This window comes from Erithacus rubecula (assembly GCF_903797595.1).
Source record: "Erithacus rubecula genome assembly, chromosome: 2".
NCBI classification, from domain to species: domain Eukaryota; kingdom Metazoa; phylum Chordata; class Aves; order Passeriformes; family Muscicapidae; genus Erithacus; species Erithacus rubecula.
In genome coordinates this window covers 54,957,478-55,081,727 of record NC_136685.1, presented here as the reverse complement: position 1 = coordinate 55,081,727, position 124,250 = coordinate 54,957,478, and the positions used below count along the sequence as shown (strand labels likewise).

General features: G+C 42.8%; 1 protein-coding gene across 1 annotated transcript; it reads left to right on the top strand.

Moving 5' to 3' along the window:
• Nucleotides 1-8,729: 8,729 nt before the first annotated feature.
• On the top strand, nucleotides 8,730-68,039 carry FNDC1 (fibronectin type III domain containing 1). Its single transcript, XM_079297554.1, has 20 exons — nucleotides 8,730-8,874; nucleotides 29,183-29,392; nucleotides 29,778-29,876; nucleotides 31,239-31,353; nucleotides 32,433-32,620; nucleotides 33,266-33,373; nucleotides 35,542-35,730; nucleotides 36,507-38,849; nucleotides 40,514-40,635; nucleotides 42,395-42,506; nucleotides 43,436-43,819; nucleotides 48,492-48,557; nucleotides 50,315-50,488; nucleotides 52,475-52,705; nucleotides 53,093-53,201; nucleotides 60,499-60,578; nucleotides 62,207-62,236; nucleotides 63,929-64,090; nucleotides 64,763-64,885; nucleotides 66,312-68,039. Exons 1-20 carry the CDS (start codon nucleotides 8,799-8,801, stop codon nucleotides 66,425-66,427), a joined length of 5,037 nt encoding a protein of 1,678 aa, XP_079153680.1. The 5' UTR covers nucleotides 8,730-8,798; the 3' UTR covers nucleotides 66,428-68,039.
• The last annotated feature ends 56,211 nt before the right edge of the window (nucleotides 68,040-124,250 follow it).

The following is a 124,250-nucleotide window of genomic DNA, read 5'->3' as shown; positions in this document are numbered from 1 at the left end:
TTTAGAGAGGCTGAGGAAGTAAGAAAACTGAGACATAGAAACAGTCATTTCCAGGGAAAGGGTGGAGGGACTTAGAGGAATCTGGTATTGAGCAGTCAAACACAGGGCAGTGCTGAAGCAGGTACCAACATCACAGCCAAGCAGACCAGTGAGGGAGTAGGGCAAAGGTGAGATCCACTCCAGTGGATTAATTCCTGTATGAAATATAGACCATAACTGCAGGGCAAATCAATGAAAGAAAGATGTTTGGTAATCAGATGGGCACCAGTGTGGAGGTGAGAGTTAGTTAGGCTGTGGTTAAAAGGTAATGATGTGAGGGAAATGTGATGAGCTGCAAGTTGTGACCTCCAAGAGAGGTCATCCAAGAGTTATCATGGCACAAACAGTGTCAGGATGGGACATGTAGAGAAGTTGGATGAAGTGGTGATGATGGAAAGAGGGTAAGAAAGAGCAGACAGGTGATGGAATTATTGATAATAAGAAGAAAAGCCCAGCAACCTCTTTACACTTTTTATCCCTGGAATAATTAATTGCTATGAAAATGTGGGAAAGAAAAGGAAGGAGTACAGCAACCGTAAGAATGAAGAAATGGTGAGATGCTATTTGAGGATAAGGAGTGAAAAGTTAATAAGGGAGGAAATATAATTAGGCAAAGGAAAATGAGGAAAGACAAAACAATAGTGCTGGAGAGGACAGGGAGACAGGTGCAGTTGGAAAAGACCTTTTGGAAATGCTATTTGGACTCCAGGGCTTTTACAATTCTGAACACAAGGGGAAGAAAATGCAGGTCCCTGTGACTCAGAGGTGACTCTGGCAGTCGCAGTGTACTCAAACCACTACTAGTTCTTCCTGTGACAGGCTGTTCCTTTGTGGTACCTGAATCCCAGCAGTCCATAATCCACAGTCCCATGCCATGTGTCCCAAATAACAGTACCTTGTCCCTGAATTAGAGAGAGAAGTTCATCAATGCAAAGCTTTTCTCAATGATAGAACACTTTGAACAACACAAATATCCCAGAAGAGCTTTGCCCTGCACTTTGTTTCCAAACTGGTGCTTCAAGTATGCAGAGCCACCATGCACTGAAAAAACTTTCTTCTGAGGCAAGAGCAAGAGAGCTGTCCCCCTCACAGCAAGGCAGTGTCATGTTCAGCAGAGCATCCTCCGTGCCTGGGACACTGGCACAGCTGGCCTGTGTTGGTAGTGTGCCCCAGTGTGCCCAGGGGCAGTCTGCCCTCCGAGCTGCCCCTGTGAGATCAGCCAGGCAGCACTGGGCCATTCTGGGGACATCCATCTCAGGGAAGCCTTCAGATGACAAGTCCTAAGAGCCACGTATCAGCAGTGTCTGCTGCTGAGCTCAGGAGCAGGAGCAGCTGGCTCTTGCAGGGTGGCAGCCACACTGTGCATGGATCTGGCCTTCCTCATGGCCCTGGTGACAGGAGGATCATTCATGAAGAAATTAGCCACAACCCTCCAATGTTTTGAGGATCTGCTTGTGCAATGCAGCATTGTTTCCAGTCACCAGGCTGACATGAAGATTTAGGCAATGGAGCTGCTCAGCAGGAGGGCCCTTTCTGAAGAAGAAGAGGAAGCACAAATATCTCAGTGCTGTTGGAGACTTGGTTGGAGCATGTGAGGAACCTGTGTGCCTTTGGCTAATTCCTGTATCCAAAATGAGCAGGAGAGAGGATGCCTTGGCCAGGATTCCCCTTTTAAGATAGCCTTAAATAGCCTGAGTATGAGCCAGAGTATTTAATAGGTCTGAGTAATACTTTATGCTCATCAAGCAGCATTTTGTAAAGCTCTTTAAGAAACCCCTGACTTGAAAATATATATAACATTGGGGGGAGGAGGAGTGGTGAATAATATTTTGGGGGTGATTCCTTGACCTCAGAAAATTCATTTATTCTTCTTTTCTATTTAATTAATGAAAAGTCATGTCTGTCCCACGCTTTTTCAATTTTCTGTTTAAGATCTGCAACCACAAATAACTCCAAATATTTTAAGTCTATGTGAGTCACCCTAAAGGTTCCAAATCCTTTATCTTTATTCCAAATATCAGTAGATACACCCACAGTTAATTTCAGGTCTTAAATACCACAAATGGAAAGTCACCTAACTCTGCAGATTGCCATCTGCACTTTACCATGTTTTCAGAGTACTGTTACTGAGGGATAATGTGACCTCAGCTATGTGACTGACAGTAAATTCAAGGGTCATGCTGTGTAGCAACTGGAAAAATTAGTCTTGACTAGTGAGGTGCCTCTCTGCCTTTAGCTGTCAAAATCAAACACTAGTTTGAAATTCATTGCACTGGGTGCCTGCCAGAAAATGCAGTGCAATGCAGTTTATTTGAATTCCAAATACCCTGAGTAGGGCTGAAGTTTATTGGAGTAAACAATATCCCTAAAAAAACCACTGTAAGAGCAAAGCAATTGTAGTCATTAAGGAAACAGTAAGCCTAAGCCATTGATCAATCCTAGTTCTTTTCTTGCCAAAGAGAGGATAACAATAGCCTTCTCTTTTAACAGAAGGATCTCAGAGAACCAATTTCCTCTACTGCTGCAAAATTAGAGCTGTCTTCTCACTTTAAGTTTCCGGGAACATGAGTTTCATGGAGGTGCTATCAGGAATGGGCTGTCGCTTGCTCCTAGTGGTGGGGCAAGGGGAGTGTTAGGGCAAACAAGCTTGGACAATTTAGTAAATCAGTGGAGTTTATTTGGGCCCAGGAGACATTTATTAATTGGGAGGTGAATCCTCTGAGGCTCTCAAATGCACAAAGGTCATCCTCTCATAATACTGTGACTGCCAAGCTTAGTGAGATGTCTGTCCTCACAGGACCAGAGCTCCTCATCTTTGTCTCCATTCCCATCCCAGGCACCCTCCCTGGGCCAGCAGCACACGAGTGTCCCTGCAATCACTGCTCTGAGCTGCTGGCCATGGTCTCATCAGACAAAGAGGAGCAGTAAGGGTAGCTCCTCCAGGACTATGTCCTTAATGCTCCTAGTTTCTGTCAGAGTAGCTGACTGCTGTTGGAGTGAAGGGGATGGGGGAGAAAATGGGAGTCTAGAAGTCCTAAACTCTCCATCATGTAGACAGGCTGTGCTGCAGGGCCTGTCCATGCAACTCAGATGGCCTCTATCACCTGGAGTTGTCATGAAAATCTGTTTATTTTGGCAAAAAGGTAAAGGTCAGGGTTTTGTGCAGAGCCTCAAACTCACCAATTCTCTACTGGAAGCTTGTTTTTTCCTATGTCTCAAAGTTACCACCATCTGCAATGAGGGGGTACAAGCACCATGCAGGAATGGAAGCTTAGAATTGCTACTCGTGTCTTTCCAGTTCAGTGCTCTTCCTCTGTGGAGGGCTCAGTACAGAGAGATGAGGCATTTTTTCCTGTTTTAGAAGCATCCACAATCGTGTTTAATTTGGAAGAACCCATGGTAAGGGTGGCCAAGCTGACACACCTTTTATTAGACTGCTGCTTGCCATGATGAAGCTTTTGGGACTCGACACTTCATTGTGCTGACTGAGCTTTAGCAGCTGAAATGGCCTTGAACCTGGACAGATAGTGTTGCATCTCTGATGGCACCCATCATCAAAGCCTGTGTCAATCAGTCTCTCTCCTGACAGTTCCCAGGGTGTGAACATTACTGTCCAGGCATCACACTGGCAGAAATCCTGTACCACTAGGGATTGTGTGCTTCAGGCAGTCAACAGCACCTAGATTTGACATGTTTCAGGGATTTCTTCATTTACCCACCTTGCTTCTCATTAGGTTATAATTTCCAAAGTTGGACCTGGGTTTTGTGAGGAAAACATCATGCAGGAATACAGGGAACTTCTTCTTGAGGCTTTGAATACAAATTTTGCTAAGACTTTAATGAGCAGCACTTATATTCTGCTATTTTAATGCTGACTGGTCGCAGTGTTGAAAGGTGTTTGGCAAGGCAGCAATGGCTGAGTTTTATCAACTCAGCCTCACCAAGAGATGAGGAATGTGGGATCATGACATGGCATTATTACATTCACTGTTCTGACAAAACAGCATGGTAGAATAACACAGCTATCTCCATATGTATAAACACTCAAAGGAAACTATTAATTTGCTCCAGAAGCTGAAGCAGTTTAATGGAGAGAAGCAGCATTGCTACCATCTTCTATTGTGGTACATGACAAGGAGCAAGAGAATTACAGGCATGGCTTCTGTGAGAAGCTGCTAGAAGCTTCCCTATGTCTGATAAAGCCAATGCCTGCCAGCTTGAGAACAGATCTGCCAGTGGTCAAGGTTGAACCCATGAGTGACAGTAGCAGCACCTCTGACATGTTTAAGAAGGGGAAAAAATTGCACAAAAGCAACTTCAGCCAGAGAGAGACAGATCTGCAGATATGAGAGACAGATCTGCAGGCACCCAGGTCAGTGAAGGGGCAGAAGGAGAAGGTACCAAGCACCCAAGCAGAGATTCCCCTGAAGCCCCTGGAGAAGACCATGGTGAGACTGCTGTCCCACTGCAGTCCTTACAGACCCATGGTGGAGCAGAAATCCAGTTGCAGACCATGAAGAACCCCATGCCAGAGCAGAATGCTCTGAAGGAGGCTGTGATCCCCTTGGGAAGTGTGCACTGGAAGAAACTGTGGGCCCATTGGGAGAGCAAGAAGCTCGCACTGAATCAGGTTTGGTGGCAGGACTTGTGACCCAGTACCAGAACACTGGAGCAGTCTGTTCCTCAAGGAACAGTGCTCAAGGACTGTATCCTGTGGAGGGGGCCCAGGCTGGAGCAATTCATGCAGCCTGTGGGAAAAAGTCCCATTGGAGAAGTTAATGGAAGACTGTCTCGTGGGGGAGAGACCCCACACTGGAGCAGAGGAGGAGTGTGAGGTCCTCCTCTTAAAGAGGAAAGAACTGCAGAGATAATGTGCTGAACTGACCACAGCCTCATTCCCTGTGTCCCTGTGCTGCAGTGGGGAAGGAGGTAGAGAAAATCTGAGTAAAGTAAGCTGGTGAAGAACAGAAGGGTAGAGGCAAGGTGTTTTGGTTTTATTTCTCATTACCCTACTCTGATTTGATTTTTAATAAATTAATTTTCCCAAGTCAACCCTTTTTGCCTGTGACTGTAATTGCTGAGTAATCTCTCTCTCCTATCACCTCAACCCATAAGCCTTTTGCTATATTTTCTCTCCCCTGTCCATCTGAGAAGGGGAGTGATAGAGTGGCTCTTGTGGGTATCTGGTATTCAGGAGGAGGTACTAAAATGGAGTTCAACAGAAATAGAGCTGGGCACTTTGTCCATAAAATTCACAGAATCAGAGAATCATTTAGTTTAGACAACTCTTAGGATCATTGAGTGCAGCCAAAGCCAAAACGCTGATATTGCTATAGAAGAATGGCATGGAAAATACATGTTTTCAGACATAACATGAGAAACAAGGCGTGTCAGCTCTACAGCTGCCTAAAAACTTTAGTTACTTCTTGTTTGTTTGCCACATTCTTTAATGACATAATCTCCTCTTCTTGAATTTTTGTTTAAATTAATCTACCAGATGGGCATACAAGAATTCTGATTCCACTGACACTCATTTGGCAATTTCATTTAACTTAAGCAGCTTTTCATTTTCTTCTGGCAATTTTTTTTTTTTTTTGGAATCTCTATCTAAAAGCAGGATTGGATAAATACCCCTCATATCTTCAAGAACATATGCCTGAACCATTTTGTTGTTAAAAAAACAGAGATCTTTCTTTTGGTTTAAGTGTGAAGGTTACCAAAACATATAAATGTTAATAATTAACAAATACATTAAAGAAACTGTTTCCAGGCAAATAAACCAGAACAAAAGACAAAATTCAGCAATTAACTTCAACTCAAAAGAATTACATGATTAGCATGATTAAAATTGTTTCTGTTTGTTTTGGACTAAAATAGACACTTAGGCTTATGCATTTAAATATTTCTTGCATTTTGTACAGGTTTAGTGTTAAAGAGATGCAAAATATTTACAAGATGGGGTTTTAGATCATTTAAACAAAATTGTGTGGAGTGGTGGTTGCCATTAGAGTAAGTGGTCAGAAATTTTCTTGACAGTGTTTAACGTGGCATTCTTCCTTTCTTGTGCATATAATAAACATTTCATAATAAATACAGCAAATGTCACAGGAATTTAGTAAAAGGCTGCTATGGTTTTTTTCACTTGGATCTGAGCTGTGATTGCAGATTGTGTGGAAAACACTCCACAGCAGATGTGGCTTTAGTTGCTGGGTGCTGAACCATGCCTGTGTTGTAGCCCATGCAGCCCCACCTGGGCTGATGCTGGGGATGAATCATGCTTGCTTGTATCCATGTGAGCTGCAGCCAGTCCTGGAGAGATTTACAGAGGAGAGAAATTCTCTTTACAGAGCCCTTGAAATTGCTTATAAGTATCTGGACAATTTGTCTCGCTAAAATTCTTCCTTTATATGTCTCTGTCTGCCTGTGTCTTCCATTTGTAAACCTGTCCCTACGAACTGTTGGGAGCACCATTTCTTTCTCATGGGGAATCCCTCTGCTATCCATGACCAGCTGGGGGGTGAGAGGGGCTGTGTGGATGCTGGAGGGGCATGCTGAGGCTGTTCCTCCTGCTTTGCTAGGTACCATTTTCTCTTAGGGCAAGCTCAGACATCCTTGTCAGGGAATTTGTTGCTGCAGATAGCAGGCAGGATTTGGATTTCTGTGATGCTAAACCCCTGACTCTAATAGATAGTCTTTACCCAGGTTTACTTGCTAAAACTTTTGACCTAAATATCTAGATCTCTCTGTTTTTGGTTTTTTTTTTCCCTCTAGCTGTCATGTTTTGCTAGTGAAGTGTACTTTCTCTCAGAAACAGCTGGTGTCCCATGTGAGAATTGCATGTCTTTAACCAGTCAGTGTTCAAGTTGGTCCTTGATTCATAACCCAGAAAAATCCTTTCAAAGCTGCACTTTGGCATTCCATTCCTCACTATGTGACTGATGCTGTTGCACTGTGAACTGCATCCTCGAGGACACCACTTAGGAAGGAAAGAACCACAGCCAAAAGCATGGTAATGGATAATGAAGGAGTAATGCTCAAGCAGGAGGGGCACCATTCAGAGCAATGAGGGGTACAGTGACCAATGGTGCCTGGTGTGGTGCAAAGCCAGGAGGCTGCAACAGACATCAAGCTACTAAAAATGTGGTATTACAGATGTGCCTTAACTTGAAATTCCTGAAACCTTGTCATCTACAGACTCCTTCTGTTTGGTATGCTGCTTTGTTTTTAAAAGCCTCTCCCAGGCTGTAGCAGTCACATTCTAGGAGGAAATATTCCAGGAGTAGTGAAAGACAGTCTTCTGGAGATGCCTGCAACTCAGGACTCCCTTTGCTTGTCCCAGTGTGACTTCCTGCTTCAGTTCTGGACTACAGTCCCTGCCTTGTGCATGGCTGCTCCAGTCTCAGCTTGCTCCCAAGCTTCCTTACAGAGTGCAGTTGTCACCTTGCAATGAAACAAAACCCAGGTGTAGTTCTGCAGGAGGCTGCCCCATACCCAGTATGGATGAGCAGCTGCAAGGTTTGGCTCCCTATGTCCCACAGAGCTCTCCACCACCATCCCACTGTAACATCACAGGGTATGCAGCCTACAGAGTTCTGCTGCGAACACACATTCAGCTCATCAGCTGTTACTGTCTGCACCTCAGTTTGGATGCTGCAAACAATGAAAATGCACATATGTAACATGCACGAAGGATATTGTGTATTCAATGATACCAGTGAGGACGTGGCCAGTGTGCTTCTGTGGGCTGTGGGACCCTGAGCAGCTTGACCAGGAGAGGCGAAGTGGTGAGTAGGGCCAGAGTCCCAGAAGCAGGTATGTCCAGCAGCAGAGATGTAGCCTGACACTTTGGAGCCACTCTGTGCCAGTCCTCCATGTGCTCAGCCATGGAGCTGGGCAGCAGCATGCCAGAGCCGGTGCCTGAGCAGAAGCGGGTGTGGAGCCAGATTCCTGCGCAAAGCCTGCCCCTGTTACTTGCCTTCCTTTGATTTGCGCTTTTGTTTATTTGGTCTGTTTGTTTCTTTGTTTCACCAAAAAGATGTTGTCTATTTTTCCCAGTATCTTTCCTCTCCCTTCATAGCAGGCAAGAACTTTTATGCCCCATTTGGTTTTGGTTTTGCTTAGTTTCCACAGCAGAGAACCCATTATTAATTGTTACAGAAGTATCTTTCAGCAATGCGGCAAAAAGTAGATGGGGAATATGGGTTGGAGGGTTGTGGGAAGAGCCAGACAAGTCGGACTGCGAAGTGCCTTGTCGATATAACAGTGAAAGGCTACTGAAGCAAAAACCCTGGCCAGCTAGGGGGTGGCAGTTCAGAAAGAACAAAAGATGATGTGAAGAAGAAAAGACAAGCAGGTATCAAGAAAGTTTTGTATGGTGAGCCTTATGCCCACACATAGTGCTATAAGAGGAGACACAAGGCAGCACGAGGGTGCGTGTGCCAAAAATTCCCCTGGGTGCCAAGGATCAGGCTCGGAGCTCGTGGTCTGCCTGGAGAGATGTTTGCCGAAGGAGCCAGGTGCGCGCTCGCCAAGGCAGGGGATGCTGCGGGCACCGGCCGCCGGGGCGGGCCGGGGCCGGGGGGGCGGAGGGCCGGCTCTGGGCTCCGCGGGGCCGCCCCGCTGCAGTGTCCCGGCAGCCCGGGAGGAGGAGACGGCGGGGCGCGCAGCAGCAGCGGGGCAGCCCCGCCGAGACGATCGCCGGGCGGGCGGCAGCTCCGCGCCCCGCCGCTCCCGCCGCCCGCGCCCAGCGCCCCGGCCCCATGGCGGGGCCCGCCGCCCCCCGGGCCGCCCTGCTGTTGCTGCTGCTGGCCGCCCTGCTGCCCGCCGCCCTGCCAGGTACGGGGAGCGGCCGCCGTCCCAGCTGTCCTGCCCGGCGGCGCGGGGCGGGAGGTGCCGCGGGGCGGGGGGCTCAGGGCGGCACGGTGCCTGGGGATGGATGCGCAGCGGCGCCGCGCTCTGCCCCGCCCGGCACGGGACAGCGCCGTCCCGGCGCAGCACCTGCCGCTGCCCGCTGTGTGTGCGGGGCAGGAGCGACGCCCGAGCGGGGAGGGGGGCTGCAAAGCCGGGCAAGCCTCTGCACCGAGGGTCATCTGGCTCTCGGAGGGCGGCCGGGACCCTCCGGGGGTTAGCCCGCTGCGGCTCTCTGCGTTTCGGGCAGCTCCGGAGCGCAGGGCTGCAGCCCACAAGGACGCTCGTGGCCAGACGTGAGCAGGTGGCACCGGAGGGTGACAGCTTCCCGCTTGTCTTCAGCCCGTGGATGCCTTTCCCCGCCTGGAACCGCGTACTGGTCCCGTCGTCCTTGGCTGGGCTCTGCTGGGAGCCCCGCTGGCGTGGTTAGCGGCACTGACACGAGCAGCCCGGCGCTGCATCTTCCCGGGAAGCCAGATTTCTTCTCATCGTTGCCGCCAGAGTTCTGTGGATTCAACCCTGTATCAGCCTGGGCGAGGCTGGCGCTGCTGTCGGAGCTCCCCGGGCTCGCAGGCTCACGTTTAAGCTGTTCTGGAGGTAGCGTTGTGGGAGGCAGTGGCAGATTTGCCCTGTCCTTTCCCTTGTGGAAGTAGTGCATTATCACTGCAGCCCCCTCGGCACTTTTTGCACCGCAGGCAATGCTGAACCGAGTCTGCTCCGCTTGCGACCACAAGGTCTGTCCCGGAGCACGGCTAAAGACAGGGTGTAGACACACGTACGGAGGCATTTCAGTGCCAGATTGTATCTGTTGGGGTCACAGCAGCCGGAGCGGCACAGGGACACTTGCCCCAGGCTCCGGATGTAGTGGCTGTCCCAGCTCCAGCCCCGTGCTATAGCGCAGAGAAGCCAGCCAAGGACGATAGCATCCTCCCCAAGCCTCCCTGCAGCTCTGGGCTGTGCGGCAGAGCCCGGGTTATCATGTCACCCGTGGCTTCTGGTGAGTTTTAGTGTGCAGCTAAACAACCGGAATGATTTGCTTAACCTGGAACTGTAGTTTCTCTGCAGCTTGCTGAGCCCATCCAGGTTAAGCTTGGGATCGCACTCCTGGAAGTGGTTTTATAAGAGTGCTCCTTGTGGCAGGGCTAAATGGAGGGGGAACTGGATCTCTAGGGCTGCCTGCTGGCAAGTGAGAGGAGGAGGGAAGGGAGTAGGGGGATTTGTGTTCTGTTAGTGAGGGAAACGTGAAAAATGTCATAGCCTCTGAAGAAAAGTGTTAGCTGTTGAGTGTGTGCAGGCTCTTGCTTCCCTGACTGTGAAATGTCTAAAGTGATTCTTGGAGATTCTGATACTTCACTAAAAATTTTGCATGTAATATCCATATAGTCTTTCCTTGTTTTCAGTCCCACACCAATGTGCTGTAAAAATTAGGCCAATTTCTGAACAAACCCAAATGTGTTGGCATGGTGCTGCACAGAGCTCTGCGTGCTTCCCAGCTATGGAACTCTGGAGCACACCAAAACCTGCTGGAGTGGGAATACTGTGTTCTTAACCCCAGAGTGCCTGGACAGGATTGGGTGGGGGCTGCATGTGTGTTCCCTGTCCTTGTTGATGTACTGGCCACATTGAGGGGACACCACCTTCCTTCTCCAGTCTAGAGAGTAGTTCATAAGCTACTAAACACAGACTGTGTCCTGAGCAAGTGCAGTGTCAGGCAGGAGGGCTGGTGGATTCTGAAGTTCCTTCTGAGGGGGTAAAGGCCATTGCTGAGCATTTTTTCTGCCCTTGGTCCTGCTTTCTCACACTGTAGCTGTGTTTGATATGGTCCTGCTGACCAGCTTTACTGCATGTGCTCTGCCTAGAGGACCTGTCCCTAGCTCACTCTGCGCTTTGGATCCTGTGTCCAAGTACCAGGTCTGTGAGACAGTGAGGCTGCTCTGGCTCAGCAGACAGGCTCCAGTGAACTGAAAGAGTCCTTCAATTTTTGTCTGGGAAAGATTTTTCCCCAGTAGGGGTCTGGCATTGGACTGGTGCTGTCATTGACCCTGTTCTGTTTATCAAAATAGAAAGTCAGTGTGGGGCCTGTGCCCAGGATTGCTGTGGCAGTCCTCAGGCCAGGAAAGCGTAAGAGAAGGGTGTCATGCTGGAGCCAACTTAGGAGACAGATCCTATTTGTGTATTGCCAGGAGCAATTTGTTGCTTGCTGCCAGATCCCATGTGTGGAAGAATGGATACTGACTACAGAAAACAGTAGTCACCCACCTACCTTATTAGCTTAGACAAACAGTATTCAAGAACCACCTGCAGTCAGTGGAAGAAATTTAGGAGAAACATTCAGAGGCTATGCTCAGAGTGAGAGCCTTCCTGACAGCAGCACTAACTCTCATTTTCCTTTCTTGTCTAGACTGTCTGACATAAACAGAGAAAGCAGAAGGGTCTCCAAGGGAATTTTCCACTTCATTTAGCTCTAAGGAATGTATCTTCTCGGTTATTTAGGACAGTGCTGTAATGGTCTTAGCTGTATAGCTCTGTACCAGCCTCTGGGTGTGTCAGATGTATGAAAGCTCCTGTGCCGTCCAAGTCTGTGATTCCAGCTCTTCAGACAGCACATGGACTGATTTTGGCTGGACGTGTGGTTAAGAAGATGCTTTCAGAAGCTGATCTATACAGAGAGAAATTAGAGGGGGGACTGGGTAGACCAGGCAGCAAAACAAAGACACGCCAGGAGGGGGAATCTTGTGTCTATGATCCAATGTGTTGAGTGAGCATTCAATTGCCCAAAAATATAGCTCAGACACATTCAGTAATCATACTTCCCATGCAGGACACTAAAATGTGACTTCTAAGTTCTCAAGATAACTTAGGTTGGACATTATATCTGCTTCACATTGTATGCAGCTGTCTGCAGGAGGGCTGTTGTCTTTACATGAAGAAAGCATAGCAGTATTTCCACCAGGCTCAGTTTCTGTGCATGTATAGGACCCGTGGTTTCTCTAGCTGGGAGTTATGTAACACATCTGCCTGTCACTGAGGAAGTGCTCAGGAGTGTGGCTAAGTTGGCATTGGGATGTGCTGACACCAGGCATTAAGTCTCTTTAATTTATGCTGTTGCATCTCAAGTATAATCAGTTCTGGAACCTCTTCCTAACCAAAGACCTCTAGAGTGAACCTGTGTTTAGTAGCCTGGGTGGGATCCCAAAGATGCAAAAAACTGCAGCCAAATCAACACTTTTTTTCCTCCCTTAGTTTTGAAGTGTCAGGATCTGCTTATCTTGTTTAACCTGAGTTACCTGTCTTCATAAATTAGTATTCCTTTACTCCCCCTTTGCCAGCCCAAGTGAACCATAGCTAGGTGCATGCATGCCTCATGGGAACATTTACCTTTTGTTGTGCTTTCTGCTGAGAAAGAGGAGAGAGTATGGATGATAGGCATGTTCCTCACAAACTGCACTAAGCAGGAGAAGTGGTCACTTCTCCAGAGGAAATGGTGTGGACATTGAATGTACCTTCCTCTTGGGGAGCTCCATCATGCTATTTCTCCCCCAGGCTGCAGGTGTACCACACTTCTGTGCAGCCTTGAGAGGGTTCTTCTAGCCCTGCAGACTCTGTACTGATCCTTCAGGCAGGTACCAGCACTCCCTGTTGTCTTTTTCTACCCCTGAAATTGCCACGTGTCATTTCTCTTTTACAGCTCCCTAAAGCAGCAGAACTTTTGGTGTGCTGCACTGTGTGATTGTTTTTATTCCTTTAAATGCATATGAAATTTAATTCACTTGGAACTATGAGTGTTTTCATTATTCCCCAGGATGAGAAAGATGGCTTCATCTCTGCAGCCAGTGCCCTGCCCAGCATGAGAGGGAGGGGTGAGCTGCTGGCTTGTGAGGCAGTGAAAACCAGAGGAGTGCAGCTGATACTGAAGCTGGGGAGATCCTTTCCCTCTGTCTTGTGAGAAGCCCAAGTATTTTTCTTCCATGTGGGTTAAAAACTTGCATTTTGGCTATGTTTGCACTAACATCATAGCCCCTGAGGAGTGGTATGGCTTCCACTCAGGTCAATAGAGGAGTGATGGGTGTCTTGAAGAAATGTGAGGTTGTCTGAAAGATGTTTTGCTATGCATGATCCAATAGAAAGCCTTTGAAATCATGTTTGCATTTTCTTATATGTGTTTGCTATATAGCTGGTTATTCTGCTGCACTGTTGGCTGCAAAACCTACAGTCTGTATTGAATGTTCACAAACTGACATGCCAAAATAAGCACTGCCAAGATCAAGACAGTGGCTTAAATTGCACAAGATTTAAAGAAAACCAAGAACTGCTGAGATCTTCTGCTGTGCTGTCTGTTCTCTTGAGTCTCAGGACACACGTTCCTTAACTTTCCTCCACACCCTGGATGCTTAGGGATTAGAGGGGTGGTGTCCTGCATCTCCACTGCTTGCCTCTTACCTAAGAGGCATTTAGACCAGCACTGGGGATTTTGCACTGCCCTTATACCTGGCTAGATTGACTCTGGACACTCTGAGCCCAGCTTTCACATTTATTCTTACTTGAGGCACCAGCAGCCTGCAACACTTCTGTAGTTGAATTAATTTCCTTTGGGGGATGTACAAGCACCTGGAAAGTGTCTGCTTTCCCTGGTTTCTCTTTAAACTTTAGACAAGCTTGTAATAAAAAAAATAATGTTTTCCACAGTGTACCACATGGTTGAGTGCTTAACTGCAATGCTGGTAGCAGAGTTAACAAGAGCAACATCAAACAGCATTTACACAGAGTCCTCTTCTTTGTATGGTCTTGATTTGCCTGGGGAGATGAGAGCTTGTGCTCACAGCTCATGTGCTTCTGGTCCCCAGCAAGATCTGTGCAGGCTGCTGAGCTCCCTCTGCCTCCTCTCTGCTGGATGGGACCTGGTACCCCCCCTCTTTCCAGACCTCTTGTCCTGTGTTCTGCCCTCCTAAGGCACAGGGCTGCTGGGTCACATAGCTCTGGAAATTATCTTCCCCAGTTCCCTGGAACTACTGTCTGGGATGTCATATAAGGTCTTTTCTCCTACTCAGAGTTTCTTCAAATGTGTGTTTAAACTTCAGCATGTTTTGTACTGTTCACAGCACTTTGAGAATGGTTAAAATCTCTCTGGGTTAAATTGTACCTTTCTCAAGCAGCAGTCACTGTACTTCACTCTCATTGAACTTGTAACCTCTGGCCCACTGTTAGCTCTTCATAAATGACATCAGTGCAGTGGGACACAGCAGCTTTTCCCTCATGCCAGGTTGGGTTGTGTACCCTGGCTGTGACACATCTCTGTGCTGTGGTGAGAGCTAAGCACTCTCCAGTGCCTCTGAAATCAGCCTGCAGGTGTCTCCATTTTGGCATAGGTGCTTGCATTTGGCAGGTCTGTATTTAAAGCAAATAGTCTTAAGGAGTGGAGAAAAAAGGAAAAGTGGAAGAAAGACCCAAGACATGTAGAAATTGTGTGCTTTAAACAGAGGGCTTTTCCTAAACAAAGAGAAATTGTTAGTTGCATCAAATGTAATACTGAAATTCAGTGGTAAGGAAGGCAGTCCAAGCTTCTGCTTATCCTGGAAGAACACATAAAATATACATCCAAATTTAACTATGTACACATTAAAAAGTGGTCTGGAGAAGTGTGCATTTTAAATCACCCCCCTTCAGTGAGTAACTGAGTCATCAAATCAGCTCTTCATTAAACAGAGTAAATTGCTCTTTGAGGACTGTGCAGTGTGTTCATATTTCACAGTTCCAGTGCAGCTATTGCACTATTACATAGTTATTAAGTCCTCTTGGGCATCCTGCAATGGTCCTGGTTCCAGCAAATCTTTCCGACTGTTGTATTCTTCCTGTGCTAAACTGATTACTTTTCCATTGGAGGAGTTGGTTGTTCTTAACATACACATTTCTTGTAAAATAAGACACCACTCTTCAAATGGTTGTTTGACATGTTTACTGTAGAGTTGACTGCAATATTTTGGCTGAAACTTCTTTTGGGAAAAAGTGCAGGACTGCTAAAACTGGGAATGTTAATGTTTCCTTGTCTCTAAAAAAAAGACAAAAATAAGAGAAATTGAATAGTCAATGTAATTTGTTTTGGTATTCTATTATGAAGTGCTTAATCACATTTTTTAGAGTGGTGTACTTGGAAGGGTGTACAGAAGGGTTTAGCTGGTATTGGGGAAAAGCTACCGAGTGTGCCTTAAAATTCCCACAATGGAAAACAGCAAATGTAACTGGCAAAACATGCTGCCATGGCTGAAGCTTGTGATACCCAGAGACCAGCCCAGGCCCTGCCACCTGCCTGGCCAGCCCTCTCAGAGCCCCTGGATGCTCCTGCTGCTGAGGGAGGGGAGTGTGGGAGCAGCACTCAGTTCCCAACTCTAGCACCCATCCTGCAGCCTGAGAAGTAGCCAGGATTCATGTTTTCAGCCTCAGGAAGACAGCGTTTAATTTTGCCTTTACTGCTAAAATCCTGGGGCAGGTCTGAGAGATCTGAAGGACACTAGGATAGGTGGAGAGCTGGGTTTAGGTGCTGTAATTCCTGCTGGGTGGTGTCTTGCTTCATGTGGCAGTCCCATGGAAGTACCTAACAGCATCAGAATCTGCCCCTAATGAGTAACTGAGCTGCACTTTCACATGGTCTGCATGCCTTTCCCTTTCATCACCTTTTGAATCCATGCTGAGTTTGGTGACATAATTGTGTGGTCTTTAGCATGGGATACATTGCACATGGTGCTCAGCTCCTGTGCCAAGAGGCTGCAGCAGTGAGGGCTCGCTGCACTTTGCTGGAGTGGGTGCTCTGGGTTGTGTGTTTGCAGCCTTGCATCAGCTCAGCTTCGTGTCAGCCTCTGTCCCAGATGTGCCCTTGGGTTGATGTTTCTGATCTCCCAAAGCAGAGGTGCTATTAACAGAAAAAACAAACAGCAGTGATGGAAATGCTCCATTTGGCTTTGCTGGTCAGAGACTTTAGGCTGATTTCAGGTTGCATGTATTTTTAATATATGTATTTGGTAAGTGTCTAAGGTTGTGTTACTGCGGATGTGGGTTGGGGATCACAAAACCTGGTTTCATTCCAAAAGTCTAAGACAAACTTTGGAAGTGACATCTCACCTTTCCCAAGCTGGCCCTGTTTTGAAAACAAGGTGAATGCTTTTTCCATGCTACAGTGCTGAAGAACTGCCCAAGCTAAGACCCTACTTCCTTCTACTTGAAATTTTCCAAACAAGAAGTAATGACTGATGTCTTGTGAATTGCCCAGTTGCCCAAAGCTAAATGTATGCAGAAGCAAAATTGCTGTTTTTACAAAGAAACAAAGCCATAAGAAAATGCAATTAATCATAAAAGTTCTTGTATGATAGCACTGCAACAGTATTGAAAACCTCGAAAGTCTAAGCCTTAAACAGCAATATTATCAGGCCAAATTTCCATGTTAGATGTGTACAGTGATGTATTATTTTGTTTGCAATGTGGTGATTGTTCTGCCAGAGCACTGAGTTCCTTTTCGTCACTCTTAATGACTATTGTAAGTCAAGCCAGTCCTCCAAGAGCCTGACTACATGTTTAAATGGGAGGAGGCTGAATGCCCAGTGGGCACTGTACATATTTTCATGAAAGCCCCTCCCAGTCAGGTCAGAGCTGCTGGGTTTCAGTTGCTGAACACAAATCTATTGCCACAGGGTATCTCTGACCATATGTGCTCCATATCTGCCCTTGCAGCAAGTCAGCCCCCAGCACGGGATGTGCCATGCCCCTTGGAAGTACTGACTGCTGAGGGCCAGACACCTCTGCAAACACTCTGTCTTTCCTCTGCAAAAACAGCTGTTTAAATTACCCTCAGGAAGGGATGATGAGTGGTATGAGACACTGTGGGGTTCTGGTTGTGTTTAGTATCACATCATGCAGGTCGGACTGGAAACCTGCAGCTAATGATATGATATGGCAATGGGAATGAGTGTGAAACCTTGGAGGGGTGGAAGCATTTCAAACCACTGCTTAAGTGAAATGAAATGAGAAATGGCTTTGAACTGGCTGAAGTCTTTCCTTGTGGTGGTGAGAAGCCAGCTGTCCCATGTTATGCTTGCACAGGGTAGTCACAGGCAGCGTGGTGTGGGCACAGCTGTGCCTGCACAGCAGCACAGTGGGAATGTGTCTGGGAGAGGATGGTGCCCACACTCCCACTGGGAGTGGAGAGAAGGAACCACTCATGTGTGTGTCAACAGAGGGAAGGGAGAAGGAAATACAAGAAAAACAAGACTTTTTTTTTTTCTAACACCAGCAGGGGAGAGGAAGGATTCAGTGGAGAGAGCTGAAGTGAGAGCTCAGATTACTGATGGACCTCAGGGTCTGGTGGGTGTAAGTATCTGAGTATCTGATTAGTTAGTATGGATGTTTCTGAAAGAAGGTGGTGTGCTTGAATTATTTTAAGCATATGATTCTACCTGTTGCTTTCCTTTGGGAGAAACTAGAGTTTTTTAGGACTGGACCCTTACAGAGCAACTGCTAGTAATTGTAGTAAGGGTGGCAGAAGCAGACCCTATGAATCCAAACATAAGAACCTCATAAAATTAGACATAGAATTAGCAAGATTTTTGGCAATATGAAATGAACCATTTGGCTTTTCAAGCAGTTGGACCTTTTTATATATTTAGCAAATATATTTTTTCTCTTCTTGTGCTGTATAAATTTATTTTTAAAACCTCCAAACTTTTGTTATTCTTGCAAGAAGTCCCTATAAAAACTGAGAAGGCAAATAGTGAAACTTCAAAATGTTTGTAGGAGCTCTTGAGTAATTTGGGGCTGCTTTGTATGGAAAGAAATCACTATGTTTCAGGAAACTTTTCAGCTTCAGCAAAATGTTTGTGCTACTGAATAGTAGCAGATGGCCAACCCACAGGCTTGGACCTTGTCTCTGCTGTTGCTGCAGGGCTGCTTCCCCAGCACTGACCACACAGAACACCCAAATTCAGGCTGCCCATAGCTCTGGTGGGTAACCTGTCTTTGCCATGCAGATCTGGTCAAAGCCCTGTGACAGCAGAGGGTACCACTGCCATAGGAGTAAGGGTTGGTTTTCATCAGAAGCTCAGGTTTGAGCTTCACCACATCATTATAGGTCACCAGCATTAGTGATGAGTGGGTCAGAGCACATGAGGAAAGTGGGCAGTGCTGGGTGGGTGCTTTGGTATTGGAAAGCTTCATTTCTCTGAACTGCACCAGTGCCAGCTTGGTGTCACAGGTCACCTAGCAGCAGTCAGAGTGTGGGCTGCATCCATACACTCTGCCACTGCATCCTTCCCTCCAGATTTTTCAAACACTTTGGGTTTGGAACATGAATAGCATAAAATAGGAGTCCGTGTACATTGGTACATAACTCTACCAGGCTGCTATCTATGGCATGTTGAAGACTCTGAAAGTCCTTCCTTAGATTTGCTCTCCTGATTTTTGCAGAGGCTTTGTTAACAGGAAGGATTGATTTTCTTCCTCAGAGGCTCCTCTTGCTGCACATGCCACTGGTCAGAGAGATTCAGTGCAGGGTGGGGAGAAGCTGCAAGTATTGAACTTCAACACTGGATACCAAACCAATGTAGATATGTGTATTTTCAGTTCTAGATATCCCTGGTTAACCCAAGGGAGATGGCACAGATTCTCTTTTACAAACCTGCAGAACTTTGACTGCATATTTTTGATATGTTCAGATGCTTTTCAAGGTCATTAATTGGGTAAAATCTTTGCCAGCTGTCCCAGTACTTGACAAATCATGATGGGGCAAATCCAAGTGCTGCTGCCATGTGTCCCAGTTGTGTCTGCTCAGCTATGATAAAAGTGCTTTTAATGTGTGAAACAGCCCAGGGCCCTGCATGAAGACATTGCTTTGAATATCACTGCAGAAAGTTGCTCTTTGAAAAAGAAATTAAGTAAGAAAGTAATTTATCAGTAAGATAAGAAGATCTGTGCCTATATGAGCCCGACCTCATACACAGCTCCTAAGAATAGCAATCACAGTATTCTGTCCATTTCCCTGGTATGCACTTCACCTAGGATCTCTGAATTTTGCACTTTGGGAGCCTTGGAGGGTGCACCACCAGCTTCTCTTTTAGGGTATAAAGCTATATGTGTACTTTTTGAAAGAACTTTTGCAATAAATAATGTGGAATAAAGTTAGTTAGAAGAATCAGAGTGAGTATTGCTGCAAGACATGAATTGTGAGCCGTTTTATATTAGAGATAGATAAATAATATTTTAGTGGTTTTTATTTGCATTTTCCATTAAGAGGAAGCAGAAAAGGCTATGTTATTTTAACATTTATGATTTCCAGTCTCTTTAAAGAAATTTAATCTTTGAGAGCTGCTAATGAAAGAGCAGAAACTAATGTTGAGCCTGAATTTTGTTCTTAGCAAAGCTGCATCTTGGGAAGCTAACTTTTCTGATTTATAAAAGGCTTTGAAATGTGAAATAAAAGTGGAGAGTTTTAAATTTTATTTTCATTCAATGCACGATGAAGCTTGAATTCCTACTCTCTGACTTTGTGAGTCTGAGGCATTTTTGGCAGTTTCGAATGGAAAGTTGAACATGCGCTTCAACTAGAGATGGAATGGAAAGACTTTACATAAACATATGAATCTCCAGTAAATTAAAAAATCTGTGCTATTTCACTGGGTAAAGGGAGCAAATTTATCTATATTGAGGTGGTTTCAGAAAGAAGTGCAAACCAGCCATCCCAGTGTAAATGTAAATGTCCCAAATGTAAGTAGAATGCTTGTGGCTTCCTGTAAGGCTAGTCCATATCTTCCATCAGGATAATTACATTCAATGCTTTCTTCAGGCTTTGAACAAGCAGGGCCTCACTCTTCACTTGAGTGCTTCTATAGCATGCCACTGGTTTTAATGAGATTGCAGGGATGTGAAAGGAGAGCAGTGGAGTGAAGATTTAGGTTCATAAGAAATGACCCAGGTGCACAGAATAAAGATCTGCCACGGTTTAGTTAGCCTCCTAATGAGCAGTGCAATTTTAATAGGTGTGTTTTCCTTACTGGAGATGTATGGCCATAGCTGTGGGGAGCAGTACAGAGGTTGGCTCACAGAGGCACATGCTCTGGCTCTGGCTTGTGTCCCCTGCCAAGCCACTTCAAAGCTACCTCAGGCTGCAGGCACAGGGAGGGAGCAGTGGTGGAGGGGATGCCTGACAGCCTAGAAACAATACTCTCTTTTTTTTACTGCCTCACCTGTGGGCATCCTTTGAGGTCCAGCTAGAAGGAAATGAGCTATCTGATCTGCAAGCCTGCCTGGGGTTGACAGTAAATGTGAGTAAGCTGCAGTTCTGGAACTCACATGCCCACGACCCATGTCCATTCAGGGCAGAGCAGCATCATGCAAGATTAATGCTGGTGTCAGTGCTGGAGAGAAGGGATTTTGTGGGCTTGTAATCCTGTGATCCTTCTCATCTAGCCATATCTAGATACCTGTTGGCATCAGCTGTAGCTGGAGTTTAAAGTTCTGCATATATTTCCTCAAGTGAAAATGAAACATTTCCTTGGTGGCAGATGCACAAAATGTGAGAATACCACTGAGACTAAGTCAGTCTGAGAAAATATTCAGTCTTATTTCAGGTTTTCATGAAACCAGCATAAACTTCAGTTAAATGGAGCAGTGCTAGCAGCTGATGTTATTTCTTCCTACTGCCATGGAGGATTTTACCATGTGCATTCGTACCAGCAGTCCATTCTTTGTCATAGAAACACATGTAGAGATTGTGCCTCAGAGCTGGCAGCTCTCAGTGTGGGAGTCAGTGTACTCTACAAGAGGGATAATATCCATCCTGGTGCAAGCTATCTGCTGTCTTCATGCCACCTTCTGCTGTTGTCATGGACAAAATTGCCAGGTTGTTAGAGGAGAATAAGAGTGTTGCTGCTCATCATGGGTTCTGCCTGGGTTCCAAGTGGCACTTAGAGTATCCCCATGCCTCTGACAGCCTTTGAAATGTTTGAGGGGCAAACAGTAGACTGGGGTAGTGTGAGCAAAAGGGAGCCCTGCTCTCCAGGAGCTGGCATGGAAGAACCTGTTGAAACCCATGAGTTTGCCCCAGGCACCGGAGACAGATGGATTCATGAGTGCCCTTGGACCTGCCCTCAGGAGCCATGGAATTGCTGTGGGGAATTCTGCTGCCATTGGAATCTCTCAGGGATTTATCCTCCTTCCTTCTCCTGCAGTCAGAGAGAGCAATATGGACTGTGCTTAAAACTTCACATTAATAAAGCTGTGTTTTCAGGGCCAATGATGTTAAAGGCCCCAGCCTTTGTAGAGGAGGCTGTGAGGAGAGTGTGCATGTGTGTGAGGATGGTGCATGTGCAGGTGGGAGTCAGGGATGACCCAGGGAAGATGTGGCTTCCAAGTATTCAGGACCATATTGTGGGTTTCTCTTCTGTGCTGTCCACTTCTCTTAAATGGACAGTGTGTTTTCAATCCCTTCTTTGGCAACAAAAGTACACATTAGAAATTAGTATGAGTCAGGTGTCCCTAATTTTAAAGAGGAAACGAACCAAAATTCTAGGTCTGTTAGCTTTGTGGCAATGTTATGTTTGCTCTTAACTTTCCTAACACGGTTTTGATGTAGTGTGTGCTTCATCTTAGACTGTTAGAAACAAATAACTTACCACAGTTTGTAGGAAATAAAGAATATGAATATGAAAACAAGAACAAAGTGTAGGTGAAAACAATGTGGTGACTACAGTCATGACATGGTGTGGAAAGACACAGACTTTGACGAGGGTGTTTTATTCTGATTTAATGTCTTGCCATGGCCTGAGTTGCTTGGTGGGTTCATGTTCTAATTTTCTCAGGTAGGTTTCCTTCCAGTCACTGAACTGGGGCTTCTGACTAGGGCTAGAGGACAGCCTGTACAAGGATTATCTAGAGGAAAACAAGCTCAGTACTTCTAAGACTTCAAGTATAAGCAAGCTAATATTATCAGGACCTTGAAAGATTCATTGGTGAGAATCACAAAGAAAAGTAGACTAATATCAATGTGAGTTAGTATTAGACAGTCAGGTGGAGGAAATGTATCTAGACAAAAGGCTAATTTGAATGACAGGTTTAAAAGCCACCTTTCAGTGCTGGTTTTGGAGTAGCTGGTTTTAAAAATACTTCCGAAATGGGTCTGCCAAATGTTCAACTTTTTCCGTGTTTTACTTATTAGGGAATTGGGAATAATTAAAGTTTTTATGACATACAAAGCACATTTTTCATACATGCTGCTCCCTTTTCTATTAGAGATTGAGGATTTTATTTTAGAAGGGTCACACCCCTACATACTGTGCCTGATTTACAGAGTATGCTATATCCATGCATATCCATCTCACTGCCTGATGTTTGGAAGCTTTCAGGAGGCCTGCTGCTGGAATAGGTTTCATGTTTTGCTCTCCCAGAAGTGGCTGCTGAGTTGAGCAGTGGGCTGTATTTCTCCAGGAACTGAAACAGTGGCCTGATGTAAACCATATGTTTTGGAGCCCAGGCCATGCACGTTAGTGTGGGTGGCAACAAGGAGCCCCAGGGCCAGAGCTGTGCAGCCAGGAGAGCTTGAAAACCACCTGCTCAGTTCTTCTGGACTGTCAGGGGTTTCTGTCCTCTCATTGGACCTAAAAGAGCAATGAATTGATGCCTCTACCTCTGGAGCAGGAGTAGGTTCCAAAATGAGCTGGAGACAAAGTGTGCTACCAAGGCTTCAGCTGGGAACCATGAAGGTTTAAGGTGTGAGAGCAGTGAAGAGCTTTGATTGCAGTCTTGCATTAAAGAACTCAAATGCATGCGATGAGGGATATTTTTAAGTGCTCATGAGACTGATGTCTGCCTCCAAGCAACAATTAAAAGTGAAAAATGTGTGCTGTGGTGGCACAGCTATGTAAAATAAAGCATGGGGGCTTTTAAGGCATAGCTGTCCACAGCATCTCTTGAGAAGAATGTGGAAAGATGGAAAATGCAAGTTTTAAAATTGTAGCAGTGGTGTTCTGGGAGCTGTATGGCTCAGAATGGATGGCTTCTGCTGTTGCAGCTCTGGGCCCAGTTGAAGGAACTGTTTCCATAAATTTTTGTTGCTTGGTTAATGCATGCAGCAAAGCACAGCTTAGTGAGTCTCAGTTTCCCCTTGCCAAGTGTAATGATTTTACCCCTTTGTCATGCTGAATGGAGACACTATCCATGCCTTTGCCATTTTAAAGGGACCCACAGGTGAGTCTTAATCCATCACTGCATTTCTCTGTGTGGTACATTGTTGGTTTTCTCTGGAAGTCTTGACTGACAAACCCTTGCAGTGGATGGTTGCACTGATACAAAAAGAAATTATGCTTTTCCATCCCCTGCAATGCCTGTTCAAGCAAACCAGTCACACCTACAAGGCAACAGGGTCAGAAGGCATCTCTGTCCTCGGGGTGGCTGACAAGAGGAGGATGTCCTGCCAAGGAATGTGCACAACCACATACCTGTTGTGTATACCTCACATGTGCTTGCAGTGACTGTGCACTTCATCATTTGATGCTGGAGTTCTTTGTAGTACCCATACATGCCTGGTGAGCAGCATGGGCACTGAGGATGCCTTGCAGTTTAAAGGTTTTGGCTGTATAAATACCCTAGCAGTTGTCGATGAGCAACATCACGATTAGGGCAAGATATCAAGGATGCAGTCCTCAGGGACAACAGACAATTATAGCTCAGTAAGTTAATGGAAAGGAGTCCCCCAGCCCAGCCTGTGGATGAAGCCAGTAATGGTGAGGGCAACCCCATACCTTTGCCAGCTGGTTTCACCTGTTCTGCCCCAGTAAAAAACCTCCAAAGCTGTTGTCACTCAAGTACTGCCTTTCCTCCAACTTAGTGAACAGGCAGGTGTTGGACAACACCCTGGATGGGCACTTGCAGACCAGGCCATGGCTGCAGTGTGCTCTGACAGCCTTTGTGAGGCTCCTGGCAGCCTTTGCACAGTGACTTGATCACTGGAGAAGCCCAGATGTGAGGCACCCAAAGCCAGTGGGTGTGAGAGACAGACATAGCCCAGCCTCAGTGGGCTCCCTTCAAAGGTCACTGATGCAGAAGGAAGCCTGTGCATTGATGTCAATGGGGGAACATGAAGCCTTCAGTAATTCACTGTTGGTTTTTCCTAAGTCGTAATACACGTGTTAATCGTGTAGAATTACATTCCTGGGTTTGAAAAATGCCCTGCTCCACTGTGCTTAGCATTCAGAGGGCTCTTCAAAGGGAGCACTGGAAACTTCTGTTGAGGGCTGTCAATTTAAAGAATGTCCTCTGGCTGCCAGGTAACTCCTCTACAGATGTATAATGAATCGCTGTCCTTAAATCAGACATTACCCTTGGATACTGGTCCTCTGCCCAAAACTCCTGACCAGAGCCCAATGAATTATGGCACAGATTCCATTGTGCTTTGCAGGAGCTAAAGCGTTCCAGTCCCTGCTTTCTGTGCCAAGCAGAAGTGTGTGGAAATGTGCTAAACGATTTTTTTTATTTTTTTCTGCAAGAAACAAAGGATTTTTATGTTCGCTTGCCTCTACTGCTTTAACTGATGAGCTTATTTCCAGGAGGAGATCTGATGTTGAGTGTATAAATTAGTGGCATTACAAAGGTTGATCAGGGAAAAGTTTAACAGTGCATTTTAAAATGCTAGGAGACTTACCAACCCAGTCAGCCTCGGGGTGGATTTGTTTTTCCATTTCAGTCCTACTTTCTCTGGTCATGTACTTAGGCTCTTACACGTGTTAACTGCTGCAATACTCTGAAGATCCCTGCTAGAGCTCGTGTTCTGGTCTGTGCCAGGGCAGGTCTGAGGGAAATCACTGAGCCCAGAGTCTTGTGCATTTAGAGCAGTCAGCACATCACAGTTCAGGGGGCCACATCAGCACTGTTTGAGCTGGCTCACCCACTGCAGGAAATATGTTCGCAGACTGAACTGTTCTTGGGATGGCCCCAATCCAGCCCTCATTGAAGATGGTGGAATTGCTCACATTTTCTTAACTGAGTTTGGGTCAAACCATCAATTAAAAAAAAAAATTCTAGTAACATTTACCCAAAGTCACACAGGACATTCATTTTTTGGTGGAAAACAACTATCTTCCTGTGATATTGCATTTGTCCTCCTTCTTCTTTTTTTTTTTCTGCTGATGTGGCTTGGGGGTAGCAGTATGGTGGCAGGGAACAGCCAGAGCATGTGAAGGTGAGGAGGAGAGCAGCCACACCCCTGTGTGGATTGCTGGATGAGAAATGGGAGATGTTTTCTTTCCTCCATGCTTTTCAGTTATGGTAAAATGACATTTTTATTTCCCTGTTCACGAATAATCAACAAAGGTTGAAAGCCTTAAGTTGCACAAAGGTCTACAGAGCTTAGATACCTGATTTTGCTGGTAAAGCTCTGCTTTCACCTTGTCAAATACACTCTGTTTCATAATCTATTTCAAATCAGGTGAAAAAACAAGATGGTATACCTGAATTGCCCCAATCCTTAAAGGAAATATACAAAGTGATTTACCTACTGGAAGGTGGAAAACAGCACTTATTCAGAACATGAAGAAGAAAGAAGTGATCATGTTTGTGAAGTGTTTTTGAAAACAATAAACTTTTTCCTGGTGAAGGTCTGGCCATGGTACAGCCAGTACATGAATAGTGCCACATGAGTGTGGGGCTTTACTCTCTGACTTCCCTGGTGCTTTTTGCAGAGCTGGCATTCCTCAGTCTTTCTGCACCCCTGGGCAGAATCCTGTCTTGTTCTCACAAACTGCTCAAAAAGGGCATCTGTAGAGTCGCCTTAGGATGTGTTTGCCATGTGTGTCCTGAACTTGAGTGCCACTGCTCAAATAGTTACATTTAGGAGTGGCCAATACAATAGATTTTATGAGGATGAATGTTTTACAAGTCTTTCATCACAAATGGAATTAAATTTAGAATTGCCAGCTAAAGAATTGAAATATAGTCTCTTTTTTTTCTTGTTCATGGATTAACTATAATTTTTTGCTACAAGTACAGCTGACCTCTTCATGGAGGTAGGGCTTGGATGCTTATGGAAATGCATAATATACAGAGTGTTGTTTCCCAAAGAAATAGCTCAGAGATCTATGAACTGCATCTGGCTGAGGTACTTTTCTAGTCCTGGTGGTGGTTTTGAGTGGAAAAGTGCAGGGTATCTGTAAACTGAGTTGCTCAACTCTGAAATTGGATTGCTGATTGTCAGTGGGGCAAGGTCCTTATCTCAGAGGAGAGTTGTTTAAGCTGAGGGAGCAGTTAAGGACTTCTTAAGACAGGAATCTACTTTTTTAGAGGGATGGATGAACTGAGCAGTCAGTACTTTTTCTTTAAGCTTACATGCTGTTTTTTTCTGGTAAAGCAGCAGTAGTCTCAAGTACAGGGTTCAGAATCATTAAGTCTCATTTGATACTTACAACTTAATTTAAATTAAAAATAAAAACCGAGACACCACCTTTGCCCTAAAAAACCCACAAAAATCCCACCAGTTTGCTGTTGCAGTGCAGATTCTGATGATTTTTGGTCAAGTTACCCATTGCAAAATTTAAATTTTCAGCTGCCATTTCTGGCTTTTTCTGATGACTTTGTTATCTCCTAGCAGCTACAGTTTCTGCCTCCAAGCTGTTACTTTGGACGTGGCTGGGTCGCTGTACTCAGTCTCCCAGACTTCTGCCTGAAGTGAAAAGAGAGATAGATAGTTGTTTATAAACTATATGGATGTTGTCTACTGACTGTGCCATATTATGTGTCGTCTCTGCAGCAGAATACATTTTATAGGTCCAGTTTTCCAGTCCTGAAGTTATGTTGCACAAAGTGTAGAAAAGTTTTTGTTGACTATGGAAGGCAAAAGGAGAAATTTGTACATAGACTTGTGGTGGTAAATTGAAGTACCTGATTTTTTATGACCTCAAATTTCGTCTCCTTTTTGTGCTTGTATCATAATAGGTTTAGATTGTTTGGTATGTTTTTTCCCTGCAGTTATAGATTGATTGCTAGGGGTCAGTACTTCCCTTTTCTTCTGGAACTATTTTGTGTTTTCCTTTGCTGAATAATTGATGAGACCCTCTGAAGAATCTGTATGATTTGGCAAGTGCGAGCTGCCTCCGTGTGTGGTTGTTCAGAGAATGTTTTACCCTCAGCTTAGACCTTGTGCTTTGGGCTTATGTAATTTGTAATATGTTTTCCTACAGTTCTGATACACAGAGAAATTTTGGCAATGCTAGTGGACGTTTCATCTGTGAAAAGTCAATACTAAGGCTTTAATCAGCCCTGAATATTTGGGGCCAAGATATTGTACACAGATTCCTGCAGTTCAAAGTAATGTTCGATTTCTAAACTGAAGAGAGTAGAGAGGAATGACCCTTTTTCATTTTCCAGAATATAGAAAAACATTTTATTTTAATGTGATTGCAAGTAGCTCTTTAGATGAGTTCTGAAGATGATTACCAGTTGATTTAATTTGACAAGACTGGAAGTCCAGAAAGCTGTTAAATCAGTTTTGGAACAAAAGAGAAAAAATACTTAGAGATGTTTACAGGTGTAAATAGGTAGATGGGGAAGACAATCTTAAGTTGAGTCAAGTACTTTTAAGTCTGTTTAAGACTACTGTTCCTGGGGAGTTCAGTATCCTCACAGGAAGGGGCCACATTGGGAGTTGAATGACTTGAATGGTGCATGGGTTTTATTACTTCCTCCTCCCATAACCTCTCTGGTGAGTGTAGCTTGTTTAGGACAGTTCTAATTTTTGGATATGATTTTTGTTGTTAGTAGTTGTGGTTCTGAGGAATTTTTTTGAACATGAATGAGCCTGGCCAGGAGGACAAAACTCTGGTCTTTAGGGTACCATGAGTTTTTCTTGTTGCTCATTGGAGAGTGTGTCTGGTTGAGGGGAGATTTAACTCCCCTCAGCCAGGGTTAGGATGCTCAGGAGAAATGTTGAGATTTGGGGATGTGGTGGCTCCCAATGTGGCTCCAGGGAGAGCCCAAGGGAACAGGAGGATGGGGAAACATCTCTCAGCAGGCGGCTGCTCCTCGATGGGAGGCTGCAAGAAAGTCACTTCTTGGTGAGAGCAAGGCACATGTAGGGCACTAATGCTGGGCAGCAGCTGCAGATTGCTGTTTGGAAGGGTTGGGTTGGACATGGGGAGAATGTATGAGAAGTAGCATGGCCAGCAGAACCAGGAAAGGGATCATACCCCTGTACTTGGACTGGTGAGACTCAACTACTTTGAGTTCTGTGTCCAGTTTTGGGCTCCTCACCACAAGAAGGACAGTGAGGTGCTGGAGGAAGCCCAGAGAAGGGCAACAAGGCTTGGAAGGGTCTGAAGCACAGGTTTTATGAAGGTCTTATAAAGGTCCTTATAAAAGGAGCTGGAGTTGTTCAGCCTGGAGAAAAGGTCTCAGGGGAGGCCTTGTTAAACTCTACAACTGCTTGAAAGGATGTTGTAGCATGGTGGCAATCAGTCTCTTCTCCCAAGATGCAAGTGACAGAACAGAAGGAAATGGTCTCACCCAAGAGGAGGTTACGATTGGATAGTAGGAAACTTTTTTCACTGAAAGAGCTGTTGAACCTTGTATCAGTGTCATTTCTTAAAAGAATGCTGCCAACTTGTCAGCAAATGTTAAAAAATATCCAACTTGCCTCAGGTACATTTTACAGTGTTCAAGGGATCATATAATGGGAGTTTGGGAACTCAGGAGTTGAGGCATGTGCAGAACAGATATTTTAGATGTGAGTCTGTTGGGGAGCAGAACCTTTAGAGATGGATTTTGGAGAAAAGAACCTGCTTTTAATAATAAAACTGTTCTGTGCTTCATTTTACACTGAACTTCAGCTCTCCCCAAAAAAAATAATGTACTGGTGTGCCTGAACTAGGGAAAGGGGGTTTAAAAAAAGGAAAAGATTTAAACAGGAAAGCTACAAGACATCTCTAGTTTCTGGCAGGAGTCCTTGTATTACAGTATGTTTCACTTTCAAGGTCTTGCACCAGTGTGTCTGAAGGGCCTGGGAAAAGACACTGTTGAGTATTGTACATCCCTCTTGGAAAGCTTGTTCTTACTCCAGCTTGGTTTTACAGAAAAAATTTAAAAGATCTAAAATTTTGCCTTTTATTCTGATCTTAGTAGATGCGATTGCAGCAGACCTATGTGGACTGCTGTATGTGTCACATGCTTCCTAATAACTCATGGGGTTTGTGTGTGTGTGTTTGCTTATTTTGTGAAGAGAAAGACATGCCAAGGAGACCTCTGAGAGTGCGAGCCCAGTCTCCAGATGGCAAGCTACCTTTTCGGTGGAAAGCACCCTATGGAGCAGGATTCAGAGGTCCACACAGCAGGTCCCAAGGTTATCCCCGTGGGTATGGGGAGAGCAACCGAAGGATGAGCTATGCTCCGGTGCCGCAAGAGCGACAAAACCAGGAAGCAAGAAAACTAGGTGAGTCAAATTTCCCTGAGGGCAGCTGGCTTAGCACGCTTCTGTAGTCCCCTGTGGCTGCTAGGTGAGCACACATCACATCTGTCCTAGCTATCAAAAATCCTTTTTCCTATAAATGAAAATACTCATTATGATTCTGTTCTGTGTCTTAGCAGAGGGAGGGTATTACATAGAGAATAGGGTAGAAATTGTAGGAGAACTTCATGCTTTGTTAAAGAGACACCATATGAAAGTTTGTCATATTAACAGCAGAGGGAAAGGGTGGAGGAGAGAACCATAGCTCAGATTCTGCTTGCATGTGGTGGGACAGCTCTGAAATCTATTCTTTCTTTTAAGTGAAAAAGGTTATTACAGGAAACCTTCTGTTTTTTCCCTGCATGCACAGCCTCTGAATCAGTTCATGTGGTTTCGATGCCATCAAGGAGCTCACAAGGACGGAGCCAACCTGTCTATAGATCATCTTTAACTAAAAGAAAAGTCACAGGTATGTTTCTTTCACATCTACTGCCAGTGATGGAGACAATTGGATGCAAAGAGAAAGCTTTGTGATTTTTACACTGGAAGCCCTTTGGTGCTGGAGCTACTATTTTTTTCTCTGTTTGGTAAAGAGTTTGATGGATGGCTCTAATTCTCTAATTCAAGCAGGATTCATAAAATAATACAACTTTGTAACATGGTTGGTTTGGTTTCTGAGATCCTGTTTGTTTTGTTTTTTTTCTATAATCTCCTCTCTATCTACTGACAGATGTTATGCATTGCAGAAACTGCATGAAAAGACTTGACTAAATCAAATCAGGACCCCCAAAATGTTATGCCTTCTTTTTCTGAGATCTATAACCTCTTTTCTGAAGGGTTGATTACCAGAATGTCAACCTGGTCACCAAAAGTTTTCACTTTTTTTTGGAAAGAAGTTATTGTATGCTGCTGCCATGATTAAAAAGGATGAGTGACATTCTGTCATCTCCATGCCAGTGTGCTTTTTCACCCCCTCACACTGTGATGTGAATGGCATGGGAATGGCAAAGTGTTTAGGAGATTTTGATGGTGATGAACACCTATGCCAGAACTGAGTTGTGGTTGGACTGTATTGAAATCCCATCTCACACCTTTTCTGGAGAGGTGATTCTCACCCATTTCTCATGCTCACTTTCTTTCTTCAGGTGCTCTCATTGCAAAAATTTGTAAATCCAGATGCTCCCATTGCAGAACTTTAGCCCCCTAAGCTACTTGTGGGTGGTAGATGGATCCTCTTGGCCATTTTTGTGTAGTAGCTGTTTGGCTTAGAAAACCTAGAACTGTCTGAAAACTCTGTGTTAAAAACCTGTTTGGAAGAGGGAAAAAGTGCCTCCCTGCTGCCTGCCATCTGTGCAGGCAGTGCTGGGTTTTGGGCTAATGTGCCACTTGCTGAAGAGAAGGGCAATCTCTCCCTGAATTTCAATCCTATGTGAGTAAGATCCCTAGAGAATGAGATCATCCTCCAGAGTTTACTGGCTCCTTTCCTTTCCTGAGACATTAATATTTTTTCCAGTGTTACTTGTCTGTAAAACTCTGTCTGGAAGGTCGTGCATTGTACATTCTGTGCCTTTGGGAGACTTGGAAGTAGTTACTGTTACACTGGTAAGGAAAAGTATAGATTTTTAATTGACAGTAGATAGACTAGACTAAAACAACTCTGATGGACAGATAGAAAAGGGAACCTCATTAGCATTAAAAACCCTCAAAGCCCACCTGTATTTCTAAGTCAACTATGCTGTGTGAATATTGTAGTGTTGGTTGAAGACATTTGCTGGTTTTTATGAGAACTCCAGTGTTGTTGGTGATATGCAGTTCTGTTTTGCCATTTCAGAGGAGGAAGAGGTGGAGGTGGCACAAGACATAACTGTTCGAGTTATGTCCTCTCAGTCTGTGCTGGTTACTTGGACAGACCCACTGTATGACAGGCGAAAGGTTGCAGCAAACAGGTACTTAGCCCTGGATTTTTTAAATAGCTGCTGAAGGGGAACTCCTGTCAATGATCTACTGAGTGCTTTTTGCATTTATTTAATTGCTATCGGTTATGAGAATAATTTAGCTTGCTTCCTAGCACCCTGCTCGTTAGCATTTAGAGATCTGTGTGAGTGTCGTACTTTAGGAGTTTACTTCTCTTCTGAAATGTTGCCAGCACCAGCTCAGGTATTTGGCTGTTTCAGTGTTGGTCTAACACCACAGTCAGCAAATCCCCAAAGATGAATGGGGAAAGAGGGAATGGGGAACAAGCACAGCCCACAGAGGTGAGATGCTGAGTTGCATTGTCAAAACAGACTACAGCTTTGAGATGAAGTGGTGGAGGAAGCATCACTGCAGTGGGAAAGACATCCATCATTACATCCTACATCCTGTGACCCTCCAGAAGCCCCATGCAGCTAAGGCTGGGCAGGCTGGGGCTCCTGCAAGTGAGAGCTTGGCTTGTGGTAGCATGCTGCAGTGGTTGGAGACCAAAACAAACAAGGAAATGGGCTGGAAACTGCCAAAGATCTGAAAGCACTGGATTGTGTTGCTCAGCCTGGGAACACTGAAGAGCTATGCAAACTGGTGCAGAAATACCCTGAGAGCCACAGCAGGAAAGCTAGTAATTTCAGATGTTCTCTATTTCTTTGTGGAAGCAGTTATATAGGCAGACAGAGCCACTGGTGCTGCTCTGGGAGCAAGGGTCTGCCAGCAATCCAGCCATGCTCATGGCCATGGGGCAGTGAGATGGTCCTGTGGATACTCCCAGGATGCCTAACTCAGTTCAGGAAATCCTGCAGCTTTCCCCCAGGGAAGAGGGTATTGAGTAAGAGTCTTGAAAGAGCAGTCCATCCTTTGGGGTGAAAGCAATCACACTCCATTAGAGGAAGGAAAAAATATGCTGGGTTTTGTTTGCCCTTTGTTTGCGCTTCGGTAGGTTCCTCCCTAAGCCCCAGCAGGCTACTTGAGGGCAAAGCATCCCTGTGCCACTCTGGTTCTGCTGAGACCAGGCTCCCACGTGCAAGCTTTTGTTTCCCTGTGTTTCTGCTGGCAGGCAGTACAACGTTCGCTATCGGGAGAAGGGGGAGTCGGCAAGGTGGGATTACAAGCAGGTGTCCAACCGGCGGGCACTGGTGGAGAGCCTGGTGCCAGACACTATGTATGAGTTTGCCATCCAAATCCTGGAGGGAGGGAAGGAAGGCAAATGGAGTGTGTCTGTTTACCAGAGGACCCCAGAGGCAGGTATGCATTCAGAGGGTCCTTGGGGCAACACGTGTCACAGGGTTTGAGCTCTGGAATAGGGCTGACTTGAAGGAAAGCCAGAATGAGCCAAGGGGTTGCTTGGGGCAGCAGAGGGTTGAGAGTGTGGGAAGGGCCTCAGTGCTGCTGCCTGCATCCCAGTGGATGTGAAGCACACCAGGGGAGCTGCTCTTGTGCTGCAAGGAGAGCAAGGTGAGGTAGCTTAGGTATTTTTGTGGGATGGGTCAGAGCCTTGGACCCCCACACTAGATGTGCCCCTTCCTTTGAGAAGAGCAACCTGGATTCCATTCCTCTCTGTGGACAGCAAATTTAAATCCTCCCTCCACCATGGAGAAGCTGTCAGGCCCCTTTGGTACAGGGAAGTGGACCATAACAACCAAATTACCATGTCATCTCAGCTAAGCCACAATAGCAGTCTTGTGCAGAGCTCTTGTTCCTAAAAACATGGAATAAAATTTCACTATGGCAGTCTGAGAGAGAGATGTGACTGAGACAAGCATGGCCCTGAGCCATATGTACTCTCCACATTTATCTTTGAAGTAGCTATATAGGAATCTCTGCTATGCAGCAAAAGGTGTATGCTGTGTTGATTCTTACTTGCCTCTTCTGCGTATGGCTGTTTCCCAGCTCCTGCCAGTGCACCTGAAAATTTGGATGTTTGGCCATTAAAGGGGAAACCAACTTCTGTAGCAGCATCTTGGGATGCTCTTCCAGAGAGTGAAGGAAAAGTCAAAGGTGAGTCTTCACTGTTGGTTTTGAACTCCCTCAAGGAGCTGGTGTTCTCAAGGGCAGACTGATGTCCTGCAGTAAGCTGGAACCTTGGCTGTGCCAGGATTCTTTCATTTAATTAAACACAAGCAAGACTTTCATGTTTCCAGCCCAGTGTCTCCACAGTGCCACTGAGAAGCCACCATCACTGTCTGCCTGGGATGTCACAGTTTCCTGGAGTACATGCATGCACATTTTACCTCTTCTTCCATTCATAGGCAGGTGAAAATGAGGCTCAAAAAGGAGGTTTCCAGAAAGATTTTTAAGAATTAGTTGAAGAAGAAAAGGTTGGGTAGTTGCCACAAAAGTGAGTGGGTTTATGTTGTGTTTTATTTCTAGTTTGTCATGGAAGGAAATCCTCAGCTTAAGAAGCAAACACAAATCTTATTTCAACAGATATCATGCATAAATCATGTGTACTATAGCGTTATTGTATATAGTCATAAAGACAATTTGCCAGTTGGCTAAGTTTGTGCATAGATTTAAAGAAAAAGAAAAAGCTCTTTCTGGGATTTTTTTCCTATTTCCCGCTGAAAACGAGGCTGATTTTTTCAGTCTTCTGTTTCTTCAGTGGTTAACAGGATTGTGTTGTCAAATTTCACAAGTTTTTGGAGGTACCTTATCAGAACTACAGCATCTCTGGATTTGAAAAATCATTGGCTTGGAGGGAGGTACACATATCTGCAAGACCTACTTTATGTGTTGTTCAGGACAGTGGTGGAATTCCTTCCATTTTTGAAGTCAGTAGAAGTCTTGCCAATTGCTTCAATAGAACTGCAGTTGTGTCCAAGAATCATTATTTCTGTAAGAAGGGTCATGCAGGGACATTATCTGATGTTTGAAGTCTGCTCCTAATTTTGACCAATCTGTAGCCCTTTGTGCAGTTTTGTCTACATTGTTATGAGATGATTCATCCAAGGCAATAATTTTAAAGATACCTAATAATCAAGGGCTGAACACTTATACACATCTAATATATTGAGTATGAAGTGTTACATGAGAGGTCATATTTTTAAACTAAATAAATGACAAGATATTTTTACTGGCTAACTAAAATCACTTAAGTGGTATTTCATGGTCTTTTTGATAGCATGTGGGAATCAGAAATTTTTGTCTTTTGATCCTTTTGTTTTTCAACCCTGTCCTTTCATGTATTTATACTACATATTAAAATAATGGGAAAAAACGTCCTCCAGTAGACATTTGAGAGTTATCAGAAGCTACACCAGTGTCTCTGCCATGAAAGCAACTCCTGTGGAAAAAAATGGAAAAGAAAAAAATTCAAAGCAAAAAGATTCATGCCTTCTGATATCTTGATTTTTTTTCAGTGGAGCATTGGATGTATTTGCATATAAAATATTGATGATTTTTTTCTTGATTTTGGTGAACTGTGCATGGCATATTTCTTAGCACAATGAATATGGGCTCACTTTCAGAAAAAAAAGATGCCATTATGTTCTAGAGTTTTCTTATTGTGACACTGTGGCTCCTCAGATATTATTGTGGGTTTTTGTATAGAGAGAGAAAACTGGCAGCCCATGAAATTTATTATCAAAACCCTGGTTTTGTCTGATACCTGCGCCTCTTACAGAGGATTTGAAAAGAAAACAGAGCTTACACGTGTCTGAGATCTCATCTGCACTCCTTGTGAGTATAATGGGAAGATTCCTCTTCGTGCCCAGAATTGTTCCTATAGGGGTGAAATTTCTCGCAATACAGAAGGCTAAGACAGAGCACAGGTATCACAGTAATTCAAAACTCACAGGTGAGAGCAGGGTGAGTTCCCAAGTGCCAATCAGACCTTGCTTTGCTCTCTCTGCTGTGGTATTTGGCCCTAGCTCTGGCTAAGCACAGTGTATCATATTTTGATTTTGTTGGACAGACGTGATGTTGCTACCATTTGGCAAATCTGCAGCGCTGATGTTTTCTGGTAGAAGTATCTCTTCTGAATAAGAACAAATATTACATGTATCTCTCTCTCATGTCTTTATACTCCAGCTGTTGACTCGGCGTGCATTGCTAGTGTATTAATCTTAGTAATGCACGTTCTAATTCATCCTACCCATACAGTCTGTCCGCTGGAAACAGGACTGTTTTCAGTTTCCTCCTTCCAACCGTCTGCCAAATCATTTCAGAATACATTCTTTCATACGCCCCGGCTCTCAAGCCGTTTGGAGCAAAGTCCATCACCTACTCTGGAGCTACAACATCAGCCATAATAGACGGTCTGCAGGCCGGGGAGCGCTATATTTTCAAAATTCGTGCAGCAAACAGGAGGGGACCGGGTCCTCAGTCAAAAGCCTTCAGTGTCGCCATCCCAGCAGGTGAGCACCAAGCCATGAACCAATGCTATAATTCACCCACTCTTGCCTTGGACCCTCTTGTGTTAATTCTTAGTGACTCAACTACTCTGTACTCTGTCTGACCGGGGGGATTTGACTTCCTTAATATTGTTTCTGCTTGCTCTTTTCATCCTTATATTGTCCAAATAAGTCTTTATCTCTCTGTGGCATGTAAAAGGACATATTTTTTGACATTTTAGCCTCTTAAATAAATGTATGCCATAATCTATGACAATATTATGTGCTTGTTATCCAAAGGCCAAAGAATGCAATGCTCTGGGTCTTTGGCTGCTCTGTTCCTGACAGCTCCTGCTCTTGAGAGTCAGTGTCTTACTCAGATACTATTCCTTGTGTTTGGCTCCTGTGAAAAAGTTACTGTTGGAGGGACAGAGTATTTGCTGGGTTAGCTAAAAAGGTGAGCCACAGCCTTATATGGGATAATGCAGCACCATGCCATCAACATGACTAAATTCTGCTGAAGATTTGGCTCCCCTGAAAGGGTGTTGCAGTCCCTGATTTGAGAGATTTTATTTTAATTGGTTTAAGTTTTAACCAAGCTACAGTAATTCCAAATAGGTACCTTCCTACAACCCAAAACTTAGCTTGCCTGGACTCCACACCCTGATAATACAAAAATAATTATTTTCTTATATTCTCATAAGTTGTTTTGTTCTTGCTACCTTGGTGGTTTCTGCTTTTGGTCAGTTTTTTGTGAATCTTCTATTGTTGTGAATAAACCCTTTTCTTTTTTTCCCTAGCTGCTCATGAGGATTCAGTTGTTCAACAAAAGACAAATATTCAAGATAATTCAGAGGCTAAAAAGACTGGAAATGCTGGCTCGTCTCCTTCTCAAACTTCTTCTGTTTCTTCAAAAGCCCAGCTGTCACCTTCTTCTAAGCAGTTGTCTGTTCATTCACCTAGTGTTAGTGATAAAAAGAGCCTTCTTTCTGAATATAAGAACAAAATCTTGACTCGAGGGGCCCTAAGTAAATCTCAGTTACCTTCTAGAAAGACAGGACACCTAGAACCTGACCTCCAATCCACTGAGGTGACAGATGATCATGATTCCTCACAGGAAGCTACAGCGCCACCGCCAAAATCCCAGGACCAGAGGAGGAATGTTAAACCCTTGTCCCCTCGTCGGCCAGTGCACCCTGTCCTTGCCACAGGGAGGATGTCTGTTCGAACCCACACACCTGAGGTGTCAAACACAGAGACACGTGAGCCACCAGCACTGTTACCATCATCAGCACAGCACTCTTCTGCCTCGTCCCTTCCCAGATACACAGATAATGAAACAAAGCAATTGAGGCAAAGCAGCAACAGCGTGCCTTCTAAGACCTCTCACCACCCTCTGCCTGCCAAAAATAATGGTGCTGTGAGTAGTGTGGAAGGAAAGCCCGACCCCATGCTGGTGAAAGTGTCTTCTAAAACTTCAGAGCTTGGTCACCAGGCCTTGCCATCAAATCGGCAATCCACCGTCTCTCATGAGGGTGTCTTAGACCATCGCAGTAGGTCTGGCTCTCTAGGTCATCTACCTGCTTCCAGATCAGCAGATTCCCATGCTCCTGATAGCCGTAATGAATTTGACAGTGAAGAAGGAGAGGACAGAGCAGGACAGCCCACTTCTAGGTCACAGCAAACAAGGCTATCCTCAGGCTCCAGTTCCCGCCCATGGAAGGATTCGAAATCAGCTATGGCAGCAGTCTCATCGAGGTCTGCTGTTCCTGGTTATACTTCACCTCACTCTCGCTCCTCCACCACTGCCAAATCCAAGGGAAAGGATGTTGATAAGAATTATAGGGAGGTCTCACAAGATGTAAGCCCTTTATTTCCTTCTTTGCCCTCTTCCAGGCAATCATCTTCAGCAATCTATTCCAAGAGAAGAAATCCTCAGGTTGATTCTGATTCTCATCCCAGAGAGACACAGGGTGAAAAATCACCCCACTCTGACTCAGAAGAACAACAAAGTCAGACAGCTGCTCCAGAAAAGCATTCTCTTTTGCAGTCCTCTCTTTCCAAATACAAACCTGAAGAGCAGGGCAATCGAGAGGTAAAAGAAACACTTGCTCGATCAAAACCAAGTGAGTCTTTCCCTAGAAAGCCATCATCTCCTCAACTTCCAGTGGAGAAGACCTCCCACTCAGAGCCTCCACACAGGGCACAAACCAGTCCTTCCATTTTGCATTCAAGGGGCCGGCGCCTCCCATCTCACGTCTCATCCCAAAGTAATGAAGAGTTGCAGGAGGATGATGATGAGGATGGAGCAGAGGGGTCTGACAGAGCAAGCAGGCACTCTGTGTTTCTTAAAGAGGTGTCCTCTTCTAGGGGATTATCTGCATCTTTCTCTCAGGGAAGCTCATCTCAATCAAAGCAACAGCAGCCAGGCTCTCAGGTACCTTCCTACAAACCCAAACATACTCAGCCAGACTCCAGTTCTGCCAGTGATACAGCAAAAGACAACCGGTATAATCAAAGGTTGTCACCCACTTCGAGACAAACTCGTCCTTCATTGCCTACTCGCTCAGGAGTTGCTGCAAGAACAGCATCCCAAACAGAGAAAAAATATGGCCTGCTGCCTTCAAAAATGTCTAACACTGAACTTCCTCAAAAAGTTCCGTCCCCCTCTTCATCTAAATCTCATCAGTCAGTTTCTAACGAAGAGGATGATTATTACAGTGAATATGATCAGAAAGAAATGGAAGAGAAGCCCACATCTTTGGCAGCAAAACGGTCCCCTTCTGTTTCTAGAGGTAACAAAAACGTATATGAAGACACTGCTAGCAATAAAAGAAAATCTATGGACACTCTTCTACCTCACAAAGTAAGTTCTGAAGAAGAAGAGATGGAAAAGCCTTCAATATTAAAAGTGTCTTCTGAACCATCAAGAAGCTCTTCCTTAGCATCACAGATTACTCAGTCCTCTAACAAACATACCCCATCTAAACCAAGCTTTGTCTGGCCACGTTCTTCTGCATCTACAACCACGCACACCATTTCTCCAGCAGTTTCTTCCACTTCATCTCCTCGTCAGCGACTACTGAACTCCAGGCTAGGGAGCCCTTCTCAGCGGCAATTTGTTAGACCTCCTTATAGACCAGGTATCCTGCCTTTGTTGTGCTAATGTCACTAACTGTGTTTTCCTAAGATCAGCAGTTAGATGAAGAGTCCTCCAGCAGGATGCCAGTTCAGTATATTTAGTATAATTTGTTGCTTCCTATTTTGGTAGCTGCTGGGAAGCCCAGTTCTTGAGTGCATTGCCTATTTGGTGTAATGTGGTGCCCCAGACCCCTTTTCCTGTAGTCTGATTTGCACAGGATCCTGTGATCCACAGAGACGGTGATAGAGTTAGGTGCTAAATGGGCAAAGTTCCTTATGGAGCAACAACTTCACTTCAGAGTGCTCATTGAAATCCCATTTGTATTCAGAATATGATGACCTCTCAGGTACATAGCTCTTCATCATGGATTGCTGAAGGCCTTTGTAGACTCCATAGTATCACCTTCCCCATGCCTAGACAGTGAGGTGTTTCTTCATGACGCCCTGGGATTCCATGTTTTCTTTGATTAATTTTTAAGCCACTTTCCTCTTTTTCCTAAGTGACAAAAAAGTTAGAGACTTGCTTTTTGACAGAATAGCTGCAGACTTGGGTAGTAGAATAGAGTACTACACATCAAGGTATTGATTCCTCATTTCACCTATGGAAAATCCCTGACAGCCTCAGTGACTTTGCTAGGTAGAAATACCTTTTCTCCCTCCAATGCATGGGCCTCCAAATTACTATTTAGTGACCTGAGTGTTTTAGTAAATACCTTCTGTGTTATCTGTAGGTAGTAATGTTTTGTTCACTGTTACACAATGAGGACTGTGCAACTGGACTGTTGCATCTGATATGCTTTAGTCAGACTCAATGTTTTGTAGAGGTTCACCAGCTTAAAGAGCTTTAAGATGGGAGTAGACCTTGAATAATACCATGGGGGATGAGATGTATGGCATGAAAAAATAATAGATTTCTGTATGGAGGTTATTTAAAGTTAATACTAGCAATGCAATTGTGAAGTTATAGCAAATAACTGTTCAGTTAATTTTTTTTTTCCAGTCTATATTTTTTCCCATTCTATTTTTCTGGAGGCAAGTCTGAGATAAGATGTGAAAATTGTTGCCCTTTCAGAGCTGGGTTCCTAAAGTTAAGTGCTACTGCTTCTCCACTTCTGACCTGAGTGTGCTTCTGTTTAGCACTGGTTTTTCACCTAGAGAAGGAGATTCATTATCCAGGTTAAAAAAAAGTAGAGATAATTAGGTGTAGAGATAATTCCCATGCCCTTTCCTTTCAGTTTGTCACTACAGCTTTGTATAAGGATAGGATTGAACAAGTGGTTGTGTTTAATAACATTTTCATTAACTTCTGAAAGATCTCTTACAAAGATCACAAACATTTTGATGACTATAGTGCCATGAAGAAATGTTGCCTGCTTTCTGAAAAAAGAAAAAGAGGGACTAGAGAGACCAAATAAACATGATAGAGACGAACAATGTTCTTCAGAAAAAACAATTTCAGATTCTTTTGTGAGCTGCAAAAATCTGACAGTTTCACAACAGTTGCTCCATTAAGAAATGTGTGACTGGTTTGTGGAGTGTGGTGATGCCTCTTTCTGTTCTTGTTTATATTCAGATCAGCCAGAAAATGTATTTACTTGCAATTTAAAATATGACTCATAGGTTGCACAGCTTTCTTCAGAATAGTGTGTTTTCTTCCCTGTTTTAGGTTATAATGGCAGACCAAATCTTACAACGAAAAATGGAAATGGAAATGGAAAAGTAATCCCTGGTAATAATGGAAAACCAAGCGGACAGAAAGTAATCAATGGCCCTCAAGGAGCAAAGTGGGTAGGGTGACCTTCTCTCTAAATTCAAGATGTTTTGGCCTTTTATTGTACTTGTATTTTCATTAAGAAAAGACAGGCAAGCAGTGTCCTCAGTCAATGCAGCTGTAAAGAGAAGCTATACTTGGTGGTTTAATTTCCACTGTTCCACTAAAATCTAATGACAAATTCTGGGTTTTGTTATTTTAACATTTAAATTTAAAGCCTGAGTGGTTGAATTTTAAACTACAACATTACTCCTATAAAATTTAGAGAAAACTTTTTTCATCAGAGTCAGTGAGACTTGTGCTCCCCAGTGACTCGACACAGCAGGCTCTTGTCTGCTGTGCAGTGTGAGTGGAGACTGCCTGGGATAGCTGCTGTGAAAGATGTGTTCAACAGTGCTTCTCCCAGACTTGCACTCCAGGAGAAACTCCTGAGCTAGATTTCTGAAATAAAAGTGACTGCATAACTCTCACCATGCTTTAAATGCACTCATGTAGGTTTTGCCATTCTTACAGATGTGTTTCCAGAGGTAAATGCAGAAAAGCTCAGATGACATTGATAGGAAAGCTCCACAAGCTGCATACAGGCCCACACCTTGTCTTTTGAAATCCTTTACAATGAGTTTTTAACCAAGGAAAGCAAGGGAAGGAACTGGTGCTTCCTGCATGTTTTCCCAAGTGCTGAGCAGGAGTCTGTGATCAGCCTCCCTGGCATCAGCAGAGCTGCTTGCACGTGGCATGACACATAAAGACATTTATTTCATGGCCACTTCAGTTTTACCATTTTCATTAGAGGAACATTAAAAAGTGCATCAGGTGTCTTACATTCAAGGGAGGCATTTTGAAAAGCATGCCCAAAGTCCTCCATGTGGACTCCAGGAAGTGGGCTAGAAGGGTCCTTGGAATGCTATGGGGCATTTCTTTGCCTCTTGAGGGGAAGGCATTGCTGCAAGCAGGATAAACACCTTGTAAAGCAAGAGGATCTATGCCAAATCTGGGGCCTGGAGGGCTTAGAAACTGATCTCATCATCTGCTGGCCTTCCTGCTGCAGTTTCCCTCAGCACCAGATGAAAGTCTGTCTTGCCAACCTGGAACTGCTGTTTCTGTCCCCTTCCCGATTTCCTCACAGCACTTAACACCTTTTGCATTTTTGTGTTTTGTGGCTCAGTGTCTGTTACCTCAGGTTAAAACAGCATACAGTTCAGCTATTTTGGGTTGAAATAGCAACAAGGACTGAATTTTAACTGCAGTTAGCTCTGGAATTCAGTCCAAGCTCTCAGACGTATTTGCTTTATGAGACAGAGGCTTTTCTTCTGTCTCCTACTCCAATTAAAATCTTAGTTACTTTGTTTTCACTGCTGTTTCAATATAAAGTAACTAGTCTAATATTTAATTTTTTTTTTTTTTTAGTTTGACATAATTCTAAATCCCATCTTCTAAATGACTCAATGACATACCAAAATCAGTATTACAAGAATTCACCTTAGGAGTGTCTCAGCCCAAAAAAATCAAGGGATTTGCTCATTTGCAGAGAGCTACAGTAGATGATACAAATATGGCTGTGCAGCTCTGGAGCCCAGTTCCTGGGAATCTGCTTTCTTCAGCAATGACATTTCAGTGATTATTATACACTTGGTTAGTTTTAAAAGTTCAAGTGTGTTGTAGCTATTCCTGAACATCACATTTAGTGTCTGAATTTTCCCAGAATTTCTGTTGCAGTGAAATTTCATTTCACCTCCTCTTGGGTTAGCTAAACTTGAGTCCATCTATTGGTTTTAGATTGTAGATCTTGACCGAGGGCTGGTGTTAAATGCTGAAGGAAAATACCTCCAAGACTCCCAAGGCAAACCTCTCCGAGTGAAGTTAGGAGGGGATGGACGTACAATTGTTGGTAAGTTACAACTTCCTTCTTACAGAAAAAAGCTCTACAGTTCTTGTACACATAGTACAAATCTGTTGAGTGCTTTAGGCATCCCCAGGTCCCATGAAAACCATATGGATTTGCTTGTACCTCAAGTCTTCACCAGCACATTGCAGGACCTGGGGAGGCTTTGAGTCACCCTGTGGGACTCCAGAGTATAAGGCAGGAAGAACCACTCAAGTCCATCTCACTTGTATCAGCATTAGAAAGAATTGCAGAACTGAGTCAGAATAAGAATTGATTAGAATAAGGATTGATGATTGTTTATAGAAATAATTATTCTCCACTGCTAGCACTGTACCAGCTGTATGGATGCATTTTTTTGCTCTAAAAGTGACCACAAATAGTAAGAAACTCTGTGTTCTCTGAAGACACTGCTGTTTGCATGTCAGTCCATTTGTACAAATCTCATGAATACAAATTCAGTGCCTATTGTTAACCTGGCTCCCATGAATATTTACAGTACTCAGAATTTGGCATACAAGTTTGTCTGCAGTGACAGCATCTTGCCAGCTCATCCCAGTTTGACATGTTTGACATTAAGGAGCAGAATATGTATTCATCATGCATTTCATCAACACTTATGAGAGTGACTTAGATGAAATGTCGTCATTGTCTGCACATTGTGATTCTGAAATGAAACCTCCCTGGAGTGTTTATCAAAGATCTGAAAAATGTGAACACCACTTTAGTTTCTCTGAGGTTCTTCTGAACCATTTTCCAGCTTCCTTAGCCATGGCTCTTTCCTAAGTAACACTCTCCTTCTTTGTCAGTTTACTTAAAAGGGGCTGTATTCAGTGCTTCTGTGGCATCTGCTGAGATAAAACACAGTAATGCTTAATGCTATAAGCCTGAAGTGGATTAATGGTGAGATTTTTGGTTTTGTTCTCTTCTCTTAGATGAAAAGGGTGCTCCTATGGTGAGTCCTGATGGATTGCCTTTGTTCGGACATAGCAGATTTAGTAAACCCGTAGCAAGTGCACAAGACAAACCAATAATAAGCCTTGGGGGAAAGCCTCTGATTGGTCTTGAAATGATTAAGAAAACAACCACTCCCTCAACTACTACTACAACAATACCTACAACAACTACCACCACAACCACCACAACCACTACAACCACTGTTGCTACAACCACCACCAGCACCACTCCTGAACTGACCACCACTGACCCGCCCACCGAGAAACCCGCACCAACCTGTCCTCCTGGCACCTATGGGCAGTATGATGACGAGGGAAACTTGCTCCTGGGGTTTGATGGCCTGCCAGACTGCAATGCAGAAGGTAATTTTTCTTTTGTGCTGTTTGAATTTCCATGGCTGTGCTGTCTGTACAGCACGGTTACACAGATGGGGAATCTGACTTGGAAGATTTTGGTCTGTTTGATAAGGTAGGAGCCGAGATTACAGCCTATGAAGAGGGGTTTGGGTGTTAAACAGATTTTCACTGGAAAATGCCAACTTTCACCAAAGCTGAGTTTCTTTGTGGAATTGTGTTGTTTTCAGCTAATTTCTTACATTGTATTAGATTCACTTTTATCACATGTGTTCACTCACAGGGGTACAAATATAGGCAGTAGCTTTGTGGTCAAAGCACTTGCATATAAATTGTTCTCATTCCATTTCAGGCCAGATAGGATGCAGAGGAGCTATACATTTTATCTGTTTTGTGTTCACTTATGACACTGAATTCTGAAAAGTCTCTCTTTTGAGCCCTGGTGGAAACAGCATTTGCAAAGTGAGATTCTTGTTCTCTTGCCAGCCCTTGGAGATAGACTGTCTAGCAGGAATGCAGCACAGCACAGATGAAGCTGGTGAAAGGCAACCCAGGTTCTGCACAGATAAGGCAGAGAGTTGTACAGTGGTTTCTTTAATGTCTGAAGATTTGAACCAGTTGTCGGTGTGTGTCATTTTTCCCTATTGCAGTTATACAAGTTTAAGTTGTGGTGCTAAACTGAAATCCAAACTAAACACATATAAATGCACTAGAGTCTTTGGGTATTGAGCCTGTTCCCTATTATATTTTATGCTTTCAGCACTTGGATGTTGCACTGCAAGTGAATTAGCTGCTTATTTTGCCAAACCAGAACAGGGAACACCATGGTAGTAGTCCTTATCCTTCCCATTGGTAGGTAATCCTCGACTCAGTCTACTAATGGGCAATAGCAGCAGAGCCATAACTTTATCAGCTTGTTGGCACTCAGACATCTGACAACTGCAGCAACCAGTTTAAATGGGTAATGAAGCCCCTTTACCTTTCTTCCTTACACCTGTATCTCTTAAGTGAAAGTAGATTTACAAGTAAGTAATGAAACCATTGCCTAGGAAGATGAGCCATCACTTTGAAAAGGGCAGTGATATAGAAAGGTGTGGCTTCAGCAACTCACAGTGTGTCTAAGAATGGCATCTTGGAAGAAGGTCTCAGAAGCAGAAAACAAAAATTCCCTTACCAGCAGCCCTAGGTAGCTAATGAGTCAGAGATGTCACTTTCTTGTGCAGGTGAAATTACAATGAGTTATAGCATTAGTATTTATTAACAATTGGCCACATTTGACAGTGTGCAGTTATAGAAGTGTGCTTGCATGTGTAGACATGCACAGATGTGTACACACACAAAAATATATATGTAAAAATCACATCATCATTAAATATTAATATGAAGAGTTTTGCTTATCCCTATGAAAAGTTCATGGTTCTTAACTGTTCTTACAAAAGTGTTACAAATACAATAATATATAGTCACTCTCATACTTTCAAAATTGCCTGAAGGGAATAATGATTTTTGGTAGTTAGAATCCCTCCCACACCCTCCAGCTCCTTTTTTTTTATCTTAAATGTTGATAATATCCTGTAATGTTTCCTCTTTTATTGCCTGTGCTGTTTGGTACCTGGAGGACCTCTTCTGAGAATATATATTGTAAGAATAGTAGAAGTTCATTACATATATCTGGGGTTAAACTGAAAGTAGGCTCCAGAAGATGAGCAACAAAATCTGTTAAAATTTAACAGAGTTGTGGGCTGGGGAATTTTCAGGTGATTTTTTGAACACATAAAATTCTGCTTGGGTTTTTTGCCTTCTACCAGATGGGCTTGCTGAATCGTTGAACTTGATAGAGGCATGAATGAAAACTAAGTTTTTATTCAAGCTTTGTGTTCAATCAGAATAGCTTTTAAGTAATTCATAAACTGCCTGGCATTTTGAAAATGTGTCTACAAATGCCTCACAGTGGAAGACTGAAAGGACAAGATGGTGCTGGATTTCTCCTTTGTACCTGATTCTTAAGGCTTAAGTCTTACCTTATAGCTTGAGCAATATTAATTTGGAAAGCTTCTCTGAAGAGTCTTTGGGGGTTTTTTCAGTTTTAAATCCTGGTGACCTGCTTCAGGATTAGATAAACACAGCAAAACAGCCTGCCTGTTCCACAAAGAAACTTGCTTGAAAAGTAAAGGTCTTTGTGGTATTTATTTAATGATGGCTGTTATTATATAACAAGGGAAGTGTATATTTCAAGAGGGGTAAACAACTACTACTTGAATTATCAAAACAATGCAATTTTCACTTGACCATTTCCATATTATATTAAATTATCTGAAATATTTTTATCTTGTCTTTCCCTTTAAACTGAAGCTAGAAATTACTCCACATTATTTAGTGAAATACTTTTTCTGCCAAAGCTTGATATTTGTTGCTAAGTGCTTTACTCACAAACAGACAGGGGCTCTGAGTGCCAAAACCCAGCTCCAAATGCTCTACTTAAGCTTTGGCAAGTTCTTTTATCTCTGGCAGGATTTTTTCTCGATCCAGCAGAATTTGTCAGCTTTTCACTAGATTCAAAAGTCTTTAACTTCCAATGAGGAGTTGGGCCATAGAAGCGTGATTTGCCAGTGAAATCTACTAAACTTTATTCATGAACTCACAAAGGAAAAACAAGTGGAGACTTAACCACGTGTTACGTGATAAAATCAAGGGATGGATTTTGTAAGACGAGGAAGACAACAAGACTATCCTTATGGATGCCAAAAGTCTGTGGCAAAGGTTCACAGGAAGATTTGGCTTCATTTGTTACAGGCAGGGGTTTACTCAAGAGATTCAGCAAAGGGTGATGGAGCAAGGTGAAGAACTGCAGCTGGAGTATGTACAGAAAATAATAAAATGAGAGGTCTTACCATCACCATGACACAGCTAATGCTAAACAAGCACAGACACTGAAATTGAGTACAAAAACAGGAAATGAAATTTGATTTTGCTGGACTGTAGGTAGGCCAAAGACTTACTAGCTAATAAGGATGGGTGAGTTGAAATCTGCCCATGAAAGATTTCAAATTTCTGCATATCCAATCCTCTTGATTACTGGAATGTAGGCAGTCAAAAGTAAGTGCATACATTATAGATATTGGTTGATGTTGGCCAGTTTTGGGTAGGTTTGCAGAATTCAGCAAAGAATCTACTTTGCAATAACTGCCCTCAGAGAAGTCAAGTGACTTCCAGAGGGATCATCTCCTGAAGAGTGGCTACAGAAGTCTACCATGAGAAAATGTCAGATTCTAATATATGAAAGCCTGACAAGAATAAACCCATTTCCTGCATTTTAAAGCTTATTTTGGCATTGAAATCACACAGTGTGTTTTAAAGAAAATTATTTTAGGAGGGAAAAAAAGCAGTTATACAATAATTGTTGGTTCTAAAAAAAAAATTCAGCAAAATGAAAATGTATCATTCAGATTATATTTATTTGTGAACTATTTAACATTGGCAGTTGAAACTTTGCACTGTTTACAATTCTGGTTGAGCAAAAATAACACTGTAGGTTCCATGTTGAGTGTTAGAGGAACGTGACCAATGTACATGAAGTGTCCTGAGGTCAAAGCTGTCTTTCTCTTGTCTTTGTTCACATGCTGGCCACTCCCCAGCCCCAGCACTGCATTGGAGACTTTTGAGGGTACCTGCAGCAGGTTACAGCACAGTGCTTTTGCTTTGTTTGCATGGCTTTTTATGACTCTGCTGTGCTTTGTGTACTCTTTGGCTTCCCTGAATAAAATGGAGAAACACTTCCCTCCAAGTGTGCAGGAAGGCCTTTGGGATTCAACAGCTGAGGTACTTGATGGTGTTGATGTATTTGGTGCTGGATTTATGTCCTGCAGAGATAATGAGATAATATAAAGGAATAGTCACCTGGGAAGTCTATTGGTGCATCTGCAGAGGGTTTTGTGGTGGATCAGTAGAGTATTTTGATGTGCACCTCATAATCATCTGTCCTTGCTATGCTTTCATTTGCATCCTCGAGCAATCTCACTCTGATTTCCTGACTGAATTCATGTTGGATGAAACTCATGCAGAAGCAGTGCTTCAGGGTTACACCTATGTGGCCCAACCTGTAATGGGCATCCGTTCCATAGGATCAGAGGAGAGCTAGTGCAGAGTAAAACCCAAGAAAATCCAGCACTAATTACTTCATTCTACAAATCCATTCCTTCTGGGCTGCATTCCTTGCAAGATCATTGACATGGTCTATAAATGTCATGGCTCTGTGGGCTGCTTGTTTTTATACCTCCACAAAAATATTTGGGTAGAAATATTTAATTGCTTGGTTGATTTTTTTGGCATATAATGTTTTCACATTTGCTGCTTCTGAGACTATAAAATATTGTCAAATCCAGATGTGACCATTATGTAGTTGCTGGAAGCCTACCTTTGCTCCAGAGCAGCTGGGGCCTGGGGCAGAGGCTTCTGGAAGGTGATTACTATTAATTTTGTGTAGCAGCCCTGAACTAAATCTCCCCTAGCAAAACTGACTACTGCACTTAGCTTCTTTTATTCACAATGTGTAGAGTGGACTGTTGCTGTGTTATTTGGAAACCAGGAAAATATCTTATTTCTTTCCAACTCAACCAGCTAAATATTTTTATTTTAAATTTTATTCCAGAATTATAGCATTTTTTTCTTTCTCTGTCAATAGATTCATTCTCAGGACTGGATTCGGATGTGACAGCAACTCCAGAAGCATATGTGATATATGATGATGGTATGGGTTAACTGCAGAAGTCCATTGAAAGTGGCATGTTGTTTTTTTCTCTGTCTTCTTTCTTTAGAAGTGGGTTCAAGGAGGCAGGTTGGTAAATGGGAGCTTAAGCAAGTGGTGGTGAGCTGCAAAACAGTTTGCATCACATGTGAAGAGAAAGGGTCCAAAACCATCTGACCATAAAAGTCCCTTTCTATCAGTCCTGCAATCTAACAGGAACCTATTGAGGAAATAAATTACTTTGCAGAGCTGTGTCATCCAGACACTGCTTCGATTCACCTTCTCTGGTACAACTTCTAACTCCAGCCCAGTCAAAGTCAATTAACCTCCTCTAAAATACAAAATCCAAATAACACTCAAGCCCTGAACAATTGAAATGCCTTATCTTGTTGTAGTCTGCATTTAGACAATTAAGCATGCTCATACTGAATGAGATCACCTGTATATGAAGTGACGAAAGAAAAAGAGGGAAATATTTTTCCAGAGTTATATTCATGTCATCTTGATATTATAATCAAGGACATACAAAACATAGCTGAAGAGAAAGCATCAAGTTACAGAATTTAATTTAAGTTTGCATAGGGAATGCAAATTCTCAATTACTGGAACTGAAATTCCCTTTCTGCCACCAGTGACATCTGATGTTCTGTCCCTTTTAGTCCTCAAATTCCTGTTCCTGCCCCCACATATGGAAGTGGATAAGTACAGACCTCAGTTAAACAAAAAGGTTTTTAGTAGAATTTAATGGTTGTAGAACAATGAAAGTTTTTTATTTGTGGTTGTAGAGCTGGGATCTTAAGTCTAACTAACAACAGAAAACCATTTAAAAAGAGAGTGCAGCTGCTGAGTGGAAGATATCATAGGCATTTGTATTTTTAATTCTGATCATTTCATACTGAAACTGGTGGGGAGGAGGGGATGAACTAGGAGCTTCACAAGACATACATCCCATATTCCTTACATCTCCATGGATGTAGAATATTCTCAGTGCACAGGTCTTTTGCCAGGCCTTCCAGTAGCTACAGGTCACCTGCAGAAAACATACACTTTAGCAGTTTAAGCACAAAACACTCAAAGAGATGAGCTGAGTTCCCCAGCCTGCATGAGGTCATGTAGGGATGCCAAATGCTACTCCCCTTCATTGTGTATGCCAATCAGGTAGCACAGTAGCTTTTCAAAGAGCACTGAATTTAATAGGACTGGGGCAGTTTGCCTTCTTTCATGGCCCTGCAGGGAACACAAATGGAAAGAACTGGAGTCCACACCTCCAGTCACAGGAGGGTTTGAGAGCAGCATGAGCCACCTCTAGGGCTTTAGAATAGCAACACAGAGTTTTCTTAGAAAGCCATTTTTTCTCCCCCTTTTCTGCTTTATTTGGCATCTGAGGGCTTTGGGCAGGGGTTCAATGACTGTGCCATCTTCTCTTGGGGGTTGTGAGAGCAGGTGGCAGAGGCCATTCAGGATATTGCAGTACAAATTCATTTGTTAATTTTTGTTCTGTTTAACCATGTAAGAGAGGTGTAAATTAGCAGTGACATGAGTATTCTGGGGCAAAGACTGTTCTCTCTGTCCATCATTTTGGTAGAAACCATTGCAAGGCTGAAGTGAGACCAACCTCGACATAGATTTCTGTAAGGACTGTTTGGTGGACAGGGCACTTCTTTGGGACTCTGGCTGGTGACAGAATTGTTTCCCTTCTCATAGTTACGCCAAAATTAGATGAAATGTCCTAACATTTTCTTCTTATGTTTTGTCTGAAGACTACGAGTTTTTTGAGAGCACTTTGCCTCCAACCACCACCACCACCACCACCACTGTCACCACTACCAGTGCTTCTACAACGACAGAATTGGAGGTTGTCTATCCAGAGACCAGTGTTGGTGGCACTGGCCCTGTGTCAGAATATGATATTGCTGGGAAGAAACGCTTCACTGGTAAGGATGCCCTTTGGCTTACATAGCTTACTGCTCGTGTTGCAAAGAATTCTTGTTCCAGCAAGGCCAGCCCTTAAGCTGAGACCATTGCACCAAACACAGCCAGTAGATGTGTGTTTGGTCCTGGTAAGGATTCCCACCTTGGAAACCTGAAGAGCAGTACTTTTTTCCTTGTTTCAATGCTTGCATGTCTATGTGTGGGCCCACAATGACTGTTGCACCAGTAAAAACCTCTTTGTGCTCTTTCAGTGTAAGTGCTCTGCTTTGTGTTCTGCATTGTGTTTGGTCTAACTGAAGTTAGTAAGAGAGCAAGAGTGTCTACAGCAGTGCTTAGTTCAGCTTAACTGCATCTAACTTCACACCAGTAGTTCCAGAAGTGTAACTCTTCAGTAGGTGTGAGTTTTCCTCTGGGAGACCTGATTCTTTTCCACTGATCTCTTCATCCCAATGATTTCATCCACCTTGCACAAGCTTGTTCATCAAAAGGGTGTTTCAAAGCCAAAGAATGAATGGCATTTTGGATATGAACTTTCCAAAAAGTAAATCCAGTAGAGATAACCATGATTTTGGTATTTGACTGTTTTCTCAGTAGAAGCCCCCATTACATGAGCCATGTCTCCTGTGTACATGAGCCATTCAAGTGTGTAGGTCGATGTTGCAGCATTGACTTTAGAGCTGCTCTGCTTCTTTTCAGAGAAGCAGCTGGGGGCCAGAACAGAGAGATTTGGAAGGAGGGAGGGAGGGATTTGAACAGAGGGAGGTTGTAGGGAAGTGCATTCCAGCTTCCACCTCAGGTTGGTGACACCCCCTACAACCCTTTACATATTTCTGGCACTTGAACTAAGGTCAGGTCAGCTGCTGACTCACCTGGAATTTCAGAAAAGAGCTCAAGGGGTGGAGAATCATCTTTGACATGTCTTGGCTTCCCTTACAATATCCACAAGTTTCATGTGGCTTAGAGTGGAACTCTGCTGCTGGAATAAAAGATTTGTTTTTATATATGCCAAAACTTTTTCCAGTGAATCTTCAGTTTCTCTGTCCAAACAATTTCATGATGTTTCTATTCGGTTCTCTCACTGACAGTGCTTCTTGATTCATTTAGCTGGAGTGGCTAAAATTAACTTCATTGCAAGATCTGGAAAAAATTCCTTTAGGGCATGAAATCCAATAAGATAAACCAAGAAATGTTGGTTTATGAACATTTCAAGGCACTAGGGAATAATATTACTATTTCAATGAATTGTATTATTGCAACTGAATAAACATTTCCAAAGCAAGTTTTATAGTCCTTACTTTGAATGTTACGGTGACTTTTAAGGCAATAAAAAGATGGTTTAATCTTTTCCTGAACTGAAGTGCAATTCCAGTCAGTATAAAGATTTTTAAAATAGAAGGTACAGGTTGGGAGCACGTGCCTGGAAGGTAGGGACCGATGGCTTCTGGTCCCTTAGTACCCAGGGGACCACAACAATCATTTTAAACTGGTTGGACTTCATCTTGGAATTACTCTTCATGTTTCTTTTGTTGGTTTGCTCCAGCTTCAGGATGTTTGTGTTAAGAGCCAGCCACTTAGACCTATAGAGTCTTAGGTGATTGAAGGTCCTGTCAGGGATGTTGGAAAGGCAGAATTTGGGTGACATTTCCATCCTACCTTCCAGAGCAACTGGAGGTTGTGTGCAGAGGGTGCTGCAGTCAGACTACTTTCTTCTGCCTCTTGTAGCAAAGACAGTTCTTCCATCTTTGCATAATTTGGTCCAGTTGTGAGTGTGGGGTAGGTAAACCTGAATGTTGCCATCCCATTCCTCCTGCTCATCAATCAAATTGGCTGTAAGCCATGCTTTGTTGGCAGCAGCCTTTGGACTGGAAGATAAGGAATATAGAAATGCACTTCAAAACTTGACTCTCTTTAGTAAATTGCCAGCCTGTGTGCTACTCTGGGATACCTCAAACTGCTAACTAAAAGCCACTCTTCCCTATCTTTTCTAGCTCCTTATGTGACCTATCTCAATAAGGACCCAGCAGCCCCCTGCTCCTTGACAGAAGCCCTGGAGCATTTCCAAGTGGAGAGCCTTGATGAAATCATTCCCAATGACTTCAGAGAGAAAGATCAGCGTCCCCTGAAAGCTCCTCATAACATCACAGTTGTGGCAGTTGAAGGCTGTCACTCCTTTGTCATTGTGGACTGGGCCAAACCTGCTCAAGGAGACATGGTAACAGGTACTCTCCTGAGGGTGTCTCTCCTGATGGGACAGTGGAGAAGGGGAAGGTTTTCCTAAATGAATATTTATACTAGTGTCTGCACACTCAATGTACCACTTAAAACAGTGAATGGGTTACCTCTATCATCTTTTTGCCTTCACTGTGTTTTAAATCAGGATTCACAGCTGGGTGCCATCGTCTGAGGTAATGCTCAGTGATTATTAGCTAATGATACACAATTCTTAAAGGCCAGGATTTTCCAGGAGAGTTCGGCATGGAATAATTTTCATATTCCAAGATGTTTCAGCTCCTTTTATTACTTAAAATTTAGTGTGATACCTAGGGATATAATTTATTTAAAATTTAATTAAAATCCTCACAATTATTTCTCTTTCCTGTCTACAGGTTATCTGGTTTACAGTGCATCCTATGATGACTTTTTAAAGAATAAGTGGTCAACCAGGACTGCAGGGTCTACTCACTTGCCAATTGAGAATCTGAAGCCCAACACACGGTAAGGATTTGATCCACTCCTTTTCAGTTCTGTTAAGGAAATAAAACAAATTTTGAGAAATGTAATTTTTTTTTTCTTGGTCTTAGTGTAAATGTTAACATCTGATTTAGATTTTACTCATTCTGTGGGACAGCAAATTGTTCTATAAACTGCACAACAACATAATATCTTTACCATATTAACCCAGATGGCAGTGTGTACATATATATATGTTTGCGTGTATGAAAACATATCAGTAACAAAGAAAATATTGTTTTTAAATGCATTTTCTAGTCTTTTGCATAACTGAATCAAATGTTGGGGGAAAGTGCACTAAAAGGTACTAAAATATATCCGTGATGTGGCTTGATGTGATGTGGGCCCATTTTAACATGTGTAGCCAAGATTTGATGCCTAAAGGCTGCTGGGGAAGTGCTGCCCACTGCTCTGTTTTTGCTTTCTGTTCACATAAATAGTGCTGGAAGAGAAGGCTTGGTGGTATAAAGTGAGGCTGTGGCATTTGCTCAGAAGTCAGTTTGGCAGGAGCTTTAGGTCTTTATCTTATAAAAAATCTGACTGAGAACAAGAATGTATGCTTCACATGATACTGGAATAATTTGTGGCAACTGGGTGGGAGTGCAAACAGCTACAGAGGGACCACATTCACATTACTCCTTTAGAGAGATGCTCAGTGTTTCACATACTTGTCTCTCAAATTCTGGGTCTGAAATACTTTTGGTGCTCCCTTGGGCCCTTCACATGCTGCAGGCTCTCAGGCATCAGTGGAAGGTGTTGCTCACACAACACAATGGAGAGATGCAGTGGGATTGTGGGCTGGAATCAGCATGCCTTACTTGATGGTGAGCTGCAAATCTGAGGATGACTGCTTGGACAGGCACATAGGGTTTGTGGCAGGACAACTCAGAAGAAAGAAATAGTGTCAGCCAAAGTATCCTTTCCTTCCAAGACAATTTACAGGCAAAGGGAAGTTTCTGAGTGTTAAAAGTAGTTGATTGAGAACCTCGACCTAGAACACAGAATTATTTTAGCACAACCTTCGTCTAAAACCCTAACAGACAATACTATAAAATAAGATAAATAAATTATGAAAAGCCAGTGCAGTGTAGCAATTGGGTATCAAGTATAATGAGGCATATTTTTTTGACCACATTATGACACTTCTTCAGACTTCAGCATAGACTCACAGAGGTTTGCCCCTGCAGCTGCTCCTGCTGTCTGGGAAACATCCAAGCACCAAGAAGTGTTTAAAGAAAGGGGTGCACTCTCCTCTCTGCTCCACAGAGACTTGCTTCCAACCAGAGTTCTGAGGACATGACGTCTCCTTGGGAGAGCCAGAACCTGAGTAATTTCAGCAGCAGTTCCTTACACAGTTGCACAAGGGTCATGTTCATCACAGGGCATCTGCAGTGTCAAAGACCTGGAAAATTTGCAGGGGAATGCTAATTATGGAGAAGCAGGATAAACATGTTCAGAGCACCCACAGAGTCAAAAGTACAGAAATAAGATGTTACAGGAAAACATGATCCATCTTATCCTTTCCTGTTCTGTCTACAGTACTATAAATCATACACTTCATGAGACATTTTTTTTTGCATATCCAAGAGCTAAAAATAGTCCACTTATTCAGAAGATTGGTAATCTAGACCTTAGGCTGGTTCATGGTGTGTTAAAGCAAAATTACTTTACAGTGGAGAACTTCAGTGGTATACTCTGCCTCTGCCAGCAGTCTCCTTACAACATGCTGCAAATGTATAGAGGGTGGTATGTGGCACAGCTCTGTGGGTTTCACCTGTAATAACCAGGTGGAAGAGGTTTGAGATCTGCTGTTCCTAGATAGTGATGGAAACACATGCAGATCATTCTTCCTTTGTACATCTTCATCCTTGTGATTTGAGGACTCCCTTTCCATAAACAACTCTCCTCTTGCTTCTAGAACTCATTCCTGCCTACATCCCAGACTCCTCTGTATGCTCAGCCTTTTTCCCCTTCACCAGTTTTCATTCCTCCACTCTGTCACCCATGCAGGCCAGGGAGTCATTGCCTTTACACCCCAGCTTCTCCTGGCTGCAGCCCTCCATTTCTTGCTTCTGTGCCATTTCCACCTTCCAGCTGAAGCTCCTCACCTCTTCAGTGTTTCAGTCAAGTCTGCCTCTCCTGATGCCCAAAGGACACTGTTGAAGGCCAGAGATAACTCTCTGCTTCTCATACCCAACAGAGCACCAGAAGGAGTGGCTGCAGTGGAAGCTCACAGGAGCTCTGCAGCTGCTGTCCATGCTATGCTCAGTGCAGGGGAATTGGTGGGAGTTGAGCTGCCAGCATGTCTGGGGTGTACATTAACTCCAAGCTTCAGAAGGTCACAATTTGTCTGTATTTGAATGGAGTTTTGTAGGATCAGCAAGGTTATAGATTCATGCATCTCCATGGACCTAGTGACTGGTCAAATAAAGGTTCTGTTTCATGATAGGGAGGTTCAAGCAAGTGCCATTTATTTAAGCATATTGTTTCACCAGCATCTTTCTGAAGGTGGTAAAATCCATGGGCCCCTATTTTATGCTCTGTGAAGGCAGTAAAGGCTTCATGTGGGGTCTGTGGTGGAGAAGAAGGATCTTTATAACAGAGAAATTGCATGTATCAGCCATTCCCATTTACATTCTCCAAACCCACAGACTGAATTGATTGCATACCTTTTGTCTTAAAAATAACTCTCTAACCACTAGAAAAAGATACCATGCCTAAGAAAATATGGCATGAAAGCTGAAGTTAGTCTAAAAATTTAGTGTCTGCATTGTTAGTGCATTTTGTGAGAAATGTCTGATTAAGTCATTTACTGTAAGCAGATGCTATTGGCTACTGGGTGTCCCACAAGGGGCTTTGGGTGGTGCAATTTTTCATCATGTGCAGTGTATGAGAAGCAGGTTGGCATCTTGGCTGAAGTCAGCACCAGAGAAGATTTCAAGCTGTCAACGTATCCTGGAAAACATCTGCCTGTTATTTAGGTTTTACAAACAGAACAGAAATCTATGTTTAATCCGTGTCATAAATTTTCTTCTGAGGCCTGGTCTGACCTCCGTTCGAGAATTTGAAGTTTTTCCATTAGTGAAACTCTTGTCAGCTTCATTGGGCACAGGAGCTGCTTCCTTGTAATATATGATTGTAAACAGTAAAATTACTTTAAGCCGTATTAAATCTTTAAACCAAGTCCCTTAACAAGGTCCCTTCCCTAACTTTAATTCTAAGCTGTCACAGAAGATGATGCAAAGGGTTGGACAGCATCTGTTCAACTACTAAATCCAGTCTTTTGCAGTCAGAAACATTGTAATCCTTGCCATAAACATTTCACTTCCCTTTCTGAGCATGGTTAGACTTTTTCCTGCCTTTTTCAGGAAAGCTGTACCAATGCCTGATGGGAGTAGCTAGTCTCATTATTTAAAACACCATCCTTCACCCCCATATCTCCATGTCTTCTGAAATCTTTCTGTTCACTTGGATTTTTTCCATCTGGGGATATTTTGATCCCACAGTGCCTGCTACCAATTCTAGCATTGTACAGAGTATTGCATAGGAGGTTCTTTAACATTTGCTCACGACTTACAACTGCAAACAGAGCCTGGATCTTCTGTTTCAGAGGGTCAGATGCATCAAAAATTTCTATTTCTTTATCTCCACTAAAACAAAGCCATGTTGTGTCCAACAAGCAGCATCAAGCAGAGGTGGCTGCTTTGTGCCACCAGGGCCACACAAAAGAGCTAAGATGTCCTTGGAACCATTGTCCTGTGCAAGTGGTAGACCTGGGTGGCACCTCACACGAGATCCTCTGCCAGCTTGGCTCTAATGTCTTATTATAAAATTAGTTGCAAATATTGATGAGGGATGTAGTAGTTGGCCATTTTAGATGGAGGGAAACACTTGGCATTAGCCTGTGAACCTCCAAGCACTGATTTACACATTTTTCATATGGAGGAATGGTGTAGTTATAGGAAGAGGATTTTAGCCCTTGCTGTAGGGGTGCATCCTGCCATCTCAGCCTGCCACTGAACAGAGAACAGGATCCATGAGGATCCATGAAGGCATGCCTTTGGAAAGTCTGGAAAAAGGAATTTGCAGCTAACTAATTTTTTTTAAAAGCTGCTTCCCTAATTATCATAGTGAGTGATTATCTCACTTTCTGCACTGTGAGTGCCAGCTATTTAATTCCAACAGAAGGGAGACACCTTGAATTAAGTCAAAGAATAATTTTGCTCCAAATGACAGGTATGTTGAGTGATTAGTCATGTAGTCTAAATGAAAAAACATGCTGTATATTCAATGCCCTGTTCACTATGTCCTTTCTTGATGTATCACTAGAATTGGCATTCAAAGAAAGTTTGTTTTTGGGAGGAAAATACTTTTTCTCGTCTGTCAGAAATGAACAACAAATGGTACTGCAGATATTGTGATTCTTCTGTGCCTAATGTTAACAATCCATACAGTTCTGCCTAAGCACAGTGTAAATCAAATTATATATTGCAAATTTTGTTCATGTATTTATGTGATGAAAACCAGTTGTGTTATACTGATTTAAGATTTCCTGGCAAATTCATCAGCTGAAGGACTTTGACTAATGAAAATGTCAGATTCCTGGAACTAGAATGGTTTTGGCAACTTCTTTTTTTATTTGTCATGTCTGAGAAAGAAAGATATCCCAACTGCATTATTTTATTGACATTCTTAATTCAGCAGTCATAGCATTGTCTATGTTTAAATCACAGGTCAACAAGTCATGAGATCTGGCTCTCTTTCTGGTACAACTAGAGCCTTCTTGTGTATATAAAGGCTTAGGAATCAATTTTCCAATTTAGTGAAGAAAAATGTACTCATGACTTCATCACTGGTTTTTGGTTTTTTTTTAGACTGTCAGACAGGCAACATGAGCCATCATATGCCCTAGATGGGCTTCTGTGTGTGTAACAGGACAGCTGAATGCACAGTTGTCCTGATTGCACAGGTAATCAGCTCCTGCATTATGCATTGGATACAAATCTGTGTGGTTTTCCCCACTTAAAGAGGTGCACAAGGTTCTTGGGCTGCTCTTTCTCCTGTTTTGAGGGGGTTTATGGCACTCATATGTCTGTCTGATGGGAATGCTTTGAGGCTACCATGAATACACGTGTATTAAGTGTATTTAAAGGATATTTAATGCTTCTTTGGAGGCAGTGGCAGAGGCATCCATACTTCCCACTATGCTTTGGAGCATTATGAAAAAGGTGTGGGCTGGAATACATTTTTCTCTTACTCTTCTGAAGCAGCAAACACTGAGCTGAGTCAGTTGAGATTGGTGCTGTGTTGCAGCTCTTTTGGGAGCCAGAGTGAGGAATTGCTGCCTTGTGTCCCACCCCTATGGACAGGCTTGTGCTGCTCACCCCTGTCCCAGCCCAGGTGAAGGAAGTGCTGGTGAAGGAGGTGAAAGCAGGTGCCCCATGAGAGCATTGGCAACTTGGGATTGAAGCAGTGCTCAGGGTGCCATGCTCTCCTTGGGCGGCCAGAAGTGGAGAAGCACATGGGAGGCTTTTTGCCTTCCCTTTCCTCTTTCCCCAGACATGCTAAACACTCTTTTACACAAAAGATTTAGGTCAGTGGTTAAAAACAGGGGCAAATTTTTCTGCCAGCAAAAGGATTGTGCTGGGCATGAGCAAAAAGCACAGCCTTGCTGAATTCTGCTATTTATCATGTTTCCTTTTTGCCACAGCATATGTCTCTCTTAAAAAAAAAAACAAAACAAAACAAAAAACCCATGAGTTTTTTATGAGCATTGTATGCTCATTAATTGAAGGCAGAACTGGCTGCAGAAGGCAATAATGGAGTAGTTTTCTGGTATCAGCTGCAGGACATAGCAGGGACAGGGGACATGTCCCTCATACAGACATGGGAACATGTCCCACAGAGGGTCTGACCATGCATATGCTCCAGGTACAACACAGATACAAGGTGAATCTGGTGCCATGGATGAAGTCCAGAATATTTCAATTCTAGTAGCTTCCACACTGATTTCACCTAGACAAGCTACCTTAATTTTTAAGGAATTAACAAGATGTCCTAGCCCATACCCTGGAGATAACCACCTTGCTTCTTGGCAAAACCCAGTGTTTGTGTGACTACCTCCCATCAGCCAAAGAAAGATTTGCACATCTTTCCTCCCTTTTCATAAAGATCAGTTTGATTTTAAAGGCAAACCAGTTCACCTTACTTCTTACATCTTTTGTTAAAAGATACTCATTTTAACAACTACAAAAAAGTTTTGCCAAAGGGCTGTTTCAACCATGTCCCCTCTGGTTTATTGTTGTGAATAGTTTCATATTTGCCCAGTTATATGTGTAGAGCTTTTAGACATGACTGCTTTTGGATGAGAGGCTAAATCAAGATACAAAATGCTATGTGGATAGTACAGAGGCACAGTAATTTGATTTTTTTATTAATTTCTTTACAAGAATGAAATTGAGCACGCAGGCAAGAAAGGAAAACCTAAACTCAGGAATTTAAAAAAAAACTGTGCTGGAAATTTTTAAGTAATCTTCCATTCTAGTTTGTTTCTGTTGGATTGATACATATATAAAAGGAAAAGAAGAAAACATTACCTGGGGAAAAATCTCATGGTAGACATGAACTAAAAGTAATTGTATTTGGAAATGAACTAAAAATGTACAAGTTTTCTTCTGTAAGGGTGAAGATGAATTTTCTTCTGTTGAGCAAAAAATGGAGTTCTAGTGATGATTCAAGTGCTTTGACTTAAGCATGTGATTTAAATACTTTGGAGGAATCAATAAGGCATCATGTGATACTTTCTTCTTTTACTCAAGTACTGTGATTTTAATGCTGCTGGAGTTTTTACAGAAAAGTCAAAACCTTAGCTTCTGATCTCATATAAATCTGCAGTTTCAGTTTGCAGTTTACACCACTTCTTTCCTAGGAGTTAAACTGGTTTAAAACTGTTCCTGAGATCAGAATTTGATTGCAACTATTTCTTTTATTCTTTTGCTATTAATTGTTTTGTAGAAAGTGGATATGGTTGTATGTGGGTTTTGGAAGGGAAATGATATATAAATATGTGTTCCAAAAATATGCATGGGAGCAATTGCAAAAATGAGACATTTGTCTGTAACAGCAAGCTCATACTCTGGCTCAGTATCCAACTCCATTTAATGCAAAGGATACTCAGTGGAATTCTTCTGCTTTGATTCTTACCCTGTTTTAGTATTATTTATAATTTAGCCTTTGCAGTGGAATCTGTTTCAATATTATTTCCCCTCTCTTCTCGTTTCAGGTATTATTTTAAAGTTCAAGCAAAGAATCCCTTTGGTTATGGACCTGTTAGCTCTTCAGTCTCATTTATCACAGAATCTGGTATGGTTTGCTTTTTATTTTCATCTCAAAACTCATAATAACAGATGTGGCAGGGCAATGACTGAAACCAGCATACTGGACTTGCTGCTTTCATATTATGTTGGGATTTTTTTAACTTTACTTATTTGTTTTCAGTTAAGCTAAATAAATAATATGCACTCCTAATGCCACTGTGAAAACAAAAGAGATGCTAAAGTTGGATCCAGGAAAGCAGGAAGTTGAATTTCAAATACAAAGGGCTACTAATGTTCAACAGTACAGAAGCAATGGGAAGTTCAAGGTCTTTGGTAGATTGACCTAACATTTAGTAAATTAGTTTCCTAATTGTGAGCAGCTAAACATTGGAAGCAGTTGTCTCTCAAAGAAATATGAAGAAAGCAATAGTTCATCAGACAGGCAAAGTTCTCTGGGTTTTTTTTTTTTTGTTTTTTTTTTTTTTTTTACAAAGCATGCTGCTCTTTCACAGGGCTAATATTACATTCAAGAGCAACACCCCCTTCTAAAAATAGTAGGTTAAATGAGCTATTTTTTGCCTGTTTCTTCTTCTACTTCCATGAAACGTCTTGAGTGAAAGGTCTTGTTGTTTCTTGCAAATTTTGCCCTTTCAATGGCATGGATTTTAGAATCTCTGCCCTTGCTCATTTGACTTCACTCTGTAGTGCTCACTTCAGAGGCTCCACTAAGAACTGTGGAAGTAAATTATCACAGAAGGGAGACAGAAATGTGAGATAAGTCAATGGTCCTGGATAATGTATTTAGATTTTCATTATATGAATAAGAGGCTCAAGTATTAATCCAAGCATAATACTTGCCATTGCCTTGGTGGCCAAGAAGGCCAGTGGCATCCTGGCCTGTATCAGCAATAATGTGGCCAGCAGGAGCAGGGCAGGGATTGTGTCTCTGTCCTTGGCACCAGTGAGGTCACACATCACGTCCTGTGTTCAGTTTTGGGCCCCTCACTGCAAGGAAGACTTTGAGGTGCTGGAATGTCTAGAGCAGGGCTGTAAATCTTTGGAACAGGCTGCCCAGGGAAGTGATGGAATCCCCATCCTTGAAAGTATTTAAAAGATGTGTAGATGTGGCACTGAGGGACTTGATTTAGTGAAGGACTTGGCAATGTTTGCTTGACAGTGGACTCACTGATCTTAAAGACCTTTTTCCAAACTAAACAATTCCATGATTCTGTGCTGCATCTTGCAATTTTTTTCCTGCTTCCAGCATATGGGTCTGAATGCCTAGTTTTCTATCCAAAATCAGCTCCTTTGTGAGCTTTATTTAACATTTTAAATACATCAAATTTAAAGGGTTTTTTTCAGCATTGATCTTTCATTTGTCATGGCCAAAGGTGGCTTTGCAGCCACAAGTACAAAAATCAGTTGCTAAATGCAAGGCCAGGTGGTATAGTTACAGTGATGGAAGAGGTCATAAGAGAAAGAAATTGCTAATTCAGAGTGCTCTTCTAATGCAAGTGTAAGGTTTGAGCTGATGGAAATATTCAATAAAGAATACCATCATAGGATGAAGCACCTTATTGAAAATGTTCAGTTCAGTGACTCCATATGTTTCATGTTATAAAACAAGGTTTGGAACAAAATACTAAATTTTCTATGTGTTTCTTTTTCTTTTAGACAATCCTCTCCTTATTGTCAGGCCACCTGGTAAGTCTTTCTCTGTTGTTTCATTCATGAAGTGCATAAAGCCTGTGCAAAACAGTTAGAATATAGGAATTAGAAACATTTAAACGTGCAGTTTTAGGTACAGTTTTCAGCAGGAACAGGTAGTAATTAATGGGACTAATTCATAAAACATTTTTTGTCTTAAGACCCCTTATTCTATTTTCTGAAAAGAAGTATTGTAAAGATATGTTCAAATAAGCACTCGATTATGGCCTGTCTTTTTCCATGGTACAAGAGCTTTAATTGCTTGGTAAAAAGCAGTAAACTCTGTTACTACAGTATCTGTGTCCAGTATTCAATTGTCTAAGCATAGCTTGAATAGCAGGATCATGTTTCTTTCTCTTTAGCTCTGGTGCTCATCTGTACAAATCATCATGCCCTTATAAATGCTCAAAAATTCAAGGATTTGTTACTGACCTGAATAATATGCCACAAAGCTTTTTAGCTTGCTTTGTATTTCCAAATTTGCAATGAGCTAGTTCAGCCCATAATCAGAAGATCTGATTTCCTGGTGCTGGAACTAACCTTGCTGACATGAGCATTGGTAGTGTAAACCCAGGCAGTATGTGCTCTTAGAAGAGATGCAGGAAAAAAGACTTCATGGTTACTATGCTCCCTCAGCTTTCCTAAGGAGTTAAAATGGTTGGTTCTGGATTTTTCGCAACACTTCTCGTGAAAACAATGTCCAGTATATCCCTTCCCTTCCCTTCTCTGTTTTATTGTGCAATTAAGTCTGGTTTCTTTGTGTCCTCAGATGTCTCTGAGGATTGCTGATCAGTGATTGCTTCTCACATGGAAGTGTTTGCAGGACTTGGTCCATGTGCCTAGTGAGAGGAAGAATGCCTAACAGAAGAAACTTCCAATCTCATTTGTAACTACCTAGAAACAGCAGAGTGAAAACAGGGCTATGGGCTGTAGCTAGAGAGAAAAATACCAATTATCACATTGGGAGCTTTTTGTATTGTTCTGTATACATTATTACAACAGCAATTTCAAAATAAATTCTATTGTCTTGGTAGTACAAAGCAAATATTTAGGTAAGCCAGTAGGAATATTTATTCTTTTCCAATACAGTTGAGCATTCTTATCTGCAGCAATGCTCTGAATAGGGTTCCCCAGGAAAAGTCTATTTTTTCTATTATTGGAAAGTAATTTGTTTTGATGTAATCTGGGAAAACAAAACAGAAAAGTACATTTGTGATATGATCTTTTAAACTAAATAGCAAGAAGACACTTCACAAGCTGTTGTTCACCATGGAGTTCTTAACATCTGTTCTTCTGTAAAAGGGTTATGTTTTATAGTCTTAAAACACAAGTAACTATCAGACCTAAGATCAGGCTGTGTTAAAAAGAGAAACTGTGTAATACTAGAATGAGAAGAAGTCTTACTGAAACAATTAAGACTGTTTACTTAAAGCTGTGGTTCAGTACATGAAATCATATTTTAATTATTTTAACAGTTATTTTTGTCTACTGCCTAAGAGGGATTTAATAAAGCCTCTATTTTTAATATTATTTTTCCTTGAAGTACTATTTCTGAATATAAAAAAGTAATGTGTTAATTTGTTGCAGCATGTCTAGTGAAATATATTATTAGATGTTAAACTCTGCAAAACTTGGACTTAAGTGTTAAAGTCTGTCCCTAATGTGGATTTTTAATTTTTTTTCTCCAAGGTGGTGAGCCTATCTGGATCCCATTCACTTTTAAATATGACCCCACCTACTCAGACTGCACTGGCAAGCAGTACGTGAAACGAACTTGGTACCGCAAGTTTGTAGGAGTGGTTCTTTGCAACTCCTTAAGGTACAAAATTTACCTCAGTGATGACCTGAAAGGTAGGCACCATGATTAATTTTCTGCTGCATGATTGCTTCTGGTTTTCTTCATTTCATATGTGCCAGAACTCTGTGACCATTATGTGAGTGTCCACTCAAGAACGATTAGCAATAGCCCTTACACAGGTGCATTGCCTGAGAGATAATGACAAAAACTTTCCATATTGTTGAGCTGGGGTAATGGGATCATTTCAATGGCCCTTCAGACTATGCTTGTGACTGCTGTAGTGCCTTGGTATAGTTTCAATAGTGTTTAAGAAATAAGAGATAAAGATCCCTGTCTAAGAAAGAGAGCTCCAGAGTTTTCAATTTTTATTTGAGACTGAAGTCAAATTAATGGTATTGACATATTGAGAGATTTTTACTTTTACATATTACAACTAATCCGGTTGAAATTCTCTCTACCTGTCACCTGTGGTGCACTGCCCATAGACTTGCAAAATGGGGACTACTCCTTTCTGAACTGTAACCCATTTATTTTCCATAATTTCTGCTTCCATACCATGAGGGTAGCATTTTCCCTCTTCCTGGTCACTGGTTTTTCATTGGTAACACTGTGTGTGTCACTGCAACATTCTTCCTGCTTTCTTCCACAACTACTTGCCTGGTGGTAAAGAGTATCCCAAACATAAGTATTGCAGAGTTAAGTAATCTGTCTGTATCCCTCTTCAGATACCTTCTACAGCATTGGGGATAGCTGGGGAAGGGGTGAGGACCACTGCCAGTTTGTGGATTCACACCTGGATGGAAGAACAGGACCTCAGTCGTACATTGAAGCCCTGCCCACAATCCGAGGTACAGCAATGGGGGAGTGGGATGCTGGCCAGGAGCCTGTTATTCCATCTGTAGGATTAAGGGGTAAGGAGCAGAGCCAGTGGAGCTCTGTCCACAGCTGCTGGCAGCTCTCCAAGGAGTCCAGCTGATGCAGTAGCTGAGAACAGATCATGGAAGTCCTAGAGGACTTGTGGGTGCATAGAGAGAGATACAGAGACAGAAAGAGAGGGGCATATGATGCAAATACCATGCAGCAACAAAATGCAAAAACAGAACAAAAAATAATTGTATAGGTCTGTAAAACTTTTCTTAATAAGACCTGCTTCATTGATTTGAGATGCAAAACCTCTTCCATGTGCCTAAAGGGACCAGCTACATCATTGCAAACACATATTTTATGAATGATTTCTATGAGTTCATTCAATGCAAAACACAAAGGAATATGTCTAGTGACTTAAGGTCAGTGCTTTTATTCTGGCCTGGTAGAAGGAATTTTCAGAAGGAAAATTCTTACCTTGAAGGAGTTTCTTTGAGCACACTACTTACCTCACATAACCAAGTAGAAGACTTGGTTGCTTCACAAAATGAAACCAATTATGGAAGTCAGCCAATCTCTTCAGTAAGTCTGTTGGTTTAAGTTAATCAGCTAGCTTTAGTGGTTTCCATGTTAAATTATGTGTTGATATTCTTTGCATGGTGGCATTACCAGGAAGAAACTGAAATAGTCATTGATATTTCTGTATCACTCTGAAGTACTGCACTTCTTAGCTCAGAAGACAGATGATTAATCCAGATGTGTATATACTAGGTCTAGGAGACAGAGATAGAGAGCACACAGAAATTTTGTTATTGGCACAAGCCATGGGTGTTTCACATGTTCCAATGCACGAGCTATGCGGACAAGAATGCTGCACCTCTTCTAATGCTTTAAGCAGTCACATTCTTTCTGCAGATGAATTAAAAGGAAGAAGGCTTAACTCAGTATTTACTGCATGAAATGATACCTTTTGGTTTTGTGAAAAACTGACTTTTGTTGATAGTCTCTTAAAGCCCTGTGAAATAATGTGATTTGATGGTATTTTTTTGCCCCAGAGTCTTTCATATATTTAAACTGATTTGGAAACTTCATAAACACAGCTGAAATATGCCCACCTTTTGGAGTGAAATGCAGGAACTCTGGCAGACCACAGCATTACACAATAGTCAAAGAGATTTTGAGCAGCAAAACCAATCAAAACTACAATAAATATGAAGGAGCAGAGTTAGATCATTCAAGAAAGATCTTTACCAAATACCAGGGCTAGCCAGTACCCTTTTGATACAACTCCCTGCCAGACAGTTTATAATTTTTTTTTTGTGCTATGGGGTTGACTCCCAGTGCATCTGCTGCTTTGGTTGAATTGCTGTGTGTGTGTTGTGGAGTACAAATGTTGTTTTTCTCCCACAGGGTATTACCGCCAGTACCGCCAGGAGCCTGTATCGTTTGGACGCATTGGATACACAACACCCTACTACTATGTGGGCTGGTATGAGTGTGGTGTGCCCATCCCAGGGAAATGGTAGCAGTCTGCTTGCCTGCCTTAGGTAGACCATGCTTTTCAAATTATTTCTACCAGAGGACTGTGAGCAACGGATTGGGAAAAGGAAAAAAAAAAAAAAAGATAAATGGGCTAAACCAGTGAAGACCAGATGCTCAAGAAACCCTCGTGAAGACAAACATGGACACCCTTTGCCAGCTTAATCTGTGGTGCTACTTGATTTCTGCTTGGAAGCAGGGATAGGATATAAGTTTGGTGTCCTGCCTTCCTCTTCTGTGTCTTTAAGGCACAAAGAGAAGGTTGCAATGTGTGCAACCCGTGAAAATTAGAACTGTATTAGCCATGAAAATTTGGAAGTTTATTATATTTTACAGGAACGACCTAAGCATGCTGTGCTTGCTTAATGGGATGCTAAACTGTCTTCTGCTGCCCGATGGGGCTCCCCTATGCAATCATGCCATGTAACTGGCCACCCACCAAAGGCAGTATATTCTCCTGAAGACTTACCCTGTGGGTTCACTCACTGCTGGACTAATCACCTGATCACAGTGTAAATTCACTTTGAGATATATCTGTATCTATATCTATATAAATACAGTACTGTACATCTGCAGAAATACTTCTTAGTGATGCTGAGACCTTCTTGTTCACTTGATAAATGGAATTTTTATGTAAAAGGTGCTGTTAATTCTTTGAAATATTGCTATGCACAATATATTAACCAAGGAACGAGCTGCATTCTTCTTGTGAGTACTGTTGATGTAACATTTGAATTATTGATAAAGACCTGTGTCCCACTTCCTTGGCAGCCTTTGGACTGGACATTCAGTGGGATTCTCCCCTCTATCCATGTTAGAGTGGCACTGTACAGTCCAGAAAAAAACACATACACAGCAGTTTGTCAGCATCAGTAAAGCTTTCTATCTGTTACTATTTAAAAATTTTAGTGCAACTTTCCTTCAATCCATTCTCATCTTATTTTGTATGTTATTTATTCCTAGTCAGTATCTTTTATGTTACTGTGCAGAGGCATAGGATGAGTAATTTGGAAATTAGAAACTGCTTTTAACTTATTTGCCCTCCAAAAAGAAGTCCAAGCCACCAATATGGGAGTCAACTAGCAGGAAGCTCATTGACCGTGGGGACAAATTGGGATACAATTCTTTTAAAATACTACCAACATCTCTTCCAAGCGGACCAAAAAGCAGAAAGTGACATGAATAAAAGTTGTAATGATTATTTCTTTAGAAGGCATTTGGAAGCTTGCAATAAGGTTTCATAGTAACATCTTGAAGAACTTTGCTCATGTTAGTAAGATTCACCTGTTCTGGCAGCCTGGGAGAGAAGCAGTAACTTGGGGGACAGATCTAGTCTCTGGTCCATCTTTCACTCTTATTCAGCCTACATGTAGTGTAGGTATAACACCTCTTGAGTTGCTTCCTGTAGTTCTTTTAAATTGTATGTGGGCAAAAAAAGGGAATTAAAGTGATTAAAAGAGCATTTTCTTTTTCATGGTGATTTGGGTTTTAGCATTTTAATTTTTCTCACATATTTTTACTTCAGTACAGTGCCAACTATATGGTTTTAAAGTATAATTTTTTCCCCTAATAAACCTATGATACATGGTTCCATTTCTATTTCATCCTTTCTAGTCATCTGTGTCAAGTAATCTAAGTGACAAATTGTTATCTTTCAGAAAATCCTCCTTGGGACAGGACTGTGTCAATTTTTTGTAAGGGACTGGAAGCATGTGGATGTGTTGCTCTCTTTTGAAGATGGTTAGCAGCTAGAGTGGAGTTACCAGGGGCAAATCATGACCAGCCTGATCACTGTCTTTATAGAAATGGCTGCTGCCATGCACAGGGGAGAAAAGGGAATGTCATTGGCTGCTGTAAAACACTTGGCATGGTCTCCCACCATCCACTTGCAGCAAAACTGGTGGAACATGGCTTGGAGAGTTGGTCTTTAAGGTGGATGTGAAATTAACTGTGTTGTGAGGCTCAGAGTGTTGTGATCAAAAATAGCACAAAGTCCAAGTGACAGCTGGTTCCAAGCACCACTCCTGGGGCCAGTTCTGGGTGCAGTATGGTCTAGTGACCTGCACAGTGGGATGGAGTGCATGGATGGAGTGCTCTATCAGCACTTGCCACTGATACTAAACTGGGGCTGGGGAGTGGTTTATGAGCTGAGAGATTCTCAAAAGAGGGACTTCTATGGGCTGGAGAAATGAGATGTCAGGAAGGGAAGTGAAAAGTCCCACCTGTTGGTCCTTTTGGCAATACAGGCTGGCCATGACTGCACAGGGAGCAGCTTTGCAGAAAAGCTGCATTATACCTTCACAGACCACAGTAAATTCTGATTTATTCATCTGAAGAGACATGGTTCCTTCATTTCTTGCTGGAAATACCTTTGGGGTGAGACAGTCCCATTCAGAGATGTCACTATGGGTGAAGATCTGAGAGAGTTGTTTTTACTGCAGCTTCAGCTGAGGAGGAACTGGGTGATGCTGGGGTAGGATGGAGGGCATTGTGCATTATTCCCCTACAGTGTAAATCTTCTCTGAGGCTAAACCAGCCAGGGCAGAGTCAGCAGCAGGGCACAGCAGGGAAACACATGAAGTACAAAGGTATGCAGTCTGAAGGCAACAGGTCTGGATAAGTCCTCTGTGCTGTACAAGGTGTTGTGATTGACACACTTGCATCCTTTGTCCCATGTATAGGGTAAACATATTATCATGATACTAGGTAGTTTCTTGAAGGGATGATGCTGACCTTGCTCTTTGTTCATCTAAGAGGTGGTGGGATTACAGAAGTGACTAAAAGCCTTTTGGGTCTGAAAAGCCATGTCCAAGTCCAGATCATCTCTCCAAGACCCTGTCATATCCTGAACAAGGCGAACTTTCCCCTTTCCTTCCCCATGTCCCTGCTGTCCCCATGACATACTGGTCCTGCTATGCCAGCACAGGAGAAGCAGCACACCCGCCAGGGAGCTAAACTGCCTCTCCATTTACAGCTTTGTGGCTGCCCTGCTTATTGGGGAGTGTCATACAGCTTTGGGGAGTGCTAATGGGAGAGGAATGGGTCTTTTCCTCTCTCAGCTCTCCTCCCATGCCCCTCTTACTGGCAACATCACATCTGCATCTGGTTTTCAAGCTCTTGGCACCAGCTCAGAGAATGCCATGTCCCTTCAGAGGCTCTGAGGGCTGTTGCACCACCCCTGCTTTCTTGTCTAAGTGACCTCGAGGGAACAGGATGGAGGAGAAGGAGGATCCCCACAGAGAGAAAATTCACACAGCTTGGGCCTGCTTTGCCTCCGGTCCAAGTCTCTCAGGGGTGGAGGGATGCCAGGGCCCTGCCTAGTGGGGAATTGTACAGGGCTGTAAAAGAAAGGGATAAAAACACAACAGAGGAAGGGGTGGGGAGGAAAAGACAAGCAAGCTGCTCAAAGCATTGTCTGGCCTGGTCAGTTCCAGATGCTAATCTCTGATCACTGTACCATATTTTTGTGAGAATTAGAATTTCTGCCTCAAAGGCAGCAGGAACAATTGCCAACATGTGACAAATGCCAAGGGTTCTGAGGGACAGCCAAATCCCTGCATGTGGACCCAGCATGTGAACAGAGGAACTCTTTGGTGATGAAGGAAGCACTGAGTGCCACTTGGAAAGATAATAGAAGACTTTTGTAGGAGGTAACCCAACCCTCTGAGCAATGTGAAATGGTCCTTGCAGTTCCTCTCTAGGAGGAACTATACAGTTTTCTGTCCTCAGAACCCACGTCCTCTTTTCTTACCAGGCAGATAGATGTTATTCAAGTGAAGAGCTGTCTCCCTCTGGCAGAAGAGAAAGAGGTAAATGCAGAAGGGAATGAGATCAATGTGGCAGTATCTCAGCTCTGCTTCCTAAGGCAAAACTGGAATCCATGTATGTTTAAAGTCCCACCCACAGAGCCCTGCCAGCCTGCCTGAGGGTCCTTAGCTGGTAACATTAGAAAACAAAGCCATGCTTTGTACAGCTGCTCCCTTTCTCACCATGCTTGTGTGTCCCATGAAGTAGGAAGCACTCCCACAGGATTTCTGCCACATCACTGCCAGCTGCATCACAGCAGTGAGTGAAATGGATGGCCCTGGTGGAATGAGCATTCAGGGAGAATAACACCAGAACTGTAGCTGAATGCAAAAATCTGGTGCCAACACTGCCAAGTCAGGTGTCCAAGGCAACTGCTTGGGGGCCAGGTGCCATCAGTTGCCATGACTCCTTGTTCTGGTTCAGGTTAGTTAAAAACTAACTAAAAGTAAGGGAGAGCTTTTTCTTGTTAGCTGTTGTAGACAGCACAGTTTGGGTGAAGGATGTGGGGGAACAAGTGTAGTTTTTGATAGCAAATTTTGTACTTTTTTTCTCCCCCTTTACTTTTGTAATTAGTCTAAAAGTTGCAGAACTTAATATCTATCACAAGCAGAACAGACGAATGGGGATATAAGCATCATAAAGTCACCTTAGGATACTCTTCAGGGCCAGTTGTGTCACCAGTGCCAGTGTCACCCAGCTCCAAGCACGGCCTGACCAGCAAGAGAAGAGCTGGAGAAGCTCCAATGTCACATGCCAAGGAAGCACATTCCTCTGTTAGTGAAGCTGAGCCACTGGCCATGCTGCATGAGCAGGGACACAGTCAGTGGGCTCAGAGAAGTACTTCTGTCTTCAGCACATGGAGCCTGCACACCTTTGTCTTCCTGTATGAGGCCAGCTGGAGCACAGCAATGAGAGGATGATGGTGATGGTTAGGGGCTGGACATACAGGGAAAGGCTGAGCACTGGGGTTGTTCAGCCTTGGGAAGGGAAGGCTTGGCTGGCAGTGGTTTGAAATCTCAAATGGCCTAATGGAATCATAAAGAAGGTATTCCCACACTTTGTGAGCAATACACTGAAAGGCTGAAGGGCAATGGACACAGACTGCAACATGAGAAATTCTAGGAAATATTAAGAAAATGTGTGTAGCATCAAACTGATTAAATACAGGGGCAGCAGCCCAGAGAGGGAAAACTCCATCCTTGAGGGTACTGATAACTGGCCTGGACAGGCCATGAGTAACCTGATCTAGCTTTGATACTGGCCTTGCTTTGAGGTTCAAGTGTGTTGGATCTGATTTTCAAAGCTTCATCCAACCTAGAGAATACAAGTCTGTGAATGATACCAACCACTCTATTGTGCAGCCAGACAAAACCAGACCCAAAATTTAATAAAAAAATGAAGTTCAATATCCAAATATTTTCTACAGTGGATCTATTTATTGGGCAAAAATCACCATGAATTCACAGAATGGCTGAGGTGACAAGGGACCATTGAGAAACATCTCGTCCAATCCTGCTGAAAACCAGGTAAGCTATAGCAAGACCATGTCCTCTTGCATTTTGAAGATCTCTAATGATATAAACTCCACAGTTTCTCTGCAACCTGGGTCAGTGTTTAACCACCATCCCACAATAATTTTTTTTCTTTTGTTTAAATGGATTTTCCTGTATTTGAGTTTGTGCCCATTGATTTGTCTGTGCCTGAATACCACTGAGAAGAACCTGTTCTTCCATCTCCTTCATGACCTTTCATTGGATTTTCTCCATTATGTCCCTATCTGTCTTGTACTGGAGATTCTGTGATTGAACACAGAGGACTCCAGGTGTGGAACACTGAATAAAGGGGAAAAAACATCTCAACTAAAAAAAAATATATAAAAAAAAAAAAAAGGTTTTTTCCCTTGGAAAAAATGGAATTTGCAAGATAATGGAAGTTGCAAGATAATATGCAAGATAATACATGATCATTTGTGAGGAAGTGGTGGAGACTCAGGGGTCAAAAGTAGGAAAGGAGTGGAGTTTCCTAGACTCCCATGAAGAGTTTCTGATCTTGGTTTCTTATTGTGAGTAGCTCCTGCCCCTGCTTTCCAGATGTGACTGGTGGAAGCTCTGCACTGAGCCTGAGGATCAGCTCACACATGGCTGTGGGCAATACCCTCATGGTTTTGCAGGAAGCCTCTAGATGGCAGGAGATCCTGTTTGGCCAGGCCCCACAGCAGGTCCATGCTGCAGGAGATGAGTGGAGAGGCAGAGGAGTGGAGGTTTAGGTAGAATATCAGGGAAAGTATTTCTCACCCAGAGGGTGGCTGGGCACTGGAACAGGCTCCCCAGGGAAGTGGTGACAGCACCAAGCCTGACAGAGTTCAAGAAGCATTTGGACAATGCTCTCAGGCACATGGTGTCACTCTTGGGGTGTCCTGTGCAGGGCCAGGAGCTGGATTCGGTGATCCTGATGGATCCTTTCCAACTCAGCATATTCTATGATCCTGTTCTGTGTGCATTCATCATTCCACACACATTGTTGGAAAATTCTTTTAATGAAGGCACAGTTTTGGTTCAGGAGCAGCAAAGTCTATTCTCAGGTCTTAGAGAGAATCTTCAAGAAGTTCATCCTTCACAAGACAAAACTTGCAGCCTGCTCTGTCTGAAGCTTTGGAAGGTTCTAAGTTGAAACAAGTACGAAACCTCTGTGTGATTCTGCTGGGCTTTCACAGATGATAATTTTCCTAAGGTTGCAGGAAATGTGATTTTCTCATGAGTACTATGGGCAACAAAAACCAGTTTATCATGCAATAGGAATAAAAGCATCACTGACTATTTCCAGGAGACTTTCAAAGTCTTCTTCAAAGTAATAGCAATAGTGTTTCTGCCCACCTAATTGCTTTCCATACTTCCATTCTTCTGAAGGTCTTTGTTATGTGGTTTTCTTTATCATTAAAAGCAGGGACTGGATTTGGTTGAACTGCTGATAAAACCCAGAAGCTTTTGTTGATTCTCCATCATTTACCTCTATTTTCTCCCATTATTTACTTGCTTTCTTTGGTAATTGGAGTTTCTTTCTTGGAGCTCCGAGTGTCTTTCTTGAAGCACTATGTCTTGAAAGTGTGATCTAAGGCACATCCAAAAATATTCCACAATTTCACTCAGAGGTTGGTGTTCCTCTCTGGCACCCATGGGCATGATCTGTATTGTCCCACACAATGTCTGCTAGCAGATGTTTAACCTGCCTTGCCCACACATTTCTCTCCTGCATAAACATAGTGGATGTTAATGCCACAAACTCCAAAACAAATGTAGCAGCACTTCTCCCTCCCCTAAAACACAGGAAAGGGCCTGGGGTCAGATCTTCTCTGCTTCTCCACCTCAGCCAACATCTCTGTCTTCAGACAGACATGTGTGGGCAGATCCTGGGAGTCCTTTCCCCAGGGAAGGGCAGGGTGAGAGCCCAAACCTGTGCCATGGTGACCCATACAGACAGAGCTGCCTAAAGGCAAGAGCATACACCGAGAGGCTGCCCAGAGCAGATACACTGTGTGTGTTTTTGTTCTCTACTGAAACAGCAGAGTATGTAAATACAAGTCAGCTGAGGTCTGTTTAGTTTATGCTGCTAATCAGCAGTGAAAAAACAAGAGAAAATTGTTACAAGCTCTGACTATAATACAATTTCCTCTCCCTAAATGTGAGAAAAAACAAAACCTACAAAATGAATAGTATTGTCAACAACAGTTTTAGGCAGTGCAACCTAAACAAAACAGAGAAGTAACCAACCAGAATAAGGACCTGTCCATTAATTTCAAGTAGCATTATGAGTTGTTACTACATCCACTCTTCATCTTTTGGTGCTCTCCTGCTCTGAAACTTTACCTTGCAAAACTGGTGGTCTTGTCCACTGTACTGCATCAGCCTGGCTCCTGCACAGATCATCTGTGGTGATGCTGCAGCCCCTTTGATCTCCTACCAGGTACTCGCTGCTCCTCAGTCAGCACAGGCTCAAAGCTCCTCTTGCCAGCAAATGTGAAATGACTTCCAAGATGATGGGGAATCTTCCTCTGATGAGAAGGCTGGTGATTCCTAGTTTTGATGCTTGCTTTTTGCACAGAAATGGTCTAGGTTACTTAAGGGCTGACCAACTATTTCCCAGTTTTCTTTAGTGTTGCTGCAGCTCTTATTTTACATTTTAAGGTTATATTATTTTTGGATTTTCAACTCCCCTACTAGAAATATGCTTTAAGATATTTTATTTTAAAGAAAACTCTGCTTTGGTTTCTTCCTTCAGAAATTTTCCTCTGAAAATTATTCTGGAACTGCATGCTGAGAAATCTGCTTGGAGTTTTTTTCCTTAAAACACCAAAGGTTCAGAAAACAGAACCCCCCCCCCCCCATGTTGCTCAGAGTAACTGACATACCATTTATTCATACAATTAGTGAATTCTTGTGTTTTTTATATAGTCTATTATAATATTTCATATATCAATCAATTTATCACATGACATTTGAGTAACCTGTACTAAAACCAGAATTGCTTTAAAGAGGCAGCATATAAGATATAGGGGCAAAATGTTTTATAAGGGTTGTTGGAGTTGCATCTGAGTAGAAAAATGTATGGCCCTGAAGGATAAAATATGAACAAATGGTATATAGTAAATTCTTAGTGAATTCTAGAGATATGCTGATATTTCTAACAATGGATTAAGTGGGTATTAGAAGAATTATGATGCTTACAAGTTGGAAAATTCTGAAAATATTTAGAAATCTTTCACTGGTTCAGCTTTTACAGCACTGCAAGAGGCTGAATGTCCCTTGGTACTGACAGTTACTCCGAATAGCTTGAGGTGAGTGATCAAAATGTGATGCACTTTTTCATGATCCCTCAAACTTCTGAGATTCACAGGCCTTGACTTCCTTTGCAAACCAGTGGAAATGTTCTTGGTTCAGGGATCTTTGCTGTGTAACAAAAGCAAGCTGCTGAAGACAGGTGTCCAGTTTCTCTGTGCTGGGGGGTGCTCCTGTCATCCTGGTGTATAACTGCAGATTTCCTTTCTCGTGATCCAAATTTTCATTTCTGCAAACATTCCTTTCACCTGGGAGGTCGCAGCTCTGAAGAAGGGCTTCAGGCTTGTGAAAAACAATTTCTTGGAATAATCCTGTAATGTGTGACTTGGGAGGTAAAAATGTTGTGGTGTGGGTTAGTATCTGCACCATGTAGAATGTTGAGATTTTTATAGCTGTTGTGTAAAACAAGTGAGATTGCCTAATTTGCCTCTCTCCCTTCAAGGCTTTGGTTTTTGGCTCCATTATTGTGGAGGTGAGCACCCACTTTTCTATAGCTGTTATCTTCCACCAGCCACATCAAAACCAACACCATTTGTTTTCCAAACAGAAAAAGAGGCAAGAACTGGTGTGATGGACTGGTGCCCTCTGGGGTTTTGCTGACTTTGCCAAGTCTCCCTTGTTCCTCCCTTGCATGCAACTAAACCTGAGGTCTCCTTATTTTAAACACTTCATCCAATAGCAGCACACCAAACCAGTGCTGATTTGATCCTCTCAGTTCTCACTCTGCCAAAGAACAACAGGAAAGGAGATTGCAAGAATATCAATGGAACCATCTCTGAAGGTTTTCCTCTACAATAAAACCCCCTGATAAATATTATCCTTGTCTTAATGTTGCTTCATCAATTAAAGAAGTATAAAAGGGACTCTTTGGAATCCTCACTGACTCCGGATGCTTTACAGGACTGGACTTCAGATATCTTTGGGATCTCTCAGCATGGGACAAAATTTGGTCATTGGTTTTTCCAAGTTTCACTGCTCTCTAGAGACTTGTGTATTGTTTAGGAAGCCCAGTTATAGGAAAAGACCCTCTGTATGGGGTCTTGTTTTCAATCTTGCATCTTTTCCACAAGCTTTTGTTTCTGTTGTTGTCACTGAGCCTGAAAAAACTTTGCAAAAAGGCACATTGGTACTGACTCCACACGTTTCACACACATGGGTCTGTAGTCCTTTTCAGGGTCTCAACTATCAGCTGGAATTGCAACTTCCTCCTTCATTTGGATCATCAGGGTGTGGGTTAGCCAGCTGCCAACAGCTGCAAGGAGACAGTCTGGTATTGCCTATATTGTCTATTTTAGAAGACATTTTCACTTATTGAAAATGCAAAATCTGCCTTCTGAAAATCTGAGGTTTCCTATGAAAAAAGGGGCATTAATTAGTAGTTAGTTGACTCAGTACTGGACTGGGGACAAGTTATAGTTACATTTCAGTTGTCAGCCTCCATAGAAGAACATTCAGAGATCTTGAATTTTAAATAGGTATATAAAATTGGACAAATAACTGTTTGCAGATGCAGTAAATGGAATGCTTTTGTTCACTCTCACGTTGTAGTTTCTGCCCCCATGTGCTGGCAGGAGAGCAGAGCAGCTGTGACCATAAACTCACACAGGGTGAGTGGGTCAGCAGAGATGCCTCTGTTGAGCTTCACTTGAAAGGGTCATTACTTCGAGGTGGAAGTGACTAAAGAGAAATTAATATTTTAGAAAGCATGTACAGTGCCACGTAACAGTCTGTTTGCCATTTCCCCCCTTCCTGACTGATTCTAGGCATCTGTTTTAGTCACACAGCTAATGTGGCTTTCTCTATATGCATGCTATTGCTGTGTTTCCCTATTTTATGAGAAATGTTTATTTGGCTGCTGTTATGTTGCTTTGTGTTTTATGATGTTCAACTGGGAAGTGGTTTTCCTTCAAGATCTGAAGAAATCTAATGGGAAATAATGCACACCAGAACATACAGGCATGGTTTGACAGAAAGAGTCAGCCCTCAGATGAATTGCAGTTCTTGCACTTAGGTAGGAAATGGACCCTCAGAGAAGCCAGCAGAGCAATGCCAGGTTTACATTTGGCTCCCTTGATGTGTGGATGGCCTAGCTGATGTCTGTGTTGACATGGACAGATTAACCTGCTCTGGAATTCCAGGAAGCACTCAAGGAGTGGTGGATCCACATCTGAGTATGTCCTGCTTGCTTAGACTTGTATTCCAGAGCTGTCAGCTTTTTGTACAGAGCTTAAGTAGCCACATCCAGACACATGAATTTGCTTATCCAGTTTGTCCCTATGAAGCTAGCAGAAGTGAGCCAGCTGTTGAGGGGCTGGAGCCAGCTACAGAACAGGCTCCACTGTTCATGAAAACAGCCAGTCAATCAATCACATGCTTTTTTCAATGCTCTAGGATGAATACTTCATATGAACCAGCTACAGGGGAAACTCCATATAATAAATGTTGGCACTACTACCAACATTTGATATTTTCCACTTGCAAATGGTCCTTGAAACAAACTGCACTGTGCTTCCAGAGTTTTTGAGCAAACATGCTCAGACTGTAAGTAACTATAATCTAGAGCTGCAGGAAAAGGAAATGGAGGGTAAAAATGTTTTCTCATCCTCCAGAAAATAAAAGGGGCACAAAAAATTTTTTAAAAGGTGAATGTGGGTGCTAAAAGAGACCTTTTGGAGGTCTGCCTTTAACAAAGGAGAGAAGAGAGCTAGGGCAGTGCTGGGGTTGTGTTACAGGCAGATGTGGGAGTTGCCTGAGATCAGTGGACTTTGTTTTACTGTAACTTCTCTATGTGCCTGACACAAAGCAAAAGAGCTGTCAAATGCCAAGACCTTCACCAGAACTTTGCTTCCAGTGGCCGGAGTGTTTCTCTTTAAGCTGGTAGCACAGATGGTAGCTAAGAAAGAGGAAGATATTTAGGTATGGTTAAGACATATTCCTTCAGGAGAAAGAATTTAAAGTAAGGACATTTGAGTATCCTTCAATGGCAAGTAAAACTGAGGCATGCCCATAGCAGACTGTCCCAGGAAAGATTTGGAGGTGACAAGAACACAGCACAGTCCATGAACAGGATGGTTAAAAATCCATTGTCCTTCTCTTGAGGTTAGTGTGGAAAAGAAGTAGCAGAAAACTTGGCATCCAGTGTGTGGAAAGCCAACTTCTATGAAAGTGGGAGGAAGAAGAGTTAATTGCTGACTGAGAGGGAGGCAGAACTTCACATTGGGAGGTTTTACTTATTTTATGAGGCTTTTTCTGGGCTGTAGAACTTTTATGGGTCTCTGAGGCAACATGAGCTAGTTAAAAGTCCTGCTGAGCTGGAAAAAGCACAAAAGTGCAGTGAGCTATAGATAAGAAAAAAATATTTAACCCAATTTATGTTTCCCCTTTTTTGTATTCCACATTATTATTATTATATGCTGATATTTGCTCTTTCCACCCCATCCCCCACCAATAAACCTTTTGAAGCACTGAAGCATCAGAATTTTTTTTCCTAATGAACATTACAAAAGTCCTTAATATCTTACACTGAAAAATAATTCTACATTCCTAAACCTTGCCATTTCCAAGATGTTGGGGACAAGGATAAAAATCTCTCAAGAAATGAAAGGTCATCAGCATGGTTTGGGGTTTCAGTGGTTTCACTCTTTAGCCTGTGCTGAGAAGACATTCCAAAGTACACAGCTAATGCCACTGCCAGAACACTACTCCCTCATCCATGTTTTAAACTGTCCTCCCAAATGTATGAAGTAGGAGAAAGGGCCAAGAGTGGAAAGTGCAAAGCCCCAACAGAGCCAGGAATTCTGAGGTGGGTATCTATGTTACAGCCAGACCATGGCTGGCCTGGATGAGTCTGTGTCTGCTCTGTACTGCCAGTACAGCACAGAGTGGTGGTATGGAGCAGCTCTAATGCTGTGCTTTTCAAGCCAATTCACTTTCCTCTGTGATTGAGACATCCTATCCTAGGTCCAGGCCTCCCTTGCCTCCTGCAAGTCACAGGTAAGTTTGCTGTAGTAAGTAGTTTCTACAACCATAGTTAATTTTTCATTTTATAAACACAATGCTGAAATTAGAATGCTGTTGAAAAGAAGACCCACGTTAAATACCCTGTTTGGCACTTCAATTACAAGCCCTTTAGAAATTTGTGGAGTACAACAGTCACCAAAAGAGCCCCACACCCCCAATCCTATTAAGTCTCACTATGAATTCAGTGTTCAGAAAGACTTCTTCTGATTTTAGCATCTTCTGTGAAGGCAATGCTGAGCTATTTGAACACTTTTGAAATGTGGTGTTTTCTTCAGAGCAGGGGTGAGAAACATCTTCTTTGCTGAGTGCCAAGTAGATCCAAGCACTCTAGCAGGCCAGGTCCCTTAATGATGTCCAGTAAAGGAATGGCATGAAGAGGGAGGGAAGTCAGACAGCTGGGGACCATAAGACTGATGTCACAGACCACAGCTCTTCCCTAGCCAGCCTGGTCACCCATAACAAATCACAAATTACATCCATCACAAATTACACCAGCAGGTATGGGGGGCTGCTCTCAGGTCCCACTGAAACTCTTCTGCAGGCTGAGCAAACCCAGCTCCCTCAGCTTCTTCTCACAGGGCAAGTGCTTCATTCCTGGCCATACCAGTGGCCTTCCACTGAAATTTCTCCAGCTTATTGATGTGTTCCTAGTTTTGGGAACTTCAAAATTCCATGTGGTATTCTGCACATGGTCTGTTCAGTGCTGAGTGGAAAAAGCAGAGACTTCCCTTGATCTGCTGGTTGTGCTTCTGCTCACACAGCCCAGGGAGCTGCTGGCCTTCTCTGCTCCTTTGGACAGAAAGGACAAGAGAACAGTCCTGATTTTGCTCATGATTAAATTAATTAGTCACTAATTTTATCCTGGCAGACCTGAGAGCAGAATTTGGATCAGAGTAAACACCTTTCATCCTCAGTACTTGGGCTTTGTCTCCCATCACAAGCTAAGGAGAAGAGCAACAGGGGGATGCAGAAACCAATTTTAAAAAGTAGCTAAAATACCTTGAACCACAAAACCCAGTAAATCTGTAAACTGCTGACTGCTAAAACCTCAAGGGACAAATGCAGAGGAAACTGCTATTTATCTGATTCACACAGCTAAATTCACCTTTCAGCTCTACACCAAGACCTTTTTGGGCAGGCACCTCCTCCCTTTGTAGCACAAGACCAAAGTCCATAGTGCTGTCAGCCTGAATCTTTAACTGCTCATCCTTTTTCCTACACATCCATGTGACAAAACTCAAGCCAGGAGTTTTCTGGGAGTTAAGAGACCTGCACCACCCCTCTAGGTTTGCCTCAAAGCTCTGCCTTGTGAGGCCCCCATGGTCCCTTGCAAGTGTGTCACACTGAGCTGCATGACTGTACAGAGTCTCTGCTTATATGGAGCTGTTTCCAGCATTGCCAGACACAAAACTGATACAGAAATTCAGAGAGGTGGTGAAATGCTGGCTTTATGAAGTCAGTGAGAGCCAAAGGAAAATGCTTGTATTCCTTCAGCAAGCTGAGCCTGACTGTTTATGTCTGTGATTCCTTCTTCACATACTTTGCATGCATGGTCATGGAGCTGCTTGGGAAACACTTGCATGGGCTTGAGGTCAGCTCTCTACAGAGACCTGGGGGAATTGTTGCCACCAGCCAGCAGGACAATGGCATTGCTCTGATCACAAATGTGGTGACATGCTGCATTTCAGAAAACAAGAAAACTGAAGTTACAAATCTGCTGAAGGGTTTAGTGCAATGAACCTGGAAAGGTTGGCCATTTCTGGTAATATATCATATTCTTTCCATCTGCAGCTACAGATTGCAATTTCAGCAAAGTTTGGTAAATTTAATTTTCAGTGGTTTTTTCCTTCTTCATGATGCTCTTTGCTCTTCAGGGGCCTGACTAATAGCAGAAATGTTACAATTCTTTCCACTTTCTTACTGCTTGTATTTGCAGCCAAACATTGTCGATCCACAAGGTTTATGTAAGTATAACCAGCACTTTTCTAAACATTGCTAAAAATATCCTTTTAGGTAAACCATCTGAAACACTTTTGCACAAGAGCAGTTTCTACAGGTGATTTCTGAGTGCTCTTGGGAATCCAGAGAGGTTCCAGCTGACTGGCAGGTGGTGAACATTGTCTCAGTTTTCAAGAAGGGAAGGAAAGAGGAAGCTGCATGAGGAGGGGCTGAGATCACTTGGTTTGTTCAGCTTGGAGAAGAAGAGAGTGAGGAGAGACCTCACTGTGGTCTTCAACATCCTCACGAGGGGAAGCAGAAGGGCAGGTGCCGATCTCTTCACTCTCCTGACCAGTGAGAGGACTTGAGCAAACAGCGTGAAGCTGAGTCACAGGAGGTTTAGTACAGGTACCAGGAAAAAGTTTTTCACCCGGGGTTGGCTGGGCACTGGAACAGGCTCCCCAGGGAAGTGGTGACAGCACCAAGCCTGACAGAGTTCAAGAAGCATTTGGACAATGCTCTCAGGCACATGGTGTCACTCTTGGGGATGGTGCTGTGCAGGGCCAGGAGCTGGATTCGGTGATCCTGATGACTTCGTTCCAACTCAGCATATTCTATGATTCTAAGATTTATTTACTTATGGGCATTTGCAGGATCAGAACATGAAACATCTGTATTTAAGAAATTTCCAACTTAAATGGAGGAGCTATGTCTTTATGGATCCTGGAAAATGTTTCAAATCATTCAAGATCAAGATGCTGAACTCTTTTCAGGGATGATAATCCATTCCTGGACAAGGAGACTGCAATCACATATGAAGTACTGACTTAATTTAGAAGAGAGATAGGAAAGAAAAGCTTAGATAGCCCTTAGACTTAGAGTGTGCTATTTAAATATTGTAACTCAAGCAAAATCACCAAGTGTTAGTCCACTTCTCACCTCCAAGAGAGTTGTGTAAATTAAACATTTTTTAAACAACAAATTTAAAGTTCTCTTAATTTGCATTCTTGATTTGGAGCATTTTGCTCTCACAGTGTTTCCCATGAGATTGGAAAAGCTGGTTTCAAGAAATAGGATTCCTCTGGTACACTTCTGCTACTTTGATTTCAAAAGTTAGAGGGCAAGCAGAACACCAGAGGGCAAGCACTGCAAGAATTGTCCTCAAAGATGGCAGACTTGTCCCTAAGAGCTGACAGTGCTGGGTTTGGGCAGCACTGTGCTGTTGCATGACAGCTCCAATTCCCACTGAATTGACTGCATCTGTCATCCCTGTAGGGGTAGAGATGGCTCAGTGATCACAGAGAGAATAGGGCTGCAGTGTCTTCCCTCTTTGGTGCCTGCTCCTCCAAGCAGGAATAGTCATATAAATTACAATTAAAACAAGCCTGAGCTACTGACTCCCTTCATGCTCAGCCAAGAGATTAGGTGATTTATGTTTTTACAGGCTGGATGAACTGCAAGTATCCTGGCAGATGTTATTCACATCCCAACAGGAAACTCTCAGCACCTGAGTGCAAGCTGAGCTGCTGCCTTTTTAGCTCAGCTTGTAGCACTGATTTGGGAGAGGTTACCAGAAAGGAGCTTTCTACCTCTCCCAACAATGACAGCTTCATGTTTAACTAATTGTTAATCACTTCCTACACACTAATTTTGGTACTCACAGATGTTTTGGATGGGTTGGATCAGCATGGTTTGCTGTGGCTTGTGGAAAAAATAGTTGGAGCTGAATATATTTAAGGTCCTAATAGCAGCCACATCCAGCCCTGCAGGCTCATTTCACTTCTGACACTTCCTGAGCAGCGTGGCTCAGCGTGGTCCTGTCTGCTCTAATGGGGGTAAAGAGGGAACTTACTCTGCTGCCCCTGCATTACAGAAACCTGGGGCTGTGCTGGCACCAGCATTCTGTTGCAGCAGGCGTGTGTTTTTGAGGTATCTGCATTCCCCATGCACAACCTGCAAAGATTTGTAGTGCAGACTGGCCTCAGGGAGCTGAGTCTGGCCCAGGAAATGAGGCTGAGAAGGATCCCTGAGAGTCCTTGTAGCATGTGCCACATCTTCATGGGCATCTGAACCAGGCTGGAGGAGAGCTGAGTGATGTGGGTCCTCAGCACTGACCCACTCCCAAACCTATTCCAGCTGTGCTACCCTGCATGTTGGTGCAGACAAAGTCATGGCCTCCTCAAAAATCCACCATGGTTATAAAGCACAGAGTTTTGAAAACAGCTGAGCATTCCATGGAGAGATTACATACAGCTACAGGAAAGCTAGGAAATAATAACTGAAAAATAATCCTGCACACAGACAGTGAATCTAGGAAATCTGGATTGGATAAAGGCAGCACAGCCCCGAACTTTCACCGAGTTTCAAGCTGCAGTCTCACACAATTCAGGGAAATGTCCTCACCTTGCCCTTCTCCAACCTTATTTTTTGCTGGATGAGGTTGCAGCCTGCAGCACTGCTTGCCTTTAACATCACTGGGAGGAATGAATGTGCAGTCGCAAGGTTTTTAGCAGACTTCAAATCTAAAATGGGAAATAAATGCATAACACTAATCAGTGTTAAATAAATTTGTCGACCTGATTTATTTCACAACAAACAAAATCATTTCCCACTGTTCTCTCTACCTTAAATGGCTAAACATTTCTTTGGAAAGAAGTCAATACTTCCAAAGAATTTTGCCGCACAAACATGAAGAACCCCTCAATGTTCATCTGTGTGTGGTGGTCACAGCATTCTCCTAGCACCTGCAGCACAGCTGGGTGGATTTCCTGTGCAATCAAAGGAAATAAATTGACAGGTTTTGTGGAAAGACTCATCTCACCCTGAGCTGGGGGAGGGATGTAGCTCTAGGCAAACACCTGAGTGTTGGTGGGTGCTGCTTCCTAGAGGTGGGAGTCAGATGCCTAAACACAGGCCTGTCCCTAAGGTAGTGTATCTTGTATGGTTCCTAGACATGATCATGGGAAGCTGTGGGTCTCCTGTAGGTCTGGTGTGCCCATCCTTAGGCACCTACATTTGGGCAAGGGAGTGAAGGTGAATGCAAAAGCCAAAATTCTTCCTGACAGCACCCCTAACACTCAGGTAGCATCACTGTGAAACCTGCCCTATCATAGGGCCAAAATATTTGTCATGGCTTCATCATGTTTGGTGTATCAGATGCACAGTGAGAATAAAGGCAGGGTAATTGAGCCTGTATTTGCCAATAGCCTGGTCAGTGAAAACAAGAGATATCCCAGACTGCTGCCTCCACAGGGTCAGGGAGAGGGCACCACCAATACCTTAGAAATCCCCACTTGTCACAGGATCACTTTTGAAATAGAGATGTCTTAAAATTAACGCCAAGGACAACAAACAGATTTAGGCTAAAGGACAAATTGCTGGATGATTGCAGACACAGGCTTTCTCTTTTATTTCAGAATCCAAATGCCATAGGGTTTGTTACAAGTTTCAGACTCCAGTGATTTGATTTTTTTTTTTTCCCTTGACTGGAGACAAATGATGAAAACCAAGAAATTAGTAATAATGTTCTGCATCTGTTCGGCAATCAATTTCTCCTTGCTTTAAGTGTGTTCAGCAAGTCTACATCTCTGCTGAGTCAAGGATATTTAGTGAGCAGCAAGGGTGAAATATATTAACTTCTAAAACAACTCCATTAAAATTGCAATGAGAAAGAGAGAGAAAACTTCAAAGTTCTAACTCTTGTATGGCTTGGCATGTTCCCCTTTGTTTATTATCTGTGCTGGTGTAGTACCTACATCAGGGAGCAGTAGCCTACTGTGCTTTGCAAAGCAGCTAACAAATGTGTCCTTGCTCTGTGGTCCTGACAAGCAAAGTCAGGGAGGGAGTGTAAAATGGATGGAATTCAGGTGACACATTACTGGGGGAAAGGTAAGCTTCAGGTCAAGCCTGTGGAAGAGAGAGAGAGAGTACGATCTTAGTTTTCAAATGACAAAGTGTAGGAAATGGCACACAGTGGAAGCTGTTTTCAACACTGATTTTCCTTAAGGCATTAAACAATAACTTTTGTTCTCAGCATCTTTTTCTAGTCTGGTGGTGGTTTCCTTTTGGAAGCAAATTGCCCAACTGGTTTATGGTCCAAGGGCCCGTTCCTGATATAATGATGTGTGCACACAAGGGCTGGCTGGAAGAGGCTCCTCCAGCCCTACAAGGACTGACAGGATCTGACATTCTTTTCTGACCAGAAAAGAAAGAAAAATTACACATAACAGTTCCAAAGGAAATTAACATTTCACACTGAGTGACTGGATTCTCTATTTTCCAAATCTTTATTTTGAATTTGACCTTTTAAAAGTATTTCCAAATGTTTTTTCTTCTCAAGTAACTAATCTTTCAAAAGGGAATGCCATTGCAAATGCTAGAAAGGAAATCCTTGGGATGCCAGAGAATCCAAATGTTTCAACTATTCCCCAACTTTTATTTTTGCATACAGGAGTGTGAGGACTCTGGCAGCTCCCTGTCAAGATGTGGGGAAGGCTGGAGACAGAGATTTGTCATCTGATGGGTTTTGATGATATGAAGGACTTTCTGAACTGACCCTAGAATGGGATTTTTTAGATTTAGGATTGCATCTCAGAATTACGTGCAAACAATTTCATTGTTTTTATCCACCTGCCTATCAGAATCAATGATTCTCCAGCTTGCCTCCTCTGAAGTACAATTCATGACATCTTGAAAGCCCTAAACTGAGTTGCATCGCATTCCCAGCATCTTCCAGGCATCCCAAATCTGAGTTCCCAGAACTGCTCTCCCCTAAATCCTTCCAAGCTGGGCTCCTTTACTCAGTGGTTTTGGCTGCCACAGGGAATTTGTGGTTTGAACCTTGATGGAGTCTGAGTTCTGCTATCAATCAAAGAAACCGTTTACTGCACTGTGAAAAAAAGAGAAAAAAAAAAAGAGAAAATGAAAGAAAAAAAAGATTAAAAAGGGAAAGAAAAATATAGGGGACAACATGAAGAGTTTGGAAAGTGTTGTGACTTGGAAAGCAAGTATAGACTGGGGATTTAAGGAAAATCTCACCCAGTTTATGTCACAAGACTTCACCCTTCTGAACTGGAAAGGACAAGAATGACAGAACGGGTCTTGGAAAGAGCTACTGGCTACGAGGTGTTTATTTCCATTTCATCACACAAGTGAAATACTGGACTGCAGGCATTTCCATTCCAGAAAGCTTATCTCTGCAAGTAAGTGGGAGAAACTCTAGTCCACCATAAGAGGATGAGTCTTTATGGCAATCAGCAATTTTATAGCTCATTATCTCTTTCTTTCAGCTCAGAAGATTGTTTTCTCCATAAACATTTCAATATCCAGGAGAATGTGGTAGGAAGCCAGAGGCCCAGCATGCATTCAAACCTGCTGTCATAAACTTGCCTCACACTGAAGCTGTCCTGAAGCCTGACCCAGCTGTGAGTATCATCTAGAGACACAAGCTAGGAGACAGGGGGACAGCTGGACACTTTCAGGTGTCACTGTCTGCCTTGACCAGACAGTCTGATGCACAGAGATGGAGGGTAAACTGGCTCCCATCCCTCCATCTGGACTGCAGAAGTGAAACCAGGCATTTGCCTGCTCTTGCTGGTGATAAGTGGAAATAATGTCACATACTTTCACATTTTTATCCATGTGGCCACTGAAAAGCAAAGTCCCAAACTGCTGAGACTACTTCATATGCTTAGAAACAGACTCTACAGGGAAAGGACCAGCACATTTTTGCATTTAAAAAAGGCTAAGCTTTCTGCCTTTCCTTGCAGTGGATACCCTGCTCCTGCTCACCACCTCACTCTCCTCCCATTCCTTTCCAAACTTTCATTTTTCAGAAATCTATACAAGCAGTGTTAGTCCTTACATGCAACAACAGTGCAACAAGCAAAAGAACCTCAGTTATGACCAGGCATCCTTCCAAGGAAGAAGAAAATTAACAACTGTGGCTCCAAACTCTTGGAAGGGCTGTGTTGAACATATGTCTGTGGTAAACAGAAATTTCCAAACCTTAATAAAACACCTTCCTTCTTATAACACAGATGGATTTACAGGGAACTTACTGTGCTTGGTAATTGATCAAGCTGTTTAAAATAGTAAGAGAAAACATCAGTTGCAGTGTCAGTGAAAAATATTTGCAAAAGTGCTGATGAATATGGTTTTAATCCCATATAAAATTGTGGTGAGAAGAAAGAAATTTCTATTGGATGCTCTCCACAGTAAACCTTAGTTTTTGCTTGGTATTAATCCACCCTGATCTGATTATATTTTACAATATTGTGGAAAGGTACACCAGGGAAATCATTCACTGTGCTTCATTCAGGTAACTTTTCATATGAAAAGAGAACAGAAAATTAATGCTGTGGGAAAAAGATATATTGATGGACTTCCCTGATCATTTTTAACCTTTCACGGTCCTAGAGGAGAAGGTGGTAACAAATGAAGGGTCCTACACTGGGAAACTGGTCCATTTCAGAAGCAAGACCTAGCCCTGCCAAGCCCTTGAAGGAGGCAGAAAATTCAATGGATAGTTTAAGATTCTGGTTTGGTTTCTTTTCCTTGGAGGGGTTGTGGGGTGTAATTGCAAATTCAGCTGAGTTTTTGCAAAGCTAATGCAGAACGAAATATAATGAGGGAGTAAATTTCAGAAAAGTTTAAGTCTCGCTTCCATTTTTGTTCTCCCAAGTCAGGAAATTAGATTTCCATGGGAACATCTACATTGACCTTGGTTTATTCAGTCTAGAGAAGAGGAGATTGAGAGGAAAACTAATACCAGTCTACAGCTTCCTCACCAGGGGAAGTGGGGGTGGCTTCCTTCTCTCCAGCCACCAGCTGTAAGACCTGAGGGAATGGTATGAAACTCTGCCAGGGGAGGTTAGGAAAAGTTTCTTCATCCAGAAGGTGGTTGGGCAATGAGATAGGCTCCCCAGGGATATGGTTACAGTTCCAAACCTGATAGAGTTCAAGAAGCTTTTCAAGAAGCTCTCAGGAACATGGTGTGATTCATGATGTGAGGTGTTGGTGGCTGTCTTCCCCTTCCCCATAAGCTCTGGGATAAACATATTCCACTTCAGTCCCATCTGTCCCTTCCCCAAAAGCAGAGGCTGAAGTGTGGACACCAGACCTTTCTGTGCAAAGGTCCTTGGAAAAAGTTAATTAGACACAGCAGTCAAGTTCTTTGCTGCTAGGACTGTTTTTTTTGCCTAGCTCATCTGAATCTTAAAATATTGACCATCACCTTTCATTTTTTATGGCATTCCCACTAGAAACAGCATTGTTTAGCTCACTATGTTATGGGCCCCACTTATTTTAATGATGCAAAAAGCTCCATTTGCAGAGCAATTATGCTTTGTGTGTCTAAAGCAAAGATGAGGAAGTGCACCAAAAAAAAAAAAAAAAAAAAAGATTCTCAGCTCTCCCATTCTCTGAATATGAAAAGAAAACTTGGAAAAGAAAACTTGGAGGAGATCAGATTGAAAATGACAGTGTTCTTTCGAATTACAAATTACAATTTGTTATTGGGGTACTGGAGAGACATTGCCAGCAAGCTGTCTGTAATTTATTGACATGCACAACAATTTGAAATTATGTACATTTTAACATAGACACTTACTTTAATCTCAATGTGCTATCAAGGATTTTTGTGCTGGGATTTGACGTCTTCTGTGTGAGAGTTCTGTGTTCCCTAGTACCAAAATGACTTGTAAACACTTTTAGCTGCCCTCAGGGGTGGAGCCGATGGTTCTGCAGAATGGTGGAGGAAAGATCTATGAAAAGCCATGCAGCTCTGTAGCTCTTTGACTCCAGGCACCCCTTTCCCTTCCATTTATTTTTTCACCTATTTGTGCAGTTTTCCTTTATTACCCATTTGCAACAGCTTTCCTGTAGGGAAACAACAGAATAGGGAAAAATGTCTTTCATAGTATCTGTTAGAGCATCCTTCTACCATGCAAGCTGTGACCACTTTAAATCCCCAGGACAAAGGATGAAGTTTATCAGGTGAAACTACAAGTGTTTCTCTTATTATTTAAGGTATAGTTCTTGTAACAGAAGTTGAGAGAGAAGGGTGTTCAAAGCTGCATCCCAGATTTGACCTTTTGACTAGAATACATCTGCAGGGAGTTTTGGCTTCTGTTCTCTGTGGTTGTTTCATATCTTCTCTGTGGTTGTTTAGTATTTTCACACACCACATTCAGCATGAGAACTAGCATTTGCAAGAGTACACATTGAGCTATTTGATAATGTGATATGGTTTATCTTCTTCATTTGTGTGACATCCATTAAAATGTGCATTTGGCCTAGGACTGTCCGAGAAGTGGGCACTGCAAGAGTTCCAAATCTGCTTCAGGAAGAGGAAAAGATTCAGAAAGTCAGTTATGGGACCAGCTTCTGAGTAGTGTGCTTCTGGGGTGACAATTCATACTGAATGAAGGTGGTGAAACAAACATCTAGTCCACACATGATTTTGTGATCCATCCAATCACAAAATCATCAGGCAAAAGCCAAGAAAAAAAAAAACCAGTCTCAAGATCATGCCTCATATAGAAGATTTCCTTAGAAATATATAAGTTATCATGGAGAAATAGGAAAATTCCCATGGGGAAATTTGGGATGGGAAATCTATTGGAGGCAGCAAAAATCCCTGCCTCATTTGTCTGAGTTTGGCTCATTACAAACCAACCTTCACCATACTCCCTCAGTGTGGAAGAAGAGTCTGAAAACAGAGGTGAAATATGAGCATTCCTAAACTTCTTGAAATGTGAAATTGCTTTAGAGGACATTTCCAAATAAAGCAATGGGAGAAAAGCAATGCCCTTTATTAAATCTTATTTTTCCCAAATTGGGATGGCAATAGTCAACTTGATTTTCCCCACTAAATCTCTGACGGACTCTGAAGCAGTGAAACCCACCTCTGCTGTTATCTGGGACAATTAATAAAATTGGATCAGGGAAAACCTGGGCTTTTGGGTCCTGTCTTTGGGACTGGCTGGTGACCAGGGCTGGGCTGTGTGTGCTGGGATGGTGGCAGACCCCACACACCGAGTGCTGGCAGCCACAGCGTACTGTCCAACACCTTACAGCAAATTCCAGACCTTCAGCAGGAGAAGCCAGAAGCCAGAAAGTCATCATATGCCTCAGGAAAGCAGAAGCCTTGATCAGGTATTGTCAATGTCCTCAGCCATCAGAAATAGTTGATAGGGCCGTCCTGCAGTGACCAGGGGCAAGACTTTAAAGTGCCCTGGGGCAGGGTGTGACACACACAGTGAGTGTACAAAGACTGTGGTTAGCCAGGTATGGTGCAAATTCACCCACGTGCATCTGAGCCTGCTCAGTCTCTCCACATGGATGAACTGGGGAGTGGAGACACACACTGTGGAGGCACAGTCCATCTCAAACCTGCTCCCTACAGTTTTCCTCTTGCCAGAGGAATGCTGCCTCTGTATCCCTTGCTGCATTTCATCTCTTCAGGTGCCAGTGAACTGGGAACAGCCACTCCTGCACACTGCTGGACATTGCTGGCTGGCAGCCCCTTGGCCTTATGCTGTGTGACCAGTGGGTGAAGTCATGGAATTGTCTGCAGCACAGAGGAATTTGAGATACCAGCCCAGCTCCAGGCTGTAAACACATCCATCTTAGTGCTGCTGTCACTTGCATGATTAAAAGGGGGAAAATGGAAAGAGACAAAATGTCTTTGGAAGACCAACTTGATGAAAAGGGGAAAAAAAATCAAAAAGGAACTTGATTAATGGACTTGCATCCAGGCCAAGAGATACATACACTGAGAAGTGCTTTGACTCATTCCTGTCCACTTCCCATTTGAGGCACATTGAGGTAGGGCTTGACTGGCTTATGCCATGTGCACACCAGCAGTGATGGGGAGCTTTGCACAGACTCATGTTGCCTTGCCATCTCTCTTTCTTGACTTTCTCAAGAGGGATCTGGACAGGGATGGGAAGCAGACTCTGATAAATTTTGGCATTATGTCTCCATTCCTGTCATATTAGTTTCCAGTTCCTTGTACCCCTGAAGTGACTATGGCCCAGGATGAACAATCAAAACTGCTGCAACAAGTAATGAAGTGAAAACTTTGCAGCCACTGAGAGCTGCTTCTCATTTATTTAGGCATCATACTGTCTCTTTCCCAGACTTGGCAGTAGTATGAAAAAATTACATGTCCAACAACACCTCAGCAGTGATGAAAGTGCAGAGTTCAGTGTGTTGCTTAGTAAAACCTTCAATTCTGCTGTCCAGGAGAAATTCTGAGCCTTCATTTGGAGAAGATTAGCAGAAGATAATATCTCACTGTGCCTCTCCTGCCAGCATGGATATTAACAGCAATGGATAAGGTGTGCTCTTTCTGTGTGAGCAATACTGTCAAAAAGCTCCATGGGAAAACTTGGCTGAACACTGAAGGAGTGACAATCTTTGTCACAAAACTTGGGCTTCATTTCCATACAGCTGTTGAATACTTTCCTTTCCAGCTATAAAATGTAAGGTTCTAGTTTTACTAGCTGGAAAATGCCATCAGGGTTTTATGCAGAGATTTTGCTTGCAGTTCTGCCTTGTTAAAAGTTTGATTTGTTTCCAAGTCAGAAGACCTTGTTCTATTGCAGGTCTAAAGAGCATCTAGGCTGTCAGCACTACTCAGAATTATTTTTTCAACTTGACATTTACTAGAAAGACTGACTTCTCTAACCCCTTTGTGGTGCCTGGGGGAATTCTGCTGGTGGAGTTAGAACAGAAGAAGGCAGAATAGCATTAGAATGGACAAGCTACTCTTGCAGCATAATTTCAGCAATACATTGAGGGCTGTTTCACTACTTGACTCCAACCCTGGAAGGCATCCAGTAATTTCTAAAAAGAGCATGTCATGGCTTTTGCTTTTAAGAATCTGCAAATGGTCTGGATACCCAGAAGAACAGATGCTGATGCTCATCAGTAGCTTGAAAGCAAGGAGCTAGCACTAGCAGGCAGAGCTGTGAGAAGTTAACATAATGGAAAAAACAACACATTTTCCATGTAAAATTTCTCTATTAAGTAGAACACGGCTGCATGGATTTTTTAAGCATTAAATAGTTTTCAAATCTCATTCCATCTCCTAGAAAAGAGGAAATATAAACAGACCAAATGCTGGGAAGATGGAGGAGATGGAACTGGTGACTTGCAATCTGCTGCAAGGAGACCTCTGCACCACAGGTGATCAGAGATATTGTGTTAAGCACACGCTGTTGAACTTCTTATCTGACAGGCACAGGCCATGGGGCTGAATTCTGGCTGAAGTGAGACACTGAAGCAACCTTATTCGAGCCAACATGCAGAACCATGCATTTGTACATTGCAGCTAGCCTTGGCACAGCATGTGTGATCAGACCTGCCTTCCCCTACACACCCCAAGATACATAAAATCTATGTTCTTGTATGCTGAAACATATCTGGATGAATGAAGGGATGAATGAAATGATGCATCTGAAGGGCATTGCATGACCCAGCCCGTGACAGTGTCCAGTGCATGTGACTGAAGGAATCACTTGGAGGACAGTTTCCCTTAGGGGAAAACCAATTTTACATGGAGGATATCTGACATGACCCCATGGTGGATCCCTAGGGAAGTATGGCAGCCCCATTTCCCAAAGAGGCAGGAGTAGTAGAAGTGCCTTCCAATACAGCTGTTCCAAAACTTGCTAGCACAGCAGCTTGTCAGACTCAAGCTGCCACCCACATTGGGCACAAATGCCCCTGGCTTTGCCTTTCCAATACACACCCCAAGCCTGTTTCCAGAGAAAATCCCTGCCTGTTGGCTGAGACTGCCTGCAGTGTGGCTTGCACCAGCCTGGGCCCCCGATTCTTTCCCTTAGATGAAAGGGCTTGACAGCACTTCAGTCTGGCAGCTCATTCTTCCATGGCTTTAATGAGGCCTGTAATTGTTATGGACTACAGTAGCTAATTTTGGACTGTAGAAGCAGCCAGTAATTGGATAGGAAAAGAAGGGGTCTTTATACTGCCTGTCAAGTCCACCTCCCTCTTCCTCTCCCTCTCTCTTCTCCCACAGCTTCTCACTTGTGATTTTCTTCTACCGCTGTAGGCACCACCTCATCCTCCTGCAGAGGTCCCCTGCCTCCCCAGAATGTCAGATTTCCCCTACACTCTTTCCTAGTGGTACCAGATGCCATCTCCCTCCCTGCCTGGTGCACTCTCCTCCCAGCACAGCCCCAGCCCAGGGCATGCAGTGGTCGTACCATGGCCAATGGCCCTGTCTGCAGAGCCAGGTCAGCCAAACAAGACATGTCTGAGCAGATTTTAAAATTGCTTTCATTTTTCAATCTGACTGAACTACACAGGCACAGTTCCACAGCAGAGAAGACTCGTGCTGTTAAGCCAGCAACAGCCCAAGGATGGCCAGGAGCCTTTCCAAGGGCGGAAAAGTTTCAGCTCAGCGAAGCCATTACAAAGGTACTTGAAATCAGAGAAGTGATTAAGTGCTCTGCTGTGTCAGAGCCTCAAACTCTGCCACTTCATGACAGAAAAGAAAGACATCTCAGCAAAATGGAGCCAACTTTCTTTAACAAAACTTGTGACATTCTGAATACGGTCTTACAGAAAATCTGCCAGCTATGAGGGCATACATTACTGGTGGTGATATCAATGTGCTTATACATCAAGCCCATTTCTTCATGGGTTTTGCTTGCCCTGAGATGATTTTTAGAAGTGAGAATTAGTCACAGAAAAGAAAAATTTTAATTCTACTTGAAGCAGGTAATCAGCAGAAAAGATAATTTCACATACAGGGTCAACTGCCAAGCTGTGCTTTACTCTGCTCTGGCTTGGCAGAATGAGAATTAGGTCTGTGTGAAGTTTGGGGCTGCCTTGCATCCAAAGCCCTCAGGAAAGCAGCTGGGGCAGTGCTGAGGCACAGCATGGTGGGCAGAGCTGAGCACAGGGGTCTCCTCTGCCAGCAGAGGCCACAAAGCACCCACAGCTCTCATGGTACCTGGTGATCTGCTGGTTTTAGTCTGGGAAATGCTGGTTTCTGCTCCTGTCCCAAGGGCCCAGTGCTGTATTCTGCTGGGCAGGACAACATTTTAAGGGACTGTGCAAATTTCTTTGTTCAGTCAGGCCCTTGAGTGCTGAGACCTGCTGGTGAGTTTGCTCGGGTACACTGAACTCATCTGTAATGATTGCAAATGCACTGAGGGGTTTCTGCTTGGCACAGATCTTCAGAGACCTCCAGTGTATCTACCAGGCTAAATTAGGCTTGTGCAGGTGCCTAATTTTTATTTTTCCTTCTGGGTCTTCTGCATAATAACAGTGTAATGAAAATATCCTTGTAGGGTCTGAGGCCCAGGGAAGATTTTTGCATTATAAGCTCCCACAATTTCAGAGCAAGAAGGTTGCTCTGGAGGTTTTGAGATGAAAGGTGCAGGGTTAATGCTGTTCAAGCCCCCAGGATCTCAAAGAACAGAGATAAATTTAGACCTGCTGGAGCTGAGGTGCTCTGGCACAGGGGGTGCAGGGGAGGAAAGCCAGCCCAGCTGTCTGCCAGCAGGGCCTGAGCTGAGGCTGGTGCTGATGCCCAGCTCAGTGAGATGCCCTGCACCCCCATGCACTGCCATGGCCAGAGAGCAGCTCAGCTCCAAAGGCTGTACTGCTCCCTGGGCACTATTGCAGGGGGCTATGGGAGATGGTTTGTCCCTGTTTTTAATTTGCTGACAGGTCTATTGTTACCTGTCAGCAGGACTTGTTTCCAAAAGCATTTGAGTGACTAGCTTTGCCTGCTGGTGCCAGTCATTTATCACAAAGCACTATTGCTGAAGGTGCCTCTTGCAGAACTCCACTCTCTCAGTGCTGCATGACCACATGGCCTTTGGTGGCAGTGCTGGAGTCAGATCTCTTCTTTCCAAGATCAGTCCATGCTTGGGTATGTCTTTTTAACCTGTTTTCTTCTCTGCCTAGCTGGTACATAGCAAGCACTTTTCTGTCTTCATCATGTCCTGTCAGCAGACTCACTGTTCTCAGTTCTGGAGAGCATAGTCAGATTTGATCTGTTAATTTTTCATGGTTGTTCTCCAAATGGCCCACAGTAGGGTAATATAACTTCTTTAAGTTCTCCTTATAAGTATTTTTTGTTGGACACATTCAATTGTGGGCCAATAGTTATCCCTGCAAGACACCCCTGGATCAGAGACGTGGGGCTTGGATTCCTCACTGACAAAGGATGCTGGTTTTTGCAGAGGTGTTCCAGCATGAAGACAATCAATAACTAGCCTTAACACTGAGGAATGAGTTCTGGATGAGCATAACTTTTCCTGTATGTTGTATTCTCATAGCTCCCAAGCAGACAGGAAAGTTTGGACTCTGCAAGTGGAATATTTTGCTGTGAGGAAGTGGATTACTAGAGACCCATGACATTGGATATCAACATATGAAGGGTAAAACATTAATTTTGGTTTTAAAATTGTGCTGTTAGAAATTGGTCTCCTAGCAACAAACCACCTTGGTTTGCCAAATGCTGAACCTTAACAACATCATATTTGTGCTAATTCCATCTGTTTCAGTTCAAGACGAGAGTTACTAAGTGAATCAACAGCAAGCAGTACCAGTGTAATAAAAAATATAATTTTTCATATAACCTGTCATTTCTTTGAAAAGCTTAAATGCAGTGATTATCCCAAAGCTTCTGGATCATAGGAAAGAAGTATTTGAAGAAGGGGGACACTGGTAGGAGGTGTTACTAACTTTATGCTGCTCACTGATACACTCTTGGACTTAATGCTGCTATAAATCCCCATTTTTTTTTATTTCCCCAAAGTCCTGGTCAACATAAGCAGAAGAGGCTGACTGGTTAGATGTACTGAATGAATGTTTTCCTCATCTTTTCACAGTGTTTCTTTAAATAGCTTTGCATCTCTACTGGTTACCCATGCTTTCCTCCAGAAGAGACTGAGCTAGTGGTTCCTGAAGCCAGCAGAAGTGAACATCACTGCAAGTAGCTGCAGCTGTGGGCAAGGCTACATTGCCTACTTCAGTGGGAACCCACTGCAGCTGAGGAGGATTTGATCTCACCAGAGACAATCCATGTTTCTTGCTTCCATCTTCTCACAATTTTAATTGCTAATTTCATCTACCAACAAGCAACTTCTTTTTCTTGCTCTGTAGTGGCTGGTGTTCCTTCTTAAACTGCAACTCATATCGATCTGAAAAGAGATGAGGATGGAGTAGGAAGCTGTGCAAATTTTAATACTGTGCACTTGGTTGTTTAAATTTTAATACTGACCTGACTTTCCTCTAAGGCCTTGGGTAGATCTTTTAATGATTCGCTTCATATTTCCTGTCTGCTGGGTGGTTTCTGACACACAGAGGCCTAACGAGGAACATGCTGGAAAAAGTTTTGAAGAGAAGTGTGGAGCCTCTAGATAGATCCATTGAGGACAGCAAGGGTCATCTTCCAGCTCTGTTCTACCCAGGTGCAGATTTTTCTCCTTGAAGTAAATTCATGGAACCAGAGACACAGTGGTTGAGGAAGATCTTGGGAATTCTTCACTGTGAGGGTGGTGAGGCACTGGAGCAAGTTTCCAGTGGATACCTTGTCCCTGGAAATGTTCAAGGTCAAGCTGGATGGGGCTCTGAGCAGCCTGGTCTAGTGGAAGATGCCCCTGCCAATGGCAGGGGAGTTGAAACTACCTGATCACTAAGGTTTCTTCCAACCCAAACCATTCTATGATTCTGTGAGTTTAGTTTGAGATGCAACACGAAGCACCTCCAGCTGTAGCACACCTCATGCCTGAGCAGCCCTGGGTCAGCATCCTGTGGTCAGCTAAGACAGACAGAAAGGGTCTGAGTACTTGCAGAGCTGAGGAAGAGAGTGCATGCCTGTGGCATCTCCAGAGGAGCACATTTCACTGATGGCGTCAATCACAAACTTATGTTGTTATTGTTGTTTGATTCTTTTTAAAGCATAGTTTACAGGGAGATATTTAGAACCAGCAGGAAATTACAATAAGCTTAAAAGCTTTGCTTGAAATTGTCAGTCTCCACAAGCAGATTCAAATATTCCTGCAATCCCCTTTCCTGTCATTGCCCTTCAGTAAAAAGTGAATGCTTTTACACAGAGCTGAGTGTGAGTCCATTTAGTGTGGCTGGCCTCATAAAAGCAGTAAAAGAAGGTGCTAGGATCAACTCTAAACCCCATTCTCTTGTCCTCACTAAAGTTTACTTAAGAAATATTTGTAAAGTACACAAAGTAGTAGGTCATGGAATGATTTTCAAGTGTTCACACATAAAATGAAGTGAAGATCCTTAAAAATGCAATCTTTAAGAAGTATCTTTTTCCATAGGAAGACGTGGTTTGGGGTTATTTATTTGTTTAGAACAGGCATTTAGAAACATACACAGCTGAAAATTTCAAGAATTTTAGGACTGTATGAAATAATGTTGGTCATGGCAGAACCAGTGAACACATCTCACCCAACAGAAACAGACTGTGACTGGCATAATAAAATAACCACAGTTATTCTCAGTCCAGATGAAGCTTATTTTAGTAATAATTTTAGCAGTGCTTCCATCATATGGGCATTAATGTCTCCAAAAGAATATTTGCAGAGAAATAAAACAAGCAGCAGATTACAAGGAAATGGGTTCAAATGTTTTCAGAGAGCTGAACTGAGCTTGCTGAGTGAGCACTGACTGCATGTCACTTGAGTTTATATCAGTCTGATTACCCTGATTTCCACAAGGAGAACTCCATTTTGTTCCTGCTCTGATATCCAAAATTCTTCAGTAGTTAGCTGAAATGCAACAGACTGTAAGCATTTTCACTCTCTCACCTTTCAAATATCTTAGACAGTTTGTCAGGAGAGCTGGTTCAAAGTACCATGATTATTTCTGCCACAGCTAATTACACAAAAGGGGTATTAAAGACATGATAGGGATAGAGATAAAATTAGTTAAAGGAACCTAATCTAAATTTATTCCCTGGTCTAAAGTGTTTAGTTATATTCATCTCAAAATGAAGATGTAGAAATGAGCTGCAGTCATTCTCAGTGGGGACAGCTTGTCGTGGCATACACTGAAGTGCATTGCCCAGATGTCAATGTGTGACAGCCACAGCCAGCATCACACAGGTGGGATGTAGAATGCTTCCAAGAAAGCATTCCAGCTCTCTGAGCTGGAAACCAACTCTTCGGATATCAGAAGGCCCTCAAGGCCAGATCCAAAGGGATTTGAACAAAGTCACACATGGGCTAAAAATCAACACAGGATCATGCGTTCCTACTAAGGAGTATTTCAGTTTTGTCAGTAATGGGAGCTCTTCTGAGTACCAGTCTGCACTACTGACCTAAGAACTGTCTCTTTCCCTCAGAAATTCTCAGATTTTAGAACCTTGAAATAAATTTTCAGGTCTTTCCCAAACCTATTTCCCATTTTTTCTTGGAATTTTCCTTTGTATTTTAAAGCTGTTTTTAAGGAATAATACTTTCCTGTTTTCTCTCACTTTGTGTCATCACATAGTGATTAATGCCAGTGTCCATACGCTCCCCCTTCTAGGTCACTTTATAGCCTACATGCTAAATTTCATACCAGCTGAGTTAATAGAGTGCATGTTTTTTCTCTCATGAGGCAGCTCCCAGTAGGTTGTAGGCAAGCATTTGTCTTTCACAGTATGAAAACTTCATAAGCATCCTTTTAATTGAACACTGGTACTCAGCAGAGATCACTTAAGACTGCTCATTTTGGGCTGTGTGGCATTGCAGGAATAAATTTTTCACTTATTTTCATCTGTTTCCAAAATTGTTTTTTCTGGAAAAGTGATAGGGGCTGTAATGAAGCCTGTGAAAGGTCAAAAAACAACATCTCTAATTGAATGCACTCTTGGGAATTCACTTGGAAATAATCCTCTTCATTTTTTGGTCTCCCTTTCTGGCTGCCAGTGTTGAACCACAGAGTTAATAGCAGCCCTCTAAAATAAACTGTCTTGTGTGTTGGGTCAGCCACAGTCATCTCTCCCTAAACCTCTCCATTTGCTGATACCAGAAGAATATTGGAGGAGAAGCATGCAGCTGGGTGGATATGAGAAATGCCTTCCTTTTGGCAATAAACCCCTGCAGTCCATATGCAAAGGACCACAGAGTGAAAGGAAAGGGCAGATGATGGTTGTTTCAGAAGAAAGCTTTGCAATTTGCTCTCCTACCTAGGGCTCCCACGGTACAGCTTTTCCTCCAGGTGTCCCTTCTGGTCTCAGCTGAAAAATCTCATGCTGAGGCAGACATGTGGGGCTCCAAAACCCAGAGCAGTGGATGACAAGCAGGGCACAGCAATCACCACCTGGCCAGGCAGGGGCAGAGGCACCAGTGTGGTCTCAAAGGGAGAGAATTCATGCAGAGCTGTGACTGACTAAGGCTGGGCTTTTCCTGCCTCTACCAGGAGCAGCCAGCTTGCAGGGCTGGTTCAGAGCAGGCTGCCAAGTGTGCCAAGAGGCTCCATAAACAGTAATTAGCATCTCCCCCATGGCTTAGCTTACAGTGAGTGGAAGATGGCCAAACCCCACATGATTTCCTGCAAACCCTCATTTCAACATCTTTGGTGCTCCTCCAGCAAGTGACAGCTACTGAATGGTCCTCCCATAACTCTGGCTTCAGTGATGAGCTGAGTTCCAGACATGAGGACTTTGTGTCATCTGCTGGCAAGTCCCTTGAGACACCCTAGGCACAGCCATGGAGACACCATCCTCCTTAAATTTCAAGCTGGCAGACCAGGAAATAAATGCCATTAAGTTAGAGTATTTTAGTGTGCTGCCAAGTTTTCTATAAACTTGAAAAACTTAGCTCTGAATTAATGAACAAGCATCTTTGTATATCAAAGTGGATTGCACGGTATTTGAGACATTCAAGTTCTAAAGAAACTTTATTTTTAGCAGGTGAGATTGGCCTGATGTGCTTTCCTTCAGCCAGTTTGCTCTTATTTTTAAAAAACTTTTTGAATATTTTGCTGGCAAACAGGGAAATATTAATACTAAAGGACTATTATGACCAGATACATAACACCCCACAAAATAAATGAAACTTTTTTTTAATTGCAAGAACACAGAGATTTATATATGTAAAGGCTGATATCTAGAAACTTAATGAAATAGATGAAAAATGGTGTTCACAGCCTTATTTGTGTTGCTGCATGATTCAGTTCTGTGGGGTTTTATACTCCACCTGTCCTAGCAGCATGGGATTGGTTTACCATTAAGAGTGGTAAAATTGAGAGTGAGTTGTATTAATCTCTTAAGCATTCAGACAAGCAGACTTCATCAGGAAATAAAGGAATTCTTAGTTTCTACAGTGAGGTTAAAGCCATGGTGTCTGTCCTGCATGGCAGAGCTCTTGCCACTCCCTGGGACACAAGTTGCCAAAACCTGCAGTTCCAGAATTTCCTATCTGAGGATGCTGACAGACCAGTGCAGAAACACCATTCCTTCAGAGTGTGATACAGCACTTGGAAACTACTCAGCCAGGCATCACATACACAGAATCATGCTATTTGCAGCATTTGTTTTTGGTGTCCCATTGGGAGCTCTCAGAGCCAGCACTTGGCATTGTAGCCTGCAGTTGGGCTCTGATCACATAAATGTTCCAGTAGGATTTAACTGAGATAATTCATAATTCACCAAAAAAGAAAGTGGGACGTTAGACTCTGGACACAAGTAGTGGAGAGCAGCAGTCAAGTGAAGATTGCAGCCAAGTGGTCAAGGCTCCATTGTGCTTTTTTTCCAGTGCTGGGTCTGCCACCTCTGAAGGAATGTGACAGGAGGGATGGGAATGCAACAGATGTGGGGATAATTGCTTGCCATTCCTTCTCCTTCCCTTTTCTCTCTTGTAACAAGCATGATAAGGTCTCATGGCTCCAGACCTGCCCCTCCTTCTTGTGGCAACCACTTTCAATTTTCCTCCACTGCTGGGAAGCTCAGCACAAGCTTTGGCATGAATAGTTCAGCCAGTGAAAATGTTGTCTAAGCTGATTTGCTCCATGTCTACAGCTGTACTGAGAGAGTCAGTGGGGTGTGCAAAATGTCCACTTTTATTAATTTCTCTTGAAATGTCAACTAGAAATAAACATAGAGCCATGTATACACGTGAACATACCTGTGAAGAATTTATAAATTAATACAATCATACTTTAATTGCAGAAGCTTTTCTTTTTGACCAAAGCACAGATGCAGCATGATTTGTTTGCCTCTGTGCAGGGAGAGATGGGAAATATTGTCTTTTTTCAATAAAATCCAGCTGTTTATTTTATAATACAGCCAATAGTTCTGCAACTTCAGGAGACACATGTCCTTGCTGCAACTGCTGGATCCCCAGCTGTTTTCTTAATGTTAACCATTGGAATGTGGGACTGATTTAGCACTGGGAGATCAAGCCTGACAGATGTTCATCACATCTGCTCTTCAGAGCTTCCAGCAGATAAGGTCCCACCATCTCTCCATCACAATCTTCTCTCATATTGAAACCTCCTTTGCCACAAATCAAGTGAATTTCTTCTTGTCCTTCACTTTAAGTTATACAGGGAACTTGTGAAAGAGAAAATGTTATGATGCAGAAGTGAAAGGCACAGATATAAAGAGGAAAGCATTCAGCCAGGCAAGAATGCAACAGAGAAAGGTCAAATAGCTACACACAATCAAAAATAACAATTAGTCTAATGCAATTTTGGTATTGTCTCTCTTTTTCATAAAAGTAATTTTAGATTTGTTGCCTGCCCTTGTGAGTCTTGTGAATAAATTTAATAGGAGTTCTCTCTGTGCCAACATCCAAATAGAAAATAGAGAAAGATACAGATCAGACCTTAGGATTTCCTTTTCAAAGATATCTGTTTCATTGGACAGCATGACACGCTGACTGCTTCTTGCACATGATTCTAAAACTGGTTGTGCCTGGTAGCTCAACAGAGATTATTTCACTTTTCTTCACAAACAGAAATCAGGGTAGGGAGTGTAAAAAACTCTAAGCAAGTAAATTTTGCTTGATTCCTCTCTATTCTCCAGATGGCTTATCCCTTCAGAGGAAGAATCTAGATTGGTCTTTTGCAGCCTGTTCTTGACAAGGTCACGCTGATCCTTTTATATCCCGTCATTCTCTTTCAACCCTTATTAATTGTTTTGCTAGCAACCATGGTGTGATGGACATCATGCTGATGTCTGAGTCATGAAAAGAGCATATGATTGTCAGCTTCCCACTCTGTCCTTTGATGAAGGGGTCTGGGTCCTCTGGGTCTAAGACAACAGATGGTTGTGAAGCACCTGCCAAAAGAGCAGGAAGGGATAGAATGATACATGTGGTTGTATCCTGCACCAGAAAATTAATAAAACCCAGAGTATGACTCTTCATTACTTCAACAAAAAGCCACAGCTTAAATGAACAACAGAGAGGATCTTAACACATTCATGTGTGGCATCCCAAGAGTGCTGCAAGTGTCCTTCCAAACTGGTGAGTTCTCTCCAGAAGGATTCTGTCTTGGGCAGTGTGTCTCAGCAAACACAATTTTTCATGCCACAGATGACATGTTCTCTGAGTCACCCCAGCACAGGGCACTTATCCAGCTCACCACAAAATCCACTGCTCTGTACATCCTGATCACTGGGGAAGGCTCAGCATGCTCCTGGCCCCCACCCTAAGAAGGAAGGTGAGGAGCAGCAGAGCTGGGGCTGGGCCACTGTCCTGTGCCCTCTTTTTCCAAGCAGTAAGGTTGTCCCTGAGCTGACTTTCCCTTCCTGTCCCACTGGGGTTTCTGGAGGAGCTGGCAGGGCAGTGCAGGGATGACTTCTGTAATAGGAACTACTGAATGCATGTGGATGGGGCTGTGAGAGCATGTCTATCTGCCCAGGGGAGCAGAATAACCACAGATTTGTAGATGCCTCTTGGCTTGACCATTTGGGGACACTCCAGACTGGAAGAGACTGCTTTCCCATTCAGCATAGAACAAGACATGAGCAGTCTGCAACCCCTTTTTTATGCCATTCAACAAAAAGCTGCCTTGGTTCTCACAATTTCCCTGCTTTTGCACACTTCTTAAACTCAGTGGGGTCCCTGCCATGAGAGGTTTGGACTCCCAAAGGCTTATAGCTGGAAATACTCTGTCACTTGTTTGCTGAAGCTGTCCAGCAGAGTTGAATGACTGGCTTTCAGGCTGCCAGCACCTTGGCAAAGCTCTCAGAGGATGAAAACCAGAAATGTTTAATAACTGAAATGCAGACTTTTCAAAATTACTCAGAAGCAAATGCCCTCATGGGTGTGGAGAGAATGGGAAGGGGACCTAGAGAAAGCAAAAACAAAACAAAAAGATTTCTCTAGGGAAGGTGTCGAATTCTGCTACTGCAGGCTTCTGGAGACATGTCTCTGCAGGGTTCTCTAAGATTTTCTTGATTTGTCCATTCTCCAATGCAGATGCAACTGATCAAATGTCTCTCTGAGAGGAATGCCAAAATGAGGAGCCCTTCCAAAGGAAAATTGTTAAATCTTTCAAACACTAATTTTTCTTATGTTCACTCATAATTACTTAGTCATGAAGAAGCTGGGGGTTCAATTTATGCTTGGAGATTTTTAAAACAATTGTCCTAAAAGCTTTGCAATACCTTTGCCCTCAGGTGCTAACATCAGCATATAATAATAAGAGGAAATAGCCTCAAGTCACATCAGGGGAGGATATTAGGAAAAACTTTTTCTGAAAAGGGTTGTAAAGCATTGGAATAGGGAAGTGGTGGAGTCACCATCCCTGGAAGTGTACAAAAATGAATGGATATGGCATTTAAGGACATGGTTTAATGGTGAATGTAAGTGGTGGTGCTAGATTGATAGTTGAACTTGTATGTCTTAAAGGTCTTTTCCAATCTTAATGATTCTATGATTGTACATTCTTGAAATAGTTTCTGGGCCAAATTCTTCTCTACTTACATCATTACCTATTGTATTAACTTTAATGGGTTGGAATGGGCACAGTTCTGCCTCCTGTAAACCAAATTAAACTCTTGTTTTCAGAACACAGACTTTGAAGAACAGAGAAACCACCCAAGGGTCCTGTCTGAATGAGTGTATCCCTTATTATCACCATAAGCATGGTAAAACCATGGTATTACTTTGAGAAGGCTGGGAAACCAGGAAAGCAAATTTCAACATGAAATTTAAAAAATCTTTCAAGACAATATTTAATAACGAAGGAGGTTCCATAGTTTGTTTCATAGGTCATGATGTCCTGAGACTTGTGTAATTACCAAAAAGTTGTTTTAAGTTTTAAGGCAAACTGGAGTAATATAAACAAACACTACAAAAATGTGGGTGAGGTATTCAGAAGTACTTGAACAGGGTTTAACAGAGTTCCTTCCTGTATTGCATTGCATTTTGATGCAAGACAAGTCAGAGCCAGAAAAGGATTTTGAAAGGTCCTTCATCTTTTCTCCAGCCTTTAGTTTCAGTGCTCCCATGTAGGAAAATAATACACTTTCTTATCTACAGACTGTAAAATCATGTATTTCAATCATGCTGATTGAAAACAAGCCTATTTTGGCTGAAAATAAAGGCTGTATTTAACTTCCAACCACTAAAGCAGATGCTGGATGGAAAAGATATTCAGATGGCAATTACTCAGCATTTTACTTCAAACTTAAACACAATTTCTGAAACATAGCTTTGTCCCACCCATACTGCAAGACTTATTAGGGATACATATGCAAAGGTATACACCTGTATTGATACTGCTATGACTACAGAAGCCTCAGCTCTTTATGAACACAGGTTAAAAGTGTGACAAATTAGCTAAAACCAAAGTTGAGTGAAGAATTCTTCTAAGATTTCGGTCAATACTAAATGTACTATGATTTTATAATGTTTGCTAATATTGCAGTCACTGGTGGGGTGGGCTTTTGTTTTTGACAGCATTTGCTGCAAGCCAGTGCTGATCAATCATGGAAATGCAATATTTTCAACAAGCATTGGCTGAAGAGAAGTGGCTGAAGCAGTGCCATGTGGCTTTGGCTAATTAATTGGGTAGCTCAAATATTGAGCTCAGATGAACAAATAACTGTGGTGATCAACTTGTGAGCCAGTCACAGACAGACATTTACTAGTGGAAAACTTTCAGCTAATAGTATGTATTTCTGAAGAAGTCATAATCTGTTTACAGGCAATTTCTGGCATGAAGGGACTATATTCATCAATTAAAATGTTTAGTCTGAATTGGTTTCCAACTCTAATTGAAACTAAATGAAGAACTGGCTAATCTGGGCTGTAGCACTTTTCTTTTAAAAAGCTTCAACACATGCCTCTTCTTGATGTATTGGTAATTACACATGAGTTTGTTCAACTTTGTCTTTTCTCAAGGGTGTGCTGCTTTTCTTGACCTTCTGTGCTGGTTGACAGGTTCTTGGGGAAGTCTCTCAAAACCTGAGAGGAAAATCAGTAAGAGCAAGAAATTGAAGCATGTCCAGATAATGTTAATGATATTGCATAGGTTTGCCAAACTGTGGCAACTCACAGATGATCACAAATTTAGTGCTCAGTTTAAGTAGGAACATCCTTACTTTGTGCTTTCCATGGAAGTTTCTCTCTAACAGGAGCCTGGCTGGAACTCCTTGGCAGGCTGCACCACTTGCTCTGCCAGCAGAAGCAGTTACCCAGCCAGGGAGACTCTACTTTCCCTGGTACATTTCTCCAGTTTCTGTTGATGCTTTGTGTTGTGAAGGACAAAACTCATGTAGCCATGTAATAAAAATAATCCACTATAGACGACAGAATGCTGGCTGGTTGCAAAATCACTGTAAATATAAAAATGTTGCTGGCAACAAGAGTCTTGGGATAGGAAGACAGAAGACTCTGCAGTTCCTGGATGTTGCCAAAATTCATGGCCATCCATGAACTGAGAAGCCCTTTGAAAGACCTGTCTTGAAAAAGAAAAGGCATTTGGGCTATGGAGCAGAGGTGAGAACAGCACCAGAACGCTCAGCCCAGCACATGGTATTCTTCACTGGAAAAGTCCAAAAGCACTCCCCAGGTGGGGCCAGGCTGGGGAAAAATGAATGAGTGCCCCCTCCTTCCTGATCTTGTTTTCATGCAAGAGGCTTGGCTCAGGTAAGAGACAATCTGTGCACTCTTACAACAGCTTAGGCTACTTTTCATTTCCCTGCCTGTAAAACAGAGCCATCAAAGGTTCATATAGGCTGGATCAAATTACTTGCTGTTGTGGTTGCTCACTCTTGTGAATTTCCAGGCTTTTGAGAGTGCTGGATCAGTCTATAAGGGAAATGTGACACACTGTCTCTTAGTTTTGCTATTATTTTTGGCAACATGGAAGTATCTTCAGCATGGTCCATTACCCAATGCCAGAAGATACACAGCCTTCTTGTAGATGATATGGTTTCAGCTTGTATCTTACTGTGTAATGAGCCAGACAGACTTGAAAAATATTACATTTAATGGCAGTTTAACTGTATATAAATCCCTTGGAAAACATCAACAGCGAAACTGAAAACAAATATTGGTACTTACATGTCTCTAAAACCATGAAGCTTGTGACTGGAGCTAAGAAATAAAGCCAGTATTCCTACTCTCTGTGTATTTAAACAGGAGCCATTTGGGAGTCATGGGTGTTGACTGGGCTGTTGCAATGATAGAGGGTGCTGGACTAGTCGCGAAAACTAGTTGGTGCTTTTTGGATAAACATGCTACTGAAATGTTGGAAACTTCTTTGTCTTCTCTGTCTTTTGTTTTAGCAGGAGAGCCAGTTGCAGTAAATTAGGCAGGTTTTCTGGGTGCAGATCTCAGAACAAAGGTTTTCTTTTTGGCCAACTTTATTCATGCCAATGATGACAAATATCAGAGGTCTCAGCTGACTAGAAGAATGTGACTAACTGTCCACAAATGTGGCCCTCAACTCCACAGTGAAAAATTAGTAGTGGAAGCAGCAAGAGCAGTGACTACTTTAGTGCAATATACAATGTGAATTTTTTCAACCCACTGTTTCACAAGAGTGAGGGAATTTGGGACTAGATCTCCATTAAAAGGTGATTCAGATCAATGCTGGCTAGTAAAATACAGTCTTGAAGATTCAAAAACCTTGAGGCGAGGAAATGAAAGCAAACCACCACATATATTATTTCTGAATTCCCATCATCTTCTAAATCTGACCTGGATTTCTGGGCATTGGGGCTTGGCTGCAGAGCAGAGAAAGAAGAGGAGGTGGCAGAAGGTGGTTCAGTTCCCTCACTGAAGTTCCAGAGGAGCTGGCTTGGCTGCTAGCACAGAAAGCAAACGATGCTCTGAGCCCCTGCTGGCAGAAGGTGTAGATCCATGCCAGTGGAAAGAGCAGACCTGAGCTCAGTGTACACTTCTGGATGAAGACAAAAGACAAAAGCCTTGTAGGCAGAGCTAGTAAACTAAGGAAAGTCAAAGAGGAAATTCCTGTGGGAGGGCTGTCAGCATTACTGTGGAGGATGGTGACTGTGGTCCCGGGCATGGCCCCACAGAGCCCAGCCACAAACACCCTTCAGCCAAACACTGCCCAAGTGGTGCTCTGTGCCCCAGAGAGCCCCAGGGGCTGTCCAGGCAGTGATTTGCCTCTGCTGGTGTCCCAATCCAACACCTCCATACCTACTGGTTTGTTTGGCCACTAAAACACTGCTGTAACCCAGAAGTGGCCAGGGGTATGGATAGTTGGGAAGTGGGATGTGAGTGGGATAGAAGAGTATCAGTGAAACATCAGCTCTTGGAAACATGATCTAGATTTCTCAGTAGGCTGGCAGCTCTCTGAGAGAAATAAAAGTTACTGAGCCTCAAAAACTTCTAAATTATCTAAAATAATTGTGAGATTGGAGAATCCAGCCAAAACTAGCAGCACAGAGATTTTTCCCAGAAAGCTGGAAGAGTGTGTGTGCATGCATATTAGAGACTTTTCCCTCCTTCAGAGCCCCAACACCTGCCTCCTCCTCAGGCTCAGCAGGAGAGAGGTGAGGCTGAATTCAGTTCAGGTACAGCCTGTCCTTTAAAGGTATCTGAAGAAAGGACATGCCAGGGGAGTGCTGCAGAGCCTGTGCTCCCATGTGCTTTCCTGTCTGGCACCAAACACCCTCGTTAGTTTGAGCGACAGAGGCTGTGCTGCCAAAAGGAGATAGTTTAATTACTGTTTTCCTCCCTCCTCTCTTATGAAGTGGCTGTAAAACTACTCACTGCTGAACTTGAGCCATCCCAAGGAACTGACTTGAGTGAAATATTTAAGAGGGCTATTTATTTAGGCGTCAGCTTCGCAGGCTCCCTTCATAACTGTCTGTACAGCTCTGAAGCTACTGAGTATTTCCATAGCAAATAATATGATTTATGAGGACAGTCTTGGTTCCTGTGCACAAACTCTCTCAGCCATGCACACATGGATGGTGTGGAATAGAGTCCATAGAGTTGCATGGAGCCCTCAAGGGTGGGACACAATGGGATTGGTTTATTGGGACATAGGAGGTCAGCTTGCATGTACTTGCTCTGAGTGCTAGCTTGCTCACAGCATCCACCGACATTTTCCCTTTGAGTAAAAAGCCACTTTAGCTGTTGCATGACTGTAATTCCCTTGTGCTCCCTGCCAGCACACAGAACATGGAATAGGCTGGTAGCCCCTCAGCTGGGGAGCCCCACAGCAAGGAAGTGGGTGTGATCAACAGACAAACAAAGCAGCACATGGGAATAGACAGCATGGAATCCACAGACCACCAAGAGAGCTGGTTGTCCAGATTAAAAAATTCTGAAGCATTACCACAATGACTTGGGTCAACTTACTGAACTTTGAAGGGGTCTGGTAAAGAAAATGGAAGGAAAGCGCTTTCCTATCTCCTATATGGGACACAGGAGCAATTAATACAGATATCTCAAAGACAATTTCAAACCACTCCTCATCCCTTCAAGGACAGAACGGCAGGTCTTGAGAAGGAGTTGAAGCACAGATGCAATACAACATGGCTTTGTAAGGTTTTCTCCTAGTGTTTTGCAAGATATTCTTATAAGACAGCTTGGGAAATAGGAACCAAGAGGTTACAAAACCGGTTTGGAAGCCATATACAAGGAGTAGGTGTCAGTGGTGCAACACTGCATTAGAAGCTGGATATAGAAATAGACCCCTCCTGTGGACAGCAGTCACCACTGCTTTCCTCAATGACCAGAAAGATTAAAGAAAGAGCATGCTTATTATATTTAAATCTGGTACCAATTTTCCGAAATACTGGAAGACAGGATAAGAGTTCACAGTGAGCTTGACAGCTTGGAGGAGAGGCATGAACTGATGGAAAAGAGCAACAACCTGGGAAGCAAAATGTAAACTATAGGGATGGACACAAGTCTCCTGTTCATTCAGGTCTAGCTACAATTAACCAACACCTATCTAAATGCCAGGATTCCTGTAGCTCCTAAAAATATTGGCAAAGATTAGCACACATCATACAGGGCTTGCTGTCTCAGATAGCAGCTAGGGAATTCCCAGATAGGGAATAGGGTTTGGGGGACAATGGCGTGAGCAGTGAGGGCTCTTTGCACCCTTCTCATTCTCATTTGCACCTGCATCTTTCCCTGCTCTTTGGTGCTGCCAGGCTGTGTCTGTGAGTCCTGGCTCCTACTGTGCCATGGCCACGGGTGCCAGTGACGGGCAGACAGACAGAGGGACAGCATGAGCCTTGTAGCTCATGCTCAACACTACACAGATCCTTACAGCCTGCAATGTGAGGGCAGTGGTTCAGAGCTCATAACTTGGCCTGAGAACTTCTTTGCATTGCTCACTGCTCTGTTTCAGGCCAGAACAAAAGGGAATTTGAGAGTGTCTATGTGGTTTCAAGTTATTATGTAAAAATCAAATCATACACGATCTAAGTAAATCCATTGTGTATCTTTGTTGGTGAAAACCTCAAAAGATAAGAAAATATAGTCACAAAGTACCAATTTTCTGTGACAATTCAGAGCTACAATAATGAAGCAAACCCTAACCTTTTGACAGGCAGAAGTGTGCAGGCACTTCCCAAACAAATGCCATTGGAACAGCATTCTGTGGGAGGTGTTTGCTAACAGATGTGAGGACTGAGCAGCTCTTGGAGGGGTCATTTCTGTTCACTGACAGGATGGTGCTAATCCCACTAGAAGATAAGACAGACATGTACTATCTATGAGATAATTATACTCATTTATGTTTATATGTGAAGTGATGGAAGACAAAGCCTAATTATATATAACTTGTCAGCTGAAGGAGCTGAAGTGTGGTGTTGACTTAGAGGGGACTAAACTGCAAAACACTTTTTTTCTGTTAATTATAACATGCACTTATTACCCCTTTTGCTTGGCAAAATACTTGTTTCCTTCCTGCCAGTCTTTCAGGGAGTGCTGTTGCTGTGCTTTCTGCCTGAGAGTGGTGGAAACCTCTCAGAGAATGAAGACACATGCAATGCATATGGAAACCCCTGTTCTTAGTTTTCAAGTGAGCTGCCTAACTTTGGCATGGCTTCCTTTTCCAAAGCAAATAATCACTTGCAGTGGTATGTGACTCCACCAGCACTATAGATTTTTAGATTTTTCTTGCTTCAACTATGCAATGAAATATAAGATTTAAGACCTAAGTCAGAGAAGGTTGTCAGCCTTAAGGACCTCAGTTCATCTTGCAACACCCTTTGGGTGTGAATGTGAAAACTCTGAAAAATGAAAACCATGAGCAGTATTTCTACTGTTTGGCTTGAATTCTCACTGGAATGTTTGTTCCACTTATTTCAAAACAGCACAAATGGAGCAAACACTTCCTGAATTAAGATCTATAATGGACCTGTGAAGATGTAACACAGACAAAATGTGGAAAAGAGGTTTTTGACCAAGTCCTTCAAAGGCCAGTTTAGTCCTCTGCATGTTAACATGTTATGGGCAGTACTTATAAAAGCATTGCTGACACAAACACATTTGGATACATGGCTTTTGTAAGATGCAATAGTAAATTAAAATGATAAAAATTTGGAGCGGGAAAAGTCAGTAAGTTATGTATCACCCAGCAGAATGTAGAGCTCTGACCTTAGCTGTCAGTGGAGGTTTTTTCCCCTGACTTGGGTGGGCATTCCATGCAAGACTGTTGAGAAAAGGGATGTGGAATAGAACATGCACATTGTGCCCCAGAGCAGACCTTGGCTTTGCTCAGGGGGCTGAGCAAGCTCTGTAAATAAGACATACTCCACACAAGGGCTATATCCACAGGTGCACATTTGCACAGGAGATCCCAGCTGAGAGAGGAAGGGCTGTTCATGCCCTGTGTCTGTCCTTGCTCCATGGGAGCTGTGGTTATGGAAGCATCAGGCATTAAGAGAACAGCTTGCTAGTTGTTAATGTAATAGCCTCTTTTGACTCAATTTATTTACACTTGAAAAAATAAGAATGTAAACTTCTTCAACAAGACAAATATTTACTGTTTATTTTTACGATGTGTGTTTTTATGAAAAGTGGTCAATCTGCAAGTGAATTTCTACACAAATTAAATATAATCTAAATAGATTTATAATATTTTTTTAGAGAGATCATATATAAACAAACATTCTTTGTTTATGGACAAACCTGTTAATTTCAGAGAAACATGCATCTACTTTCAGGCACCAGAAAGGTTTCCAGAGGTTTTTGCTGTTGCTCTTGTGATCTCATGTACTTGAAGTGGAACTCAGTTTCCTGCTCCTTCATGCTTTGAATTTTATATAATACAATAAAAATCTGAAGTGGTTGAGAATAAGAATGAGTAAAGTGTGTTGGACTGGGGTTTTTGTAACACATTTCCTCCCCTTGGAGTCTGTGCTGGTCAAAAACAGATTGCCTGAATCCAGTGTAATATGGATCAATGTGTGCAAACTCCAGCTACAGTTTTTAGGACACAGATGTGAAAAGCTGGGCTTCTCAACCTGTGTTTGTTTCCCCTGGCCTTAGATGTCCACAGTGTATTTTCCCAGAGCCAACCATTTCTGTTTTAGGAGTTAAGCTGTGCCCCTTTCTCTGTGTGAAGGCAGCCTGGGCAGCTTGCTCAGCTCTTTGGTGAGGTGGATCCTACCCTCTGAAAAGCCTCACTCCAGCAGTTCCAAGCTCCATGCTTGCTTGGGGTTACTGCCTTTGGCCATGCACCTGTCTAAGTGTCCCTGTGTGCCAGACAGGTGCCTTCAGAACCAGGTACCTTCAGTAAAGATAGCTCTAGTCCAGCTCACTGTAGAGAAGAGTGAGTTGGGGGCAGAGCCTGAGGACCCCCTGAGAAGGCACAGAGGGCTCAGGCAGACTGCCAAAAGTCACACTGCCCTTAGGGCCACCATCCCCTGCCCCATCAGAGAGTCTGGGAGGGCTGGCTGCACATCCTGCTGGGGGACTTGGGGCATGGGAAGGCAGTCCAGCCCACACACAGAGAGCCCTGCTCTGCACCAGCATCACACTGGAGGAGATCCTTCACAGATGAGAACACCCTGCTGCTCTTGGTCCTGGAAAGGCCTCTTTTGCACATCTCTCCCTGGAAGAGTGAAAAAACTCTTTCCAGACATATGGCCTGAGTTTCTTTGTCCACTCCTCCATTTGCATGTAGATACCCTCTACCCTTCCTCTAACCCCTCACACTGTTCTTATTTTTGCAGGAGTAAAAATAGAAAATGATAGTTTTATTTAATTTTGTAAAGGATAGCTGAATTTTCTGGGGGGATGAGGAATGTGGGAAAGAAAAGTTTGTTTTTGTTTCTGGATAAAGTTTTTGGACCTTGTAACATTTTCTGTCTTTTCCTTATAATTCTTGGCAAAAAAAGACTTAAACAAGATGAGGAGAAGAACTCCAGATGAATAAATCTGTGTGAAATTAAGGGATCATTGATTTTCATTCAAGAGAAGTTAGTGAATTAGTACATTGGAATTATCTGTTCATGGTGTCCCCAACTTCTGTTTCCCAGACACTCAATTCTGACTGCTGGATAAGACATTTGTACAGAGATCCTTGTCCTGAAGACTCCAGTTTTCTAGATAATATGAAAACTGTGAATCCCAAACATATTCCAGTAATTTTCATTACAGTTGTTTATCCCAGCAGATGTCTGAATGTTTATAATGCACATATACACTTAAGTTGCACATAAAATTCTTCAACTTACAAAGGAGAAGTTATAACAGATAGAAAGTGACTTAGCTTGTGTTTCTCCAGCAGTTCTGTGAGCAAACCTGGCATAACTGCTTCTGTGTCAGCTGACAGGCTCTGCTATACTGGATAAACTACCTTGAGATGATTCTCTTGAATATAACAGATTCTTCACTTAGCTTGAAGAAATATCATCCAACAAGAAATGTGGGTTCTAGACCTGCCTATAAAACAGATTTTAGAACCTTAATGAGGAAAAAAAAGGAGGCAAGATGTAAGAATAAAAATGTAGATGAAGAGATAAGCCCCAAGTATATTCGATAAATGAAGTAAAAATGAAGTCCACATCTGGCTATGTGCTGAAACTTGGGGAGTTCTGGCAAGCAAAACCCTTAAACAGTCCAGTGTTGACTCTTGGAGATAAAAAGAAGATAATGTTCATTCTTGGATGCTGACAAGTCACACCAACAGAACTTGCAGCTAAGTCACCCTTTAGACAGAGCAGCATGAAATCAACCATCAGTGAGGTGCTGACTGCCTCCCTTCTCTGCTGACTCCCTTTTCCAGCTCTTGGCACAGAGAGCAAGGGAGAGCAGCAGAGATACTGCTCAGTGTTAGCACAAAGTCTGGGTGGGGGAGATAAAATCCCCTTACTGCAGATTTTGGGAAGGCTCAAGCAGCAGCGTGAGTCACGCAGTGTGAAGATGGAGTGCACAGGTGGTGAATGTTCATGGTGCAGAAGCAGTGGAATATGGAGCTGCTTAGTGATGTGGAAAGGAAATGCAGGGATCAGGATCATGCAGGATTAAATTCAAGTCTCCTTTAAATTAGCATTATTGAGTAGAGATGCATCTGTGCAGATGATGTCTGGAATTGACCTTTTTAAACAGCCATGTAAATTTAACACTGTTGGCTGTACCCTTTTTTAAAACTTTTTTTCCCCAGTTTGTTCTCATTTTAACTACACAACTTTTATCTACATTTCCTAATTAATCTTTAAAGCCAAATGAATCAAAAAGCAAGATGTGGTTAAGCACTGTCTCTGGAATTGCAAGTTTCTTTCAGGGTACACTCAAAGCTACTCATGGACCTCTGAATTAATATCAGAAACAGGTACTTGAAAGCAGAATTGGGGGCAAACAGCTTCTGTCTTGGGGTTATTAGAATTTTTAACTTCTTGATGAAAGATTAGATTGGGGATCCTGCTGACATAAAGTGCCAAGTGAGGAATTACAGTGGAATGAAAGTATTCTGACCTCTCACCCTGCTTCTGTGTCCTTCCCAGCCACTGACATTGAACATAGGCACATATAGTCCATCTGTGTAGGTGAAATTTGAGTCTGATCCAGCATGTCTACTGATGTTTTTCTAGCACAATTTAGAAAGGAAAATGTTTTATTAACTTCAGACACATAAAAGTACTGTGGTCTGAGACACTAACACCCAAATCTCTATTCCCCCAGGCATTTTTCTACACCCAGTGAAGAAAAATGAGTATCCAGTTGCCTTAAAGGCATGAAGAATCACACCTGAAAATTTTTTCTCCCCAGGAGACTTGAGAGGACTGACCTGGGCTTAGATGGCTAATTTTAGGTACATAAGTGGTGTAATAGAACTTCCACCCATCCTACTGCCAGGTGTAGAGAAAGATCTGGAGGACTTGGAGTAAAGGTTTGAGTAATAACAGCTTTCACTCAGATCACAAGATCTCTTGGCACACAATAAAAATAATAGAGTATGTTTGAAGCAAAGCCTTCTCCTTCCACCCCTATTCACTTGCCTTTTCATTTTGCATGTTCCTGCCAGGATCTGAATAATCTACAACATACTGACTGGCACGGTTCCCTCCAGCTGAAAGACAAATAGGAGGGAGAGGGGAGATTACCTCTCCAGCTTGCCAGCAGGATTGCTTTTTAAACTAAACCTCTGTGCTGTTGCAGTGGTGCTCCTGTAAACTGCTGTGTGTGCAGGCAGGGGGGCACAGCTGGTGCACAAATTGGTGCCAGCCCAGCCACAGCCAGCTGTGCCTCTCTCCAGTGAGGAGCAGTGGTGGAGATGCACTGCTCCCCTCTGGTCTGCCTGTTCAGCAGGCAGCACACAGCAAACTGGAGTGCACTCTAACCACATAGTCGTTGGGATTGCTCACATTCTTAAAATTAAGCACGTGTTTAAGATCTGACAGCCCCACCTTATCCCTGTGAGGGTCTGGATGCTGCTCAGGACTGCACAGCTTTTGAACTCTGAAGTGTTCATTGCTCTGCAAACTGATGATGCTCAACTCTACTGTCCAGGCCACTTCCTTGGAGCAGATGTCTCTGCTTTGCAGTTTCTTCCTGTCTCCAGAGACCTCAGACAGGATATTCAGAGATCTACACCTTCCAGTGCTCAACTTGGAGCTCCCAGTGCTCTAACAAATCCATGTCATCAAACTGGCCATGATAAGGATGCAAATCCTTACCATAAAACTATGCCAGTGAGTTAGCCAGCCTTCTGCTCCACATCCTCTTTTAATGAAAACCCACACATGCAGTTTCACTGGACTAGAAAGTCTCCTTCAGCCATTTATCTTTAAGCCATGCAGTGCTAATGCAGGAATTAAACTCCTAAACCTGATGTACAGCCACGTGTCCTGTATAACTACACAGAAGGAAAAGCTATTAACTTCAATAATAGCTGTTGCATTTGGTTAGACTTCTATCCCCCCGAAACACACAGCAATTCAGCATGTCTACCAAGGGTCCTTGTCAAGTCTGGAGCAGCTGCTCTTGACAGTGTCCTCAATGAATGCCAAGCCAAAAATGGCACAACAGACATGCGCAGTCAACCCCATCATTTCCAGAGGGCTCTTCTCTGAAAGATTGGATGGGTCAAACTGGTCTTTGCCCCAGCAGAGCCAGACAGGCCACCTTCCCAGAGGAGCAGATAAACCTCTCTGCTGAGATCCGGCAATGTTATTTGGTATCAAGTGGTGAAAAATGCACCCTTTCTGGTAATCCTGGAAAATTTCATGTTCTCATGGTTTCATCCATTGTGAGACAGATATTCAAATACCAGCACAAATTGGGTTTTTTATCTTTATCTTTATCTTTATCTTTATCTTTATCTTTATCTTTATCTTTATCTTTATCTTTATCTTTATCATCTTTATCTTTATTTTTATCTTTATTTGCATTTGCATTTGCATTTGCATTTTTATACAGTATAAACTGCACTACCTTCTTAGATGGTGGAAAATATTATAACTGTGATCTAATCTATAGATGTGCTTAGTTTTCCATCATTTGAAGATCCAATGTTCTAAGCCAGCCCTTCTGAAAGAGACAACCATTCATTCAGTACAGGTTATGACATTATTCTGTTGGCACTTTAAAATTAAATTCAGTTGCTAAGATAATGTAAATGTATAAAAGGCCAACAGCTGCTTTCTTGCCCCCAAGATCAAGATTTCTGAGTATAAATACTAGAAAAATAAGGATATAAATGCTAAGAAAAAAACCCCTGACATCTCTCTCATCAATCAGCATTTCTTAGAGGTGATATAGGAAAAAATACCTAGGTCCAGGTAAGAGCAAGATAAAATCTGAGATGTGGGGCCCTATTAAATCTTCAAAAGAAGGATCTCTTTAGGGTAGCTGCTTTCAGAGACTTGTGTACAGTTGTGATTGGAGAGATGATGAGATAAGAGGATAAATAAAATAAACTACCCATAAATGATTTTTATATGTCATTTTTTAATACAATAGGTATTTTAAAATAATAAGGAACTACAAACCTTTTGTCTTTAGATATCACAGCCAATATTTGAACAGTATGTTTACCTGAAAAGTCACCTACCCTGCATATTTTTAGTTCAGAAAAAGAGATTCAATTACTGTTGACCTGTATAATTTTCCTGCTTTTCTGAATGTGATATGGTGTGCCAGATCATTTTTTTGACTGAGCAGTGTGAGCAGATGAAGGGCATCCACAGGGATAATCTGACTAGCATGCTCAATCCATCTGGATCATATCAGTTTTTTTCCCCTCACATAAGGACATAGAAAAGAGGGAAAGGAAAAACCTGATGAATTGCTCCCTCAAATTAGTTGGCCACTTACATAAATTTCAGACTCATTTCATAAAATATGGTCCCAAGTCCCTTCTAACCTCACCATACTTCATGATTTTCAACTGAACCCACTCAAAAGCCTGTTTAGAATCTATGATGCTTAATCAAGTGTGTGAGCAAAATTTCCCTAAGGACCTCATCACACAGAATGAATTCTAACAACTTTTAAAGAATACTTATTGACTTAGCTCAGCTACTTTAAAGTTATGTTTTACATTCATTAAAATAATCCTCTTGCTTATTCAGGACCTTTTCAGCAATGAGATCATTGATGAGAACAACACATGAAGCCTCTGTGCTATTTGTTTCTGGAGGAAGATGTGTTGCCCTTGCAGAGGAGAGTAGAATGACTGTCCACTCCATTCCCATTCCCTTGGGTAGGGAGAGCTAAGAAATGGCTCTTGCCCAATCCCTTTCTACAGACCTGAAGTGATGGAAAATCTATGGCCTCCATGGGAAATATGTTCCAAAGCTTCACCATCTATTATGCTGCAAATTTATTCCTAATGTATTTTCCTAGTTAAGTACTGAACATCTTGGTCAAGAAATAGACTCAATTTGTTCTAAATCATTTGAAGAATTCCCAAAGTAAACTTTCTGGAATAGATTAGGTCATTTTTTATTTTTTTTTTTAACAGTGAGGAACGTGTTGCTACATTTTTACAGATATTCAAAAGAGCAAGTAGATACTTGATTAAACAGATGAAAGTGCAAAACTTCTAAAGTGTATTCCATGCACAAGCTGAACCTGTAAAGATTTCAGCAGCTTTGTCTGCAATTAATATAGTGCCACACTGCCTATTTGACCTTTTCTGTTTAAAATATATCCTCCACTCATGGGCAATGTTTTCTTGATGAACAATAGGAATGAAAACTCTTCATTCACCAGAAGCCCCATTTATTCAGTAACAGCTGTACCTGTCCTCTCTTTTATTTGGCTTTATTCTATCAGAGGACTCCTACGACACAAGATCACTTTTCTAAAGTGTTTCCCAAAACACTCTTTTCTTTGGCATACTGGTAGAACTGATTCCTGCTCTTCTTAAATGTTGCCTTACTGTGGGAGCCTTTCATATGACCCTGGTTGGGACTCTTAAATATATCTTCCTCCATGAAGGCAATACTGCAATATCCAGCACACAACCTGAGGGTTTGGTGCAGTCATCCAACATTTACAGTTGTTGCAGTAATCATGTGTTTTGTCCTATTAACAGGATTGTACATGTGGTAATACTGAGAGGATCTGAGGCAATTTAACTCTCAGCTTTGGGACACGTGACAAAATATGTTCTTCACTCTCCTTCCCACTTTTGCCCAAGAAAGAAAAACACTCAGTTTTCTTATTGTGGTGGGCAAAACTACAATTCCCAGTGCTCTAGAAGCAGGATTTTCTTCTGTAGAAACTCCATGCTGGCAGAATGATTGCTGGTCCCCTCCTTCTCCTGCCTATCATGCACAACAGCTGGGACTGATATGTCAGAACCCATCTGTATCTACTCTTTGTGCACTGAGCTGAAAGGAAAAAGCAAGCTATAGGACTTGGCTCTCTTTAAGCAGCAAAGCACAGCTAACCCCTGGTCTCATGAGACCTAGAGAGCTGATACTCCCCATCACAAGATGCCTCAGGAATGGAGATGTGGTCTAAATTGAAGAGATCTGGTCCAACACGTTTCCAAGAAAGAAGAATGAAAACTGGTCTGTGTAAATGTTTTCACAAGAGTCAATAAAGCTGTACATTTCTGGCCTGCTTTTTAGTTGCTGACCAATACCAAGACTTTAACAGTTTGTGATCAAAGCTCACCCTTGGGAGATGGAGCTCTGATCAGCCTGCTGACCTGCCAGCCCCAGCCCTTTTGGGGGTGACAGCTGCCTCCACAAGCCACTTGCCCTTCTCCTGCTTCCTCCACTTTTTACCCTCCCTCCCCATAACATGTGGAGTGTAACATAGGGAGCTCTGCTCCCCAGATTGCTTAAAACACTCTTTTCCTTAGAACACTTCTACCCTAAATCTTCTCCTTGCAGAGGTGACTGAGGCAGGTTCATTATTGTCCCTCTCCCCTGTCTGTGTCTCCTGAGGATCCTGAGACCCTGTGTGCGACCTCCACTCCAAAATTACAGCACCAAGGAGCTCTTGCTTGTGCCTCTCCTTTGTCCTTCATGGGATACACTCTTGCTGGTACACCTGAGAAGTGAGATGTGCCTCAGTGATGGACCAAAACTAAAACCTGTTGCTTTCTGACAAACAAATGTTGGCAAGCATGTGATTCCACACAGTGCCCTAAATTTTAGTTTTCTGTGTCAACAGAAAGCAACATACAAAAAGACAGAGTCTTCCCACAGCATTTTTTCCCAGAGGCCTGAATTGTCTGGACATAAATTGCCAAGCAAATTATTTCTTTTCTGTTTCCCCATCTATGAGCTTATGCAGGACTTTGAAATTCAGTGAAGCAGTGGTGCCCACAGGAAGAAATTACTAATTTAAGGCACTGTGTGAATGAGTCAGGACTTTGGCACCTATTAGTGAAACACCATTAATTTTTGATATTTACTCCTGTCCTTTCTAAATACAGAATGTGGAGCTCCCTCCTCTAATATGGTGCTTGTCACTCCCTGCTTAGTGCTGGAAGCCACTTTAGTCTGACTGGCCCCGTGTCAGAGAGAAAAAGGTGTCACAGCACTATTTCTCTTCACCTACAAATAACTCTGCCTCTTGCTGCACTCATCTTAAGCCTAGTTGGATAAGGGCTGAGCCCTAAGCATTTCTCACAAGGGAAGCTGGTTTGTTTTATTTTGTGCACTGAACAGCAGCTCTTGCTGTGCCGAAGGCTGCTTGTAGCAGATGATTATTTCCACATGGTTATCAACAGGCCTGAGCAGTCTGAGATGCAGCTGACTTCATACCAGGAAGATAAGGCACTGGAGGGTCCCATCGTGTCAGCCTGGGCTGCACAGGGAAGGTGACCAGCTCCAGAAAGCAGTGTACAGGGTCAGAGGGCACAAACAGGACAGAGAGTCCACAAGGCTGCTCATGTCAAATCCTTAGCTGCTGAGGCTGAACTCTTTCCTACAGGCAAGACCAGCGCATCACATTGCTGATGCTCCCACTCTCTCTCTTATTTTACAGGTCTCAGCTAGTTCTGATCCTGTTGAAGATTTCCTAAGCTTGTCTTAGACAAGTTGCCCAATCTCTCTATTTTTTCTCTCCAAGGCTGCCATCAGGGAGGGCTTTTCTTTATGCTACACAGCCAGTGTAGCAATATACAGCCAATGGTCCAGCTACAGACACCTCCTTTTGGGGATCAGGGATCCCAAGTCACATCCCAGCACAAAAAGGCAGGGCCAGTCAAGTCCCAAAGCTCTGCCTGAAGTTATTAATTTGTGAGGAGATACTCCAGCCCTTTTTCTCTTCTATCTTCTCCTTGCCAATAATGGTGTGGAAACTTTTCTGCTTCTCTCTTCTCCATGAACATGTTGTGGTGCCAAAACCCAAGTTAAGAACATGCCTCTGTCAATGTACTCTGTAAATATATCTCAAAATAGTCATGTTGGTAAAAACATATTTCAGTACTTTGATTCAAATGCAGATGATCTCATAGGGGGGATTGCAATGAAATGAAGCCGTTTATTAAAGACAGAAGACCTGGAAATCAGTTAAACCATAAAACTAAGGAAAACATCTTTATATACATTCATTCAATACATATTTTCTTTTGATTTTTCCAGAATCCCTAGTCCCTTGCTAAGACACCACTCAAAACACTGATGATGTTTTCCCATCTCCATTTAACATAACAGAGGTCAAATACTGGAAAGTGGTATTTTTTCCAAATTCTATGTGGAAAGTAAAATGGTAGGTAAAAAATGGCCATATACAGAGCCTAACTTTTGATGTTTTGTATTCATCTTGACAAGTGAGAGAGGATGCACATGCTGTCAATAATAATAATAGATTAATAAACTGGGACTTAACTACACTGGCACTGCTTAGAACACAGATTTATATTCTCTTTAAAGGATGATTAAAACTAGTAATATAGAAAACTAAGTGTTAAAAGTTAGTTACCCTACTTCTGTAAAATAATTATAACATTTACCAGAGCATAATCAATGCAATTCACTCACTTTTAAAGCCTCAGAAATATTTTTTCAAATTCCCACTCTTCATGAATGAGCAAAAATCGGACGTTAGAATTAAACATTAGAATTTGCAAAGCCAAATGCAGATGCAATATTCACTCTCAGGCATGAAAATTTATTCTTTATCATCTCACATTCAGTCTAAAGAAAGGACTGAAAAAAGTCCCACTTGATGTGGAGTCAACAGGGAATTAGATACCCATGTCATACTTCTACACATAAGAAGAAATCTGATCAGGATTGTCAATTTGTGCATCCATGCCCCCAGAACTCAGATGTATGCCCAGCTGCATAAATGTAAAAGACCACAATGCAGAACTGAGGAAAACTAGAAAACCTAATCACAGGCTGAGGAAATGAATTCCTGGGAATCACTTTGAAGAGAATTGTCTCTCCCCGAGGGCCAGGGCGTGCTGCCTGCTGAGGAGGAAGGGTTTCTATCCCAGAACACCTGGGTTCCACTTAAATGATCTCAGTAATAAATATCATGGAAAACCATAAATTATACTTACTTGAGCTGTGTGCCTTAAGCAATTGACATTTGCAAAACACAATGAAATCCTTGAAATGAAAGAAAGCACATGTGGTGCATGAAATGAATTATGCCATTGCCTAATTTCATTCCAGAAGAAAGCTCTGGCTACCTGGAATTGCAGTGTGTGTGCTGCAAAGCACAGATAACATGTGGGAACATTTCCTTTCATGATGAACATATTTTTATCATAGTAAAATACACAAAAAGAGTGTTTTTCTCTGTATCTTTGAATGAAGACTAAGTAGACATCTCTTACTTCCTTTTGAGATGTTTGAGATTGTGCAGCTTGTTCCCACGTGAGTGTAGGCACCTTGGTGAGATGCAGGTCTCCCCATTGCCCACGACCTCAGGGAAGAGAGCAGATTTGTCCTTGACAAAGTCCATCTCCTGCCCTGCATGTGAGAGCTCTGCATCCTGTGGTCAAGCTCTTCAACATTAAGAATGGTAACCTGAAAACAGTATCTGAATTGCTTTCTCTTTTTCAATAGATGCCTCTAATCCCTCATATTCAGGATGAAAAGTCCTGATTCTCACTTGAAGGTAGAAGCTGTCTTGAGTCTGAACACAGCTTTGAACTCTTGCCTGGGGGAATTGAAAGGCCCTTGTTCTAGCCCTTCCAACAGCTACAAGAGGTCTGAAAAAAAAATGTTGCAGACATACTCTGATTCCAACTGGCCACATAATATTTTCCAGGAAGATGATGGGCTCTTTTGTCCATGTGTGCTTGAGAGAGCTGGAAGCAGGAAAACTCCCTGGCACTTGTGTATCATCAGTTAAAATGCCTGTGGCAGGCTGGAAACAGAAGCATCACATACATCCAGGGTGAGATGAATTGAATATAACATGAAAGACTGGGGCTTCTAGGGGATTTGCATGGGCTGTGCTATTCCTTTTCATTCATTCCACAGTATCTCAAGAATCCACTGAAGTGCTAAAAAAGCCAGCCACCTGGTCGACACTGTTATCTGACTGGGCAGGAAGTGACAGTGCTATGGGACAGACTTATGAGGGAGCCTAAAGCTGTTTTTGCTCCAGACTGGGAAAAAGCCAAAATGCTTTCACAAACAGAATGAAGTCACACCTCCTGTCTCCATATTATTTGCCTTTATCTCAGTGCCTCAGGAGCTATTCTGTCAAAAATACAAAAATACAAATACTCAAACCAATATCTGGACAAGAAATAAAAACTGCCATTAAAATGTTGAAAGCAGCTCTTCAGCGTGGGTTTACCTGACTGCAGGAGCAGGTTCTCCTTTACAGTTTGCAAGTTTTAAACACTTTTTCCCCCAGATATTTGACTGAAAAATGCAGAGTACTTTATTGCTGGAAAAGCACTTACTAGTCTCCACATTTGGACACACTGCAAAGGCACCTGACCCAAGGAAATGCCTTTCTGAACATTTTTGTTCAAAAATTATGTTTTATTGAAAATCAAAGAGCTTTGAAGAAGCATGTCAGCATTGACCACCCTTGTCATAAGTCCAGGATGGAATTTTTGCTGGAGAAAAGCTGTAATGCCAGGATAGTCTGACAACTACCACATACTGTCCTGCTTCAGCCAGAGCAGTTAGGAAATCAGGACAGACAGGACCCTACTTCGTGAGGTCCTGCTAAGGACATCCATCACTTGAGACAACTGGCTCACTTGAGTGTTTTAATTAAAAGTTTCAACAGACTGCTGTTTTCAGCTTTATTACTACAAAAAAAGTAACTAAAACCCCAAAACAGTGTTATTTTCCCTGCAGTACATGAGATGCTGCCTCTAGAGAAGGTCCTGGTTTTCCACCACAGTCAATGACTGGGACAGCAAAGGCGCAGCCTGTTCACACTTGCTCACAAAAGCCTTCTGAAGCAGAAAGCAGCAGAGACAGCAGGACCCTTGCCCTTTCCTTAGCAAGCACACACACACACACACACACACACACACACACACACTCACACACACACTCTCTCTGTTGCTGCTGCTGGAGGCGTTTCCTGTCCCAGCATGACCGAGTCGTCTCCGTTTATCTCGTATGACTTGATCAAGTCAGTCTTTGATAGCTTGCAGGGAAAATGGGGCCTCATTCTCTGTCAGGCTGTTGACAGCAAAACAAGATCTGTTTCCTTTGGGCTTGTGGTATTTTGGTTGGGTTTTTCTTAACTTTCACATATCAGTCAAAGAAGCAGCCTCAAATATGATGCTCCAGCAGTTCAGCGCAGTAAATTAAACATCTGTGGTAGAGATGGCCTCATGCTGAGGTTGGAATTGGCCCTATGGGTGTGGGAAGGATCCTCTGCCTTGTTTTCCTCCCATCAAACAATAAAAAGAAACTTTTGAGGGC

Excerpts from the sequence above, each read along its gene's own strand:
- FNDC1 (XM_079297554.1), top strand. The coding sequence starts at position 8,799 with ATGGCGGGGCCCGCCGCCCCCCGGGCCGCCCTGCTGTTGCTGCTGCTG. Across the intron at positions 8,875-29,182 it reads GCTGCCCGCCGCCCTGCCAG|AGAAAGACATGCCAAGGAGA; the intron begins GTACGGGGAGCG and ends TATTTTGTGAAG. Across the intron at positions 40,636-42,394 it reads GCCCTCAAGGAGCAAAGTGG|ATTGTAGATCTTGACCGAGG; the intron begins GTAGGGTGACCT and ends TATTGGTTTTAG.